Source organism: Schistocerca serialis, chromosome 4 (genome assembly GCF_023864345.2).
Source record: "Schistocerca serialis cubense isolate TAMUIC-IGC-003099 chromosome 4, iqSchSeri2.2, whole genome shotgun sequence".
NCBI lineage: Eukaryota > Metazoa > Arthropoda > Insecta > Orthoptera > Acrididae > Schistocerca > Schistocerca serialis.
This window is the reverse complement of record NC_064641.1, coordinates 691,281,563-691,389,670: the sequence shown is the minus strand read 5'-3', so window position 1 is coordinate 691,389,670 and position 108,108 is coordinate 691,281,563. Positions and strand designations below refer to the sequence as shown.

The window sequence follows — 108,108 nt, the reverse complement described above, 5'->3', positions numbered from 1 at the left end:
CAACATTCTGGGATCTGGCTTGTTTGAAAGTAACAAGCAACACTGTCAAAACATCCTTGTGTGTAGTCATTCTCATATGTTTTCTCCCTGACTTTGAACATACTGTGCTCATGTAATTTGGTCTCTGTTTTTGATATAACATTGGCAGTGCAGAGTTACCAATGCCAAACTGCTTACAGATTTCTGTTTTTAAGCTCAGTTTTTTAAAACTGCCTTAAACACCTTCATCTTCAAGGGAAAAAAACAAAAAAAAAAAAAAGTTCAAATGTATGCGAAATCTTATGGGACTTAACTGCTAAGGTTATCAGTCCCTAAGCTTACACACTACTTAATCTAAATTATCCTAAGGACAAACACACACACCCATGCCCGAGGGAGGACTCGAACCTCCGCCGGGACCAGCCGTACAGTCCATGACTGCAGCGCCTTAGACCGCTCGGCTAATCCTGCGCGGCACCTTCATCTTCATTTTAAACAAGACAGCAATTCATTTTTGTCATTTTCTCTGCCATTGTGCTTAAGAAAAATTTACAACACCAGTATTTAAAAACAAAGAGACATGAAACAATGCTGAACACAATTCACCAACTTTGTTACATTTTTCACCAAATTTGGAAGCTAGTTGAAGTGTTTCAGCAATGGTGGTGCCCAAAGACAACCACTGAAATGGCAGCAGCAGTAAGCAGTGTATACTTCGTATGACCCTGCACAAAAATAACCCTCACAACTGCAGAAGTCAGATATATTTGTTGATCTGAGAAACTAAATCTTTTGGAGGGAGGAGTAAAAATACATAGTTTTTTGTCAGAACCACAATATTATTTCTAGAGATGGGTAGTCCAGTTCGTCTTTGGGAATTAGTTCTCGGGTGATGCCTTTTCGGGGCCACATTAATTCTCAGTGATTCACCATTCCTTTTTTTTATCTAATTATATAGTACTATTGGTCTGTGGCAAATTTTAATTGATCTTGATATGAATAGCAATTAAAAATAAAAAACCTCATTTTATTATGAAAATTAAAATTCAGTATTAGTTACTTAATGTTTCCATTTGTTAATACATACAGAATTTAAATAAAAGTTGTTATTGTTCCTAGTGAGATTCAAACCAGCAACTTTATGGGTACAAAACTTCTTCATATATATAAAAAACGCATATCTGCTAACTAAGGAAAGGAACATTTATAAAAGAAAAGTCCGAGAAGAAATTGAAATTTCTAATAACGAATTTAACTTCAATAGAGAGGTTGGCTGTAAGTTTCCAGCCTTGCGGCTCCCCATCATCAAGGAAGTGTATATGCAGCCACAATGAGTGAGGAATAAAAACATGTCCAGGAAGCCACCTCTGGGGCCAGTAATATTTTTGGTAAACATTCCCCCTCTCATGCTCTGTCTGGTTTACTTCTATCCAATGATGGGGGTCCATCAACAACAGCAGGAAGAATTTCAACCAATAACTCTTCTTCAGTATAAGTGTGGTAAAAATCCCTGTGTGTCCACAATGATGGTCCACCAGTGGTAGCCACAAGAATTTTATCCAATAACCCCACTTTTTCAGCAGCATTAGTGTGGGCTATTCACTTACTATCCAATGACAATGGCCAACCGATGATAGCCACAGGAATTGTACTCAATAATCCCACTTCTCAGGCATAAGTGCAGGAAGAATCCCGATTTATAAGTAATGCAAGGGCGGTCTTGGACAATGTTCAGTTAACTGTGGACACCACAAGACCCTGAAGAAGACCCCCCAGCAGGGAGCCTGAAGCTTCGATCATATAGATGCAGCCAAACACCCCAGAAGATTTTACCTTATATATTCTCTATAGATGTGATGCCTGTTCCTTCAGACATGTCCAAAAGAACAGACGGCATTTTGATCCAACAGCCATTATGAATTAAGTTGCTAAGAAATTATAGACATTGTCTATGGGCTGCCATTAATTGAAATCAATGGGGAAAGTTGAAAATTCGTATTGGACTGGGATTCGAACCTGGCTCTCCTGCTTACTACGCAGATGCTCTGACCAGTCACCCATTCGCACACAATGGTCATTGCAGCTGTACGCCTCCCATCGAGCCCAATGTCTCAACTTATCCACACACTACTAATGTAGTGCTCCTTGACCATTGCTCTGATTATAATTCAGGTGACATGGCCAGTGATCTCTTCAGTGTAAATGCACACCAAGTTCGAACTCTTAAGGGAATCGGTGAAATGGTGCGAGTAATGAGGATGTGGTCAAGGGACACTACATTAGTAGTGTGTGGATAAGTTGAGAATTTGGGTCTGATGGGAAGTGTGGTAGGATAGTCCATGCAGTTGCAATGAACATTGTATTCGGATGCCTTAGCGGTCAGAGCATCTGCCTAGTAAGCAGGAGACCCGGGTTTGAATCTCGGTACAGCACAAGTTTTCAGCTTTCCCCATTTTTTTCAGTCAGTGACTTCTTGCAGCCAGTGCCTGTAATTCCCTTGTGTCTTATGTATTCACGTTAGTAAATATAATTTATAAATTTTAAAGTGGAAATTATGACCTGGTTTTTAAAAACATGGGCTAGCATATAAAAATAGTTCCAGCGAAATGGGGCTCCTTGTTAATTTTAACATACAATCATAAGAAAGGTATAAATTACCAATTGTGGATTCCGAACAGCATACACAAAGCACAAGAAATTGAGATTTCACCAGTGGTTTGAAACTGGACTAGAATGGGCAAATACAAGGAAGAATGGTGGAGCTGGAATAAAGAACAAATGACCACCCAAAAAAGAGCAAGACAGACTAAACAAGACCTAAGTGGTAATGAGGAATGGTGGAACTGTAACGAGGAATGAGACCGTGGTGAGAACAAGTAATTGCGGAACTAAAATGAGGAATGAGCCTAGGTCAGAATGAGGAACATCCTTTCACAAATACCCTACCTCTGATTGTTTAGTAAGCATTTTTTCTATTAAATGTTTTAGACTATATGAAGACCTCTAGGATTTTCTGGGGTGAGAGACAGATAACTGGTTCCAAATGATCAGGTGGATGCTGACAGGGGACAACAGATATGAGATTGATATGAGACATATGACTTAAACAAAAAGAGGAACATCTGCTGAATGGATACTATGGTCCCTAGATGGATGACTAAATGAAATTATCGTGTCTGCTTAGTGCCACATACTTTCACACTGGGGAACTGGCAACATGGTGGCAGTGATTTAACTACAGTAAGAATGCCATTCTGGACCTGGCTAGTGATCTGGCCAGATGGTAGAGGTATTTTCTCCTGTGTATAAAATTAAACACACACAAAAAAACTGTGTCCTACCCTTTATAATGTAAGTGTATTTACCCCAAATTATTTTTATACTCTTCTGATCCTGCTACAGTCCATTCACAAATGCTTTTAATTGTAAATCGTGACTGGTTTCTGTATTTCATCATGTCCATATTTTGAAGATCGATAATGTCTTGATATGCATCACAGTGGACCATGAATATGATTTTTCATCTCCTCTAAGCAATACGGACACTTACTATATCTGTGTCAAAGTATATATAAATTCTTTGTTGTTGTTGTCTTCAGTCCTAAGACTGGTTTGATGCAGCTCTCCATGCTACTCTATCCTGTGCAAGCTTCTTCATTTCCCAGTGCCTACTGCAACGTACATCCTTCTGGGTCTGTTTAGTGTATTCATCTCTTAGTCTCCCTCTACGATTTTTACCCTCCACGCTGCCCTCCCATACTAAATTGGTGGTCCCTTGATGCCTCAGAACATGTTCTACCAACTGATCCCTTCTTCTGGTCAAGTTGTGCCACAAACTTCTCTTCTCCCCAAGGCCTGCCGAAGTGGCCGTGCGGTTAAAGGCGCTGCAGTCTGGAACCGCAAGACCGCTACGGTCGCGGGTTCGAATCCTGCCTCGGGCATGGATGTTTGTGATGTCCTTAGGTTAGTTAGGTTTAACTAGTTCTAAGTTCTAGGGGACTAATGACCTCAGCAGTTGAGTCCCATAGTGCTCAGAGCCATTTGAACCATTTGAATCTTCTCCCCAATCCTATTCAATGCCTCCTCATTAGTTATATGATCCACCAATCTAATCTTCAGCAGTCTTCTGTAGCACCACATTTCAAAAGCTTCTATTCTCTTCTTGTCCAAACTAGTTATCGTCCATGTTTCACTTCCATACATGGCTACACTCCATACAAGGCTACACTCGATACAAATACTTTCAGAAATGACTTCCTGACACTTAAATCTATACTCGATGTTAACAAATTTCTTTTCTTCAGAAACACTTTCCTTGCCATTGCCAGTCTGCATTTTATATCCTCTCTGCTTCGACCATCATCAGTTATTTTGCTCCCCAAATAGCAAAACTCCTTTACTACTTTAAGTGTCTCGTTTCCTAATCTAATTCCCTCAGCGTCACCCGACTTAATTAGACTACATTCCATGATCCTCGTTTTGCTTTTGTTGATGTTCATCTTATATCCTCCTTTCAACACACTATCCATTCCGTTCAACTGCTCTTCTAAATCCTTTGCTGTCTCTGACAGAATTACAATGTCATTGGCGAACCTCAGAGTTTTTATGGATTTTAATACCTACTCCAAATTTTTCTTTTGTTTCCTTCACTGCTTGCTCAATATACCAACTGAATAGCATCGGGGAGATGCTACACCCCTGTCTCACTCCTTTCCCAACCACTGCTTCCCTTTCATGTCCCTCGACTCTTATAACTGCCATCTGGTTTCTGTGCAAATTGTAAATCGCCTTTCGCTCCCTGTATTTTACCCTTGCCACCTTCAGAATTTGAAAGAGAGTATTTCAGTCAACATTGTCAAAAGCTTTCTCTAAGTCTACAAATGCTAGAAATGTAGGCTTGCCTTTCCTTAATCTATTTTTTAAGATAAGTCGTAGGCTCAGTATTGCCTCACGTGTTCCAATATTTCTATGGAATCCAAATTGATCTTCGGTGAGGTCGGCTTCTACCAGTTTTTCCATTTGTCTGTCAAGAATTCGAGTTAGTATTTTGCATCTGTGACTTATTAAACTAATTTCACATCTGTCAGCAACTGCTTTCTTTGGGATTGGAATTATTATATTCTTTTTGAAGTCTGAGGATATTTCCCCAGTCTCATACATCTTGCTCACTAGATGGTAGAGTTTTGTCAGGACTGGCTCTCCAAAGGCTGTCAGTAGTTCTAATGGAATGTTGTCTACTCCCGGGGCCTTGTTTCGACTCAGGTCTTTCAGTGCTCTGTCAAACTCTTCACGCAGTTTCGTATCTCCCATTTGATCTTCATCTACATCCTTTTCCATTTCCGTAATTCTTTAAGTTTTCTATTTAAAATGAATATTGATTAATTTTTGCCTGGAGAGTATCATTTTCTTACTAGCAGGCACAATCAGAACAAATCGGAATATAACACTGAGAAGGACAGATGAATTGCAGATGGCAAACTGGCATAACCATTTTTCCATAATTAGGCACTAAATTCAGTTTCGATGATGAGTTTGACTGTAATGTATTAACATCAGTTTCGTAACATAGATCAGTAAGCTACGTGGATTATGAGTGATTTCACAAATTTACTAGATGCAAAGACTGATTAACCCAGATGTTTGCTTAATGAGTGATAGACTTAACTTATTGTTGCTTTGTGTGCAATTGCTACAGGAAGACACAGAGATTGGAATATGAACACTTGCATTTTGGTTTGAGTGGTTCTATAAGTATAGTATAGGATGAGGTCCTGATTAACTTGGACAGTCTGGAGAGTAATCTTGTATCTAGACACAAAAGGGTGAGGAGCTCTGTCAGCAGGATGTGAGCTTGTGAAGTTTGTGTGACCTGACTTCTGGGCAGCAAGTTGCTGCATAGTACAGGTGTTGGGACTTTTTTGTCCAGTTCACGTCATTTGGACCTTTTCTATGAGTGTGGTTGTACAGGATCCTTTAAGTTTTCACTGGAAAGTGTGTTGATACGCCTTGTAGAATTAACAGTTTTACCAGTTATTCGTGACTTGCGAGGGACCCTTTGAGCCTGCTTTTTGTGAGTTTGGCTACCTTCCAGAGCTTCTGAGATAACTGGTGTCACAACGAACATTTATATTTTGATAAATAAAATGCTGAAGTGCATAGGTATTTTGTGTGTCACTTAGCTCTTTTGATATAATCAACTCCAACTACATTCATTTACTTATATTGCATTTAGCAAAGCTACAAAGAACTCACTAATATATTTTTTTTTTAAACCGAAACTGTTTTGCAACACGTGTGATGTGTGTCTAAATTACAACTGGTGGTCCAAAACTAATTCAAGTAAATCTGATTGCACATTTATGTTCCCCTCCCAAAGTATGTTTCTCAGAACAGGGTGGTAAATAGCAACAAAGATGGTATCAAAAGACGAAATGGTAAAATAACAAGCTATGGGGGGGTTCAAGAGGTAATGCAACACTTTTTTTTCTGAAAGTAAGTTGGTTTTATTTAGGATTGCAGTACACCCTATTATTATGCACTCTTTTGTTTATAAAATCCTCCTTTTCAACATAATCTCTGTTCAATGTGACAGTCTTATGCCTTCTTACTGAGAGGGCCTGTATATCCGCCTGGTACAACTCTACCGGTTGACATCAGAGCCATTGTCTTGCTGCATCAATAACCTTCGAATCAGCCATATACAGTTTCCTGTGGAGTGCATCCTTCATTGGACCAAGCAAGTGGAAGTCGAAGTGGAGATCCAGGTTGAAGGATGGATCCCAGAAGGTTCACACCTTTGAGTACCCCAGCTCGTGGTTGGATGTTTAAGCACTACCAACAGAGACGTCCAGTTGTACAGCGAAGTGTTTGATTGTGATCCGTTGACCATCTTGAACGAGTGTGTCTGCACATTCTAACATTGCAGGAGTCACAGCTGTATGCAGCCAGCCAGCACACAGGAGATTGGACAGTTTGCTGTGACCTTGTTGAAATAATGACAGCCTAATGATTCACCATTCTTTTGTTCACTGCCATGTCTCCCTAGACATTCTACAAGTGTATATGAATATCTGTGATGCTCTGGTTTTCTGCCAAAAGAAACTTAATGACAGCTCTCTGCTTGGAACGCACCTCCACTACAAAAACCATTTTAAAGGCTATTTATAGTGCCGCCGCCTATCAGAACTTCGTGAATCTATAGGGGCTGAAGTGGGAATATTCAAAAATGTCCAACAACAAATTTCGGATTTTTTCAGCCCAAATTGGCCAATAGAAAATATGTTGCATTACTTATTGAATACAACTCATATTACATTGTAAACATTAACACAATCAGTAGAGAACGAAAAATGTGAAAATAAAATAGGTAGTGCAGTTATCTTAGTTGACTATAAGCTGCATAATCAGAAAATGTCAAAATGATAGATAATATTTTATGAAGTGAACATTATAATGTACACTGGAATTTTGAAAGTCTGCCAAGAATTTTTTTAGAAAGTTACAACGTGTAATTTCGATACTTCATAAAATAATAAAATTTTATTTTAATAAAAGTACACATTTTTGGAAAAAGAGTAATTGTACTTATAAAACTATTACTTTAGAATTTTGATGACATTGCAGTTTAGGATTGGAATGGTCTGGATTACGAAAGTTTTTAATACAAATAACTTTTGAAATATTAAGTACTCATAAAAAGTAAAATGTTTGCTTGAAAGAGAAGAATGAATGCTTTCACAGCAAGCAGCTATGTCAATTGAAAAACAGTCAGTCTGTAGTAGGGTTGAATTTTGACATGCACATGGTTTACAAGTATCATATGTTATGAATATTTCTTTGGATAAAATGTTTCTACATGCACTACTTAGGCTAGCGTCATCAATTGACAGTAAATTGTGCCATTAACAAGTTGTGTTGAGTAAGATGTGGATAAGAATTTGACGAAACAGGAAAAAATTATTTAAGGAGTAGAACTGTAGCAAATGAATATATGCTACATTTCAGTTGTACTTATACGGTATGGTATTGTGGGGCTGTGGAAACTGGATGATCATTCCAAAGAATTGTTCAACATGTTACTAAGCAAGATGGCTCACTGGTTAGCACAATTTACCCTCATGCAGAAGGACGGTGGCTCAAATCTTCATCTGGCCATCTAAATTTTGATTTCCCATCATTTCCCTAAATCTCTCCAAGCAAATGTTGGATGATTCATTTGAAAGAGCCCAGTTTCCTCAGATGAAACAAGGACTGCAAAGGCTTATGATCTGTTACTAAGTAGAATTTTCTGCCATACAAATAGTGGTGGATGTTGGTGACACCATACACAATAACCAAAGCCTCTTTCTCAATTTGTGTATAGTTACACTGAGCTTTGGATAACACTCTTGATGCAAAAGCAATAGGTCTGCCTTCATCACAAATTCTGTGTGAAAGCACTGCACCGATTCCGTAAGAGGAAACATCAGCTTGCAATACAGATGGTTTGCCAAGATCAAAGTGAACTAAGCATTGATCACTGAGCAATGCATCTTTAAGTTTTTGAAAAGCTACTTGGCACTCATCTGTCCAAACAAAGGGGACATTCTCGTGATGCAATGGAGCTGCAATTTGTGCAGCCTTTGGCATGAACCGAATATAGTAGTTAATTTTTCCTAAAACTGACAGCAATTCTGTGAAATAGTGAGGAACTGCCAAATCTCATATGGCTAACAAATATGACTGAAGAGGATGTACACCTTGACTGTTTATGACCCGACCAAGATACTGCAACTCAAGTTTAAAAAAATCACACTTGTCTAGTCTACACTTGAGTTCTGCATCAGATAACACACGAAACAAAGCACGTAAATTTGCAATATGTTCTTGAGGCATACGACCTGCTACTACAATATCATCCAAATAGTTTGAACAGTTTGGCACTTGTGCAGTCAGCTGTTACAAATACCTTTGAAAATGGTGGGTGTGGAAGCACTGCCAAAAGGCACACACAAATATTTAAACAAGGCCAAGTGAGTATTCACTACTCACACATTTTGAGATTCTTCATTGAGCGATATTTGAAGATACACACTGCGCAAATCAATTTTTGAAAATTAGCGTCCAGCGCCTAATTTGTCCGTAAGATCCTCAGGGCACAGCAATGGATAAGTACCAATGGCTGTTTGTGTGTTGGCTGTAGATTTAAAGTCAACGCACAGGCAAATGTGACCTGAAGGTTTGGGCAGCAAAACGAGTGGTAATATAGGTGCTATCTTGCAATTATTTAAGCTCAGCAGCGACTTTGTCCTCTAAAGGAATGGGAACATTTCTGGCTGGGCAAAATTTTGGCTGAGCATTGTATTTCAGAGTAAGATGTGCAACAAAATTGTTAGCTTTGCTTAAACCTTCAGAAAAGTGTTGCGGGAATTCTTTTAGCAAGCTTGCTACACTGCCTTTTACATTGGATGCAGACACTGACAACACATTGTTCTGAATGTTAAAGGCAAAACAAATCAAAAGAATCAAGACCAAAAATGTTCTCACACTCGCATGGTTGTAACACTGTAAAAGTCACTATTTGCGTATGTGAGTGATACATGGCAGACAAAGTACATGTTCCGAGAATGAGAATGTCTTATCCATTATAAGCCGCCAGTTGCGTGCTAGTTTTAGCCAGGTGTGGGGAGCCTAACAGTTCATATGTGCAATGATTTAGCAATGTGGCAGAGGCACCCATGTCCAATTGAAATTTCACACGTTTTTCACAAAAAAGTGTACGAGCAAAAATATTATTTGACTGATGTCTCACTGACGAAACTGCTTACTTGCTAGTTGCAGTCTTGGAATATACTGCATTAATGACATGGGCCTTGTGACAAGAGTTTTGTGAGTGGGCTGAATTCTTATATTTGTTCAGTTGCAAATTTACGGATTGCACATGTCCTTTCCTACCACAAGCGTAACACTGAGCTTGTCAGGAGGGACAGTCTTGGCATTTGTGCCGTGAATAACACATAGGGCAAGACTTAATTCTATTCGCCTGTGTAGCGAACTGCTTACGTGATGGGGGAAAGCTGTTTTCTCATGCAGTTTTTAGTTTCAGATGCAGCAAATATCTACACTGCTCAACACGGTGTAGCAGCTACTGGCCAACATTGCGCGCCCAACAGAACAACCATCAACTACTACAGCTGCTATATCACCTTTTCGACAGTTTAGTAAACAAAATGAGGAATGGCTCAAGTGGCTGCACCAGTTTGATACGCATATGCTAGCTCACAATGTACCAGGTACTGTGAAACCTCCATATCCATTATCCATAATAGGAAGTGCAGCGTTCAGATTAATTCGAAAACTCTTTCCTAACACAACTACCAGTGAACTTTTCTATGACAATGTTATCTCTTTGCTGACTAACTATTATGACCAACAAGTGAATGCGGTAGCAGCAAGGTGTCAATTCTTTAATTGCAAAAATGGTCAGAACAAACTTATCTTGAGTGGGTAACAGATTTGCAGGGTATGACAAGAAAATGCAGATTCAAATGTGCTTGCAGTGCTTTATATTTAGATGTGATGTTGCATGATGTGATCATCTACAGTGTACCTGATATCAAATTCAGAGAACAAATTTTGAAACAGTCCAATCCATCATTTCAGTAGGTAGTGCAAATACTAGATCGGAATGATTCCGGTGCTTTGTCAGCTCATATATTTGAGCAGCCAGCTATTTGCTGGGTTGAGTCCCTTACTTGTGATCATCCCACTCTGCACCAGCGGTGTGCGCTAGCCACACTGCATTAGCTGTGTGGCATCTAACACTTGTAGCTGCGGTACCTGAGCAGGGGATGGGACAGGCGGGGTGAGCACGTTGAAAGACACGAATGCAAGAAACAGACAAAAAAAGGAAAGGAAATGTCTGCAGTGCCCACCTGAAAACACATTAGCAAAAATGGCAAGAAACTGGTAAAGCAATTAAGCACCCCTGCAAAGTAAAGACAAAGAGAGAATTAAGGCACCAGCACAAAAAAAACAGAAATGTTCATGACCGTAAGACACTGGGTTCAGATGGTTCTTGGCACCAGTTGTGGAGTCTAGCCCACTCATCTTATATAGGGTGCCTAAGGGATGCTGCATTCTCGGAATGCTATACAACAATTCCAGCAGATAACATTAGTAGTTTTATTTCTATAAAGCTGATTGACAATACTTAACTTTGATGTACAAAGGTGTCACAAGCAGTGGGTGAAATGCAACATAAATCCGAGTCCTGGTTATACACAATGTTCAAACAAGCAGTGGATATGGATCACTACAATCTGATATCGTAGCACTCTCTGCTAGGCCCTGCCAATACTCTGCGAATCCTGTCCACTAATGTCCGCCTGAGGCTGGCAGGAGCGGCGCTTATATTCCCTGCTTGCAGAGGTCGCTCCTGTTGTACCGCAGTCCTTGTCAACGGGCTATTGGCTGACGCTGTTTCACCACCTTCTCTGGTCTTGTATTTTTCTTCTTCGTTCCAGCACTTGTGATAATGCCAGAACAGTGCCCTAGAATATCTACTGTTATGTAAGTTGTATTATTTACAGCTGCTTGTAACTTATGGATGGACCAGCTGTACACCAGACTAAAGCTTCATTACATTTAATTTCTATCTTTGCTCTGAAATCCCCTGAAACAATAGTCAAAAGGTCTTCTCCATGTGCCACAACTTCAGTATCTTCGTGACTTTCTTCTAGTAATTCAAGAAGGGGTTATGTTACTATGTCACAAAAGGTAGCCCTACAGATGGATTCCTGTGGACACCTCTTTGTGATGTTTCTTCATACTGCTGCCTGGGTGTTCTGCTGTACATCCCAGTTCTGGCAGTAATCTAGCAGGCTCATGTAAAGGTATCTTGAAGTCACTGAGCCTGGCAAAAAGAGGGGTCCCCAGAAATGACAAACAGTTATTTGGTGTAGACATCACACTCATGAGAAGTGCTAGTGTCTCTTTTATTTCATCCTTGATAGATTTTCTCTCCCAGAAGCCATTTTCTGTATGATCCAGTCCAGACAATTCTCAATGTGTAAACAGCCATGTGCAAAGAAGCCCTTCTTGGACTTTTCTCAGAGCATTCAGATAGCGTATCGGCTGGTATGATTTCTCTGAAGTGGGGACCTGGTCCTCTTCTTGTTTGGAATATTACTACATCAGAAGTCATCCATCTGTCAGGTACCCTTTCATGCATGAGACAGTAATTAAAAACTGCTGTTATATATGGCACTAGCTGGCTGTGCTTCTTGCAGCTACTCTGCACCAATCCCATCTAAGCTAGGAATTTTGCCTCTCTTTAAAGACTGATTGCATCTAGAGCTTCCTTCTATGCAAATGGTTCTACTACTGACATATTCATCAACCTTTTAAGTAGCTGCTGTTGTTTATTGTCCTCTTCTGCATCACACACTGGTAGTAAGATGCTTGGTAGATACTGTCAGTGTGTTACTGTACCATTTTCCTTATCATCATCATTATCAGCCCTTTGATTATGCGTAGGAGATATCAGTTCTTCTTATGATATCTTATGACACATTTTGGAATTGCCCTGTTTTATGCTTGATGTATGGCTTGTTCTAAGTTCTGTGCTGCAATGTCAATATTTGAACCTGCCATTCGATGTCGTAATCTGATTTCGTTCCTCTTTGACCCTTTTGTAATTCTAAACCTGTTTGGAACAGCTTTCATAATGTTCTGTTCCCACAGGTTTTTTGAAATCAAACAGGATCATATTATGGTCACTAGTGGTGCGCCATCTTGTACTTGCCATTCAGAGACCCATAGAAATGTGCTCTGTTATTGACCAGAGTCATGTCTATGTTTGTTGCTGCTTCTGTTCTTCCATGGTTTGTATATGTGGGGCTAACTCTACTCAGCCTGTGTATGCTTAGTTCTTGTATCAGGTCTACTAGTTTGCTCTGTTGTTGCTCTGTTTCCCAACTATGACACCACATGGATTTGGCATTGACATATAAAGTAAAGACGTGGCATCTTGTCTTAAGTTATGACCATTATGTAAACTGTGAGCATGTCTCGGAACTGTTTTATTAGGTCACTAGAATCAACAGAAATGTTGTTAAAGGTTATATTTGCTGACATGTTTTGGGTGTAGCTGTGTAAAATGTTTCAAGATGTTTTGCCTTGCTGTTTGGCTAAATTTCATCTCACATTATCTGACTAGTTCCTAGATGCATTCTTTTGCCCTCCTGTAAACTTTTATTTAATTATACCTAGTAAGCCTGTAATGTTACTATATGCTTGATGATATGTAATGTTAGTATGCTTTTTACAGTTTCATAAAATGCATTTAATTTTCCATGTGCTTAGCTGTTCTATAGTATAAGGGTTGTTAAACATTGTCTGTTTCATTACTGCTTTGTTTTTGTAAATATTTTTATAAACACTTTTAGTTTATGTACTGCATATTAACACTGTTGGTTCAGCGGCATGGAAATTAATAAAGACGTTGGACTCCATGCCTTTTGCCTGTCCTCCAACCAGTTTTTGGTACACTTTTGACTGTCCCCTCTTCTATCCTGACACTGCAATAATTTCATTTTTATCCTATAAGATACATGTGTGTTACCTAACAAAACCACAGTATCTGTCCCTTCTATACTTCTGCAATTTCAGGTATTTTATTGTTTTTAAAATTTTCCTAGTACTGTAGCACTATGTACCAATGAAGATATTTCTCCCTATACATGTTGCCTCCCCACTTCACTGCACAGGGTAGTCGCACGGTCTGGGCACCTTGTCATGGTCCGTCCGGCTACCCCTGTCTGAGGTTCGAGTCCTCCCTCGAGTGTGGGTGTGTGTGTTGTCCATAGCGTAAGTTAATTTAAGTTAGATTAAGTAGTGTGGAGGTAAAGATGTTGCAAAGTTGTATTCAGTTATGAGAGCAAATTCAGTTTTGGTGTTGACCAGGAGAGTGACAAATATCCACCAGGAAGACAGTGGTGAGACACTGGACTCATATTCTGTAAAACAGCAGTTCAAATCCTCATTTACCCATCCATATTTAGGTTTTCTTGATTTCTCAAAATTGCTTAAACCAAATGCCAGGGTGGTTACTCTGAAAAAGCATGGCCAAAGTACTTTCCCAACTGGAGTTTGTGTTCCATCACTAATGACTTCAACATTGTCAGTTCTTTAAAACATAATGTTCTTTCCCTCCTTTTTCTATCAGGCTGTACCAAACGAGGTGGTGTACTGATAAGGCATTGGACTTACATTTGGGAAGGCAGTGGTTCCAACATCCGCTCAACCAGCTGGATTTAAAGTTGGCAGTTGATGATTGGAATGCTGACATCTCTGTTACAGATAGCCTGCGTAATCCATTTACGTTGGCTATTGCAGCATATATTTGGATCGTAATAACCTCTTCAGCATCAACTATGGCTTGAAGATAGCGCACTGAAGCGCCGAAACTTGTTGCTACACAATAAAGAAGATCATGAGGACGACTGTAGGCGTCTCATTTTCTTTCAATAGTGAGCGACCATGGTCCCCAAGACTTCTAGTCAAAAGGATGGACATATATAAAAAAAATCTAGTTCTAAGTTATCTATTTTCTTTCCCTCACTTAAGACAAATGCTAGATTTATTTCTTTGAAAAGTATTTGGTTAATTTTCTTCTCCATCCTCCCCCAACCCAAGCTCGCGTTTTATCTCTAAAGATATTAGGTGGGACATTAATCTTTTCTTCGTTATTTCCATCATATATTGACATACAGAACGTAATCTTGGTATGATATGCTGTAATGCTACATACCAGATCCTGAAATTGTTGTCCAACACAGTTGATACTTACGGTGACGAAACTTACTCGGGTTATCAACTGAGTAACAGCGTTGTCTTCGAAAAACATTTCCTACTAACAACCATGCCAGGGAAACTTGTCGAAACAGCGATTCAAGACAATGCTGCTTTTAGATTAATAACCTAAGATGATTTCATCAGTAAAATTCGCTGATGAAGCCTGCTTTCTACTTTCGCGATTTGATTATTTGCAGAGTGCAGCGTGTATTTGTATAATATGTGAAAAATATATTCATTTGAGATGACTGTTCGGGACGGACATTATTGAATGGGCACAATACAGGGTGGTCCACTGATAGTGACCGGGCCAAATACCTCACGAAATAAGCATCAAACGAAAAAACTACAAATAAGGAAACTTGTCTAGCTTGAAGGGGGAACCAGATGGCGCTATGGTTGGCCCGCTAGATGGCGCTGCCATAGGTCAAACGGATGCCGACTGCGTTTTTTTAAAATAGGAACCCCTGTTTTTTATTACATATTCGTGTAGTACTTAAAGATATATGAATGTTTTAGTTGGATAATTGGCCCCCATTTTATCGATGGCAATCTAAATGGTGCAATGTTTGCTGATTTCCTACTTAATGTTCTACCGATGTTACTACAAGATGTTTCACTGCATGACAGAATGGCGGTGTACTTCCAACATGATGGATGTCCGGCACATAGTTCGCGTGCGGTTGAAGCGGTATTGAATAGCATATTTCATGACAGGTGGATTGGTCGTCGAAGCACCATACCATGGCCCGCACGTTCACCGGTTCTGACGTCCCCGGATTTCTTTCTGTGGGATAGAAGGATAATTGCTATCGTGATCCACCGACAACGCCTGACAACATGCGTCAGCGCATTGTCAATGCACGTGAGAACATTACGGAAGCGAAATACTCGTTAAGAGGAATGTCGTTATACTTTTTGCCAAATGCATTGAGGTTGACGGACATAATTTTGAGCATTTATTGCATTAATGTGGTATTTAGAGGTAAGCACGCTGTAACAGCATGCGTTCTCAGAAATTATAAGTTTACAAAGGTACATGAATCACATTGGAACAACCGAAACAAAATGTTCAAATGTACCTTCCTGTTACCAACTGTTCGTCTAAAATTGTGACCCATACGTTTGTGATTATTACAGCGCCATCTATCACAAAGCGAAAAAAGTGGTCCAACTAAAACATTCATATTTCTTTATGTACTACACGAATATGTAATAAAAAATGGGGGCTCCTATTTAAAAAAAAACGCAGTTAATATCCTTTTGACGTATGGCAGCACCATCTAGCGGCCAACCATAGGTTTCCCCCTTCAAGCTAGGCAACTTTCGTTTTTTGTAGTTTTTTCGTTTGACGCTTATTTCGTGAGATATTTGGCCTGGTCACGCAAGACCAAGAGATTTCTGTAGGGTGAAATTACAATGAAATGAAAACCCTTAGCTGCTTACAGGGATTGACATACGTCAACGGGGACAGATGAAAATGTGTGCCCCGACCGGGACTCGAACCCGGGATCTCCCGCTTACATGGCAGACGCTCTATCCATCTGAGGACACAGAGGATAGTGTGACTGCAGGGACTTATCTCTGGCACGCATGCCGCGAAGCCCACATTTTCAACGTATTGTCCCGCACTACATTCGTAGTGCCCCCGCCCATTATACTCATTACTCGCGACGCGTTACTGGTTCCCGTAAGAGTTAGGGCACTGTTTCCGATGGTATCTGTTCTTTCGGACATGTCTGATGAACAGATACCATCTTAGTATATATATAGTTAAGGATCACTGGCCAGTTGACCATCTTCTTCTTCTGTGCAGATGCACAAACATTGCCTGAACTGTTTCCAGAATGAGATTTTCACTCTGCAGCGGAGTGTGCGCTGATATGAAACTTCCTGGCAGATTAAAACTGTGTGCCCGACCGAGACTCGAACTCGGGACCTTTGCCTTTCGCGGGCAAGTGCTCTACCATCTGAGCTACCGAAGCACGACTCACGCCCGGTACTCACAGCTTTACTTCTCCCAGTTTCTCGTCTCCTACCTTCCAAAATTTACAGAAGCTCTCCTGCGAACCTTGCAGAACTAGCACTCCTGAAAGAAAGGATATAGCGGAGACATGGCTAGCCACAGCCTGGGGGATGTTTCCAGAATGAGATTTTCACTCTGCAGCGGAGTGTGCGCAGATATAAGTTTCATTGCCCGAACTCTTACGGGAATCGGCAACGCGCCGCGAGTAATGAGTATAATGGGCGGGGGCACTACTAATGTAGTGCGGGACAATACGTTGAGAATGTGGGTTTCGCGGGAGGCGTGCCAGAGATAAGTCCCTGCAGTCGCACTATCCTCTGTGTCCTCGGTGACTCAGATGGATAGAGCGTCTGCCATGTAAGCAGAAGATCGCGGGTTCGAGTCCCGGTCGGGGCACACTTTTTCATCTGTCCCCGTTGACATATGTCAACGCCTGTAAGCAGCTAAGGGTTTTCATTTCATTGTAATTTCATTCTAACGAGCTGCTTGGTCACCGATGGTATCTGTTCTTTCGGACATGGCCGAAAGAACAGATACCATCTTAGTGTAATATATATTTCTCTAGGGACTCTTGCTGTGTGCGTAGGATGCTCACTGGAACGAATACTGAACGCGTCAACAGACAGCGGGCTTTTGCGCATTGTATCCGCGCAGAGCGCCTGTTACGGTCGTTTTAAACGGCATTCAGCTGCCGTTAAGGTCTGTGAGCTGCCTCGGACTCCGGCCTAGGGTCATTCGTACGCCCGTTCGTTTCGCACCGCTTTTTCATTTGTCAGCAGTGGTGCCACCTCCACTCGTCTTGCTTCGACAACACTGCGTATCATTGCGGTATTTCCGTCACAAATCTGGCACAAGGTTCAGGAAGCTTTTACGGACGCAGATCTAGAGACAAGGACGATACGCTTATCCTCTGATGACCCTTTGGATCAGTCAAACTGTTGCCGCACTTATTTACTCTTTTGTTCTTGACACTTCGGATAGAATGAATTGTTAATGAATGAGTTGTTCGCCACGAGAGGGACATTAACTACTTCATTCTTCCATCAACTGCCATTGACACAGTTACATTTCTCCAATTCACTGAAATTTCTGATGACAACTGGGAGATCGTATATTTTTCACTTTAAAACCAATGGCGCAGCCGCAAAAACTTCTCACTAAGAACGACTGTTAACCCTGTTGGTAACTTTTCTGATCTATTTGTGCATGGGAGTTTCACAACGCGGACTAGTCTCATATTGGCTGCCAGAAAGAATTCAGTAATATGTACAGTCTTAGCGGTAATTTTTATACAAATGGACTAGGTTGCATCTGTCGAGCACCATTTGAAAGGTACATAAGCGTTAAGTCCTCTTAAACTGCTGTGCAGTGTGTGATTGAATGAACATAATGGTGTAGTATCATATTTCCTTTTTATTGGATCCGCGGACGCTGCAGGAGAAAAAGGGACTGACGACACTCCGCTACTGAAATCACAAATGTAACACATTTTACCGTCACGGTCTAGATTAACAAGGTTTTGTAGGAATTGCGTACTTTCTTGATAAGTCTCGAAACTCAAGACTAAATTCTTACATACCACGAAAGGTGTTTCCGAGTAATGTCTTCCACTAGCGCCTACTCTCCATTATCGTGTCAACCTTTCGTAGATTAACCAAACTTATGTCGCATCGCATAGCTTTTCTCTGAATTTTAGGTGCGTTCCATTAGGTTAATCCAGTCTGGTATGGTGATAATACCAGAAGCTACGAAACGACAATTTTGATTTTGAAACTTAATATTAATAATGGAAAACATGCTCCATGGAATTCGAACCTCGAACTCTTTTTATCAGATTCGACTGCTTTTATCACTACACTACGACCACTTTCCGCAAGACCATACCTATTCCGTAAGATTTATGTTACATATATAGTGGAAGTTGTGGACATGGATTTCGTCGCGTAATGGAGATGGGCTCGGACTGATGGAATCCACTTGGCAAACCCAAGAGGGCCGCGGGAGATTGAAATAGGATTTTTCCTGTAACTGTCAGTTACTTTAAGAAATTCTTATTTAATACCAGTACACTGTACATGACCAATGTTCAGCGAAACAACTGCATCAGTCACAGTCTTTTTGCACTTTATATATGCTACCACAAAATAACATGAATATGAGCTTCACTTGGCGATTTAACATTTACTAGCCCCTACACTCGCTTCTTCTATACGAAAAGTGTACATAGGCTCTTTTCCGGTCACTGACAAAACTCTTTCACTCAGTGTCATTCCATATTCTGTCATATACTCTTTACAAATCTCAATTCTAAGAACGGTCCCCTTATGCTTCATGGCTCACTACTTACAAGTTAGTACAAGAGCTTCAGATGGAGTCTCCTGGTCAATAATGTCATTTCATTTCAGTGTTTCATATTCCCAACTCACACTCGTCTAAGCCCAAAATTTCATAGTCCCTTGTCAGTAAGCACCGAATACTCGCCAAGATAGCCCCACTACAAAAAATCTCCATCTTATCTTAGCTATTATTTGTCTTGTTCAAATGTTTGAGCGGAGTGAAAACAAGATTATCTAGAAATTACCCAACAATGGATTGTTGTCCGAAACTTTATAACCAAACTTAGCATGGGAAATAGAGAAACTATATATCAAACTGACCAACGTGTGGTTTAGTTCCCCTCCCCCCCCCCTCCCCCCCCCCCCCCAGAAAAGAGAGAGAGAGAGAGAGAGAGAGAAAAGAGGATTAATTCGTTGAAAGTGATCAGGACAATTAAGAAATACCTTACTGAGTGATTTGAAGGATAATTTTTTTCTGAATTTTCATAGCCAAACGAAGGGTTGGAAATGAACAAATGGGAATATCAAACTGACAAGCAAGTGATCAAGTTTCACAATAATAATAGTATACCAATCGATATTTAAATATATATTATGTTTCATGCTTTCTGAACAAAACTTGAAAATGAAAACTGAAAAGAAACGACAAAGTGTTTTACGAAATTATTTATCCAAAAGTAACAAATTAAGTAGATGAGAGAAACAGATGATGCGCCATTGAATGATGCTCGAAATCATGTACAGCAAACGAGCTGCCGATTGAAAATTTAAAGTTCAATGTTTAACTTGGGATTTTAAACAGTACTAGAGGATATTTCTCTTTAAAATTCAAGTTAAACATTAAATTTTCAATTTTCAATCGGCAGCTCTTTGCTGTACATGTTTTCGAGCATCATTCATCGGCACGTCAAGTGTTTCTCTCATCTATTTTTTTCTTAAATTTAGAGAAATCATTTCACAAAACATACGTTTATTTTTAAAATTTTTTAGACAGCATCATAGCGACTGATTCGTTTTTCTTAAAACATGTTTCTACACAGCACAGGAAGCAACGATATTGTTATATTTCTCAAAGCTATCTTGAATCTATCCCTTGTTAGTGATACATATCCTATTTCTATTTTCTTACTTTCATTTCATCTGCCAACCTTACCCCATAATTTCTCGTTCTCCTTCTGACCAGACAACTTCTTCTCGACCGTAAGCATAACGGTCATCACTTCGCCTTGCATGGTAATAAACCTGTTTTCGGACAACGAAATCGATCGCTGCTGCAGGCTTCTCCGACAACCGCGAGATGGCGTAATGAGGCTACTACACGAGCAGAGGCAATGAGGTCATATGTTCAATATTGTTCGCCATCCATTGGAGCGCAATAACTGACCTGTAGGCGACAGGGTTGAAAGTGTCTCTGCTCTGATCGCTGGACAGGTTGATGGCGGGGGAGGTGGGGAAGGGGGCGGGGGGGGGGGGGGGGCTGAGTAGGCCACACGACGAGTTTCGGCTCGGCGGAGTCATCTCAACGTCGGGTGATTGTCGACAGCCGAGTTGTGTGATGCCATTGCCATCTGCGTGTGGCGGATACAGTAAAGGGTGTCCACAATGAGACTCCAACATTTTAATATCCTATATCTTTCTCATTTCAGATGGTGGACCTGTGAATCGTGAAGTGGCACACAGAGCAACTCAACAAGTTTGTAGTGTGCAAATTTGGTACGCCAAGTGGCCGTAGAGGAGCTGCAATCAATTGTTTTAGCAAAATCGAGGATATGAAGGAGCGTGCACAAGTGGTCTGGTGGTATACAGACACAAAATCGGCGACCCAAGTGCAGAGAAACTTTCGTCGAGTTTACAACAAAGCGCCCCCGTCGTTCAACACTATAAAGAAGTGGTGTGATCAGTTTTTGGCTACTGGGAGTGTTGCGAAAGGGCATGGTGGTGGTAAGCCTGGGATCAGCGAACATCATGTGGAACAAGCGCGGCGGTCATTCGAACAAAGTCCACAGAAGTCAGGGCGACAGGCAGCACGAGAACTTCGTATGAAACGTTCAACAGTGCACAAAGTGCACGATTACGTTTATACACATATAAAGTGCAGGTTGTGCAAGAAATCAAGCCTGATGATCGACCAAAGCGAGAAGAATTTGCATGTGTCATGTTAGATCGCATTGCCGCGGACGAGACATTTTTATCACGCGTGATGTTTACTGACGAGGCAACCTTTCACGTGTCAGGGGCTGTCAATCGCCACAATGTGTGCATCTGGGGGTCCGAAAATCCACATACACCTAGGGAACACATGTGCGACAATCCGAAAGTTAATGTGTGGTGTGGTTTGCTGATAAATCGCATTGTTGGGCCGTTTTTTTTTCAGGAGCCGACTGTGGATGGAGCCATCTACCTGGACATGTTGAATTTGCCGTGCCACAGATAACAGACCTGCAGCCAAATGTGATGTTTCAATAGGACGGTGTACCACCCCATTGGAGCCTTGATGTCCGAAAATTTTTAAATGAAACATTCCCGCAACGATGGATTGGCCGTGGAGGTCCAATTCCTCGGCCGCCACGTTCGCTCGACATAACCCCCGTCGATTTTTTCGTGTGGGGTTATGTGAAAGACCGGGTACACGCTACACCAGTAAAGGACGTTCAAGACGTGAAACAGCGCATAAGAATTGTCATCAACTCTGTCACAGAACAGATGCTCCGCAACACATGGCACGAAATCGATTATAGACTTGATATTCTTGGCGCTACCCGTGGCGCCCATGTTCAAGTGTACTGAACCGTTCACCTGTGTATGAAAATTTGATGAGCTGCTGTATGATTTCCCCGTATTTGTTCGTCAATAAATTGTGTTTCCTCTCAGATTTTATGAGTTCAAATGTTGGAGCCTCATTGTGGACACCCTGTACATCGGAACTGGCGTCGATTGTTGCACAGGCGTCAGTTGTTGGGTTGGCGTCGGTTGTTGGGCTGGCGTGATGAGCAGCCGGTGTTCAGCCTGCTCGGCATTTTATTCCGAGATTGCTTGTAGCTGAGCGTGCTGCTGCGCTCGCTGTGAGGTCCAGGGCTGAATCGAGAACATTTTTCCACAAAAGCGACTTACCGTTTGGCGGCCCCCTGTTCCTCCATTTTCCCTCGTACACTTCCAACTGTGTTAGTTTTCAGTACTAATTGCGATACGCAATGAATGCAAATCTTGCACTTGGGGACTCCTGCCGCCCTTGTCTGCTTCTCGCCCCAAGTGGCTGCTCCTAATTGTGACAAGTCTTGTACAGAAATATTAACAGCTGTGGTGCCACTGGCGTCCTTCTTAGCTTGGCGTCCCCAAACGGCGGCTTGTGTCACTTTAGACTTAAACCGGCACTGGTTGTGTTTGACGTTGCAGCTGCTGTTGTCATGGTTTCGTCAATTCTTGACCCTTATTAACTGAAACTTGGTCATCCATCCTTGCACACAATAGGAAAATTAAAGAGACCTTTGGAAAAAGATTTTAAGAGCTCACATGGGAAAACAGTACTAAGCATAGAAGGGAAAGCTGAAAAGTGGAAGAATTACATGGAAGACACATGAAGTGGAAATGGACTTGAAGACGATATTATAGAAATGGAAGGGAAGCAGATGAACATGGGAGGAGACATATGATGCTGCGAAAAGAATTGACAGTGCACCAAAAGATCTACATTGACACAATGCATTTAGAGGAGACGACATTCCATCCGAATTGTTGGGAAAGGCAGCCATGACAAAATTGTGCCACCTGGTGTCCAAATTATTAGCTATGCGAGATACCCTCACACTTCAAGAAGAATCTAATAATTACAACAATATAACGAAAAGAAGAGTTGCTACTCACCATAAAGTGGAGATGCTGAGTCACGGAAAGGCACAACAAAAAGACTCAGAACGATAGCTTCTGGCCAACAAAGCCTTTGTCAAAAATAGGCATTGTAGACACATGCACACACTCACGCAAACGCGGCTCTCACACACATGACCACAGTCTCTGCCAGCTGGAGCCAACTGCAAGCAGAGGGGCATTATGGGAGAGGAAACCGGGTGGAGGGAAGGTGGGGGTGGGGAGGGGGAGGGATAGCGGGGCAGGGTTGGGGGGTAAAGTGCTGCTGGGAGCTTGCAGGGACGAAGCGGAGAGTGGGGCAGCTAGGTGCAGATGGGGGTCTACACAGAGGGCGGGGGAGAGAGGAGACTGGCTATACTGCTGGATTTCCGGAATGGGATCACCATGTGAGCATTTGCAGGTGGATGAATCTGACAACTGGAGGAGTCCTTCTGCCAAGTAATCCTTGTGGTTCAAAACAACATTGGTGGAGCCTTTGTCAACAGGTAGGATTATAAGATCGGGATCCATTTTGTTGGTGGACTGTGGATCTTTATGCAGATGTAAGATTAGTTTGCACGTTGAGGGATTTGGGCCTGTTTAGGTTCTGGATTCTGTGTGGTGATGGGAGTGAGTTTCGGAGGGTGGAGTAAATGTAGTAGGTCTGCAAGACAGGGTTTGTCAGCTATGAAGGGACTTGGGGGAGGTTTGGGAGCTATTGTAGTGGTGGTAGACAGTGGTAGTCCAAGGCAGGACTAGGAAGTGAGAGAGTTTTTTGAGGTGGCATTGTGCTTGTTGCTCTAGTTCCTGGAGGGCAAGAGTTCTAATGTGTGTTATGGGATCCAGGAATTTGAGACTGCATAGGAGGAGAATTTTACGGATGGAGAGAAGGTATTGCGTGGAGATTTGGGCCTGACTGATATGGTTTTTGGGACTATGTCGGTGAGGGCTAAGGATTAGCGGAATCTGAACAGATGGAGGTCTTTGTGGAAGGAAGGGTGACACTTGGAGATGAGTAATTTGATAGTAAAGCCATTTGGGGGGGGGGGGGGGGGAAGGCAAGCAACAATGCAGGAACAATGTTGGATTGGGTCCTGGCTAGAGACAAGGAAACTGTTCCGTATTGATGCAGATGGAAGGAGCAAGGATACATGGTGGTGGAAAAACACATACATAACGCAGAATTACGTCCAAAAAAATCGCAAAAACCCACTTGAACATGTGGGAAAAATTACGAAAAGAAATGGATGAAATAAGGGGGAACAAGTTGAAATCCGAGGGAGTGGGCCGATAGTGAAAGACGAAAACCAATTGAAATTGGCGTGAAGTCATAATGAGATCAAATGAGAAATAAAAATATTTATAATGGGGGTTGCAGGTCTGTGAGTGGATAAGTGTCAAAAGGAGGACGGCAGAAGTGACTAGATTAGGTGAAATTGGTAGGGCGTAGTGGAATAGAGAGGAGAGGGAGTGGGGGGTGTGGGAGGGGTTGGTAGGATGAGATACAAGCCCGTGTGGCACAGGAAATGTGCGGGAAATAACACGCGAAAATACGCGAGGTTAACGCAGGGAAAGTGATCAATATGAAGGTATAGGATTAATGATATTGGTGGGAGTAATGTGGGACATTAGGATGCTGCTCCAACAATGAGCGTGAGAGTGTGCAGGGGCAAGGAGGAGAGTGGGGCAGCTATGTGCAGTCGGGAGGCTAGATGGAGGGCGGGAGAGGGAGGAGGGACTTAGCGAAAAAGGAGAGTGGTAAAAGGCTGGATATGTAAGTGGAATAGAGGGCTGTATAGTGCTGGAATGCGAAAAAGGAAGGGCTAAGGGGTAAGGACAATGACTAACGAAGGTTGAAGCCAGGATTGTTATGGGAATGTAGAATATATTGCAGGGAGAGTTTTCACCTGTGCAATTCAGAAAAGGCGGTGTTGATGGGAAGGATCCAGATGGTACAGGCTGTGAAGCAGTAATTGAAATAAAGTGCATCGTGTTGGGTGGCATGCTCAGCAACAGGGTGGCCATTCATGTGAACAGACAGATTTTTGGTTGTCATGCCCACAAAAAATGCTCCACAGTGGTTGCAATTTTAGATTACATGACTGGTTTCACAGGTAGCCTTGTCTTTGGTGGGATAGGTGATGTTTGTGACAGGAATGGAGTAGATGGTGGTGGGAGGATGTTTGCGACAAGTCTTACATCTAGGTCTATTAGTGGGATGTGAGTCATGAGGCAAGGGGTTGGGAGCAGGATTGTGTATGGGTGGATGAGGATATTGTGTAGATTTGGTGGGTGGCGGAATACCACCGTTGGAGGAATGGGAAGGATAGTGGGTAGGGGCACTTCTCATTTCAGGGGACGACGAGAGGTGGAGAATGTAATTCAGTTTTTCCAGTTCCGGGTTGTATTGAGTCACGAGTGGAATGCTCCTCCATTGCCAGACGGTGGGGCTTTGGCAGGTGTCGGGTGACTGGAAAGATAAGGTACAGGAGATCTGTTTCTGTACAAGGTTGGGAGGTTAACTACGATCTGTAAAGGCCTCAGTGAGACCCTCAGTATATTTCGGAAGAGACCTATTGTCACTACAGATGTGATGGCCATGGGTGGCTGGCCATATGGAATGGATCTCTTAGTATGGAATGGGTGGCAGCTGTCGTAATGGAGGTATTGCTGACAGGTGGTAGGTTTTATATAGACAAAGGTATTCATATAACTATCTTTGAGGTGGAGGTCAACATCGAGGAAGGTGGCTTGATGGGTTGAGTAGGACGGTGTGAAGCGAATGGGGGAGAATATTTTGAGGTTCTGAAGGAATGTGGAAACGGTGTCCTCACTCTCGAGCAAGATCTCGAAGATATCATTGAATCTGAACCAGGTGAGGGGTTTGGGATTCTAGGTGTTCAGGAAGGATTCCTCTAGATGGCTCATGAATAGGTTGGCATAGGATGGCGCCATGCAATTGCTCATAGCTGTACCCTGGATTTGTTTTTAGGTAATGCCTTCAAAGGAGAAGTAATTTCGGGTAAATCCCCCTCGCACTCTGTCTAGCCTTCCGACTGCACCTAGCTGCCCCACTCTCCATCTCGTCTCTACACGCTCCCAGCAGCACTTTACCGTCCCCCCACCCCTACCCTGCTGTCCCTCCCCCTCACTGTCACAGCCTCCTCCTTACCCCACCCTGTTGCCTCTTCCATAATGACCTGCGGCTCGCAGTTTGCTCCAACTGGCAGAGACTGTGGTCATGTATGTGTGTAAGTTGCGTTTGCGTGATTGTGTGCGTGTGTGTATGTTGTCTATTTTTGACAAAGGCCTTGTTGGCCAAAGCTAACTTTCCGACAGTCTTTTTGTTGTGTGTTTCTGCAACTCAACATCTCTGCTTTATGGCGAGTAGCAACTATCCTTTTCATTGTATTGTTACATTCCATCCTGGATTGTCCATTATTTGTAGAATATAATAATTCCAACTTCAAAGTAGGTAGGTAGTAACAGGTGCAAATATTGCAAACCATCAATTTAAGGCATAATGATTGCAAAACTTTGATACAATTACACGAGAATTTGGTAACACCCAAAATGGATCACAATCGTTTTTGATTCTGGAGAAATTTAGGTACATACAGGGGTATTCTGACCCTGCAACATACCTTAAAAGACTGTTTGAAGAGAGGCAAATGTACACATACTGCGTATGTACATTTAGAGAAAGCTTTTGACTAGAATATACTCTGAAGTATGAAGCTTGCAATTTATACAGGAACCGGACTGCAAATTATTATAGGAGTTGAAGGGCATGAGAGAGATGGGGCAGTAGTGTGTCCCTGCTGTTATTCATTGTGTATATTGACAGTAATTAAAGGAAAACTGGGAGAAATTTGGAGAAGGAATTAAGGTTCAGGGAGAAGGAATATGAACTTCGAGTTTTGTTGACGATATTTTTATTCTGTCAGAGATGGCAAAGACTTGGAAGAGCAGCTGAACGGAATGGTCAGTCTCTTGGAAAGAGTTTACGAGATGAATGTGAGCATAAGTAAAACAAGAGAGATGAAATTTAGCCGAATTTAATCAGTCGATGGATGATGGAGTGAGATCCTAAAAGTCGTAAATGAGTTCCGCTATTTGCGAAGCGAGCCGGCCGGAGTGGCCGAGCGGTTCTAGGCGCTTCAGTCTGGAACCGCGCGACCGCTACGGTCGCAGGTTCGAATCCTGCCTCGGGCATGGATGTGTGTGATGTCCTTAGGTTAGTTAGGTTTAAGCAGTTCTAAGTTCTAGGGGACTGATGACCTCAGAAGTTAAGTCCCATAGTGCTCAGAGCCATTTGAACCATTTTTTGCGAAGCGAAATAACTGACGATGGCTGAAGTAGAGAGGATATAAAATCCAGATTGACAATAGCAAGAAAAGCGTTTCTGAAAAACAGAAATTTATTAACATCGAATTTAAATTTCAGAATAGGAAGGTTTTGCTGAAGGTATCTGGAGTAGAGCGTTGTACGTGGACAATGGACAGTGCAAACAAGAAGAGAACAGAAGCTTTTGAATGTAGTGCTATTGAAGAATGTTGAAGAATAGACGAGTACTTCGAATAACCAATCAAGAAGTATTGAATCGAAATGGGGAAAAAAATTCATTGCACAACGTAACTAAAGAACGGGGTTGGTTAATAGGACACATCTTGAGCCATTAGGGAATCGTTAAGTTGGTAACGGAGAAAGCGTGGACTGTAAAAATTGTAGAGGAAGGCCAAAAGCTTGACCACAGTAACCAGACTTACGGGAATGGCTGTAGTTGTTGTGCAGAGATGAAGAGGCTTGCACAAGATACATTAGTTTGGAGAGCTGCATCAAACCAGTCTTCGGACTCAAGGCCACAACAACAACAACAACAACAACAACAACAACAACATCGGTTTTTCATATGTGTTAGCATTATTTTGCCGACTCGTGAAGGTCGAAGGTCAGTGGCAGCCATGATCTTAGCCCATCGACCCGGCTTCCGAACACAGAGATACAGAAATGCATTCACCATATGGGCAAGAATTTCAAAATTAATAAACCTAAATCCACTACTAAATTCATCTTTGGCTTTGTCTACGTCGTCAATTTCTTCTCATATTTTCTCTTCACATGTAGGAGCAACGTTGGTAATATTCTTCTGTGAACTTTGCCTGTTCTTTATACACAAAATTCAACATTTTCCCGACTTTTTGAATATTAGAACATTCTTACAATCTATTTTGGGCAGAACAAGCAAATAGCTGCTAACTAAAATGGAAATCAGTTTGTATCTCACATTCTATTCATGATAAAATACATCTGTAAACAGATGAATGAGAACTGAGCAGCCACTTTCTTTGTCACAGCCGTAAAAAAAGTCTGCTTTCCTTTTCGATCAAGTGGCAAGAAAATTAGTTCAACAAAAATGTTCAGTGTGTGGAATGCGTGGACGACAGTAGGGGAAAAGGGGTTTGTGGCAGACTGAAGTTGCCGAAATAACATTTTTTCACATATTTCTAACGCAAATTTAGAAAATTAAACATCGAGATGTTATTCTAAAATCACAAATTCACTCAATAAAGCAACAAAAATACTGAATTTTTACTTTAATTTGCCCTATAGCAGTCCCTATGTTGTACCAGGCAAATGTCGAGGTAGTTTCTTCAAATCGGCCAGATGCGTGCACCGTACCTAGTAACTCCGATTTCTATGAGATGTACATTTCTAAACTATCTGTCAAACTAATTTCAAATTCACAGGACCTCTAAAGGCACGACTACAGCAGCGCACTGTAGTTAACTGATTAATTTAACTACGTTTCAAATTCCGCTGAGTGATCACGAGGTGTTTGTCAAAACGCAACGTCATTGCAAACCGCCTGCGTCTTTCGCTACTTAGGGCGCTGAGTCATCTCTGGCTTTGGTGGACCGGCAATCTTCTTCTTGTCCGTTAGAAGTTCACTCGCAGGTTTCGTGTTGATTGCGGCATTGATGTTTAGCAATCTGTTAATAGGGGAAAAAGATACGCAGAAGTATGGACGAATGTGTCGAAAAGTTATGTTGGAGTTTTATGTCTGATTACAATTCCATGATGATGTTCATTGTTTAGAAGGTAAAGGAATTCGTTGAAGCACATTGCGTAGCGATAAATAAAACTGTTCAAGGAATCAAACAAAAAAGGTTTTATTTTCTGGCTGTTGAATGCTGTTTTTCATGTCGCCCATATTCAGATATGTTAAGCAACAATTTACAATTATGCTGTAATCCTACGTTTACGAAGCACTTGTAATCTGATTGCACTACAATAAGTCGTGTAAGGTTCCGAATGGCCTAGTTGCAGAGTAACCTGTCCTGATGGAGCTATTAGTTCACCGTCATAAACTAAAACCACTACTGCATGAAGTACCTTAAATCCGTTATTATGGACAGGAGCACTCTTTAACTCAACAGGCGCTTGCAACAATCTTTAAAAAAAGATCTTAATATAAAGCGAAAGCATACAAGTGTTGTTTAGTATATGACAGGGAACTGATAGTTCCTTTAGTACAGGTTGTTCTGTTGTAATTAAATTACAAAATTTTTTATGCTGCAGAAATATCCGGTCCCGTCAGTGAGACTTCACTGTTGTGCTGTACGGTAGTTCATCAAATACTGGACCACTCATAAGGAAGCAGTTAAAATATTCTGCAAACATTGCCGCAACGGTATTATCGTACTCGGAAATATCCGAAAGACCTGCATTGCGTTCCGCCTGATTTGCAGAAAACACATGCCACTACACTCTTGCAGGCCCTCTTTTCGGAATAGTCGTTTGCCTCTGCAAAATGGTTGCCTTTAAGGGACCACTAGCGAATTCTGCTCTGTAAGTCAGTCAGTTCAAATGTAACACTACAATACTGCAAACATAAGGAAACATACCATTAGAGATGAGACAGTACTTAACGCTTGTAAACTGGAATTTATTGCAATAAACGATACTTCAAAAATGTTACCACTGTCATTAGTATATGATAAAACTAATATCCATAACAGTACCGCATAATCATTCAATAATCAGTAGTAAAAACTTAATTCTTTTGCAATAGGAGATTTTGAAAAGATATCTGGAATTCAAAAGTTCTATGGTAGTTCGATACATAGTTGTTCTGTAAAAGGGTCCATCCACCAGTTAACTATCGTTCGCTTGATAAGTAGTTCTCATGAACTGGTTAATGAAGTGTCTTATGTATTTATCTCCTACCTGTGCAATAACAGGAATTCTCTGTGATATGATAGAAAATTATCTGCCTTGGATAATATAATGCTACGAATCCCACATCTTAAAATTAATTAAACCACCTTTTTCCAAGGGGTGAGAGAAATGTAGAGGAACGTGGTTCTTCACTTCGGTTGACGTGTAGCAAATTAATCTGGGAACATAAATTTCTAAACGGATTACTTCCCATATAGAAAGGATTTTAGGAAAGTTTTTCAGTAGGATGCAAATAAGTCGGATGAGGCTGATTATTGCTGTGTTCTGAGAATACTTGCATTACAGGCGCTGTGCCACGTCTGTGGGCGCAGCAGTGTTAGTTTGAAGTGTTTGCTGTGGCGTCGTCGTCACAAAATGAGATTTGGGCAGTTTTGCGGTACAGCTTCGCGCGTGGTTTAAATGTAATCAGTGCTTTGAAGAACTGACTCCTGCACTCGGTGATATGTGCCCACATCATACAACTATATTCAGGTGGCACAGAGAACCCCAAAGAGGAAATTACACTCTGGTGGACGCTGAGAGGACGGGAAGTCCATGATCATCAGTGACGGAGGAAAGCATTGATGCTGTAAGGAAAATTCTCGACGAAGACAGGTGAGTGACCTATAAGCAAATGGAGGATACCTTAGGGCTAAATGCACCAGCAATTCGTTCGATTCTGCGTTATCATTTGCAAGTAAAGAAACTTCGTTGTCTCTGGGCGCCACATAGGCTGATGGAAGAGCAGATGACATGACGTGTGACTTGGTGCTGGGAGATGTTAAAGAAGTTTCTAAGGCACAATCTCAGTATGTGAATAACATCGTGACAGGTCTCGAGATTTGGCTGTACTATTATGACGTACCGACTGAGACTCAAAACAAAGCTTGGGTCTTCGAAGATGACGACACACCCGTAGCTGTCAGAAAATTCCGATCAGTAAAGAAGAAAACAATAGCTGTTTCTTCAAATGGAACTGTGGAGCGTGTTGTTTTGCACACACGGTAGACAGTCACAGGTAAGTGGTACATTGGACAGTGCCTGCCCAAAGTCATCCAGTCTTTGAAGAACCTGCGACCGACGTCAAGAGTGGACACTTGGTTCCTCCATGACGACGACGCTCCAAATGGTTCAAATGGCTCTGAGCACTATGGGACTCAACTGCTGTGGTCATAAGTCCCCTAGAACTTAGAACTACTTAAACCTAACTAACCTAAGGACATCACACACATCCATGCCCGAGGCAGGATTCGAACCTGCGACCGTAGCGGTCGTGCGGTTCCAGACTGTAGCGCCTTTAACCGCTCGGCCACTCAGGCCGGCGACGACGCTCCAGCTCACCGCTGGGGTACAGGACTGATACTTCTTGAGCACCCTCGTTACAGTCCAGACCTTGTTCCTTGTGACTTTGCACTGTTCCCACATGTAAAAATTAAGCCGAAAGGAGTGCAGTTTTCAAGTTATGAGGATCTCCTGAGGGCTTAAAATTGAAACTGAAATACCAAAACCAACAAGTTAGAAAAAAAACCGTGAATAACATCTTCAAGCGATCTGTGGAAACCTCAACATCAACAGCGGATTATTAGTAATTTACTGGATGCAATATAGCACGTGGATCTACGTGCAGTTTAAAAGTCAAAAAATGGTTATGACCACCATGGGACTTAACTTCTGAGGTCATCAGTCCCCTTGAACTAAGAACTACTTAAACCTAACTAACATAAGGACATCACACACATCCATGCCCGAGGCAGGATTCGAACCTGCGACCGTAGCAGTCGCGCGCTTCCATACTGTAGCGCCTAGAGCTGCTCGGCCACTCCGGCCGGCTTTAAAAGTCACCTATCACCCTTGTTATCTAGCACGACGTTACATTAAATATCTAAGGCGTTCATGAGAAGCTAGTTGTGTACATGTTTGACCTTTAAATGGCCCGACGACTGTTTCATTCTGGATGTGGGTTCAAATCGAGCACCTATAGTAAATGCTAACAAAGCAAAGTTTTCGGTCCTGACCGAGACTCGAACACAGCACCGATCGTCATTGCTGACTATTCGTAAAGAGACGTGCAATCTCTAATTTTTGGCCAGTATCAGCACCGATCGTCTTTCCTGGCTATTCGCAAAGAGACGTGAAATATCTAATTTATGGCCGGTATCAGCAAGTCTGAACTTGAAATTACAGGACGAAAATTGTTCTACGGGGTGGGGATTGCTATCCAGCAACTAAAGTCCCTGTTAACTAACCACAATAAGTGTCAGATACGGTTTCATTCACAAGTAACGAAGTGTGCTCACGTTTAAACTTCAAGTGAGGCGACGTAAAAGCTTTCTGTTGGGCGGGGATTACAATTGTTATCTAAGCACAATGAAATGTTAGTTATTGAATTTTTTCACAAGTAGCGAAATGTTTGAACCTTAAATGACAAGACGTAAAATTTTTGCTGTAACGGGATTCGAACCAGGCACCCATCACCATTGTTTTCTAGCAGCGCACAGTCGTTAAATATCGGTTTCTTTCACCAATAGCGAGATATACGCACGTTTGAATTGCAAATAACGCGACGAAAAGGTCTGTGCAGACTGCCAGTAAACCATCATTGCTGAGTACACGCGAAGAGACGTTAACTATCAAATCGTTGTCACCAGTAGCTGGGAATGACGTGTTAGAACTTGAAATAATGTGATGGAAAGTTTGGCTGGGAGTAAAAATCAGCCCCTATCGTTAGTGTTGACAATGCACGAAAAGAGATTAAAAATGAAAATCAGGTGGAACTCAATTTAGTTCGTTCGGATACCTGGGATGTCGCTTGGCAACGAATTATTTACTACAAACACCTTTCTTTTTCAAGTATTTTTTATACGCCGTTATGCAGATATAGCGTGCTTCGTTTTATAGACGTCCATTACGTATTTCCAGTAGAAAATCACTGACTGCAGGGGAGGAAAACATTGTGCGCTAGTAGTTCCCAACATAATTCGTTACTCGGTGAGTGGTAAAATGCATTTTCTGAAGTGTAAAAAACAAAAGGATTCAACTGCATTTCGGTAACTGAAATTAATTTTTTTACATCGTTACTAATATCTCTATTTAAAATAAATAGGGTTTTCTCAAATACTAGTACTAACGTGTGCCACAATTTGGTATAGGCTACAGCTGGTGCAGCGAATGTTTGAACAACATATTCCTCATGTAATCCACCCACTATTTACGTACTTCCTACGACGCATCTGTGACGGTAAGATTGAGATGTATATATCACATAGCCTTAAATACTCCATTAAAAAGCCTTCTACGACTTGTAGATAGTTCCCATAGTAGACCAGAAATTGCTTTATTATTCACTTTGCAAGAATAAACAAGCTGTTAGCAAAATAGAACAGTATCTATGCAATGGCTACTATATTGCTGTAGAGCCCACACAGTATTATTATTAGTGGGAGTTGTCAGATAAAAAGCATTGGCAGCTTGAAGTCTTCTAATTTCCACCATTTCAGAAGTAAGGAGTCCAGCAATCAATTGATATACAAACACTAACAAGGGAACCTCCCCATCCCACCCCCCTCAGATTTAGTTATAAGTTGGCACAGTGGATAGGCCTTGAAAAACTGAACACAGGTCAATCGAGAAAACAGGAAGAAGTTGTCTGGAACTATGAAAAAAATAAGCAAAATATACAAACTGAGTAGTCCATGCGCAAGATAGGCAACATCAAGGACAGTGTGAGCTCAGGAGCGCCGTGGTCCCGTGGTTAGCGTGAGCAGGTGCGGAATGAGAAGTCCTTGATTCAAGTCTTCCCTCGAGTGAAAAGTTTAATTTTTTATTTTCAGACAATTATCATTGTCCGTCCGTCCGTCCGTCCGATGCGAGGTAACTGCGTCGTAGTATGGGGACGCTACACCTAAACAAACATCGAAACACACGATGTCAGTCGACTACAGTGCACGGAAGAGAGATATTTCTGCTAACGAGGCTCCCTGGCCGGCAGTTGACTGTTCGCTACTTTGGACGAGAGTGCATTAAATACGTGAGATGTATTCCGTGGGCAATATGAATCCAGCAAATATAGCTCGCGACTTCAATAACAAGGTCAATGAATATTTTCCTGTGGAGGAATCGGTTGACCTATGACCTTGCGATCAAATGTTTTCGGTTCCCATTAGAGAGGCACGTCCTTTCGTCTACTAATCGCACGGTTTTGCGGTGCGGTCGCAAAACACAGACACTAAACTTATTACAGTGAACAGAGACGTCAATGAACGAACGGACAGATCATAACTTTGCGAAAATAAAGAAAGTAAACTTTTCACGCGAGGGAAGACTTGAACCAAGGACCTCTCGTTCCACAGCTGCTCACGCTAACCACAGAACCACGGCGCTCCTGAGCTTACGTTATCCTTTATGTTACCTATCTTGTACATGGACTACTCAGTTTGTATATTTTGCTTATTTTTTCATAGTTCCACACAACTTCTTCCTGTTCTCTCGATTGATCTGTGTTCAGTTTTTCAAGGCCTATCCACTGTGCCAACTTATAATTAAATCTGAGGGGGATACGATGGGGAGGCTCCCTTGTAGGTAGAGTATGCACGTATTAACAGGACTGATTTTAAATTCTGTAAATAAGTCTGTTAGAAATAAGTAGTACCTGTTGTCTCATTAGTTCGTGATTTAATAAAGCACCTACAAAAACCAAATTTCATATATCGTTCCTCATATTAAAAAGAAGTGTTCAAAGAACATTACTTTTCATTTTACTTTTTAGTTCGGTGCTAATGTTGATGATTGAAGTTAAACTCTCAAGGATTGTTAGGGTGCGCCACGTTTCTTCAAACAATCGACGTTCCGACCCCTCTGCTGGGAAAATCTGGGATCTTAAACAGGACCTTCTGTTGTCCACCGTAGACTGAGCTCAATCTACTGTCGATACCACGCATCTGTGACGGTAAGATTGAGATGTATATATCACATAGACTTAAATACTCCATGAAAAAGCCTTCTACGACTTGTATATAGTTCCGTATTAGAGAGGTCGAGGCGTCGATTGTTTGAAGAAACATGATGCGACCTAACAACCCAGACGATTTTAACTTCAGTGAGAACGGCCACGAAAACCTGTAGACTTACATAATGTTGATGCTGTTGGGGGACGGGGTGCGGCTACTAGCTGATCCTTTATTACACTCACTGCTTTGCTCGGATGCTACGCAGTGCCGCATACAGACTCTGCACGATTTATGTCAGTAAGCACTTGCACGTTTTACGCTCATGTGATCAGAGTCTAAAAAGGTCGTTCAGAAAATTTCGGAAACTGCAGTGTGCCACACAGTTTACAATCAGTTACATTGTTTCTGGACCGCTGTGTCCATACTGGTATATTCCTTGCGTCGCGTGGAGCCTGTATGTGGGACACATTCTTCGAGACTGCCGTTAACGGAGGGGCAAAACCGCCATCCTATCGCGGCCGTCGGCACGGAAAGTCAGCAGTCGGAGGATTGCGGCGTTTTTGTGAAAGGTGGTGGGAACTCGACAGCACGTCCACTTTTGGCAGCGTTTTGCTGATGGCTCCCGGCGCCAAATAGGCAGAGAGTACGCTTGCTCGGCTTCAGTGGCTGCGAATTTTTCTTGCCATAGTGCGAATACTTGCCTTTTTGCACTCTTTCTATTGAGGGCAGTCCGTCAGTAGACTGAGGAGAGGGGGATAGAATGGGAAAAGCGAAAGAGGAAGAGAGCAAGGATTCAACCTAATTTCTTTTGTGTGTGTATGTCGTCAATTCCATCGAATAATAAGAATGCTCATCTCGTTAAAATTTTCACAGCAAGTCATCATCTGTGTGAAAGCGAACGTTATGACCTTCTAACTCCAGTATCAGCAGTATCTGGAGATCTTTAAATCCACTGTAGTTGCCGAATTGAAGGTAGGCTACACGTGAAAGAATAGAAAAGGAAGCCGGCTGGGGTGGCCAAATGGTTCTAGGCGCTACAGTCTGGAACCGCGCGACCTCTACAGTCGCAGGTTCGAATCCTGCCTCAGGCATGGCTGTGTGTGATGTCCTTAGGTTAGTTAGGTTTAAGTAGTTCTAAGTTCTAGGGTACTGATGACCTTAGAAGTTAAGTCCCATAGTGCTCAGACCCATTTGAACCAATAGAAAAGGAAGTAGACGACTTATCTACTACACTAAACATATGGCTTTTTTTTTTCATTGAAAATGTTTGCAAAGACGTTCGTGGCACCTTCGAACTTGTATAACTAGTGTACTCCAGCTGTCTCCGTCTAGTGGAAGCCGTGAAATAGTGCGAACGTTTTCAGATGTCTGCGAGTTGTGCAGCTGAGGCGGGACGTGGAGACCAGCCTGGCGTTTACCTAGTGGAATGTGGAAAATCGCCTAAAAACCACATCCAGGCTGGCCAGCACACCGGCCCTCATCGTTAATCCCCCAGACGGATTCGAACCAGGGATGGTGCACCTAACCGAATCCAGCGACCTTGGCTTACCTGGCGGGTCGTTACATTACTGAACATGAAATATTTAAACTAAAAGTCCAGAGTATTTGTAAGTAAGTGCTTTGATTCTGAGCTATGCCTATTTGATAAGTTTCCATATTTTACTTGGTCTCTGTAACTTTGTTGCAAATGAAGATAGATCGGATTTTAACATTCCATCAACGAACGTTACTAGAGATAGAGCAGATAATTTGGTGGGTAATGTCCTTGTTTGCGAAACAGTTTCGACACTCGCCTGAAGTGGTTTTGGGGACGCTTGGGAAAAAACTGTCTGGCCAGCAGCGAGTTTGAATCCTACTCATCTCACTTACGAGAACTTACAAGAATTTTTGAGTCCAACATGTTGAAGTATTTTTGCATTTTTTTTCGACAGGGCATTTTTCCTTGCTTTTCAACTTTTGTCATATGTAACTGATTAGGCTATGTATGACTCCTAAAAGACTGTAAGGAAGTCGGGTACAGATTCTGTACCTACGAGTAAGTACCTAGTTTTAAGTCCTCGCCCCTCGAGCTACATTCTTATTTCAAAGGTTGATGTATTAACTGATCACCGGATGTCAGCAAGAGAATGTGGATACCTTTCGCCGGAGCGCAAGATCAAGTCTGTAGCAACCTACTAAACGACTGCCACTGAGATGTTCTAGCAGGATAAAACTTGTCAGGGCGTAATGGTGCAGTTCAAGTTCGTGAAACAGTGATATATGTTATATGCAACGCCCAATCGTTCCTTAGTAATTACTTTGTACTGAAATAGTATTCATATAGCTCCATATCATCAGCACCTCTATTCCAAATTTTTCCGCCAAATTCTTTTCGCATTTGTAAAACGGCATTTTTTTTATTTGCCAATCTGCTCTATAAATTATATTTATTCTACTGGTTTCGGTTGTTTCAATCATCATCAGCTGGAAGAAAACATTATAACATCTGTTGGTTTGAAATGCATACCTCTCAAAAACGACACATATACTAAGTATAGAAATGACGAAACGGTAAAATGCAACATAATCGGATTTTGACAAAATCCTAAATAGTTAACAGGCTGTCCATACACAAAAACCGACATTGTGATAGACATGGGAAATATAATCACAAACACATTGAATACAAACAAAGCGGCACTACAAGGATTCTGTATTTCTGCGACACTCTTCAGTCGCAAACACAATGAATACAAACATATGGGTGCTACAAGGATTCTGTATTTCTGCGACACTCTTCGGTCACAAACACAATGAATAAAAACAAAGAGGTGCTACAAGGATTCTGCATTTCTGCGTCACTCTTCAAGAATACACAGATGAAGTTATAAGTAAACGGAAAACGTTGAGTAAAGGAGTTTGTTTAAATCGTGACACAAGACTAAACGCACTTTATGTGCAGATGACGTAACTCCGATTTCAGAGAATGAAGATGATCTTCAGATGGGGGTCTATAAATTGCAGTAAATTGCCTCATATTATAACCTAAAATTGTCCGTAGATAAAATGAAAGTGATGGCTTTTCAGGGTATGCAACCGGTAAGATCTAAAACGGTCTTCAATAATAAAATCTTGAAGGAAGAAACATTTTAATTATCTAGGATGCGACATCACGTACAAATATAACCATGACGTAGACCAATAATTAACGTGGAACGATCGTAAAAAGATTGCAGAATAAAGCCAGGAAAAAAAAACCAGCTGAAGTTTTGCAAAACCACAGCAGTACTAACTCTTGCTTGTGGAAGTGAAGCATGGGCAACAACAACACACCAAGAAAGCAGAATGCAGGCTCCTGAAATGAGGCATCTAAGACGAGTGGAAAGATGCTCAAAAGAAGATCGTAAAAGAAATGAGTACATATGGCAAGATTTAGGAATTGTAACCTAAACGAAAAAATGAAGGAAAATAGAAAAAATGGAAGGAACGTGTAGACCGTGTGGGTGGGAAAAGAATCGTGGTAAAGGATTTCAGTTGCAAATTCACTGGAAGAAGAGATGTAGGAAGACCATACAAGAGAGCGTTAACAGGCAATTTCCCTAATACATGAAGCGAATAGTAAGGGGACGAATGAGGCCAACAAGCCTGAAAATAATTTAGTTTCCCGTAATCATAGTGATTTTTCGGTAACTGTGCAGTTAACTGGGAAAAGACGTTGATGGATATTTTGTAACAGAGCCGGTTTAGGTCGAACGCGATTGCCCTGGTACTACTGCGGGAGGCATATTCAATAAAAGTTTCTAACATATTGTCCTGTCCCCATTGAAATGTTTCCTGTATTATCTTAAACGCAAACTCTGAGATGTTAATGGTTAACGTACTGCTTGACCAAGAGCATTAGCGGACTTTTTGACCTAACTATTTAAGAATTGCTATGGCACGCTTTAAGGAAATCATCGAACTCCGGAGGGGTTGGGCGAGGATTTGAACCTTACTCCTCCCGGATATCTTTCTGGAGTATTAATCACAGCGGCTCTTCTATAGGAGAATTAGTACTTTCGTGTTCTTATGATCTCTGTGTGGCTCAGTAGTTCTGCAGTCCAGTGACAGACTACAAATCCAAACGCCTGGGATCTGATCCCAGCCAGTCGTAGGATATTTGTCTCATTGAAATGAAATGGCTCTGAGCACTATGGGACTCAACTGCTGAGGTCATAAGGGGAGAGTGCAGAAAATTCAGTTGTGCTCCAAAGGCACAAGTGGTAATCTGCTGGGTAGTTTTATTAGAGCGAAATTTCTGCTGCAGATTCACACATTCGCTACAAGCGAATATCTACAATTTTTCGATGTACTCGTCAGTCTATTGGACAATCGCAAACTCTAGAATGATTACTTCTGAACAATATGGTGCATCTGGATACACTTTCGCAATACTGGGTGCGCAATAATTTTTGTTTTGTTTGCCCCACCGTTATCGCGACTATTAGTAACGGAACAATATCTCAGAATGAAAAGAAAACCATCTTTGACCCATGGCTATTACGGCATCTGAAGGCTTAACGTTGAATCGAATACGAACTCATTACAAACGGAGCATAAGTTTGGAGTGGAGAACAGTTGGGAAGGAACTTCTTTTTTTTAGACTTGGTTTTATTGAACCATAGTGCCAATTATAGATATAGAATCATACATAGTGAGAAATCACTGTGTAAATAAGCTCACTGACCAAAAAATTAGACACACCTTGAGAAGTCATTATGGGCATCATTTAATATCCTGTAAGTCCGCCCTGGACTTGATAACAGCCTGGATTCTGTAATGGAGTGAGACCACAAGGTTGTCTAGGTAAGTCGATGCCAAGTTAAGTCACTCGCTGAGGATCTGATCAAGCAGTTCCATCAGACTGCGGGGATACTGCCGCCGGCGTTTTACCCACTCTTTGAACATGTCCCACGCATTTTCAATGGGGTCCAGGTCAGGAAAAACACCCCCAAAATATCACAGACCAACTTCCGGCTTGCACCTAATCTTGTACACATTCAGGATAAAATGCTCCATTTGACCTTCGATGCACTCGACTACGTGCGTCATTTGAACATAGGCAAAAAACGTGATTATTCAGGCTACATTAAGTTCCACAAATCAGCTACTGTCCACGTTTGTATGGTTTCTAGCCCATTGAAGACTCGCAGCTTTATGTGCCTGTGCGAGCAATGGCCTCTTGCGAGGTGACCGATTCCACATGTTCATTGCATGCAGTTCCCGTCCCAATGTTCTCTCGCTGACAGGTTGGGATGGACCTTGAATCATTGCCTGTAGCAATTCCTGTCGGGTTTGGAATCGATTTTGATTCACAAGCCGTGAAACGCTTCTCCGGTCCCTCTCAGTTGGGATCTTTTTCCGACCACAATTCAAAATTCATGTTTCGAAGCCACGTGTGTTACACCACTGCTTGTAGATACATTGAACAGTCCGCCGCGAAACGTCAACCAATCCAGCAATTTCACTCACCGTGTGGCCATGGGCACGACCAAACACGATTCCCCTTTTTGCCACTCTGCGATGTCCTTTCTTTCAGCCATGTCCGCTTGAAACATAAATGTCACATTGATGACTACTTCCTTATGACCAGGTAGAGGCAGTGCGCGTGCGGTTGAGCACTTAGCTCGATCGCTGCGCTACCTGTGCGTGCGCACTGGAGTGACTAATTTTTTGTCCGGTGAGCTTAGCTTCAACAATGATTTTAAAATTATTTAACAGTTTCTACATAGGTTCAATAGCTATACCTAAGGAATCTTGACATACCAACCATAGAAAAAATAGAATATAAGCAAGAGAACTCAGCGGAGATTGGGAAGCATCACTTCCAAATTAGAGCGCTGATACAAACACAATATAACCTTAAATTTCATGTACTTACGTTACAGTCCCGCACAAAACAAAAAAAGCGCTTTGTATATCTGAGAATATCCGTGACAAGGTAAAACAGGAGCACTTGTTGCAAGGGCCACCTTCAGTTTCACAAGGTTTTGCAGTAAACAGTTTTGTTGTGCTTTGAAAAAACTATAAGTAAACGGCATCTTTCTTCCGACAGTTGCAGAAAGGATTATCTTTGATGCTTATAAGACATAAGTGGCAAGGTGTTGGTCTATGGTGGTGCGCCTGGGTTTCGGCTTGCCGCTCGCTTGAAATGTTCGAAACCAGGGGGTTCTTCTAATTACTGGTTGCATGCCAGCGTGGTGTTGACCTTTATGATAGACGAGCTTAGCGCCTGCTGCTTCCTTCGAGTATACTGTATAGTTTGCACAGGTTTCTTTGTTGTTCTTTAATTGAATTTGTTTTTCTTTAATCGAATTTTTATGATATTCAAAAACTGCAACATCTTCTAAATTTTTCATGCTAATTAAGCCGATAGAAGCATGATGTTTTCCGAATATTCTTATGACCAGAAAGCGAGTGTGGTAGCCGGAGTCGGAGTTCTCAGTTAATCCTGTCTTTAGAGTTCATGCGGTGATATTTCCATAGAAACTTTTGTCCTCTGACACATACTTCTTTAGAGTCAAATAACATTTTCACAGATTTAGCTTTATAAATGTTTTAATAGAACAAAAACGTTCATAAAAATGTTCGTCCACTTATGGGTTGAATTTCCAAAAACAGTGAAACACGTATTATTTTATTTATAAGGGAGAAGTCAAATACCAGTTTTCACAGATGCAGCTATAAAAATGCTTTAGTAATTTGTTAACAGTGATCTGTTTTCAAAAACATTTAATTCATTATTTTACCCCTTAGTATTTGAATTTCCAAAAATGCTGAAGCACATATTTTTTAATTTCTGACTGAGAAACCAAATACCAATTTTCGTAATTATACAAGTAGCTTCAAAATTGTCTTATTAACGACATATTTTGAAAAAGCCTTTCATCTCCTACTAGGGGAGGAATTTCGAAAAATCTGTTACTATATAATGCCTACAAGATCAACATCCTCTGCAAATTTTAAGTTTTTACCCTTAGCTATTGGGCCTGGGCGATCACAAGTCAGTGAATCAAATTGGTTCAAATGGCTCTGAGCACTATGGGACTCAACATTTTAGGTCATAAGTCCCCTAGAACTTAGAACTACTTAAACCAAACTAACCTAAGGACATCACACACACCCATGCCCGAGGCAGGATTCGAACCTGCGACCGTAGCAGTCGCGCGGTTCCGGACTGAGCGCCTTAATTGCTTCATATTGTCAAATAACCTTTCGTACTCTATTTCATCACCCTGTGGGTGGAATTTCGAAAACTCCCATCTTAAACGGAGCCCAGAATATAAGATCAACACCGTCTCCAATTATCAAGTTTGTGTCATTAGCGGTTTGGGCAGGACGATGATGAGTCAGTCAGTTTCCTGTTTGTACGTGGAGACTGAAAGATGCCAAACCTCTGCCCATTCTTCCTCGGTCAGTTACGGCACCCGTAACTTTCGAAAAAAATGGTTCAAATGGCTCTGAGCACCATGGGACTTAACATCTATGGTCATCAGTCCCCTAGAACTTAGAACTACTTAAACCTAACTAACCTAAGGACATCACGCAACACCCAGTCATCACGAGGCAGAGAAAATCCCTGATCCCGCCGGGAATCGAACCCGGGAACCCGAGCGTGGGAAGCGAGAACGCTACCGCACGACCACGAGCTGCGGACAACTTTCGAAAATCAATCCCAATTTGCAGCCGGAGCAATTTATGAAGCAGACGCACGAAACGAAGGAAGGACGAGCCTCTGAACCCCGATGCTGCAAAACCTGAGTGATGTGTTGCAGTCGCCGCTTCACCTCAATCTATGGCTTTCTGAAAACAGCGGCATTCCCAATTGCCGCAGCGTCATGACCGCCCCTCTTCCTCGAATCTGTCCTCGCCGCCGTGTACGCTGGCTCAGAGGAACACGGATTTCCTTTTTCCTCGCGCTCGGATACCTCAATTTCTACGCGATTTATTCCCTATTTTCTGGGACACTCGTCAAAAGCACTAGCCTGTGTAAGGGTACAGTGCAATAAGCCAGTGCTGTACACGCGAAGGCTTTTAGCCCAGGAGGTCGTCGAAGTGTGCGTCCGTGGCCAGCCTCCCCCCTCCCCCCGCCTCCAATAAGAAGCGGCACGACGCGACGCGGCCGCAGTTGCAGCTGGGTCTACGGCGCCACCAGCCAACGACCGCTCTTCGCCGCTGGGGTACGTTGGCGCCAGGCTCTCTGGACCCCGAGTCCCTCGTTACAGAAGGCGACGCTGCTTCTCGGCTTATGTAACAGATATCAGGGTGAATTCCGGAAACCACGATCGCAAGGTACTCAGAATGATCTTCACACTTCTGATTAACTAGAAGGCTGTAGACCGGGGTTGTCCAACATTTTAGCCTACCTCGGCCACTTTTGAAGAAGCAGAATGATCTTCACACATCTAATTAACTAGAAGGCTGTAGACCAGGGTTGTCCAACATTTTAGCCTACCTCGGCCACTTTTGAAGAAGACGAGCATTTTTGGGCCGCACGTAATATACGAGTACTTAATACTAACGATAAGGGATGGTCGTTGGTGTATAGGAATTACATGTAAGTAATTTACAGTTTATTAATTTATGATCCTTTATGCTAAAAGAGATGGAATTAATTTGAAGTTTTATATATGACATTTCATTCATAATTTTATACAAAGAATGTGACATTTGAATTTGTGAGATTAATGGATCAGTATCAGGTTAGATCGAAGTGGTTGCCCTTCCCAGGGTGTTCTCAAGGTGTTAATCTGAAATTTTGGTTCAGCTTTTACTCTTCGTATGCTTTATTCTGCAAATATCTGTTTACAAACGTACGTACTTCCAAAAGCGAAAAACTAAAAAACAACTCGGAACAGGCCATGAAGGCACAACGGTACCGATCGGCCGCCGTATCATCCTCAGCCCACGGGCGTCACTGGATGCGGAAATGGGGGGATATGTGGTCAGCACACCGCTCTCCCGACTTGCAAAAAAGATTACATATATAACGCATGACTTTGCAGGAAGGGATATTTGTCTCTGGGCAGGTATGATTCGTAAAGGTACAACGAAGATACACGATCAAACTTTCCTTTTACTTGGATGTCAGACTTCAACTATGCATTCCATCTATGAATTCTGGCAACGTATCTATATTGTCTGTAAAAGGTATTGCATAAATACAAAAATTTTGATTATTTTTTCGAAAACTCTGAATTAGATTTTCAATTGTTGCATCAAATCGAAAAGTTTAGTTGTTTGTTTCATCCCGTCTTTTGGATTATATTTGGCCAACCTATTGAAATGAAAAAAATGTTTGCATTTACTTGTGCTTGCCATAATTTCTGTTTCATTTGGAATCTGTTTATTGTTTGAAATGTGTTACTGACAAGTAGGTTTCTATCTTGAAAACGCCTCTTTGAGTTACCTAAATGACTAGTCAAATCGACCAAACATGCTAAATCTCCCACCCGGTTGGCATCGTCAAATTCTGGCATAGATTTTGCTTTTTATATCATGAACGATTTGATTTCATTAATTATGCTACGAAATGTTTTTAACATCTGGCCTCGACTGAGCCATCTTACTTCTGTAAAATATACGATACCACCACGCTCAGGATTGAAATTTCCAAGGAATTGACGATGATTCAATCCCATGGGAAGCTAGTCCGTGGGCTGTCGATTGAAGAAATTCAATTGAATTAAAGCTCATTTCTTTGTGCTTATCATCTGCTTCTATAGAAATAGCAGAGAGCTCGTGAAAGCACATTACAAACATGTTCATGTTAAAATGTGATTCTGTTTTGTCGCATTGGATATCATATCAAATTAAAGTTATTACAACAGTATTTAGATACTGTTAGATAGCAAACATTGATACTTTTACCGATTGGTATAGAAAATAACGACGATGAAAAAGTTTCTTAATCACAACTGAACAGAAATAACGCAGAATTTTCATGTATTTCCATAAATTAATTTCATTATACGTCTCTAAATCTCTAGTTTTGCAGTTGCGACTGAAATAGCCGTAAGATAACAAACGAGTGAGCAGCTGATCGGCCGGCTGCAAGAATGAGACTCTGGGGGTTGAAATATAGCACGGGCGACAATGTTAAGAACCGGATGGACCAATGAGGAAACAGCGTTGTGTGGCGGGAGTTTCAAATCGAAAATATGCAGTTTATTGTAACTTAACGTAAATGGAATTTTATGGAATTTTTTTTACCGATCTTGTGATCTTGGGCACTATTGATACTTGCCTTAGGACCAATGCGGTCCTTGCTGTAGATGATGGCGCTGCCGAAGTCTTCGAAGCTGTTCGACATTTGTGTACGTAAGTAAACCGCGTACTTCCGACACTTCTTGCCAGACAGGTGACTGAATTGGCGATTCGTGCTTAACAGGACACGGTATGACACCCTTGGTGGACAGACCTCGCCAGGCACTAGTACAAGGTGTAAGGCCACATAGATATACGTGATCAAACCACTAATACTTACAGGGTACATAATTGTCGTCGACAAGTCTATAACACTGCTGAAGATGAAGTTGTTCTAAAAATAAAAAGATGATATCACCAGAAGTTTAAATATCCTGAAACGTTTTCAGCGAGTAACAGTCTGTGCACTCGGGCAACTCACTTGCATTGTAGCCGGATGTGGTCTAAAAAGTGCAAACTGCTGATGTCATCTTCCTTTGGATGTTAGTGTGCCATCGTTTTTCGGCCTTTTAGCTATTTTTGATAACCGTAGCGGTAAGGGAAAGTAACTGGCGAATGGTCGTTGTTTGTTTCTATTTGCTCCCGTCGCATTTTGCTTCATTTAAATGATTCAAATGGCTATGAGCACTATGGGACTTAACATCTGACGTCATCAGTCCCCTAGAACTTAGAACTTCTTAAACCTAACCAACCTAAGGGCATCACACACATCCATGCCCGAGGCAGGATTCGAACCTGCGACCGTAGCGGTCGTGCGGTTCCAGACTGAAGCGCCTAGAACCACTCGACCACTCCGGCCGGCTTGCTTCATTTAGCCAAAGCAGTGCTTCAGATTTACTGGCGATATATGTTCAAGTGCATCTCGAATACAAGAACAGAAAAAGATCATTTAGAATTAAAATGTATACAAGCAAAATAATCACATACAACGAATCGAAAACTGCCCTTTTGGAAACACAGACTGCTGTGTGAAGGGAAAACACTAAAGGGACTGAAGTGTCCCAGTGTTTTGCGGACATGAAGCGAAATACGGCTGGTATCAATGGACATTAAGAAAACGCAACGATCGGGTAATTTACGCTTTCATTTTGATAATAGTAATTATGCTGCAAGAAAAATCGCAAGTAATGCAAATTATCACGAGAACTTTTAATGAGTAATTAACTGAAGCTATTCTCAAACAGAAGGTCGGTTTGAACACAGCACAACACAGTGTTTCACATGCTGCAGTATAGTAGGTGAGTAAAGCAGTGATCGAGGAAGTGTCGAATAAATTTCTTTTGTTTCTGTCAGTGATCTCAAAACTTTTTGTTCCTTAGACTACCGGTTTCGGTCTGCGATGACCATCTTCAGATCTGCAGCAAAACATGTGACAATCAAATACAACTAGTGGACAGTTTACATTTCAAAACAATAAAATATGCCACAATGAAAAGTATTGTTTCCATAGATGTGGAAACATGCGCTTAAAATATGATGAGAAATACCTGTTTTACGAAGTGTCCTAAGACATATAATGATCACAGAGGCGTCGTTGAGAATTGCACATAAAATCAGCTTAGCTTCGTAGCACTTATTTAAAATATGGTGTAAACTAGGCCACAGGGCCGGCAGAGTCATCCTCTTAAAAGAGCTAGTGTTCAAGTCAAACTGAGGTACACTTATGTATGTTTGTGTCTTTAATTTTATAATTGTACAAAATGCAGTAAAATGAAAAATACATTACGTGAAATCTGTAGTGAGCTCCTAAGGTGTATAAGTTGCTACAGTGATAAAATGTAACAAATTAGAAAACGAATAAAGTTAAATTAAAAAGGAAAAAGGCGATGTGTGATTATGACACTTTGGTTCGAATAGTAGCGCTGTTAACAGGATGACTCTCTTGCCACTGTGGCCTAGTTTACACCATATTTTAAATAAGTGCTACGAAGCCACGCTGATTTGTGTGTATTTCTTGACGATGCCACTATGCCTTCATTATATTAAGACATGTTGAAAAACAGGTATTGTTCGCCATATTTTAAGCACATGTTTTCAAATCTGTGAAAATAATACTTTTCATTATGGCATATTTGATTGTTTTGACATGTAGACTGTCCACTAGCTGTATTTGATTGTGCCGTGTTTTGCTGCAGATCTGAAGATGTTCATCGCTGACCAAAACCCGTAGTCTAAAGACAAAAAAGCTATGTGATCATTGACGGAAATAAAAGGAATGTATTCTATAACAGTATGATACTAAGCATGGCCGTTCCGGTTGTGGTATGCCCTTTCCTATCTCCTGCTATTCAACTGACTTGTCCGTTCAGCAATAATGGGACCTGTAGTTTAAAGCAGATTTCAAAATCATGGTCCAGTTTGGTATTTTTAACTCAAGTCATTCGAAAGGTGAAACCAGCGATTGTCGAGACAAATCTTGTGATCGGCATTTTGATTTGTGAACTTTGAGTTACCTACTTAGCCACCGAGCCAAAGTGAAAATATTCCTGTTTTCAAGTTTTGTATCGGGTAATAATTGAAATAACTACACATTATCATGAATAAGTGGCTTATTTCGTGAACAATCAATGATTTTTCGAGTCTTACACGCAACGCACCTAAAATGCTAAACAGCATAGCAAGATCTCCGACAGAATATCAGACGTTTTGCCAGAGGACAACAGTGTATTGCTTTTCACTTGTAATCGTTCAACTGTCTATGCTATTTGCCAGCAAGTTCGAGACACATTACCTGCAGAAAAAAAGAAGACGTTGCTAACACACTAACGTCAGGAAAGATTTGTATCCGCGAGCCCTTTTCAGGTTACTTGGTCACTTCCGCACGTAAGATACTAAAGAAAGGGGCTTCATGCCTTGAACTGCCGATGTCCGATTTGTCGCGCCGTTGAAGCGAAACGAGCGTTCTCCCGCTGCGTCCTTCAGCAGAGGTTGTGTTCAGCTCCCTCTACCCAAGGGGCGGTGGTTAACATTGGTGACCGAAATGGAAAATGAGGCACATTTGAAGTTTCGAAAGTTTGTCTTAAATATATGCATTATTACATTCAACATTTTCAAAAAATGGTTCAAATGGCTCTGAGCACTATGGGACTCAACTGCTGAGGTCATTAGTCCCCTAGAACTTAGAACTAGTTAAACCTAACTAACCTAAGGACATCACAAACATCCATGCCCGAGGCAGGATTCGAACCTGCGACCGTAGCGGTCTTGCGGTTCCAGACTGCAGCGCCTTTAACCGCACGGCCACTTCGGCCGGCTCAACATTTTCAATATATATTATAATAAACATGACATATGTATAACTAAATCTTTTTCTTTAGGATTTACGTTTAACTGCTAAGTTTGACGTCGCTTAGTAGCATATAATAGTATAATCCACTCGTATAATCACTACACAATTCATTCAGTTGTTTTTTGTTTCTGGACGGGCAGCAGGCAGAATTTTTCCGAATAAAAGTCACTAACAATTTCGAAGTTCTCCGCAGCGTTCGGAATACTTTTTGCTGAAAAAAAGGAAAATTTTTATTGATTATTCTTTAATTTGGCGGTTACCGCTGATCAGATAAGACTTCAACTAAATTTTCTTTACATATTTCAGTAGTTCTTAGATGAAGTCTTCCCTTTAAGGGATCAGCTACCGATGTACGGTTTTACTGTTGCAGGACTTGGAGTAGTCAACGTATTGGAAAATCGGGTATCTTTGGAGCAGGAGGAAGATTTTCGGCCGGCCGATGTGACCGAGAGGTTCTAGGCGCTTCAGTCCGGAACCGCGCGACTGCTGCGGTCGCAGGTTCGAAACCTGCCTCGGGCATGGACGTGTGTGATGTCCTTAAGTTAGTTAGGTTTAAGTAGTTCTAAGTTCTAGGGGACTGATGACCTCAGATGTTAAGTCCCATAGTGCTCAGAGCCATTTGAAGATTTTCGATCTGCTTCTCGGTTTCTGTCTCGATGGATCTTCTGTGCTTTACTAAAGACGCTTGTTACAGTGCTCTGTGGAAACATGTTAAAGTTATTATAACGCGGAAATGTATCAGATAAGCACTTTAACTGAACTGCCGTTCTTCTTACAGGAATAGCTCCCTCATCTCCGACTTTTCATAATGAAGAGATAACAGATTCTCGAATAGTAGTTTGAGGGCAACCTGTATAAACACAAACAGATTCGAAAAGCTGGAACTTAAGAGGGTGAATACAGATTTCATCGCTGTACTGTTGATTTCAATAACGAACTTTTGCTTTTTTAATGTTGGAATGTTAGATGAATGTTTTAGAAAAATACAGATTCTGACATTTGTTTTACTCCACATTTAAAGGCAGACGGAAACGCCTTGACAAAGTCTATGTCGATATCGACAGTAGAGTAACACTCATCCAGCTGAACAAGGATACTGGAACGAAGTGCCGCGATCCTCTTAATGATCAATACTGATGTTCTGCTGATGTAGTTTGTTGATGGATTGCTGCATTTCTAATGGAGCTTCAAAACAGCGGCTCCGCTGCGCAGTGAAAGACTATTCTGGAAACAATCCTCTAGGTTGTGTCGAAGCCATTTCTGGGCAATATGCAGTGGAAATCAGAAAAGGTACTGGCAAAAATGAAGATTTAGGGTGGTTCATTGAGAGCTCATATCCACTGAACCATTCTTTCAAAGAGAAATAAGCTTCTGGCAGAGTGCAGGTAGGGCGCACAGTTTCAGTGTGTCCTGAAGTTTCAGATTAGCGCACATGCCGCTACTATCTGAAAAACTCACTTTGGAAAATGTATGTAATTTGAATTCGTATTTATTTATGTTTTATTTCTCTATCTGTGTTACGTGTTTTACTTGGCACACTGATACGGAGGCACAACTTTGAATATACAGCACACTTGTTCTATATTTATTTGGATAGGGTCCATCTTTATCAAAACACAATTTTGTTCTTTAATCCAAACATGTTTCACTGCAGTTGCAGCATCTTAAATGAGCTTTTAGTTTTCATCTGTTAAAGATAAAGAGTGTTCTTTGCTGTTTGTATACATGTCGCTATTAGTTTTTAAATCGTAATTACATATATTTGAAAAAAAAAACACATAAATTATGAATTCATACCTTTTAGCACATGGTGTGGTTTTATGATGTGTTGTGTTTCCACAGTGACCGTTTTGTTCCACAGTTTGTCATCTGCAATCGCTTATACCTTAGAATAGATAAATTGTTTAAGCCAAAATTACGATTTGAAAACTTGTTATTTCTATACCTGAAATTATTTAATTCTATATGTGTGTGTGTGTCTATTTACATAATGTTTTCTTTTTATTCATCTTTATCGCTGTCAAACACTATATATTGTGTTGCCACTGTCACTGTCAATATCACTGTTTACCAGCTGTAAAAACAAACATGGCTGGCAGTGGAGGAATCAGGCCCCCACAACCGCACGAGTGGTCGACTGTGAAGAGCGGACAAATTGAATAGCTGGGCGGCGGCCATTAGAGTGGTAAACTGACGCGCGGAGTTCGAATGTTTATACATCGCTTTTGGTTATAAAATGCCTTCCCTTGAGTTAGGTCACAAACATAATGCCTCATTTAAATGCTTTACTACAATATACTTTTTAATTTATGAACAAACAGCAACTAGTCACTGTTAATGAATTTATCTTATGTACTACATGGAATCAGCCGTAGCTAAAACTTATGTACTGGACCCCTAGCATTTTTCGTAGTTCATTTACGATAGATGTACGCAAAATGCATCAAAATACTCAAACATTTGCCCACTATATTAATAGATATTTTCTGATGCTACCTTGCTTTAGATTTTATGACGAGAAGTGCGTTACATATGGCATAGTGCTTTGGTAACACACGACCAAATTATCAAGTTTCAACCTAACCTAGACCATGAAAACACTACCGATCAGCCAACTTTCTTCAAAATGATCAGAACATATAAATGGTATTCTGTCGGTCGGAAATCTTGCCTCCTGACAGCGTGTAACAATTTTTGTAACAGCTGTGGTTTTGAGAAAGGAAACCTGCAAATAGATGCACAGACATTATGCTAATACCGTGTTACAAAAACATTTATTAAGCAAGTGCACTGACATACGAAACAACTTAAAATATTCACATACCTGTGAAATGTATTATTCGTTCCTTTCTCGAATTTATTTGTACAATTAATCGCTGTGTAACTCTTCACCATTGTACTTCTTTTGATTGGAATGTACAGACAGTAGAATTACGAGTAACAAATACTGTATGTACGCCCCGACAAATATACAACGTTGAATCAGGATCTTCATAAACAACAATACTACATAACACATCAGACTACTACCACTATAATGGCGTCCAGCCGAAGGTTCAAATTGTCCCGCGACTGCAGCGCCATCAGTGAGTCTAATTATTTTTTACAAGGTCTTTGGGAGCAATTGAAGGTGTAAAAACAAGATGGCTGACAGTGGAACAGTTGAAGGTGTTCCTGGCGGCTCTTCTGAATCTTTCAGAGGTGTCTGTGATATGTTTGTGTGTGTGTGTGTGTGTGAAAAGGGAGTGTGTGTGTGTGTGTGTGTGTGTGTGTGTCTGTGTGTGTGTGTGTGTGTGTGATGTGTGTGCAGGGGGGTGAGTGTTTGTGTGTGAAAAGGAGAGAGAGAGAGACAGAGAGAGAGAGAGAGAGAGAGTGTGACAGTAGGTTTTACAACTTGTGTGTGTGTTTGCGGGTGAAAGCTGGTAAAGCGAAACAGTGACAGTGACAGTGGCAACACAATATATAGTGTTTGAGAGTGATGAAGATGAATAAAAAGAAAATGTAAGTGAAACGTTATGTAAATAGACACACACACACACACACACACACACACACACACACACACACACACACACACATAGAATTGAATAATTTCAGGTATAGAAATAACAAGTTTTCAAGTCGTAATTTTGGCTTAAACAATTTATCTACTTTAAGGTGTAAGCGGTTGCAGATGACAAACTGTGGAACAAAACGCTCACTGTAGAATCACAACACATCAGAGAAACCACACCATGTGGTAAGAAGATATGAATTCATAATTTATGTGTTTTTTTTCCAAATATATGTAATTACGATTTAAAAACTAACAGCGACATGTATACAAACAGCAAAGAACACTCTTTATCTTTAAAAGATGAAAAATAAAACCCACTGAAGATGCTGCAACTGCAGTGAAACATGTTTGGGTTAAAGAACAAAACTGTGTTTTGCTAAAGGCGGACCCTATCAAAAAACATACGTATTGTTAAAGCAAACACTGAAGAAAAGAGCTTCAACCCCAAGATGATTATTGTTCTATATTGCCTGCTTCACTGTCTCCAATTATCTATAACATTTTCCGTTCGGTTATCAGGGCGTAGTGGAAGCTTAAATTCGTCGTTTTTTTTCTGATACTAGATATGCAGTCGACGCCAAATTCGTGTACGTATTTCAGTGGCGAGGACCGTCGATACTTGGGTCAGCGAAGGATCCAGAGGAACGCCCCCACCGCTGCCTGCCCGCGACACCATGCGGCTGCTGCTCGTGCTGGCTCTGCTGGCGACGCCCGCCGTCGCACGCTACGACGGCGACCGCGCCGGCTACACTTACGACGACGACGCGTACACCTATGAGGACGCCGGTGGCCGCTACGACCGTTGCCGCGACGCTGCGTGGTCCCGGCGCGACTGCCTGCCGACGAGCCACAACAGAATCGTCACCAGTCGTCCTGACAGGTCAGTCACCCACAAGCCTTCAGTCAAATCAGTAGTAGCTCATTATACCAGTACCGGTTCAGGGGTCGATCCAGTCTCACTTTAGTAGTGGACGCTTCGTAAGGACACTAGTGAAATAACGTAGGCTAAACAAAAAAATATTTTGTTTCTTTTCGTTAGGTAATTTCCTAACGTACACTCATCAGTGTTTGGTTGTTGTTTCCCTGCGTCGAACAGTCTTCCCACAAACGCGTCACATTTGCCACATGTGCTTGGAGGTACTACCCAACCTAAAAACTTTCGACTTGTAGTGGCTATAGTTTTTATTCTGCAAATTACGTAAATGGTGATGCAATTTTGTTCAGTACACTGTTCTCAGTTACCAATAGAAATATCTGCACTTATATACGCGTTACATCATATATATTCTTACGTCAATATATGACTAACGGGGGGGGGGGGGGGGGGGTATACATACTACACTCCTGGAAATTGAAATAAGAACACCGTGAATTCATTGTCCCAGGAAGGGGAAACTTTATTGACACATTCCTGGGGTCAGATACATCACATGATCACACTGACAGAACCACAGGCACATAGACACAGGCAACAGAGCATGCACAATGTCGGCACTAGTACAGTGTATGTCCACCTTTCGCAGCAATGCAGGCTGCTATTCTCCCATGGAGACGATCGTAGAGATGCTGGATGTAGTCCTGTGGAACGGCTTGCCATGCCATTTCCACCTGGCGCCTCAGTTGGACCAGCGTTCGTGCTGGACGTGCAGACCGCGTGAGACGACGCTTCATCCAGTCCCAAACATGCTCAATGGGGGACAGATCCGGAGATCTTGCTGGCCAGGGTAGTTGACTTACACCTTCTAGAGCACGTTGGGTGGCACGGGATACATGCGGACGTGCATTGTCCTGTTGGAACAGCAAGTTCCCTTGCCGGTCTAGGAATGGTAGAACGATGGGTTCGATGACGGTTTGGATGTACCGTGCACTATTCAGTGTCCCCTCGACGATCACCAGTGGTGTACGGCCAGTGTAGGAGATCGCTCCCCACACCATGATGCCGGGTGTTGGCCCTGTGTGCCTCGGTCGTATGCAGTCCTGATTGTGGCGCTCACCTGCACGGCGCCAAACACGCATACGACCATCATTGGCACCAAGGCAGAAGCGACTCTCATCGCTGAAGACGACACGTCTCCATTCGTCCCTCCATTCACGCCTGTCGCGACACCACTGGAGGCGGGCTGCACGATGTTGGGGCGTGAGCGGAAGACGGCCTAACGGTGTGCGGGACCGTAGCCCAGCTTCATGGAGACGGTTGCGAATGGTCCTCGCCGATACCCCAGGAGCAACAGTGTCCCTAATTTGCTGGGAAGTGGCGGTGCGGTCCCCTACGTCACTGCGTAGGATCCTACGGTCTTGGCGTGCATCCGTGCGTCGCTGCGGTCCGGTACCAGGTCGACGGGCACGTGCACCTTCCGCCGACCACTGGCGACAACATCGATGTACTGTGGAGACCTCACGCCCCACGTGTTGAGCAATTCGGCGGTACGTCCACCCGGCCTCCCGCATGCCCACTATACGCCCTCGCTCAAAGTCCGTCAACTGCACATACGGTTCACGTCCACGCTGTCGCGGCATGCTACCAGTATTAAAGACTGCGATGGAGCTCCGTATGCCACGGCAAACTGGCTGACACTGACGTCGGCGGTGCACAAATGCTGCGCAGCTAGCGCCATTCGACGGCCAACACCGCGGTTCCTGGTGTGTCCGCTGTGCCGTGCGTGTGATCATTGCTTGTACAGCCCTCTCGCAGTGTCCGGAGCAAGTATGGTGGGTCTGACACACCGGTGTCAATGTGTTCTTTTTTCCATTTCCAGGAGTGTATGTGATCAAAAGTATCCGGACACCCCCCAAAAATACGTTTCGCATATTCGGTGCATCGGGCTGCCACCCACCTGTCAGGCACTCCATGTCAGCGACCTCAGTAGTCATTAGACATCGTAAGAGAGCAGAATGGGGCGCTCCGCGGAGCTCACGGACTTAGAACGTGGTCAGGTGATTGGGTGTCACTTGGGTCATACATCTCTACGCGAGATTTCCACACTCCTAAACATCCCTAGGTTCTCTGTTTCCAATGTGATCATCCCTAAGTCCACTGTTTCCAATGTGATAGAGAAGTGGAAACGTTAAGGGACACGTACAAGCACAAAAGCGTACAGGTCGACCTCGTCTGTTGGCTGACAGAGACCGCCGACAGATGAAGAGGGTACTGCAAGTACTATGACAGTTAGGCGGGAGATGAGAAAACTTGGATTTCATGGTCGAGCGGCTGCTCATAAGCCACACATCACGCCGGTAAATGACAAACGACGCCTCGCCTCGCTTGGTGTAAGGAGCGTAATCATTGGACGATTGAACAGTGGAAAAACGTTGTGTGGAGTGATGGATCACGGTACACAACGTGGCGATCTGATAGCAGGGTGTGGGTATGGCGAATGCCCGGTGAACGTCATCTGCCAGCGTGTGTGGTACCAACGTAAAATTCTGAGGTGGTGGTGTTATGATGTGGTTGTGTTTTTCATTGAGGCGGCTTGCACCCCTTGTTTTGCGTGGCGGTTCTACGCGCTTCAGTCTGGAAATGCGCGACCGCTACGGTCGCAGGTTCGAATCCTGCCTCGGGCATGGATGTGTCTGATGTCCTTAGGTTAGTTAGGTTTAAGTAGTTCTAAGTTCTAGTGGACTGATGACCTCAGATGTTAAGTCCCATAGTGCTCAGAGCCATTTGAACCATATTGTTTTGCGTGGCACTATTACAGCACAGGCCTAACATTGATGTTTTAGGCACCTTCTTGCTTCCCACTGTTGAAGAGCAATTCGGGGATGGCGATTGCATCTTTAAACACGATCGAGCACCTGCTCATAATGCACGGCCTGTGGCATGGTTGTTACAAGACAATAACATCCCTGTAATGGACTGGCCCGCACAGAGTTCTGACCTGAATTCTATAGAACACCTTTAGGATGTTTTGGAACGCCGACTTCGTGTCCGGCCTCACTGACCGACAACGGTACCTCTCCTCAGTGCATCACTCCGTGAAGAATGGGCTGCCATTCCCCAACAAACCTTCCAGCTCCTGACTGAACGTATGCCTGCGAGAGTGGCAGCTGTGATCAAGGCTAAGGGTGAGCCAACACCATACTGACTTCCAGCATTACAGACAGAGGGCGCCACGAACTTGTAAGTCAAACTTGTAAGTCATTTTCAGCCAGGTGTTCGGATACTTTTGATCACATAGTATTTCAGGGCAGAGGTTGCTCTGATTTGTATACATCGTATCGAAAATCCGAGTTCTTTGACTCTTCTTCTTTATTTAAAACGGCTCGTCTCGTAACATCACAACCCAATTATTTTTTGCTTCTAGTTTACTAGACTGTTTACCTGTGGCTGTAAAAACAGGCCTACCAATTTTTGTTAAAGGTATGGAGAATTTTTAATTAACAGCTATCAGAGGAACATTAAAGATTTTGTGAAGAAAGTACGTTTCTCATAACTGAGATCGCTAAAAATGCGCTCTGGGCTGGGCTAAGCCTTTTCGGTATGTATGTGAGCTACGTTGTGAACATCGAACCACCACACTTTTCCTGTTGACACTAGCATCAACAGCGAGCAATCTAATAAGACTGCTCTCTCTATCTAATAAAAGAATTTATACCTACACTGATGAGACAAGACGTAATGACCAGGCCGGTCCGAGTGGCCGAGCGGTTCTAGGCGCTAGAGTCTGGAATCGCGCGACAGCTACGGTCGCAGGTTCGAATCCTGCCTCGGGCATGGATGTGTGTGATGTCCTTAGGTTGGTTAGGTTTAAGTAGTTCTAGGGAACTGATGACCTCAGAAGTTAAGTCCCATAGTGCTCAGAGCCATTTGAACCATTTCGCAATGACCAGCTAAGTAAGGAGCCAATGCAGTAGAGTACTCTCTGTAAAACCGAATTGGAATACCATCAGGACCTGGCGATTTATTTATTTTCAACCCAATCAGCTGCTTCACAATCCCAGGGATGTCTATCACTATGTCCTCCATACGGGAATCTGTACGAGACTCAAACGGCGGTATGTTTGTACGACCCTCCTGCGTGAAAGGGATGAAGGGTAACAGGCAGATTCCATATTTCTAGAAAGCATTTGAAACGACATTGGTTGCTTGCAAGTGGGATTGTGGGCACGTGACGCGGTAAGGGAAGTATGCAAGTGGAGCAAGGAGCAGTGGCGGAATCAATCTAGTGACGTTAAGGGCGACAAATTCAGAAATATACTGATATAAGCTACTCTGATGAATGGCGTATTCTTATAGCCCTGAGCTTGAGAAGGAGCATCTCGGAAACAGAGAAGCTGATCGGCTGTTCGCGTGCTACTGTCGTGAGAATCTATGGAGAGTGATTGAAGGACGATGAAAGCACGAGGAGACAAGTTGCTGGACGTCCACGTCTCACCACAAAACTGGGAGGTTCGCCCCATGTGTGAAGCACTACAGGTGGCGAGCTGTGGCAAATCAGACGATAGAACAGGAGCGGCGTTAAGTAAGTAATCCAACACTTTTTCCCCAAAAGCATGTTAGTTTTGTTGAGGACTCCAATACACCATATTATTCCCTTGTCTTTTTGGTACAAAACCCTATTTTTCAACACAATCTCCGTTCAATGCAACTGTCTTACGCCACCTTCACAGGAGGTCCTGTATGCCCGCACTTTATCGCCACTTTATTGGTCGACGTCGAAGCCAACGTCTTGCTGCATCAATAATCCCCACTCATTCACTTACTGCTTCCCGCGGAGTGCATCGTTCACTGGGCCAAACAAATGGAAGCCGGAAGGTTCGAGATCCGGGCTGTAGTGTGGAATGGGAAGAACAGTCCAATGAAGTTTTCTGAGTTCCTTTCATGTGCCGCTGACTCGTGTGAGCCCTTGCGCTGTTATGGAGGAGAAGAAGTTCGTTTGCATTTTTGTGGAGACGAATAAGCTGACGTCGTTTTTCCAATTTCCTGGGGGTAGCACAATACACTTCAAAGTTGATCGACGCACCATGAGGGAGGACAGTAAACAGAATAACCCCTTCAGAGTCCCAGAAGACCGTTGCCGTTACTTTACAGGCTGAGGTGCGGCTTTGAATTTTTTCTTCGGAGGAGAAGTGGTGTGGCCACTTCATGGATGAACCATGTTTCATCGTCTGCGACGATGTTCGACAAAACATTGTCGTGATCAGCCTAGTAACGCCAAGCAATTCCGTACAGATGGTCCTTTGCTGCTCGTGATGGTCTTCTGTTAGGCGGTGAGGAACCCAGCGCAGACACAGCTGGTGGAAAAAACTGGTTAAATGGCTCTGAGCACCATGGGACTTAACATCTCAGGTCATCAGTCCCCTAGAACTTAGAACTGCTTAAACCTAACTAACCTAAGGACATCACACACATCCATGCTCAAGGCAGGGTTCGAACCTGCGACCGTAGCGGTCGCGGGGTTCCAGACAGAAGCGCCTAGAACCGCTCGGCCACTGCAGCCGGCCCAGCTGGTGGACGAATGTGTCAGTATTAGCAACAGAGATATCCAGTAGTGCAGCGAGGTGTTTGATTGTGATCCGTCGATCACCTCAAATGAGAGTGTCCGCACGTTCCCACATTGCGGGAGCCACAGCTGTGTGCGGCCAGCCGGCACGCGGGAAATCGGACAGGTTTGCGCGACCTTGTTGCGATGACGAGAGACACCTCGCCCAGTGGCTCACTGTTAGGCCTCCGTAGACGTTCCGCAAGCGCCTATGAATATCTGCGATGCTCTGGTTTTCCGCCAAAGGAAACTCAATGACATAGAACGCACCCCGTTACAGACGCTATTTTGAAGGCTACGTATAGCGGCGTCACCTATCGGCAGTTCGTGAAGCTATAGGGACTGAAGCAGGAGCAATTAACGATGTCCCAGAACAAATTCCGCACTTTTTAACTGAAAATGGCCGAGAAAAAATGTGTTGCAGCACTTATTGAACGCCCCTCGTACTGTGGTGATCCAGTCACAAGTGTTTCGGAGCAAAACGTTCAGTACAGATCGTTGAAGATAGTAGCGCCCCGCAGCAGACACCCTTACTTGTGCCCATATTGCCTCTACGACTTCATCACTTACAGCTGCGGTGGGGACTGGAACACAGTGATTGCCCAGCGGATAAAGAAGAACCTGTCTCCTAGACGGATGGCTGTTGATTATCATGACACCAGGTCGATGGTCGTGTCTGCATCCGCCGTCACCAAGGCGAACAACAGTTCTAAATACGGGCCACGCCACAGATTCAGGCCGAGGAGGGTAGTATTATGCTACAGTGGACAAAAGCTTTGACTTCCGTGGGACATTTGGTGGTAATTGGGAACATTATTGAGGACCACCTACATGATTTCATGCTTGATGTCTTCCCGACGGCGATGTTTCAAGCGGGTAACCATCCTCGTCACAAGACCAGATTCGTGTAGAGTGGTTTAAGGAGCATCATAGCAAAACTCACGTTGATGTCTTCGTCTGCAAATTCGTCTCACGTGAATTCAACGAAACACTTCTGGGACGCTATTGGTAGCCAGCTCCACGGCCACAAACCAACGACCCTTAATTTACGGGAAATTGCGTGATCGGTGCATCGTGCATAGATATCTGTTGCCACATACCTCTGCAAGCCTACCAATAACTTAAATCCATCCCACATAGGTCATAATGTTTTGACTCATAAATGTAGTCTGCGACGAACCCTCAATAATCGTTCTCTCATTACTGCCTCCGATGTTCAAATTCCTTCGACCTTCAGCAGCCGAGTAACACATATTTTTAACACGTTTTTATTACGTCGCTTTCTCATCTGCTTGTTCAGACAAATTTTTCAATTCATTTTAAACTAACTTTCTGATGAGCTACGGACTTGAAACTTTCAATACAACTCAGAACTAAATGACAATGCACTATTAACTCGCTTTCTTGTCTGGTGTGCGGCGAAAGGTACTTTGTTCTCCACTGTAACTTTCATTACAGCTCAGAACTCGACGGCAATGCAATATTAACCTGCCCTCCTGTCTGGTGTGTGGCGGTGCTATTTATCCCTTTTACAGTATCGCTTGCGAGTGTTTCTTAGTAAAAACAATTGTTGGTAAGTCCCCGTGGGGACTCAATTCGCTCTAATTTATACCTTCAAGATAAATGTTTGAAATAGACTGAAAATTTTGACACACACAGAAGTAAAAAGCAGAAAATAATAATTTATATAAACTTTTTAATGTAACATTTTCTTAAAACGAACTGGAAACCCGGCCTCTGTGGCCGAGCGGTTCTAGGCGCTTCAGTCCGGAACTGCGCTGCTGCTACTGCCGCAGGTTCGAACCCTGCCTCGGGCATGGGTGTGTGTGATGTCCTTAGGTTAGTTAGGTTTAAGTAGTTCTAAGTCTAGGGGACTGATGACCTGAGATGTTAAGTCCCGTAGTGCAAACAAAGATAACCAAGTAAAAGAAAACAAAATAAATGAGACAAAAACAAAACACGATCAACTATGACCCGCCTCCACGTGGCGGGACACGGGCAACGGTGCGATCGGATGTGGGAACTGGTGTGGAGGTTCAGCCATATCAGCGCCCATATACCGATCGCAGCGGCTAAGTGGTCAATAAAGACCCATCTTAAGCAATTAGATGGTGGATCGTAAAATCAGGGTGGCAAGTGAAATAAAAAGTGCTTAGAGCCATTTGAACCATTTTTTGAGCTGGAAAGTATAAAATAATTTCTCCTAACTCCATACAGATTCCTAACTCGATACAGACAGTCCTGAAAGTTTGTGCTTATTATATTTTAATAGATACGAAAATACTTGTAGAATTTAGAACAAAAAACGTGGGGTGCATGCAGTACATAGTTGATGCGTGAGTACTTCACCTCCTTACTGTTATATGTTGCACGGCCCCACGGTTTTCGTTTTAAATTCTACAGGTAATTTCATAGCTATTAAAAATTCACTAGTACAAATTTCAGGACTATCTATATGGGGTTAGGCATCCGTATGGGGCGAGGAGAAACTATTTTGTACTTTTAATACGTTTTAAAAACGTGTTACGTTAAAAAGATTTTTATTTAAGTAATTACTTATTTTGACATGTGTATGGTCGGTGATCTATTCCGTATCGGTAAAGAGAATTCTGTAAAGAAGATCTTTTTGTTCAAGTTTCGCATTAGAACCGAATGACAGAATTCCACGCGTTTTCCATCATCCCACGAACAAAATTCACGCTGAAATGACGCATGATGCAAAGGGGACCTCTTTGTGTGTAAAATGTGAAAATGGCTAGACTGATTTGTTATGGAAGTATTCGCAATCTCTCTGGAGCTAACATGAGTGTTACAGCAAATGCTGCTAGAACGTAGATTTATTTAGCTCTGCTCATTGAGGGCAAGCCTTTCCGCTTTGCATCCCACTCCGTACTCTTCCAACAATAACTTTTCTTTGTTTGTTCTCAGAACTGTTACATTGATGTACTCATCCTGTGAAAATATTTTTCTAATTTTCCTTACTTGGTGAAAAATATTTTCCGTAAATTTACTGAAAATGGAGACTTTTCTGTTTCCATTTCTAGTCCTTTGTACCTTGGTGTCCACCATTTCTGCAAATGTACTGTATACTGATCACACACCCCAGTCTGCATGCGGAAATCCGGAAAGAGATCGGATCTGTTTGTTGCCAACAAATCATTCATGGGTTGGTTACTGAACCATTTGTTGTAGGTAATTTTCAGAGACAATTTTTGTAATTGTGTCGCAGGGAGCTTTCCTTCGTCTGCCATTTATCGAGTTAAGATGTTCTGAATCAACAGTGGGGTGCTTAAATCTTCAGAAACTATTATTGAATGTTTTTGTACCATACGTCAATCAGTTTGATGTTAGAAAAATATTTTATGTTCTAAATTACGTATTTTCTTCGGAAATAGCCATTGGATTTTGGACTGTGGAACATTGCAGTATGTTAGTATCAGCGTAGCTGAAGGCAATTTTAGGCAAATTCTCTAGGAATTAATTTGATTTTTGAAGACAATATAATTGTCAGCTACTTTCCTGACATGACATAGAATAACTATGCTTACTGGTAGCATGTGGTGCCTTAAACAGAAAAGTAACGTGTATCTCCTTCTAGGGTTCGAGACTGTTGAGCTCCTTTTAGTGTTCAACTGTGTTTAAAATTCTTAACTAGCAAAACAGGCTGCTAACTGTTCTTATAAGAAGTGGTAAATCTTTTACTTCTGTGATATTAACTAAAATAATGAAGCTACGAATAAGCGAGCAAATAACTAAAAGCTATACTTTTGATTTTTAACTTTATTGGTACTATCACAAACAGTTTTCAATTTTTTAGAAATGCTGAAAGATACCTGGTATCTTGCTCACGTGAAAATGTATCGGAACGCACTGAGGTCTTGGTAATTTCCAAGAATGATTGCCTATCGAACACGTGGACTCCTAACGATATAATCGAACGTGCGACTCGATGTCGACCACACGACCCTGGTGGCGCGAGTTATGGATATTGACTAGAGCAACGACAAAAGACGAACGTTTATTAAGTTATAGTTAATAACAAATGAATGTACGAGTACTAACTTTACTTACTTTATTCGTCAGCCACGTCTTATTCGTGCACTATTGCTCGTGTTGTGTAAGCTGCCAGCAGCAATTCTTTTTCCCATAACCTGGGTACACTCTTGCTATGTCAGTCAAGGATAGCAGGAAAAGAACAAGCAAAATGCAAACAAAAAAAGCAACTGCTCGATGTTCTCTATTTTATGAATCAAAACCAATGTACGTCCAAATTTCTGTTTACCTGAACTACTATAAACAGCACTGACTTCCAACTATTCATCCGGAAACCACAACGTCGTAAGACTGTCCTTTCAAATGTTCGTATCGTTCGTTTCATGTAAGTAAACACTTAAATGACAACTGTACTGCCACACCGTCAATGATTTTTATTAAAAACGTTGATCCGATGATCTAAACTCCATTTTCGTCGATCCACTAGCTTAATGAAACATTGACCGCAACAGTCCTCCGAGAAACACTGCATTCACGTGAAACGAAATCCGCTTTCCGCACGTGACGCCGAATAGAAGGGAAATTGAATGCGGTTTTTCCAATCTCTTACTCAGCCGGATAACATTGAAAAGGAGCTAGGAAATTGGCTTTTCAGCCCAGGAAGCACGCTGAAAGCCGCGTATCTAATAACACTGTTGCCCGGAAACGCACGACATTCTCAAAAGAATACCCTTGTCTTTGGAAGTACAGTAGGCAGCTATAGTGTCACTGCAATTTAAAATATTGCTGACAAACATATCAAAATTGTGTGCGTATTCAGACGCATTTCAAGACGATGTTGAGACAGACAGCAAAGAACTGATGTCACTATTGGAAAGTGATTCACACTGATAACCGAAGCCTGTTTGTCAGAATTTCTGGATTGACTTTTGTGTTTCTTTTACTCAAGGATGTTAATTTGAACAAGTGAAAGATATGTCAGGTATCATGGTATAGTTGTATATGTGTGTGGGCACTTTATCACGGCATATATATATATATATATATATATATATATATATATATATATATATATATATATATATATATATATAAGGTGGCTTTAAACATTGTGGGCTAACATGAGACTTTTAATTAACTTATACCGCGATAACACTCGTACGGACGTCGGCTGCCACTAAAGTACGTACGATACAATATTTTTTTTAAACACAACGCGTGACTCACCGCCTTCTAATAAATAGTTTGCGTGAGCGCTGCTATTTAGAAAAGAAAATATGTTTATTCTTACGCAAACTGTAATTATTAATATGGGTCTCAGGTGATCCTGGTTATTCATGTACCAAACTACATAAAGATTAACTGAGATATTGCGGAACTTATTGAATGAAAATATTTTCAATATTTTTTGTTTATTATTTGCAAGGAAAAACTGGAGAGAATCTCATCTGCCGTTAGGCGGCCAAATTCGAAACATACTGAACTCATTCAGTGCTGTGAATTTTGGTTAATGAAATCTATCACTACTGTCTTTAACTTTGAAATTAATGAAAGATCAAAATTGAGAAGTCTCTCGCTTTTACATGTAATAACATGAATCGTCAGCGTAATGGCCGACTAAATCCTGCTAGGGAAGATGAGCTCCCTGCACTACAAAGTTCTGTAAAAACTTGGTTAATGAGAATTAACGGTTGCGATTATGAGAGGTGACAACAAAGACAATAATATACACTTTCTAATAACAATTTCTATTATATTTTTCAAAAATACAGATAAAACTTAGTTAATTATGAGACAGCACTACAATGGCGGCCTACCGCTAGATGAAACAAAAACAGGAGAGCTTTCAATAAAGCAATAGTCTCTGGTCATGTTAATTTTCATCACACAGATAAAAAGAATGTTCTTTTATTTTAATATCACATCGCTGTTTGTGACCATCACTTGATGAATGTCCAGAAGGCTGGTGCACGTTTGTCACAACAAGTTCCGTAATGTTTTGATGTCCGTGGCACACGATACTCGTCCGGATCGAACCGCGCGGCTGCTGCGGTCGCAGGTTCGAATGCTGCCTCGGGCATGGATGTGTGTGATGTCCTTAGGTTAGTTAGGTTCAAGTAGTTCTAAGTTCTAGGGGACTGATGACCACAGATGTTAAGTCCCATAGTGCTCAGAGCCATTTGAACCATTTGAACTCGTCCGGATCAGGTACATTACATGGTAAATCCAGACCATTGATGTTGTAACCATTGCAAAGTAAAATCGACCTGTGACACTACAAGTTGGTGGAGGGCTCTACCCATAATACTCCAAATGTTATCGACTGGGGAGGGATCCAGCAACCTTGCTGGTCGAGGTAGGGTTTGGCAAGCACGATGCCAAGCAGTAGAAACTATCGCCATGTTGTGGGGAGCAGTCCGCAGCTCATGGTCTTGCGGTAGCGTTCTCGCTTCCCGCGCGCGGGGTCCCGGGTTCGATTCCCGTCGGGTCAGGGATTTTACCTGCCTCGAGGTGGTGTTGTTGTGTCGTCTTCATCATCATTCATTCATCCCCATTACGGTCGGAGGAAGGCAATGGTAAACCACCTCCACTAGGACCTTGCCTAGTACGGCGGTGCGGGTCTCCCGCATCGTCCCCTACGCTCGTCGGAGTATGGGACTTCATCATCATCATCATGTGAGGAGCATTAGCTTGCTGAAATGTAAGCCCAAGATGACCTGCCACGAAGGGCAACAAAATGGGGCGTATAATATCGTCGACGTACCTCTGTTCTGTAAGGGTATGCCACCGTTGTCCGGGGCGTCTCCAGAAACGTCATCGTCCTGGAATCTCATTGACTGGAGTAGAATTACCTTCAGTGATGAGTTCCGCTTCGAACTGACAAGGGGACCCTCCATACTGTAAATCACGGATTTTGATGTGCTTCAAATATGTTATAGAGGCATTTACCCTGAGTACCTGGTTATCCGGTTTTTTAGCGACGGGCCTTGGTTTTTAAGAAAAACGATTTTGAAGTGCTTTGTATATCTGTAACATTACAAATGTTCCTATCAAGTCACCGTGGCACAGCAGTAAAGGTTCACGGCTACCGCGCTGGGGGTACAGTGTTCGAATTCTGTTGGTGTACTTTTTTTCCAAATGGACCGAATTTTCCAATTTTATTTCAAAGTATATCAACAAACTGTGTAAGGTGTGCGAAATCATAAAGATATATTCAGTTATCAATTTTTTCTATCATACAATATTACAAAATCTTATTTTTTGGCGTCCACATCGCTTGATGTGCCAGAACAATATTGTGGGTGATACTTATCGTAGATCTGGTCCCTTCAACCCCCACAAACCAACCAACTTATCATAGGAACAATCGAAGCACAAATTTTCGCAGCACCACGCGCATTTTGTAAAAGCAACCGTCTTGCAGGCGCACGGTTTCTTCATGAGCGATACCGGGAAACACAATTCTTTTGCATTCAAAAGCATTTCTCTTCCATCCGCTAATTTTTATGCGAACCATGCGTACCTAATCATGATTCCAAAATTAGGTGCGCTGAATTGATGTAGGATTAGCGAATGTAATTTTATCGAATCTTCCCTAGAAGCGACCTCTCTGTTGTCTTACATCGAGTCGGGAGCATTCTGAATAATTTTCGTGAAGTTTTTCACCTGTCGGTAAAAATAAACATTGCAGGGCTGGCAATAAGGAGTGCACCGTGGTGGGACCACTTTTAAGGCGCAGGTGCTCGCTTTCCTTTCATCAGTGAATAGATGATCGTATAAAGTTTAATCGGTTTGCCCTCCCCACGAATCGATAATGTAGAAAAAAAATTTTCTGACCCACGTACGGAAGAATTTCAGAACGCAAAAATTCTTTGTACGCCAGTTTCGTGAACTTATCGACTACATTCCTGTGTTTCCCAGTTAATTCGTCTACTCGTCTTTGAACGTTAGGAATAAATTTTCCGAACAGTTCTTGCATACATAAAAAAACCTTATGGGAGCAGGATTCGAACACGGTACCTCTAGCACAGTAGCCGCGAACCTTTACTGCTGCGCTACGCTGACTAGTTCGGAACATTTGTAGTGTTACGGGTATACAAAGCGCGCAATGAACTTCAAAATCGACTTTCTCAAAAACCAAGGCCTGTCGCTAAAAAACCAGATCGCCAGGTACTCATGGTAAACGTCTCTACAACATATTTAAAGCTCATCAAAATCCTTAATTTACAGTATGGACGGTTCCCTTGTGAGCCCCAATGATCAGTGAAGTCGTGTCTGGAGAAACCCCAGCCGGTGGTGAGATACCAACCTGACTGTCGCCGGCCATACGACTCGACAACCAGGAGTGATGGTCTGGGGTACCATTTCATTTCATAGCAGGATCCCTTTGGTTGTTATATGCAGCACCCTTACAGCACAGAAGTACGTCGTCGGTATTCTACGTCCCGTTTTGTCGCCTTTCATGGCGAGCCATCCTGTGCTTACATTTATGCCCATCTGCACAGGACGAGAGTTTCTACTGCTTGTCTTCGTGTTTGCTCACTGCTTCCTGGGGCAGCAAGGTTGCCGGATCTTCCCCAACTGAAAACATTTGGAGCATCATGCGCAGGGCTCTCCAACCAGCTCGGATTTTGACGTTCTAAAGCCCCAATTGGACAGAACTTGGCATGATATCCCCCAGAATGACATCCAACAACTCTGTCAATCAATGCCAAACCGAATAACAGCTTGCCTAAGGGCCACAGGTGGACCAACGCATTATTGACTTACTTTGTGAAGCTATTTATCTTGAATAAATCACCCAACTATTATGAAATTTTAATAATTTGTTTGTCTGTATATGTACCTCACAACTACTGATTTTATGCCATTCGGATGATTCTTTATTGGTGCGTCGTTTTTCTCATGTTAGAGTGTAGGAACAACTTGGTTGCCTTCCGTAGGTGCCCTGAAGCAACATGACAACACCCAGTTCCATATGACACACGCAAGAGTTGCACTATTCGTACACCTGAAGTGTGAGTCTTTTGTGTCAGACACACATATCATTCTTCCATGAGTGATCTCAAAATATTTGCAACGGTTAATGTAGCATTTGGCGGCAATAATTTCCGTTCCGGTGAGGTTGCACTCCATCCTAGATTGCTAAAAATGATAAAAATCAAAGAAGATATGTTTTTATAATATTTTCATTGTTGTTGTTGTGGTCTTCAGTCCAGAGACTGGTCTGATGCAGCTATCCATGCTACTCAATTCTGTGCAAGCTTCTTCATCTCCCAGTACCTACTGCAACCTACATTCTTCTGAATCTGCTTAGTGTATTCATCTCTTGGTCTCCCTCTACGATTTTTACCCTCCAAGCTGCCCTCCAATACTAAAATTGGTGATCCCTTGATGCCTCAGAACATGTCCTACCAACCGATCCCTTCTTCTAGTCAAGTTTTGCCACAAATTTCTCTTCTCCTCAGTTCTGTTCAACACCTCTTCATTAGTTGTGTGAGCTACCCATCTAATCTTCAGAATTCTTCTGTAGCACCACATTTCGAAAGCTTCTATTCGCTTCTTGTCCAAACTATTTATTGTCCATGTTTCACTTCCATACATGGCTACACTCCATACAAATACTTTCAGAAATTCCTTCCTGACACTTAAATCTATACTCGATGTTAACAAATTTCTCTTCATCGGAAACGCTTTCCTTGCGATTGCCAGTCTACATTTTATATCCTCTCTACTTCGACCATCATCAGTTATTTTGTTCCCCAAATAGTAAGACTCATCTACTACTTTAAGTGTCTCATTTCCTAATCTAATTCCCTCCGCATCACCCGACTTAATTCAACTACATTCCATTATTCTCGTTTTGCTTTTGTTGATGTTCATTTTATATCCTCCTTTCAAGACACTGTCCATTCTGCTCAACTACTCTTCCATGTCCTTTGCTGTCTCTCATAGAATTACAATGTCTTTGGCGAACCTCAAAGTTTTTATTTCTTCTCCATGGATTTTAATTCCTACTCCGAATTTTTCTTTTGTTTCCTTTACTGCTTGCTCAATATACAGATTCAATAACATCGCGGAGAGGCTACAACCCTGTCTCACTCCCTTCCCAACCACTGCTTCCCTTTCATGTCCCTCGACTCTTATAACTGCCATCTGGTTTCTGTACAAACTGTAAATAGCCTTTCGCTCCCTGTATTTTACCTTTTCCACCTTCAGAACTTGAAAGACAATTTGGATATTGTGCTACATTCACAGCTGTTGCTAAAAGTGGCGTTCCGCAACTTCTACACAGACATAATATTGTCGTGCAAAATTCTGTCTACTCTTTTCAAAACACTCTGTTGTTGGTCGAACAGTGCCACAGGCAGCGAGAACTTTTGCCAAGAGACTTCCTTCAAACTCGGCTCGTTACTTGTGTAAAAGAATTTTCACATGGCACCACAAGAAGAAATCAAGTGTGGCTAGGTCAAGAAAGCGAACTGATGACGAAACGTTACCTCTTCTTTCTACCCACCTTCCAGGACTATCCGACACAGGCGCTCACGAACAAGATGTGCGAAGTCAGCTGGGGCCCCAAAATTATGGAACCATGAACTGACAGGGAGATCAAGTTGGATATCTTCCAAGAATGTGATAGTATGTCTTCCATTGAACACTGGTGCAGTAAAGCGAATTGTAGGCAGATACAGGCCTGTTAACTAGCCATTATTGCAAAACTACGTTGCTGGATCTTTAAAACTTATTTTTAATGGTTTCTTTGGCTAATATGTTTCAGAAAATAGTTCATCTTTTATCATTACCTTTCTTTATCATCTTCAACTATCAGACGGTATACGATTTTCTTACCAAAGATCATCGCTGTAATTACTTCGCAGAGTGAATGTGCTTAGATCAGATAAATGATTTAAGAACTTAATGATAGTCTCTTTGACTCCAACATTATATAGTTGTGTTTGTGATGTAAATGGTATCTATGTCTCACAGTTATATACCATGTTAGCAAATATATTATAAAATATTCAACGAAGTGCCACATTTGAAAAAAAAACGTTACTTTAATCTGCGATAGATTTCCTGTATATTATTAATTAAAGTGATTAAGAAATGACATTACAAGAAAGTCAAAATATAGCAGTAGCATTTTTCTTCAAAAACCTCGTTATTCCTGTAAACTTCACTATTAATGGAAAAACTCTTGAAAACTGTCATTCTCATTATTCTGCAGTAATACTCTAGTGACGTTTTCTCCAATACATTTAATGTAACTTCTCTCAAATCACTACGACAATACATTTCTTCAGTAAATCGGTACACGTAACACAGTGCACTAATCATGAAATATATGCAGCTCAATTGTCATAAGACAGTGAACGTAATAGTAGAATCTTGGTAAATACTTTCTCTGTTTCATATTAAGTAACGAACTTTATGCAGGTTAACATTAGCGATATTGCTTCTTAATTCCATTTTATTCGCATCAACGTCCCAATCAGAGTAAGCCTTTATCCACCGAAAATTTTCTAACCTCCAGGTAGTACAGTCTGTCTTCTCTGTATTGCTACAGTATTCAATTTTAATAGCGTAATAAGCTCACCCATTACGTCAGGTATGAGGGGCAGTCAAATGAAAACAGAATATCCGACACATCGGGGCCATGGAATGGTTCCATTCAAAAGTAATCACCACACGCGTCAAGACATTTGCCCCACTGGGAGGCGGGACGATCCGTTCCTGTTTCGTAGAAAGCTGTCGGCCACTGATGGATCCACAGGCACACACACTCTTGCACTTCCTCGCCCGACTGAAACCGACGTCAACACATGTCTTTCTTCAGGTCGACAGAGATGTGAAAATCACACGATGAAAGATCCAGGCTGTATTGAGGATGTTGCGGTGTTTCCCAACAAGTGAAGCGTAGCCTTCGTACGATTGACGTTGTTGGGGCGGGCATTATCGTGCTAGAGATGATTCCGTCCGATAGCATTCCTGGTCGTTTTGACTTCACGGCGCGTCGCAGTTTCTGCAAAGTGCTTCGTAGCCCTACGCATTGATTGTGCTTCTACGCTCGAGGAACTCGACGAGCAGAAGAAGCATCCTGTTGCACGATAACGCCCTCTCCCACAATGGCAATCGGACGAAGGCTACGCTTCAATGATTTTGTTGGGAAACACTGGAAAAACTTCCGTACAGCCCAGATATTTCACCGTGTAATTTTAACGTCTTTGGCGACCTGAATAACGACTTGCATGGACGTCGGTTTCAGCCGGACGAAGAAATGCCGGGGAGGGTGTGGTTGTGGAATTGTCAGTGGCCGACTGCGTTCTGCTAAACAGGAATTGATCGTCTCCTCTCCCAGTCGTATAAATCTCTTAACGTGTATGGTGATTACTTTTGAATGAAACCATTCCATGGTCCCGTTGTGGCTGGCGTTTGTTTTTCACTTGACTGGCCTTTATAAGAGGGTTGGAACTTTAATAGTGGCAACTATTTATTTACAGCTCGCACAAAGTAGATACGTGTTTCAAAGTTTTACTGACCTTCGAAGTAGTCACCAGCTTGGTGTATAACCCGTTGCCAGCGATGTGGAAGTCGTAGGATACTCTTAGCAGTGCCAGTTGTGTTGACAGTTCGAGCGGCGCGGTCTATTGCCCGACGGATTTGTGGCAGTTCTGAAGCAAACGTCGTGAAGTGTTTCCTTCAGTTTAGAAATGGAGTTGAACTCATGGGGGCTTAAATCAGGGGAGTGCTGTAGGTGGTACAGCACTTAGCAGCCCCATCAGTGAAACAAATCAGTTTAAAAAAAATGGCTCAAATGGCTCTGAGCACTATGGGACTTAACTTCTGAGGTCATCAGTCCCCTAGAACTTAGAACTACTTAAACCTAACTATCCTAAGGACATCACACACATCCATGCCCGAGGCAGGATTCGAACCTGAGACCGTAGAGGTCACGCGGTTCCAGACTGTACCGCCTAGAACCGCTCGGCCACCCGGCCGGCAAACAAATCAGTAACAGTTTTTACTGTACATACTTGAGCATTGTCCTGCAAAATGATGGTTAGGTCCTGCAGAAAGTGTCATCACTTCTGTTTCCATGCACTTCCCTTTTGGAACACAACCTAAAGCCGTAATGGCATCGTCAAAACATATAAATACACTCAGCAAAGCACCGTCACGTAGAACTAAAATATGATGTAAAATAGGCCATCACTTCTGTGTCTATGCTGTTCATTTTTGGAACACTACCCACGAGCAGCTTAGAGACAGAAGTGATGACAATTTCTGCAGGACCTGACCATCATTTTGCAGGACAATGCTCAAGCACGTACAGTGCAAGTTGTAACTGATTTGTTTGACAGATGGGGCTGCTAAGTGCTGTACGACCTACTGCACTCTTCTGACTTACGCCCTCGTGAGTTCAACTCGATTTCTAAACTGAAGGAAACACTTCATGGCATTCACTTCAGAACTGCTACAAATTCGTCGAGCAATAGACCGCGCCGCTCAAACTGTCAACACAACTGGCACTGCTAAGAGTATCCTACGACTTCTACATCGCTGACACCGGATTGTACACAATGCTGGCGACTACTTTGACGGTTAGTAAAACTTTGAAACACTTATCTATTTTGTACGAGCTGTAAATAAATAGTTACCACTATTAAAATTCCAACCCTCGTACATTAACAAAAATCTTGTATTAGGTCAGTAACAATTTTCACTGGCCTGCACTATGGTTAATTTAGGTAGTTAACCGTTTCACTGCGGACCATAGATTTCTGTACTATAAAATGTTTGCATTTTATATACCATTTTGAAAATTCTAAAAAAAAGGAAGGTGGGACGGCATTCCCCGCTTCGAGCGATCTATACTCGGCGTTTCAAAGTCTTTGTGACAAAGGTCTAGGGTGACAGATCACGTCATAGGGAACAACTTCTGTCAGAGACTAAGTGTTCGCTGTCGCTTCGCAGTGACGTTAACGATCCTTTTAGTATTCGTCGGCCCCGGGACGACGACGGCTGATGGCACTAGCAGGGACTACCAACCAAGTTTGCTGCATACTCCCTGCCCCAGTAAACTGCTAGAGTGATTTCCAACAACAGAACCGTAAGAATGAGTGTCTTTAAGAGGAGAAAGATATTTTATAAGCGAATCAATAATTTGAGTTTAGAGACGCCTACAGTCTTTCACGCGGAGGGGGTGACTGGATGATAGGCAACACACACTGCATGCGAACGCTGCAGAGTACCTGCACCTTCCGCTTCTCAGGGGCACAGTTGCGAAGGTTGTTCGGAAAGTAAGGTCCGATCGGTCGCGAAACGGAAACGACAATGAAAATCAAGTTTTATTTGCAACCGTCTGTTACACCTTCCAGATACTTCTCTAGATAGTAACCGCTCCGACTGAGACATTTGTCGGGGCACTGTGCCAGCTCTCCAATACCATCCTCATAGAAGCTGCTTCCCGCCACTTCTCTATGCTGACCTTGTAACTTGTCTGTGCAAGAGTGTTGTCTTCGTAGCCAGCGAGTCATCTGAGCAGAGATGACAATCAGAGGAAGACAAGTCCGGGCTATACAGTGGTGATCAAACACTTCCCATCGAAAACGCTGCAGCAGTATCCGCACTGCCCCTGCGCAGTGCGGCCAGGAATTGTCAAAAGGAGGAACTGATTGTCAGTTACGCTACGCAGGCTGCATGAAATCAGGCGAAACCTCTCACAGCGCTTCATACTTCATACTGTTGTTCTAGCCATATTTACGTCCTCTCTGTGCTCTCAGAACTGAAAAGAGCGACGTGATGCGATCGACGGGCATACTAGAGACACGTCCAATACGTCTGTACACAGCTTCATCGGATTTTCACCGTGGTTTCCATTTCGCGATCGATCGGACCTTACTTTCCGAATAAGTCTAGTAATTTTTGTAAACGATGTCTACACTGCAGTGCCGCTGGGCAGCTGGGAAGTCTCTAACAAAAGTTGTACGCCATGACGTGATCTGCCTCCATAGACGCTTGTCGCAAAGATTTTGAAACATTCTGTACATCTTCATCTTTCATTACATACAGACAGCATGTTACTAATTACAAAGATTTCAAGTGACCGTTACACTGTGTTCTATTATAAAGGATTTCTGATGTCCGTTCTACTCTTGATTTCTCTATTTAATACAATTCTAGTGAAAAAACCCTGTTCATGTTCATGTTAGCTCTAGTTCATGTAGTGTCTATTATATGGTTTTCCTTTACCATATTAGAAAGTGCTTGCTATGAGTATAGCGGTTTAACACCACATATCAGGTATGTCTATCTGTCCTTTGTATTCACTGAGGAGTTCCACTTTTTATATATGTCGTGTCTTTTCTTTTGGACATGTCCGAAAGAATAGACACCAATTTCGTCCTACAGCCGCTATGAGTCGAGACGCAAAGGAATTAAAGACATTAGCTGCCAGTGGACAATTATTTAGATCAATGAGGTAAGTTGAAAATCTGTGCCCGACTGAGATTCGAACCCGGGTCTGATGCTTAGAAGGCAGATGTGCTGACCACGTTTTTTTTTTATTTTTGTTCTCATTTTGTTCAATGTTGTTCGTTGCATTTGTTCGGTGCGGATGTCCCACGACACCCATTCAAGTTCAGTGTTGAGCTGTTGACTCAGTTTTTTATTACAGAGGGCAGCCAACCCTCTGACCGAACACGCTGAGCTACCGTGCCGGAAAAAAAATGGTTCAAATGACTCTAAGCACTATGGGACTTAACATCTGAGGTCATCAGTCCCCTAGACTTAGAACTACTTAAACCTAACTAACCTAAGGACATAACACACATCGATGTCCGAGGCAGGATTCGAACCTGCGACCGTAGCAGCCACTTGGTTCCGGACTGAAGCGCCTAGAACTGCTCGACCACAGCGGCCGGCGCCACTACACCTTCCAGACACAGGTCTCACCACACCCACACAACTACTGTAGCACGCCTCCCATCAGACTCAAACCTTCAACTTTTACCACACATTACTGATGTAATGCCCCTGCCCATTAGCTTCATTACTCGCGTCATTTCGCCGATTTCCTTAAGAATTCGAGCTTGGTGTGCATCTGCACTGAAGGGATCATTTGCTGTCATCACCTAAATTATTTAAGTGTCTAAAGAACAGTCGTCACATGTATAATCAAGGAACTGATGGCCAGTGATCCCTTAAATGCAGATGACAACAAGCTCGAACTCATGGGAATCGGTGAGATGCCACGTGTAATGAGGCTAATGAGTATGGGCACTACAGCGGTACATGAGATGAGAATTTGGGTCTGACTGGAGGACCGCTAGGACAGTCCTTGTGGCTGTGGCGACCACTGTGTCCAGATAACATACTGATCAGCGCATCTGCCTAGTCAGCAGCAGATCCAGGTTCGAATCCCTGCCTGGAACAAATTTTCAACTTTTTCCCGATTGCTACAAATCAATTCCCGCTGGCAGCTAATGTCTTTAAATCCCTCCTGTCTAGATTTTTTATTGTTTTAAGCTGTATCATCACAACTGGTACAGATCGCAACTACCGAATCGAGAACAGAACAAAGGACTGCGGAGTGATGTAGCACAAGCTGCGGAAGGCTATTAGGTGCAGTCGTGTGAACGAAGAACGCAGAGAGAACGCGTCCCCTTGCATCTCTGTTGAGGCGGCAAATGTGGTGTGTGTGTGCAGGTGGGCAGCCAAGTCACGCGTGCGGATGGGAAACGGCGGCTGGCGGGCGCTGCCTGGAGGCGCCGCGGAGCTGCACTGCCTGTTCCCAGTGCCGCTGCTCTCGGTGAGTGCTTCCCTGATTGGTTACTTAATTGCTTATGTATTCAGCTGCAGGTAACTTTTACAGGGATCAGTTTAATATCGCGAAAAAACTTAATTAAAAGCGTGTAATGTGCCGGCTGCGATTTTATGTTTGGTAGCGTGGAGTGACCTGATGATAAACTAGTGACCTTAATCCGTATTGTTGGTTGGAAATACGCAAAAGTGTGACAGTAACACACTTAATCACTAGTTCCTATTGCTCTTCTAACACATCCGCTGATGATGGTGTCGTATACCGTAAGTGCATTGGCCACACTGTGGTTGATTAAAGTATACTCATGCTCATAAATTAAGGATAATTGCAGAATGTTGTGCCACACAATGTGGCACTACACAAAACTGGCGCTAATAGCATATGCACATAGGGAACACACACGACACAGATCTGTAAGTCCACGGTATTGGTGATAAGATGAGAAAACCGATCCGAACCACATGTGCTACAAAACGCACTGTTTCCTGCGCATGTACCCCAACATCAATATGGGATATGATCACCATGCACACGTACACAGGCCGCTCAACGGGTTGGTATACTCTGGATCAGGTGGTCCAGCAGCTGCTTGGGTATAGCCTCCCATTCTTGCACCATTGCCTGTCGGAGCTCCTGAAGTATCCTTGGGGTTTGAAGACGTTCAGTGATATGTCGACCGAGAGCATCCCAGACGTGCTCGATGGGGTTTAGATCTGGAGAAGAGGCAGGCCACTCCATTCGCCTAATATCTTCTGTTTTAAGTTACTCCTCCACGATCGCAGCTGGGTGGGGCCGTGCGTATTCATCTATCAGGAGAAAAAAGGGACCCACTGCACCCCTGAAAAAGGGGACATGCTGGTGCAAAATGACGTCCCGATACACCTGACCTGTTACAGTTCCTCTGTCAAAGACATAATCCCACCCCACACCATCAAACCACGACCTCCATACAGGTCCCTTTCAAGGATATTAAGGGGTTGGTACCTGGTAACTACTTCACGCCAGATGAAAACCCGGCGAGAATCACTGTTCAGACTATACCTGGACTCGCCCGTGAACAAACCCTGGGACCACTGTTCCAATGACCATGTACTGTGTTCTTGACACCAGGCTTTACAGGCTTTTCTGTGACCAGGGGTCAGTGGAATGCACCTTGCAGGTCTCCGGGCGAATAAACCATGTCTGTTCAGTTGTCTGTGGACTGTGTGTCTGGAGACAACTGTTCCAGTGGCTGCGGTAAGGTTCCGAGAAAGGCTACCTGCAGTACTCCGTGGCCGTCTGCCGTCTGCGGACACTGATGGTGAGATATCGGTCTTCTTGCGGTGTTGCACACCGTGGACGTCCCGTACTGTAGCACCTGGACAAGTTTCCGTCTGCTGAAATCGTTGCCATGATTTTGAGATCACACTTTGAGGCTGTTGTGTACATAGTTCCGCGTAGTCAACGCGTACACAACTTTCCCACTAGAGCGCGCGCCGCTAACCAGAGCAGCGCAGGCGCAGCGCTCGTCCGTCTCCGCTCTACGAGATGGCACTGTCATTGAGACAGCCCAAATTCTGCTCCCGCCGATCTGCGTATTAACATGTAACGCAGCCAATGAGATTGCTGCTAACGTAGAACCTTTTCTCCTCGCGGATCTCACTCGCGCAGTGATACCTGAACGCTCGAGTGTACAGACCTCCGATTAGTCAGTCTGCATTACTCTGCGTTAGCCTGCATTAGTCTGCAGTCAAGTTTCAGTCTGCGCCTAATAAGATTGTCATATTCCTGTACATAGCCATGAAGAGAAATGTATAGACACTTTGTCGAGTATCAGAGATATGTGAGAATAAGATTAACGTACCAAGACCAAAGGAACTTCAGATTGTCAATTGTAAATAGCATCCAGAATCAAGTTAAGTCAGGTTTATGACTGTTATTATTTTAATAAATGTGTGTGAAAATTAATCAAGTTCTGTTTAGAGTTGGTCACCGTTAATCTGCTACTCTAAGCGTGCAAGTGGCATTTCTATCGTCTGACCTAACGGCAGAACATAAACACGCCACGATAAGACCACGAGACATATTGCTGACACTCGCCTACTTCGTTAGAGCGACAAGTCAAATAATCTGATGGTGTGTGTACCGGAGGTCTTACAGTACGCACACCACAGAGGCACACGGAGGGCCCGTGCTACGACCTGCTGTGTTTGACCAGCCTCGAATCGCCCTAGTATTCTACCCCTCATAACGTCATCAATATGTGTTTTTGAACCATTTTCAACACACATTTACCGTTAGCACGTCTGAAAACTTCTGCACACTTACTCGCTGCACCTTACATTGACATTCACCAACACACCTCTGCATATGTGGACTGCTGCCAGTGCCACCGTGCGACGACCGCAGGTCAAATGCACCGCATAGACATACCCCAAGGTGATGTAAACCCGCAAACCGCCCACCAGAGCGTTGTTTCACCATGTACCAGCATTATCCTTAATTTATGAGCATGAGTGTAAATTGAATTTCTGCCCTTAAAACAATCAAAACAATTTCTTTGACCTAATGCGACGGACAGAAACATCACAGTATCGCCTTATGGAGACAAATGCACCGTTTAGCCGTACTTCATGTATTTTCTAATCTATTGTCTGATCCATATGAAAATGATATGGGAGGCTTGAGGTAAAACATGGAATTCAAACCTTTGGATGTATTAACCGGTTACTTTTACATGATGGAAATTTGAATTGCGTATCAGTCAATGTTCTTAAATGGTACTGTTCCTCACGAAATGAAGACCTGACAGTAACGTATCAGGCAAAGTGGTCGGCATGCGGGGTACCTCTATGGGAACAAGAGAAAGGATTTTACAAGCTTTTGCGTGATCCAACATGGTGCAACAGAAAAGTGTTGCTAAGGGCAAAGAACAAGAGAGATAGTTACTTTTACTCATTCACAGAGATTCGCGTTGTTGATAAACTTACAATTTCGTTAACCGACTTGCAGAGCGAGAGAAAAACTGGCGTTAATCACTATTATTGAAACGAGAGAACGAACAAATTGGTCAGCCTAAAACAGGGCGGTGTAAGGAATTTAGCTTAAGACACATGTGGCAAAGATTTCAGCAATTAGGAAAGAATTTGGTACACAGAATTGTGACTACTAACATGCTGTAATTGCGACCTAAGTAACAGTACGCCAGCAAACAGTTGCACTGCGTCTCACCGTTATTGCCTCGTGGTACAGCACCTCCAACGCGTCGAAACCGCAGCTCCTTCCGTCTCCACTGCCGACCGTTCGTTCCTCAACACCCCAGGACACACTTTTTTGACGCACATTCCGGCCAGTCAACGGCCTAGGTTCCGGGTGCAATACAACGGTCCAATCTGATCGCTTTAAAATCACGATCTGCAGATCGCTTGTTCGCCCGTTTTAACTTACAGATTTTCTAGCAAGATGTCGAAGCTTCTACCACAAACTTCCAGCAACCAAAGAAAACACTCGCTCATGAATTCGACGGAAAATATCATTCCACCTACGCGCTCCAAGTCACGTACTGCAAGACAGAGCGGGATAGGGTCATCTGCCACCAATTCTCTCCTTGTTCTCCAATCCTCCCCTCTGCTGTCGTCCTGAGCATTCCAACAATTCAGCCCTCATGTTCTAAGCTCGGGGACAGCAGAAAATTCACCTTATCCCATAGCCAAACTAACAGAATGGATTTAAAGCAAGCCAGAGAGTGTCCATGAAACAGAGGCTATTGATTCCAGAGGGAAAGTTAGGATAAAATAGAACACATACCCTACAGATCACTTCGTATAGACAGTGGTTCGCGTAGAATATGATGAAGATGGCAAATAAAAATGTTAAAATGCCGTAACTAATTGATAGAATATACTCTAACAAAAGATGTCCTCAAATAAACGTACATCTTTCAAGTTAACGTTTTGAAACACGCAGGCGTGATATCACTAAGCAAAAGATACGAAACTTTTTGAATTCCTAAGGATATCACTCTGAGAGCGTGATCTGTGTTCTTATGCTTTGACAAATTTCATCGATAATGATCTACACATTGACCGTGGCCAAACAGTTTACTGCTCACAATTTTTTTAATGATTCATTGCTTCACCAAACATTGCAAAAGTGTGAACACTTAATACCCTTCCGAATCACCAGTTGTCAATAAACAACGTAAAAATAACAATAAATTGAACATATGAGGTGTCATCAAGAAGTAACGGGAATTCTTGTTTTTCTTAAAGAATATTTATTTATTCATCAACTTCAGCTTTGTCCCTTTCAGAACAATCCTCCTTAGATTTAATGCACTTGTACCAGCGTCTTTTCCAATCGTGGAAGCCCTTCTGGAACTCCCTCTTGTTTTGGTCTTCAGCTCCTTCAGCGGTTCTGTTTTTATCCCATCAATGGTGGCAAAACGACGTCCTTTCATGATTCTTTTCAACCTCGGGAATTAAAAGAAGTTTCAGGGGATCATGTACGACGAAGACGGTGGCTGAGGTAACGTAACGGTATTGTTTTTGCCAAAAAATCACGAATAAAAATTGAAATGTGGGCGAGAACATTATTAGGATGCAATTTCCACGAGTAGTGTTGCAACAATTCTGGACGTTTTCTTCGCATTGCTCCACGCAAACGGCCCATAACTCCCAGGTAGTATTCCTTATTGAGCCTACTCAGGCAGGAACTCATGATGCAAAATCCATTGTAATCGAAGAAAATACTGAGGAGATCCTTCACATGCGATCGAACTTCTCGAATTTTTTCGGTCTTGGCTCTTCAGGGAGTTTCCAGTGGGACGACATCATACCCATCTACCCGTGTTTCGTCGCCTGTTATAACCGTCTTTAGAAGTTCTGGATCGTTATCGACCTCATTAAGCATTTCCCGAGTGATGCCTATGCCACATCGGTTTTGACAGAAAATCAACAGTTTCGGAACAAATTTCGCTGCTACACGTTTCATGTCAAAACATCTGAAAAATTGCTTGGAATAAGCTAAAGGTTATGATGTAATCGTCAGCAACCTCTCTGATGGTGATTCAGTGATTTTCGAGGACCATTTTCTTTACTTCTTCAACATTGGCGTCAGTAATGGATGTGCTGGGGCGCCCAAGACGGTCGTCGTCTTCGAAGTTTTCTCGACCCTCTCTGAAACGTTTACACCACTCGTAAACTCTTGTCTTACTCATAGCAGATTCGCCAGAAGCTACAGTCAACATTTCGAATGCACTGCTGCACTTTATTTAATGCAGATTCTTTGATACATCTTTCTCGAAAGTAAAATTTCTCTGAGCACTCGAAAACAAGTATGAACTTTTCGACTGGCAACAATAAACTAAAAGCAGCTGAAAATGCAAGCATACATCAGGAACATGTGTACCAACAAGATAAAAAATAATTGAAAATCGGATGTTTGAAGCTCGCGAAATTAAAAAAACATTCACGTTACTTTTTTACCACCCCCCCTTCCTCCCGTACATTGACGAGGCAAAACATTTGACTATCTATAAGGGGCGTTCAAAGAAACGAGCCGGAGTCAGGAATGAGCAAACTGGTGACAGGAGGGTAATATCGTGGCGTGTGTAACGAGGTGTGGTTCCGATCAGAGCGTGGAAGCTCACAAGCCGTCGCTCGAGGGCACGCGTGCAAGTCACGTGACTATACAGAGCTAGCAGTCGCATTGCAAACAGTGACATGGAGGTGTCAACAGAAGAGCAAAGAGGTGTTGTTCGTTTTCTGAGAGCGGGAGGAGTAGGAGGAATAGACATTCATCGACGAACGTCACAAGTGTACGGCGAACACTGAATGTTCCTTGTAAGGGTCGAGGCGTGGCACAAGCGCTTCAAGGAAGGACGGGTGTCGTTAGCCGATGATGCACGGTCTGGAGCACCACACTGCATTACCGATGACATCGTCCAGCTGGTGGATGCATTCATTACCCAGGACCGCCGAGTGACAGTGAAAGCCATAGTCGCCTTAGTCGGATTGAGCGTCGGAAGTGTTCACACCATCATGAAGGAACGACTGCATATGCGCAAAGTGTGTGCCCAATGCGTGCTCCGCAGTCTTCAACCACACCAGGAAGCATGTCGAATGGCCCACTGTCTTGCTCATCTGCAGCGCTATGCTCAGGAAGGAAATGCGTTCCTGGCACGAGTGGTGGCCGGAAATGTCATGGTGTCATCACTTTGAACCAGAATCAAAACGACAGTGGAAGCATCCAGGGTCACCACCACCAAAAAAACCCAAGGCCATCCACACGAGTACAGGAAAGGTTATGCCGACCAAGATGGCCCCCTTATTTGACCAAGATGGTCCCCTTCAGATTCAGCACGGGCATCAGTGAATGCCCAGCGTTAGTCGCAAACCTTGACCACCCTTCGCCAAGCGATCCAATCAAAACGACCAGGCAATCTCACCCGTGGGGCGATTCTGATCCATGACAATGCAAAGCCTCATACGGCCAACACAGTCGCGTCACTCCTGCAGAAATTCAAATGGGAGGTTCTCGGCCACCCTACATACAGTCCGGAGCTCTCTCCCTGTGATTACGCCATTTTTGGTCCCCATAAAAAGGCCTTTTCGAGATGCTCGTTTCCAGGCGGCACACCATAACAATCTACCCTTGTCAAGGTCCGACCCGCTAGCCGCGCGGTCTAACGCGCTGCTTCCCGAGCGGGAAGGCGTGCCGGTCCCCAGCACGAATCTGCCCGGCGGATTAGCGTCGAGGTCCGGTGTGCCGGCCAGCCTGTGGATGGATTTTAAGGCGGATTTCCATCTGCCTCGGCGAATGCAGGCTGTCAGTGGTTTTCCCCATTTGCACCCTTTATTGTCGCTGGGATGATTGCACCATTCGTGCTGCGCGGTATTAGCCGAGCGGTCTAAGGCTCTGCAGTCATGGACTGTGCGGATGGTCCCGGCGGAGGTTCGAGTCCTCCCTTGGGCATGTGTGTGTGTGTTTGTCCTTAGGATAATTTAGGTTAAGTAGTGTGTAAGTTTAGAGACTGGTGACCTTAGCAGTTGGGTAAGTCCCATAAGATTTCCACACATTTGACTTTTTTTGCACCATTCGTCTCTGGTCCGCTTATTCGTTTATATTTTTCTTAGCGCGTCACGTGGCCACAATGCTACCATGGGCCATTCAATTACGCGGTGAGCAATAGTCATCATGTTTCGACCACCTGTATATATAACTTTAAACATTGAAAATGGAACACCCACTTTCAAGCAAGGAGAAGACGCAGAAAATACACACACACACACACACACACACACACACACACACACACACAGAGAGAGAGAGAGAGAGAGAGAGACACACACACACACACACACACACACACACACACACACACACACACACACATACATTTTCATAATACTTATGGATTATTTACGTAGTTCATTATATGCGGCAAAGAACTGCACTGAAAATGATAGGGCAAGGATCGACCATTAACAAGTAAAGGATCGGCGGCCCGTGTAATAGATGAACGGCTCAACCTATTGCAAAGGTCGGAACATCGCTATGCTAGACCTCACTCGAGATCTTTGACATTTCCCTGCAAATACTGAACGTGGCGGTGAATGTCACGCGAATTAATGGCAACACTGCTGTGTCTGGGCTCAAGTTGCCCTCATGGATGTCCGTTCTTGTAAAGGCATCCTTGCTTCCACGACGATAAATAAACTCCAGAAACAAGGATCGGCCCACACGAGTGTTTTCTTTCTACGCACTTAACTTCACCTGGTCTCCAATGATTTTCGCTACAGTAAAGCTTACGAAAATACAGCTACTAACACATGCGGTTTAAATGTACGTTTTACTACGTGGGTAAGTCAATTATTATCCTCAAAGTAGTTATAAAATTTTATTGTAATCAAGTAGGAAACGTACAAGAACATCATTTTTCGACGTAGTCTTCTTGCGTTTCAACGCACTTGGTCCATAGTTGTACAAGCTTCCTGATTCCATCATAAAAGAGAAGGTTCTCGGTTGAGCTGCGAGCCAAGAATGCACCGCTTTTTTCACTGCTTCGTCCTTGGCAAATCGAGAGCCTTTTAATGCCTGTTTGAGAACCAAACAAGTGATAGAAGGGGCAAGATCGGGACTATATGGAGGATGATCCAGTACTTCAAAGCGTTTCAGTAGTGTGGGCAGCAGTATGCGGACGGGCATTGTCGTGCAACTATACAACACCTTTTGCCAGCAATCTTCGGGGTTTGCTTCGAATTCCAGGCTTTATAGCCTCGCAGTAAGCATCTCACTGTAACGTACACTGTTCATTGTTGTGCCCCTTTCCCCTTTTGCCTGCAGACGGTTGGGTCTTGAACTTTTTCTTGCACGGCGAATTTGGATGTTTCCATTCCGTACTCTGCCGTTTACTCTCCGGCTCGTAATGATGGATCCATGTTTCGTCACCAGTAATGATGCTGTCTAAGAAGTTGTCCCCTTCGTTACCAAAGCGATCCAAATGTTTTTTGCAGATGTCCAAGCGCGTTTGCTTATGCAACTGTGTGAGTTGTTTTTGGGACCCATCTTTTTTTTTTTTCTTGGTCATCAGTCTATTGACTGGTTTGATGCGGCCCGCCACGAATTCCTTTCCTGTGCTAACCTCTCCATCTCAGAGTAGCACTTGCAACCTACGTTCTCAATTATTTGCTTGACGTATTCCAATCTCAGTCTTCTTCTACAGTTTTTGCCCTCTACAGCTCCCTCTAGTACCATGGAAGTCATTCCCTCATGTCTTAGCAGATGTCCTATCATCCTGTCCCTCCTCCTTATCAGTGTTTTCCACATATTCCTTTCCTCTCCGATTCTGCGTAGAACCGCCTCATTCCTTACCTTATCAGTCCACCTAATTTTCAACATTCGTCTATAGCACCACATCTCAAATGCTTCGATTCTCTTCTGTTCCGGTTTTCTCACAGTCCATGTTTCACTACCATACAATGCTGTACTCCAGACGTACATCCTCAGAAATTTCTTCCTCAAATTAAGGCCGGTTGATATTAGTAGATTTCTCTTGGCCAGAAATGCCTCTTTTGCCATAGCGAGTCTACTTTTGATGTCCTTGCTCCGTCCGTCATTGGTTATTTTACTGCCTAGGTAGCAGAATTCTTTAACTTCATTGACTTCGTGACCATCAATCCTGATGTTAAGTTTCTCACTGTTCTCATTTCTACTACTTCTCATTACCTTCGTCTTTCTCCGATTTACTCTCCATTCTGTGTACTCATTAGACTGTTCATTCCGTTCAGCAGATCATTTAATTCTTCTTCACTTTCACTCAGGATAGCAATGTCATCAGCGAATCGTATCATTGATATCCTTTCACGTTGTATTTTCAAAAATGGTTCAAATGGCTCTGAGCACTATGGGACTTAACAGCTGTGGTCATCAGTCCCCTAGAACATAGAACTACTTAAACCTAACTAACCTAAGGACATCACACACATCCATGCCCGAGGCAGGATTCGAACCTGCGACCGTAGCAGTCGCGCGGTTCCGGACTGCCCGCCTAGAACCGCGAGACCACCGCGGCCGGCGTTGTATTTTAATTCCACTCCTGAACCTTTCTTTTATTTCCATCATTGCTTCCTCGATGTACAGATTGAAGAGTAGGGACGAAAGGCTACAGCCTTGTCTTACACCCTTCTTAATACGAGCACTTCGTTCTTGATCGTCCACTCTTATTATTCCCTCTTGGTTGTTGTACATATTGTATATGACCCGTCTCTCCCTATAGCTTACCCCTACTTTTTTCAGACTCTCGAACAGCTTGCACCATTTTATATTGTCGAACGCTTTTTCCAGGTCGACAAATCCTAAGAAAGTGTCTTGATTTTTCTTTAGCCTTGCTTCCATTATTAGGCGTAACGTCAGAATTGCCTCTCTCGTCGCTTTACTTTTCCTAAAGCCAAACTGATCGTCACCTAGCGCATTCTCAATTTTCTTTTCCATTCTTCTGTATATTATTCTTGTAAGCAGCTTCGATGCATGAGCTGTTAAGCTGATTGTGCGATGATTCTCGCACTTGTCAGCTCTTGCCATCTTGGGAATTGTGTGGATGATGCTTTTCCGAAAGTCAGATGGTATGTCGCCAGACTCATATATTCTACACACCAACGTGAATAGTCGTTTTGTTGCCACTTCCCCCAATGATTTTAGAAATTCTGATGGAATGTTATCTATCCCTTCTACCTTATTTGACCGTAAGTCCTCCAAAGCTCTTTTAAATTCCGATTCTAATACTGGATCCCCTGTCTCTTCTAAATCGACTCCTGTTTCTTCTTCTATCACATCAGACAAATCTTCACCCTCATAGAGGCTTTCAATGTATTCTTTCCACCTATCCGCTCTCTCCTCTGCATTTAACAGTGGAATTCCCGTTGCAGTCTTAATGTTACCACCGTTGCTTTTAATGTCACCAAAGGTTGTTTTGACTTTCCTGTATGCTGAGTCTGTCCTTCCGACAATCATATCTTTTTCGATGTCTTCACATTTTTCCTGCAGCCATTTCGTCTTAGCTTCCCTGCACTTCCTATTTATTTCATTCCTCAGCGACTTGTATTTCTGTATTCCTGATTTTCCCGGAACATGTTTGTACTTCCTCCTTTCATCAATCAACTGAAGTATTTCTTCTGTTACCCATGGTTTCTTCGCAGCTACCTTCTTTGTACCTATGTTTTCCTTCCCAACTTCTGTGATGGCCCTTTTTAGAGATGTCCATTCCTCTTCAACTGTACTGCCTACTGCGCTATTTCTTATTGCTGTATCTATAGCCTTCGAGAACTTCAAACGTATCTCGTCATTCCTTAGTACTTCCGTATCCCACTTCTTTGCGTATTGATTCTTCCTGACTAATGTCTTGAACTTCAGCCTACTCTTCATCACTACTATATTGTGATCTGAGTCTATATCTGCTCCTGGGTACGCCTTAGAATGCAGTATCTGATTTCGGAATCTCTGTCCGACCATGATGTAATCTAATTGAAATCTTCCCTGGCCTTTTCCAAGTATACCTGCTCCTCTTGTGATTCTCGAACAGGGTATTCGCTATTACTAGCTGAAACTGGTTACAGAACTCAATTAGTCTTTCTCCTCTTTCATTCCTTGTCCCAAGCCCATATTCTCCTGTAATCTTTTCTTCTACTCCTTTCCCTACAACTGCATTCCAGTCGCCCATGACTATTAGATTTTCGTCCCCCTTTACATACTGCATTACCCTTTCAATATCCTCATACACTTTCTCTATCTGTTCATCTTCAGCTTGCGACGTTGGCATGTATACCTGAACTATCGTTGTCGGTGTTGGTCTGCTGTCGGTTCTGATTAGAACAACCCGGTCACTGAACTGTTCACAGTAACACACCCTCTGCCCTACCTACCTATTCATAACGAATCGTACAACTGTTATACCATTTTCTGCTGCTGTTGATATTACCCGATACTCATCTGACCAGAAATCCTTGTCTTCTTTCCACTTCACTTCACTGACCCCTACTATATCTAGATTGAGCCTTTGCATTTCCATTTTCAGATTTTCTAGTTTCCCTACCACGTTCAAGCTTCTGACATTCCACGCCCCGACTCGTAGAACGTTATCCTTTCGTTGATTATTCAATCTTTTTCTCATGGTAACCTCCCCCTTGGCAGTCTCCTCCGGAGATCCGAATGGGGAACTATTCCGGAATCTTTTGCCAATGGAGAGATCATCATGACACTTCTTTAATTACAGGCCACATGTCCTTTGGATACACGTTACGTGTCTTTAATGGAGTGGTTTCCATTGCCTTCTGCATCCTCATGTCGTTGATCATCGCTGATTCTTCCGCCTTTAGGGGCAATTTCCCACCCCTAGGACAAGAGAGTGCCCTGAACCTCTATCCGCTCCTCCGTCCTCTTTGACAAGGCCGTTGGCAGAATGAGGCTGACTTCTTATCCTGGAAGTCTTCGGCCGCCAATACTGATTATTTATCAAAATTTAGGCAGTGGTGGGGATCGAACCCGGGACCGAAGACGTTTTTGATTATGAATCAAAGACGCTACCTTAGACCACGGGACTCATCTTGCTCAAATTTTATGAAACCCAAGTCTGTAGTGGATAATTTCGTAGGCAGAACCGTGACTAATTTGCAGACGATGTGCCGCTTCGTCAGTAGTTAATCGTCTGTCTAAGAGAATAATTTCACGCGAACGCTCAATGGTTTCTTCATTTGTGGCGGAAAACGGTCGTCCGGCTGCTTCATCGTACGTAACACTTGTGCGACCATTCCGGAATTTTTTAATCTATTCGTAGACACTCCGTCGTGGCAAAACACTGTTCCCGTACTGTACCGAAAGTCTTCGATTAATTTCGGCCCCTGATACGCCTTTCGATCACAAAAAACGGATCACTGAACGTTGCTCTTCTTTGGTGCAAATAGATAGCGGAGCAGCCGTGATTAACGGCGCGGCAGCGATAACGAAACTAACCTAGCAGCTTGAAAATTGCAAAGATATAACAACAAATAAACAAAGCATGCGTAATCAACGTTAAACGACAGTACTACCAAAATAAACAAAAATATAACTAAATTGCGGATAATAATTGACTTACCTTTGTATATGTAACTGCTCCACTGATTATTTGTTATCCCATTGTCTGGTGCTACCGTAAAATGTTATTGTGCTTACTAATACAAACATAAGCAAAGCAAAGAATGTACAACCATCACTTAAATGCTATAAACAGGGTGTAATAAAAAGGTATGACCAAACTTTGGGGAAACATTCTTCAAATGTAGAAGAAGAAAATATAGTATATAAACATGGGTCCGGACACATTTATTTCCATGTTAGAAATGGCTCTGAGCACTATGGGACTTAACTTCTGAGGTCATCAGTCCCCTAGAACTTTGAACTACTTAAACCTAACTAACCTACGGACATCACACACATCCATGCCCGAGGCAGGATTTGAACCTGCGACCGTAGCGGTCGCGCGGTTCCAGACTGTAGCGCTTAGAACCGCTCTCCATGTTAGAGCTCAGTTATTAAAATTCTTGAACACATTAATCATCTAGATTGAAACGAAGCCTCATCCGTGAACAACACATTTGTTCTAAAGTGAGGGTTAACAGACTGTTGATTGAACCATTCACAGAAGTGTAGCTGAGCACGAAAATCAGCTGCTGATAGTGCCCTAACGCACTATACGTTGTGCAGATACAGCAGGTTCTTGTGTAGCACTCTCCAGTCATGTGATAAATATTACTGGTTGCAGCTAACTGCCTTACGCTGTCGTCGTCAACTGCACGAAGAGGTTCTTCCTTGAGTTGAGGTGTCAACGACCTTAGAGTCGCGGGTAGTAAGCTTGAAAGTCCTACGCTCCCTAAGACGATGATCAGTTGTTTCGAATGTCCTTCTGTAGGGGCAATGTCGTTCTGGAAATCTCTCCCGATACAAACGCAGAGCGCCACAACCAATACAATCTGCTAGTCAGCACACAGCAAATGGCATCTGCTGACTCCTCTTTTGAGTACACTTCCATTTCACTGTAGTAAACAGTTGATACTACGAATTTTATGCTAGCGGAACAATGAAGTTGGTCGCATGTAAAGGCAAGCAGTGGAGTGAGCCACCTGTCAACATTACCTTCGTTCATATGGAACAAAAAACACTGGCGGTGAACCTAACAATTACAAAAGAGTGTTTTTGAACATTTGACGTAAAAAAAAGTTTCATGTAATGCTGGCGCATTCTGTTTCTGTGTGTTTCCCTTGATTAACGCGATTATGAAGATAAATAGAAAATGCTTTTGCATGTCCATCCTTATGATTGGAGGACTGTGGAACTTCTACCGTTCAGTTACGTAATAAAATGGAACACCTACAGCCGTCCTTATGATGTCATTTATTAAATGGGTACCAAATTCCGTGCTTCAGTGCCTCATCTTCAGGCCTGTATGCATAAACAGTAATGATACCATCATCACCTTATCAACTATCCACTACCGAGACAGATTAAAAACAGAATAAGAATCAAGGACAAGACTATAAGCGAATTTTCAGTAATCATTTGATAAAACAAACAGATACATCCATTGTCACATACCTAAGGTATACCATAACGAATTCCCATTCTATACATTATACAAATAGGCTATTCATTAATAACTTCATTAATTAAATATTCCATGATTTTTACTGCACAATCCTGAAATAACCTACTAAACGACAAAAATAATTGTAGAAAATTGTAAGTGTATGGAAGAAACTACAACCTCAGAAATAAGTAAACCGAAGAAACATGCATCTATGCGCTAGTATCCTTACACAAGGACAGCATCATATCAGAGTTATAAAATGCTAAGCTGAAAACCGAATGTAGGCATATTTGTGTCATATATATAAAATGAACGTCCAAGAACGTGTCAAGAGACCAAATGTTGAGAACCACCTATGTCATATCATACACTGAATATGTAGAACTCAAGGTAATGTTCAAGATGAAAAGCATCTACACATCTGTGAGAAAGTAGCCCTTGCTGAAAGACAACCTCACAAAAATCTAAATGTCAGTATGGTAAGCTGTCAATATGACAATATAAATACATCTGTGTGTCATGCCAAAGTATAAAATGCTGAGGTGTAAACTATTGAAGGGCATACTTAATGTCATACACATAAAATGAACGTCCAAGACGTGTTAGAGGACCAAATGTAGGACACCACCTATAATCTTAACATATGCAGAATATTTGAAAACACCCACAAGACACTATTCATGGTGAACAATATTCATGTACCAAAGTATCCATACATCATGTACTGCCTTGAAATAATAACATACGAGGACAACAACTATCTAACTAGCACGCAGGGATGCAGTGCACCATAAAGGAGAACTCAACAGTATCTATTCATGAAGTATCAGAAAAGCTTGCTGACTAACAAACCACTCAAAAGTACTCATATGCATTAAACACAAATGAACACACACACAAAAAAAATGAATTTAAAATTACATATACTTATGAATAAATGTACCGTATCCAGTACACACCTTGGTCTTCCAACCACATTGAAACCAATAGCCATTACATCCATGCAATCAAAATATCAAAAGAAAGATACTGGCCATACATATCGCCTAAAAGACAAACCACATTATTAATTGACCAGTGACAAGACTACGCAACAGGCTACATAAATAAATCCAACATGTATATTTAACGTGCGGCTATGAACACGTGACGGCAATCTATACGTACACTGTTACAACAAAAACACTGGCAATGCCACAAGTCATGTCCAGCGAAACCCAAGTGAGGGTAATTGCAAACCCATGTGAAACTGAAGACGGGTGCATAACCACTGAATGTGTCACATACGACTAAAATAACTACATGGTAAAGAGAAGGAGACATGCAAGGACATCTAGTAGTAATTCTAGGTCTAACACACATAGGGGCCAATGACAACAACGTAGACTGCAGCACTCGGGTATGTTCTATCTGAAGTGTCTGAGTGGACCCTTATTTCCTTAGCTGCTCGTGGGACCGAGATGGAATCCTCAAAATCTTCCTGTTCTCCTCCTAGAGTGATGGCTGTACCCCCTGCGAGTACTCACACCCATTCGTCTAAAAGAAAGAGAGAGGATAGCCATCCTGATAATAATAATAATTTTGACTTAAGTAACAGGGCTCACGGAGTCATAAATAACAATGTGTTTCGGTTGATAAAGAGGAAGGAGGGGACATTTGAAAAAGTGTCCCGTTTCTATATCCATAAAGGTTTGGAAGGACTTGCTGGCACGTTAAAGTTTATTGAACACTTACATAATGGTTCCTTGCTAGCCGAAACTGACTGATCACTGCAGGTTGAACTTCTTCAGAAATCGCACAGATTGGGTGAATATGATATCGTTGTCGAGATGCTACCTCTGTTAACTCCAGCAAGGGCGTGGTCACGTGCCGCAATATCATGGACATGGACATAGTGGAACTGAAGCAAGAATTGGCGGATAGTTGATGTGGAGCAACGAGCACGATGGAATGATGGAGAAACTGAAAAAACTGCAACTTTCATGGTCACATTCATTTCTCCGACGCTGCCTGAACATATTATGGCAAGGTCCTTACATACTAAGCCCTATGCAGTGCTATAAATGCCAGTGTTTTGGCCATACAAGCATAAGCTGCGGAGGTAAAGCTACCTGCGGAAAGTGCAGAAAAGCAGCCCATGAGGCTGGGATGACTGCCCATCGCCAGCGACCTCCATCAACTGCTCTGGGAGCCACCCAATCTGGAGCCGAGACTGTTCTGTTTTTGCTGAGGAACGCAAAGTACAGGAAATAAAAGTGACCAAGCGGATCCCCTTTGCCGAAGCCAAAAAAGAATATAAGGCGATGAAATCCCTTGTCTTTGCCGCTTCTTATTCTTCCATGGTACAGAAATCTGTTCCCAACGTGGACGCCTCGACATGACGACGTCTATCGTGCCACTATCCACCTGACTGTGTATATGTCAAGACAAAGCGAGTGAGGATAAAGCAATGCAAGCAGCGGCCAACACCAGCGCCAGTTCCGTAGTGGCCATCAACAAGACACACGAAATGCAGAGTGCCTCTCAACGCCCTCTTTCCCCTTATCCTCGAAGGGACAGGATGTAGGGAAAGGATCATGACGTTCGGGTCAAAAGCTGTCCCAGGTGCTGTCAGACATTATTCTGGCACGTCTGACTGATGAGGAGGACATAATGGCGTTAGATGCTTAGGATCCATGCAGTCCCTCAAGTCTCCCCCCCCCCCCCCCCCATTCCACCTTCCCGGTGCAAAGATAGGGGTAGATGAAAACCATACCAATAAAAGGGCTCCCATACTACGGTGGAACATGAATGGGTTCAGGAGGAGGAACTGAAACTCCCAGCACAGGCTCACCCGTTGTGCTTGCATTTACAAGACACACATTTCAAAGATATTGACGTCCCTGTGCTATGGGGCCATATGCTGTACCACAAGGATGAACTATCGTCGGAAAGAGCCAAGGGAGGAGTCGCTGTCACTAACGCACACCACTCTTCTGCTCTTCCCCTGGCTACTGACGTGCAAGCAGTTGCAGTTGAAGTTATTGTCGGAGGATCACTGTTTGCTGGCTGTATTTACATCCGCAAGATGCAACAGACTGTGAGACTCTCACAAGTCTTATAGAAAAACTCCCTCGACCATTTCTGCGCCTGGGAGACTTCAATGCCCATCATGGCTTGTGGGACTCGACATCTACTTGGCCTCAGGGTCGGGTTTTGGAGAGCCTCACGACAACTCACCAGTTGTGCACCCTCAATACAGGTACTCCAACTCTGTGCACTGCTACTGGGTCATTCTCCGCCATTGACCTCTTTTTCTGCTCTCCAGCCCTCGCCAACTGTGTTCAATGGGAGGTCATTGATGATGTGCATTCCAGTGGCCACTTCGCATTCACCACTGACTGGAGCACAACCTGAAGAGAAGCCACCAACATGAATGGTAAGCAGGGGTAACTGGACGCTGTTCAGCCAGGTGACTGTGTTTGAACATCGCAACAACGTCCAGGAATGAGTGGACCACATCATGCGAGTGATGCATCAAGCTGCTGACTTATCCATCCCAAAGTCCTCAGGCCATCTTAGGAGGCGACCTGTACCTTGGTGGACAGATGAGTTCAGCCATTCGGCACAGGCGCGCGGCTCTTCAACGATTTAAACGCTGCTCTACACCAGACAACCTTAAAGCCTTTCGGGTCGCGATAGCAGGGGCTCGACGTACAATTAAGGAGAGCAAGAAAAGGTCATGGCAAGCGTTTCTGGACTCTATCAACCGTTTCACATGTTATACGAAACTATGGGAAGCCATCAGGAGGATTTCTAGTAAACGCAGTCGTTTACAATTAGCAGCAGTGCTGAAACAAGGGTGTCTCCAAATAACACCCAGAGACATCGCTCGGACGCTTGCAGAGAATTTTGCACAAGCTACTGCCAATGCCAGTCAGGATCCGGCGTTTCGCCACTAGAGAGGGGAAACGTGGACTTCATATCCAACAGTCCTGAGACTTACAACTGTCCTCTCTCCGTGTGGGAGCCAGTTCCAAAATGACTTTGTGGACGATGTGGCCTATTTTACACCATATTTTAGGCCTACGTGGAGATGCTTTTCTGAGTGTATTTATATGTTTTGACGATGCCATTACGGCTTTATCACATTAGGAACATGGTGTAGAACAGATCTGAAGCTGGTCATTACTGACTGAATCCGGTCATCACCAAAGGAATTTATATTGTGATCAAAGACTGGAATAAAAAAAAAAAACATTTGACAGCACCTTGATCACTGTTTATAGCAGAAGTTCTCTTCATAGCCAACGCAATTAACAGATAATCACAAACCTAAGAGCTTGTAGAAAGTTGGAAATACAATTGAAATACTAACTAGAAATTATATCGGTAATAAAACTGTTACTTTTAGTACAAAATAATGCAACTGGGTAGAGAAGAGCCATTTGAAAAAAAGCAGTAAATGGTACAAAGATAACCTGACTTGTAAAACGCTACCATGAATGACTGTAGTCGCAAAGTCGGAATTCAAATACGCTCAATAAGTGTAAATCACGAAACAACTATGGATAATATGGGCACACAAATGAAAGTACTATTAAAATTCATAACTGGGTAATTCTTTTATGAACACACTATACTGTCTCCTATAACAGTAGGCAGACTTATTTTTTTAAACACCGCGTACGATCTCGTATCTCGTTGAATGTTGTGTTGAATATAAAGTCCCTTTGACGTTCTTATTGCGAGGGTATCTGTTGAAATTACGAAATACGGCAACAGTTTGCTTTTTCATCAATATCATCCTTGTCCGGCAGCTTGTTCTACGAACACGAAAATCTGTGGGGATTAGTAGTGACTATTAAATGATAAAGAGTTCGTTAACTTTTTAGTATTTTTTATTCTTCTTTCACACATTGTAAATTTTCGATGCACTCATATATGCTAGTTTTATATGCTAAATTCATTAGAAGTCGCAGTAATAACTAATCCAATTATTCTTCCACAAAATGGCGGCTGAGATTATTACAAGAAGCATCAATATGCTACAAATAATTATCCAGAACTAATCTCTGAAATCGTCAGCGAGTTCAAAGAGAGGATAAAAACTGTTCGATCAGAGATGTACATCGCTGCCTTGCTAAGAATCACAGAGGGCAGTATGTTGAAAAACCAGGTGTGGCTATAAAACAACAGGACTGTTGCTGTAAACCATTTTATTTCAAAAACGTACATGTTTAGTTATTGTCACCATTAACAAACTCCCCTCTTCTATCCCTACAACGCTACATGCGAATTTTCCATTGATGGAAACGGTGTTGGAAATCTTCCCCTGTGAGATCGATGATGACACATGATGCTTTTCTTTCACTGCTTCAAGAGACTGAAATCTTTTCCCTTTTAATACAGATTTGACCTACGGAAATAGCTAAAAGTCACTTGGTGTTATGTCATGCGAATACGGTGGGTGATCCAACAGTAGGAAACAACAGTAGAAAACTCTTAACATAGAATGCGGTATAAGCCGGTGCGTCGTCTTGATGCAGAACCCATGACTTATTCTTCCACAATTCGGGTAGTTTTTCTTTTCTTATTTTTTCGCGGAGTTGAGGTGGAGTTCAGTAGGAACTCCAAGGTAGTAATATTGATTAATAATTTGACCTTCAGGATCTCGGTGAAGATACACAACTGCATGAATATCGAAAAAAAATCAACATAGCTTTAGATCGTGATTTGCTCATTCGAGCTTTTTTCGCTCTCGGTGAACTAGGACCCTTACAGCGCATGGATTGGTGCTTAGTTTCTGGAGCATAACTGAAAAACGAAGATTCGTCACATGTTATCACTCTTTCCAAGAAATTAGGATGATTTTCAATGGTATTCAAAGTATCAAAACAAATATTTTCAAGTGCTTCTTTTTGCTTGATTGTGAGAATTTTCGGCACCAGTTTCGCACACGCTTTTCCCATGTTAAACTGGTTATGTGAAATTTGCTTCACGCATTCTTTCTCAGCTCCTTCAGTTACAGCATTCGATCGACACTCAGCCGACGGTCAGATCGAATCAAATTACCTACATTTTCGATATTTTCACGCACTTTTGGTGTTGAAGGGTGTCCTGGACGTGAGTCATCTTCAACGTCTTCTCGGCCACCTAGGAAAAGCTCAAACCACTCAAAAACTCGCGTAGGTGATAATCAGTCTTCTCCATATTCTTCTTTTAGTAACAGATAGGTTTCAGTAGCAGTTTTGCAAGTGTCATGTGAAACTTAGCGCCAATTCGTTGCTGTATTATTACAATAACACCTCTTACACAAACGAAAGCCACGGCCATAGTGATTTGTCTTCAGACGCCAGAGATCCCGCATTCGGATGAGAAGACTTCACTCTTAACGATTATCGGTCTTTCATCTTTGCTGGATGCGTACTTACTCTGTGACAGCCTCAGTCCAGCTATTTCCTAGCCATACTTCGTATATCGCAATAAAACTACGTTTCCTACATTGGAGTCTTTAAAGTAAACATGGGATGTTATACACTGCAGAGCCAAAGAAACTGTTACACTTGCCTACTATCGTGTAGGGACCCCGCGAGCACGCAGAAGTGCCACAACACGATATGGCTTGGACTAATGTCTGAAGCAGTGCTGGAGCGAAATGACATCATGAATCCTGCAGCGCTTTCCATAAATCTGTGAGAGTATGAGGGGGTAGAGATCTCGTCTGAACAGCACGTTGCAAGGCATACCAGATATGCTCAATAATGTTCATGTCTAGGGTGTCTGGTGACCAGCGGAAGCGTTTGAACTCAGAAGAATGTTCCTGGAGCCACTCTGTAGCAATTCTGGACGTGTGGGGTGTCGCATTGTCCTGCTGGAAATGCCCAAGTTCGTCGGAATGCATAATGGACACGAATGGATGCAGGTGATCAGACAGGACACTTACGTACATTTCACCTGTCACAGTAGTGTCAGGGGTCCCATATCACTCCAACTGCACACGCCCCAACCCAGTACAGAGCCTCCACCAGCTTGAACAGTCCCCTGCTGACAAGGAGGGTCCATGGATTCATGAGGTTGTCTGCATACCCGTACACGTCCATCCGCTCGACACAATTTGAAACGAGACTCGTCCGACCAGGCAACATATTTCCAGTCATCAGCAGTCCAAGGTCGGTGTTGACGGGCCCAGGCGAGGCGTAAAGCTTTATGTCGTGCAGTAGTCAAGGGTACACGAGTGGGGCTTCGGCTCCGAAAGCCAGTATCGATGACGTTTCGCTGAATGGTTCGTGCACTGACACTTGTTGATGGTCAAGCTTTGAAAGCTGTAGCAATTTGCGGTAGGGTTGCATTTCTGTCACGTTGAACGATTCTCTTCAGTCGTCGTTGGTCTCGTTCTTGCAGGATCTTTTTCCGGCCGCAGCGATGTCGGAGTTTTGATGTTTTAGCAGATTCCTGATATTCACGGTACACTCGTGAAACGGTCGTTCGGCAAAATCCCCACTTCATCGCCACCTCGGAGATGCCATGTCCCATCGCTCATGCGCCGGCTGTAACACCACGTTCAAACTCACTTAAACCTTGATAACCTGGCATTGTAGCAACAGTAACCGATCTAAGAACTGCGCCAGAAACTTGTTACCTTATATATGCGTTACCGACAGCACCGCCGTATTCGGCCTGTTTACATATCTGTGTATTTGAATACGCACACCTATACCAGTTCCTTTGGCGCTTCAGTGTAGTTATGACGTGTAATACACACATCAAAAAAAGTTTTGCGTCACCGCTCTGCTGAGAGTTCCGAAACCTATACAGAAAATTGGAATAGAGATCAATATAAACATCATTTCCGCCCTTTTTATTGCTCATGAAAACCACATATTGCGTGTTGTACCACCATACAGCGAGACCTGCAGAGGTGGTATCCAGATTGCTATACACACCAGTACCTCTAATACCCAGCAGCACGTCTTCTTGCATTGATGCGTGCCTGTATTCGTCGTGGCATACTGTCCACAAGTTCATCAAGCACTGTTGGTCCAGATTGTCAACGGCGGTCCGGCGTAGGTCGCTCAAAGTAGTTGGTGGGTCACGTCGTCCATAGACAACCTTTTTCAGTCCATCCTAGCTAGACCTTTTCAATAGGGTTCATGTCTGGAGAACATGCTGGCCACTCTAGTCGAACGATGTCGTTATCCTAATGGAAGTCATCCACAAGATGTGCACAATGGGGGCGCGAATTGTCGTCCATGAAGACGAATGCCTCGCCAATATGCTGCCGATATGGTTGCACTATCGGGTGGAGGGCGGCATTCACGTGTCGTACAGCTGTTACGGTGATTTCCATGACCTCCAGTGGTGTACTTCGGCCCCACATAATGCCACCCCAAAACATCAGGGAACCTCCACTTTGCTTCACTCGCTGGACAATGTGTCTAAGGCGTTCAGACCGGGTTGCCTCCAAACACGTCTCCGACGATTGTCTGGTTGAAGGCATATGCAACACTCATCGGTGAAAACGTGATGCCAACCCTGAGATGTCCATTCGGCATGTTGTTGGGCCCATCTGTACCGCGCTGCATGGTGTCGTCTTTGCAAAGATGGACTTCGCCATGGACGTCGGGAGTGAAGTTGCGCATCATGCAGCCTATTGCGCACAGTTTGAGTCGTAACACGACGTCCTGTGGCTGCACCAAACGCGTTATTCAACATGGTGGCGTTGCTGTCAGGGTTCCTCCGAGCCATAATCCGTAGGTAGCGGTCATCCATTGCAGTAGTAGCCCTTGGGCGGCCTGAGAGAGGCATGTCATCGACAGTTCCTCTCTCTGTATCTCCTCGATGTCCGAACAACATCGCTTTGGTTCACTCCGAGACGCCTGGACATTTTCCTTGTTGAGAGACCTTCCTGGTAACAATGCGGACGTGATAGAGCCGCGGTACTGACCGTCTAGGCATGGTTGAACTGCAAACAACACGAGCCGTGTACGTCCTTCCTGGTGGAACGACTGGAATTGATCGGCTGTCGGACCCCTCCGTCTCATAAGCGCCGCTCATGCACGGTTGTTTGCATCTTTGGGAGGGTTTAGTGACATCTCTGAACAGTGAAAGGGACTGTGTCTGTGGTACTATATCCACAGTCAACGTCTATCTTTAGGAGTTCTGGGAACTGGGGTGATGCAAATCTTTTTTTGATGTGTGTATTTCATATTGGACGTAACTGCGTGTTGCAGAACGTGGTGTGGACCAGAGTGGACAGGTCGGGCAGCTCGAGCTGCATCCACAGCCAGGGCCACCTGTGGCCGCGCCCGCTGCCCGGCGGCTCAGCCCTGCTGGTGGACCGCGCCACGCCGCTCGACGTGGGCCTCTACCGCTGCCTCGCCACCGCCCTGCACCCCCGCTCCGGGCCCGTCACCGTCTTCCAGGACGTCCACTTCCAGCCCTACTTCTAACCACCTCCGGACAGCCCAGTCCAACGCTGCCGAACCAGAGAACCGTTCTGACTTCACTGAAGCAGTCGCTATGCTGGTCTAAATGCTATGTGGTGCTGCCAATTACTAACGTCCCTCTGTTGTCACTCTGTTGCTTCAGCTACTCACCGCCTCGAAATCTCTACTAAACATTCTGGGACTATTCAAAAACAAACGATGAATTACAATGTCGTTGTGTGTCTAGTGAGTGGGCTCTTCTCGTGATGTTCACACCAGAATTCTCGTAGTCGGAGCTACTGAGCGCATATGAAGTTAACGTCGCCGCTTTGCGCTAATACTTGTTTAATTTTAACTGCAGAGATCCAATGAAGTAGGGATTCCATCACCATCACCCTGGACATCTACTTGCATGTACTTTAAGGGGGGTAGGACGTCAAACGGGCCGACTTGGAGCAGGAGAGTCACCACAGGACATTTTAATTTCCACTACCTATACTTTTACAAATAAATTCATAAAACTTTGTCACCGTGACCGGGAAGGATGAGGACTCACACTCATCGCAGTGGAAGTTCAAAAACGTGGCAAAATACCTTTTTTTACATGTGTAATTTCATCATTTTTTCACTTATTACTGGCTGCATTTGTTGCTGTAGGTACACTTTTCTTCCTAAGGAAGAGAGATCCTTCGATGAGTTTTTCATAGCATACAAACAGTAGTTACAGAAGTATGAAACTGTAGAATTTTCCAAATCTATCACAAAACTGTGGAAAAATTGAGATAATTAACTATAAAACTTGAGTATTTTCTAAACATGAAGTTTAAAATGTAACAGTTCATTCATTTTTCATAAATTAAATAACTTTTAGAGTTTCATACACCTGTAACTATGGTTTGTATGCTGTGCAAAAGTCATCGAAGAATCTCTCTTACTTAGGAAGAAAAGTGTACCTATAGCAACAAATGCAGCCAGTAGCAAGTGAAAAAAATGATGAAATTTAACATGTAAAAAAAAAGAGGTTTTGTTATGTTTTTGAGCTCCAATGCTATGGGTATGAATCCTAAATCCTTCATGGTCATGCTGTTAAAGTTTTATGAATTTATTTGTAAAAGTATAGACAGTGGAAATTAAAATGTCCTGTGGTGCCTCTCTTGCTCCAAGTCGGCCCGTTTGACGTCCTACCCCCCTTAACCGCTGATTGACATCGGCTGTTCTGTCTGTGAAACTACAGCTGTTGATGGAGCTAATCTCATCAGCATGGAAAGAACTTAAGCTGTACCTCTTATTCTAATGTATCTGAATTAGGTTCTTGTGTCCTTACGAATCTGTTCCATCCACACGCTAAAGTAAAGCTGCACAACAGATTCTATATTTATACATCACTATAAATAGACTCTCCAACGCTCAGTTGGATATTAAATTTATTTGGAATTTCCAGATACCAAGTAGTTTTATTTGAATTGTGCCTTCTTCCTCTAATTGAATTTTGTTCGTTTTATTTTTGATTTTTCAGTTCTTTTCCAGCTCCAGTGAAATTACGATACTCTCACAGAATTGTCACAAAACGTTAGTATCGTCATCACTCTGCAGATGCAACCACTAGCACATCAGAAGATGAGAGAAACTTGACAGAGTGCAGACCACTTTAGTTAACCCATTTCTCTCCAGTGTTGTTTTCCCAAAATGCAGTCAAAGTGAACTTATTATACAAAACTCATCATACCTCTTTCAAAAGGCATTCACAAGTTCTCTCTGTTTTGTATATTTCACTATTAGTCTAAAACTTGGTGAGAAAAATAAATTACTGAAAACTTCGTGTCGCGTTTACGCAAGAAATGGGTTAATGTTGTTACAGTAATATTTACATAGTACAAGTTTCCTCTGTCCGGACTTGTGTGTTACCTTACACAACACAATCCAGATATTCTCTTGTTTTAGTTGCCGTTATCAATCCAAAGACCGGTTTGATGCTCCTCTTATGAAAATCTCTTCGTCTCTGCACAGCTAATTCAACCTGTCTCTACACAGCCGAAAAAAAAGTGGTACATTGCGAAAGGCGACATAGATTTAGATCCGATGACGGTGTATGGCACTCGGGAGATAGTAGACGTACTGATAATGGTCTCAACGTCGTCCCCCAACAGATAGCGTAGTGGCATAGCAGCCGGAACGCCATCTGTGTCTACCCTTTAGTATGGAATCCTCACAGCCAGAAGGCTCAGTGTGGTCCAAAAGTGTTAAGCAAGCAAACAACCATGCCACGGAGATACACTCGTGCTTCCGACAGCCAGCTTAGCGTGTGTGAAAGAGATCAAATTATGGCCATCAGAGTGGCAGGTTGGTCCTTCTGGAGAATTGGCACACAAGTTAGACTTGCTGCGTCAGTTGAGTGGCAGGTTGGTCCTTCTGGATAATTGCCACACAAGTTAGACGTGCTGCGTCAGTTGTGCAGCGATCCTGGTATCGGTGATCACGTAAACATTCTCACACCTGCAAACGATGTTCTGGACGTCCATGCAGCACAGACGCCCGCCAGGATCATCGTATTGTAAGGTCAGCACTGGCAGATCGTACAGCTACCATAGCACAGATAAGAGGGCTTATGAGCCCAGACGTGCCAACAAGAACTGTTGCGGGCCGGTTATTAGCGGTGGGACTACGGGCACGGACGCCTCCAGCCCGTCTTATACTCATGCTATAGCATCGACGTGCACGCTCAACTGATGAAGCGTATGGCATTGGTGGCTGGGAGACACCTCGCTGGGCAGTTCGGCCGCCGCTCCACAAGTTCTTTAACGCCACTACGGCGACTTGCGAGTGAATGAGGATGAAATGATGATGAAAGACACACAACACCTAGTCATCTCGAGGCAGAGAAAATCCCTGACCCCGCCGGGAATCGAACCCGGGACCCCGTGCGCGGGAAGCAAGAACGCTACCGCAAGACCACGAGCAGCGGACGCTCAACTGATGACATCAGAGGATCACTTGGAAGGTGAAATGGCGCGCAATGATCTTCAGCAATGAAAGTAGATTTTGCCTGCACGCAAGTGATGGTAGTTTGTGAGTACGACGTAGAGCTGGTGAGTACCGTCTCGTAGAGTGCTTTATTCCAAGACACACCGGCCCTATCCCAGGTCTTATGGTCTGCGGTGCGCTTAGCTACAAGTCTCGTTCTCCTTTGATGTTTCTGGAGGAGAAGCTAACAGCGTTCGCTACGTGCAGAAAGTTCTTTTGTGTTCTCGCAACAGAAATGTGATATTTTGTTCCAATTCAAGGTGATTCACGAATTATATTTTCACTCTGCAGCGGAGTGTGCGCTGATATGAAACTTCCTGGCAGATTAAAACTGTGTGCCGGACCGAGACTCGAACTCGGGACCTTTGCCTTTCGCGGGCAAGTGCTCTACCATCTGAGCTACCCAAGCATGACTCACGCCCCGACGAGGAGACGAGGTACTGGCAGAAGTAAATGAGGACGGGGCGTGAGTCGTGCTTGGGTAGCTCAGATGGTGGAGCACTTGCCCGCGAAAGGCAAAGGTCCCGAGCTCGACTTTTAATCTGCCAGGAAGTTTCATTGTAATATGTTTTTCTACAAGTAAAACTAAAGGAAAAAATTTATTTAAACATAGGAACGCAAATGTTTAGTTTCGGAGTTACGGTTAATAAAAGATTTTGCCCGAAATTTAGCAACTTCGCCAATATGGAGTCATCACAAAACTGTACGAGGTTAAAGTAAAGCACGATTTCTATATATTTCGTTCTTATTGGTCTGGTGAATCTAATAAAACGTGTCAGACGTGAATGTGCAGTAGTTTTCCAGAACATCCACAGAAGCAAAGATTATCACAAGTAAATTTGTTTACTTTCCATTAAGAATGTAGAAACGTTTATGTCATTGTTGGCAACCGTTAGCGAGTTGTTTCAGTCGTTTCCTAACCTTGTAACGAGTTAGTTTCCTGTATTGTTCAGTGAAAGAATATAACAACAACAGCGTGTGATTCTTGAGTTTCTCCCGGCGTATTTGATAGTCAAAATATCCACGGGTGTGCTGCCGGTCTATAGTGTCCAACGGGCACAATATTTCGGCGATCATACATGTCGCCATCATCAGGTGAACTGACGGACTGAGCTCCTGTGGACGTGCCGGCACGGAGATCCGTACGCTATGGCTGCTCAGAGGGAACTGGGTTCGGTCGCGGCGGCGGCCGATTTAAATACCCTCCGCCCGCGGCGCGCTCCCTCCGCCGTCCGCGCCCCGCGCCACGGTCGCGCGGTGGAACAGATTGCGACGGCGTCTGAGATGACGTCGGAGTGATGGCTCTGTCCGCCGTGGTCGTCACAACTATACGTTTGCTCGATTTACTCTTGATTAACCCGATCGCTGGTTCCCAAGCCTTGCTAAGATTATAGCCACAGTCACGGTTTATGAGGTCGTCATTGGTGCGAATTTCGATGGCCTCTCTAACAACGCTGTCCCAGTATCTCGACGTCTGTACCAGAATCCTCGTGCGGTCATATTCCATGGCGTGATTTTCCGACAAACAATTTTCCCCGAGAGTGCATTCTGAAGAAACACCGGGTCGGAACTGTGTTTTGTCCTCCAAATAAAACTCGCGCACTGGTGGGGAGCGCCAAAGATGACCTCGGTTTGAGGAAGGCCGGCGTGTACCAGATTCCGTGTCAATGTGGCAAGTCGTATATTGGTCAGACGATGCGTACCGTCGAGGATCGATGCCGTGAACACCAGAGGCACACTCGCCTGATGTATCCGAGCAAGTCGGCGGTCGCTGAACATTGTTTGTCGGAAAATCACGCCATGGAATATGACCGCACGAGGATTCTGGTACAGACGTCGAGATACTGGGACAGCGTTGTTAGAGAGGCCATCGAAATTCGCACCAATGACGACCTCATAAACCGTGACTGTGGCTATAATCTTAGCAAGGCTTGGGAACCAGCGATCGGGTTAATCAAGAGTAAATCGAGCAAACGTATAGTTGTGACGACCACGGCGGACAGAGCCATCACTCCGACGTCATCTCAGACGCCGTCGCAATCTGTTCCACCGCGCGACCGTGGCGCGGGGCGCGGACGGCGGAGGGAGCACGCCGCGGGCGGAGGGTATTTAAATCGGCCGCCGCCGCGACCGAACCCAGTTCCCTCTGAGCAGCGATAGCGTACGGATCTCCGTGCCGGCACGTTCACACGAGCTCAGTCCGTCAGTTCACCTGATGATGGCGACATGTATGATCGCCGAAATATTGTGCCCGTTGGACACTATAGACCGGCAGCACACCCGTGGATATTTTGACTAACAACAGCGTATTTAAGTGAAACCACATAGTAACTGTTGCACTTTGTAGATGAATTATGGAATAAGGATAAAAATGGCTCTGAGCACTATGGGACTTAACTTCTAAGGCCATCAGTCCCCTAGAACTTAGAACTACTTAAACCTAACTAACCTATGGACATCACACACATCCATGCCCGAGGCAGGATTCGAACCTGCGACCGTAGCGGTCGTGCGATTACAGACTGTAGCGCCTAGAACCGGCTGGAATAAGGATATCTTCCAAATTTACGACAGAGGCTGAAATGGCTCAAATGGCTCTGAGCACCATGGGACTTAACATCTGTGGTCATCAGTCCCCTAGAACTTAGAACTACTTAAACCTAACCAACCTAAGGACATCACACACATCCATGCCCGAGGCAGGATTCGAACCTGCGACCGTAGTAGTCGCGCGGTTCCGGACTGAGCGCCTGAACCGCTAGACCACCGCGGCCGGCCTACGACAGAGGAATGCACCGATATGGTGTTTACTCGTATTTATGGCAAATCAGTTAGTAATGTTACGGCTGCACTTAACGAATATTGCGCACGTTATCCTACTCGGAGGATTCCGACTGCACGAACCATTAGTGCAGTATTTCGAATGTTACGGGAGCAGGTTCTCCACCTACCGTTCATAATCAGTACGAGCGCACGATACGTGAAGACGATGATGAGGATTTATGGATGCTGTTCAACGTAGCCCGGGTACCAGTAAACGACGTATCTCTCAACGATTAGACATTGCACAATCTTAAGTATGGCGTACACTGAAGGACAATAAACTGTATCATTGCAATAAACAAAAAGTGCATCATTTACATCCGGGAGATCCTGGCCTCCGCTTGGAAGTGTGCAACTGGTTAGATTTGGTTGGTTTGTTTGGGGAAGGAGACCAGACAGCGAGGTCATCGATCTCATCGGATTAGGGAAGGACGGGGAAGGAAGTCGGCCGTGCACTTTGAAAGGAACCATCCCGGCATTTGCCTGGAGCGATTTAGGGAAATCACGGAAAACCTAAATCAGGATGGCCGGACGCGGGATTGAACCGTCGTCCTCCCGAATGCGAGTCCAGTGTCAACTGGTTAGATATTAATCGTCAGTTACACAAATACATTTTATTTACCGATGAGGCACAGTTTACTCGAGATGGTATAAACAATTTACATAACGAGCACGTATGGTCTGTAGCAAACCCCCATGCAGTAGTGCAATGCAATTTCCAGCAGCGATTTAGCGTAAATGTGTGTTGTGGTACAATCAACACACACTTTATGGGGCCATTAATTTCGCAGGACGTCTAACTGGCGAAACGTACTTACAATTCCTTCAAGAAAGAAACGTTGTTACCATCATTTTTCCAAAATTAAATTCTCTACAACTTCTGTTGAAAACTTTGCGCAATTGCCTGGAATTTAAAAAACAAATTGGGCCAAGTAGTTAATAAATTAAAAATTTTACGAAATTACTTCTTTGCTTATCTGGATGTTCTGGAAAACTGCTGCAGATTCACGTCTGGGACATGTTTTATTAGATTTACCAGATCAATAACAACAAGAAAATGGATATTGTGCTTTACTTTAACCTCGTACAGTTTTGCGATGGCTTCATACTAGCGAAGTTGCTAAATTTCAGGCAAAATCTTTTGTTAGCAGTAACTAAACACTTGCGGACCTATGTTTATATGAACTTTTTTCTTTAGTTTTATTTGTACAATAACATATTAAAATATTTGCATATCTGCGTGAATCACCCTGCATAATAATGTTCGCCATAACTGCCCGTGAAACTCAGCGAGCTCAGCAAGACGAACGGCAACTTTCCTGGACAGCACAGTCTCCAGACTTGGCTGCAATCGAGTACGTGTGGGATTTGATGGGACAAGAAATGACTCGTGCTACTCGTCAATCAACAACTCCTACGGAACAACGTGAACAGACCAGGCAGGCGTGGCATAACGTATCCCAGGACAGCATTCACCATCTGTACGATTGAGCGGATGTCTGACTCTGTGCCTCCACTGCCGCCCGTGGAGGGTACGACACATGCTAATATGGGCGTCTCATCTTGGGTCGATACCTGGTACCTCAGAACCACTTGTGCTATTGATCCGTAAATGTAAACATTTCATGTACTCCACATGCACTGTTGCAACAATAAATGTTAAGTGAATTGGAAATCTCTAAAAGAGTGTACTAATTTTTCTTTTGCGGAGGTGTATTTGAGTCTGCTCGCTGTAATCGTCCCTCGATCTCCCTCTACATTATTTACCCCTGACTCTTCTCTCCATTGACAAAGTGACGATCAGTTGATTCTTCAGTATGTGCCCTATCAACCGATCCCTTCTTTTAATCAAGTTGTGACATATTTTTTCCCTAATTCTATTTAGCACCTTCTGATTAGTTTTCAGATCTAGCGAACTAATCCTTAGCATTATTCTGTTGCAGAACATTTCAAAAGCTTCTGTTTTCTTCTTCCTGTGTGTTTATCGTCCACGTCACACCTCTGTGAAAGACTACAGTCCTGGCAACAAGTACTTTGTGACACAGGAAACGTAGGAGGGGAAAGCGACTGGGGGTTCTGCTGGCGTAAATACTTAGCATGTTGTAGACGCATTTATCAACAACAGCAAGTCAGAGCAAACGAGCAAAATTAAAACACAGTCCAATAAATACACATTATCTCTTGCAATTTTGTCATATGATGACATGATTGGAGACCGTGGTTGTTATCTGAAGATAAATGTTGATGTTGTTGAGACAGCAACCAGCCACAAATTTATTTTAAGTTCTTTTATTCAAAAGGTACCGTTACCGGTTTCGAATCATTACGATTCATTGTCAGACGGCTTTCATGCTTTCATTACAACATGTGCTGCGTTTCTTACTGATTAGTTATCCTAAAATATAAATAATACTTAATTATAAGCACGTACAAAGATGGTTGAGTTAGAGATTTGCAGTGGGATGTGACTCACTATGAAAACAGTACTACAAACCGACATTTCACGTTAGTCACACCCCAGTACAAATCTGTAACTCAACCATCTTTGTGTGTCGTGGTTATAATGATGTATTATTCATGTTTTAGGATAACTAATCAGTAAAAAACGCAGCACATGTTGTAATGAAAGCATGACAGCCGTCTGACGATAAATCGTAATGATTCGAAATCGGTAACGGTACCTTTTGAATAAAGGAACTTAAATTTGTGGCTGATTGCTCTCTCAACAACATCAACACTATCTCTTGTCTAACATAACATTCCAATACTGGAAAATTATTGCCCCTCAAATACATGTAGCTTTACAATAACAAGGAGGGTACAAAACAAAAGACAACCCTAGCAATAATAACTATACAAGCTGAAAGGAATAACAAAACCATTGATATTGCAGTGCTCTAGCTTAGAACAGAAAATCCTCAATAAATCAACTACAGAAGACGCACAAACGCCCGAAACTAATACAAATTCAGCTGAACGATAAATAGTTAAATGATAAATAGATAGTTAGAGCACACAGAAGCAGCGTACCCAGCGCTGGCGAAGGAACCAAATAAATCGGATCTGAAACTCAAAAACATGGACGTTTATATATATCAGAAAGGTAAATCAGTTAAACACACCTGACAGTAAAATAAGGTATTGGGTCCAATTCGCCTAGTACCTTCTCCTTCTCAGACTTATTTCAGATAACAACGTTAAGCCTTACA

General features: G+C 43.0%; 1 protein-coding gene and 1 non-coding gene across 2 annotated transcripts; one reads left to right on the top strand and one right to left on the bottom strand.

Moving 5' to 3' along the window:
• Nucleotides 1–31,475: 31,475 nt before the first annotated feature.
• Nucleotides 31,476–31,559, bottom strand: Trnas-gga (transfer RNA serine (anticodon GGA)). The gene is given in 2 exon segments: nt 31,476–31,510; nt 31,520–31,559. It is a non-coding gene; the product is annotated as a tRNA-Ser (tRNA).
• Nucleotides 31,560–43,342: 11,783 nt separating this feature from the next.
• Nucleotides 43,343–100,497, top strand: LOC126474183 (uncharacterized). The gene is made up of 4 exons (XM_050101645.1): nt 43,343–43,496; nt 52,856–53,135; nt 75,436–75,538; nt 98,861–100,497. The coding sequence occupies exons 2-4, from the start codon at nt 52,930–52,932 to the stop codon at nt 99,077–99,079; spliced, it is 528 nt and encodes a 175-aa protein (XP_049957602.1). The 5' UTR covers nt 43,343–43,496; nt 52,856–52,929; the 3' UTR covers nt 99,080–100,497.
• Nucleotides 100,498–108,108: the final 7,611 nt, after the last annotated feature.

Excerpts from the sequence above, each read along its gene's own strand:
- LOC126474183 (XM_050101645.1), top strand. The coding sequence starts at position 52,930 with ATGCGGCTGCTGCTCGTGCTGGCTCTGCTGGCGACGCCCGCCGTCGCA. Across the intron at positions 53,136-75,435 it reads GTCACCAGTCGTCCTGACAG|GTGGGCAGCCAAGTCACGCG; the intron begins GTCAGTCACCCA and ends GTGTGTGTGCAG. Across the intron at positions 75,539-98,860 it reads TCCCAGTGCCGCTGCTCTCG|AACGTGGTGTGGACCAGAGT; the intron begins GTGAGTGCTTCC and ends TGCGTGTTGCAG.